The sequence below is a fragment of the Papio anubis genome, chromosome 3 (genome assembly GCF_008728515.1).
Source record: "Papio anubis isolate 15944 chromosome 3, Panubis1.0, whole genome shotgun sequence".
NCBI classification, from domain to species: Eukaryota; Metazoa; Chordata; class Mammalia; order Primates; family Cercopithecidae; genus Papio; species Papio anubis.
This window is the reverse complement of record NC_044978.1, coordinates 58,962,624-59,106,802: the sequence shown is the minus strand read 5'-3', so window position 1 is coordinate 59,106,802 and position 144,179 is coordinate 58,962,624.

The following is a 144,179-nucleotide window of genomic DNA, read 5'->3' as shown; positions in this document are numbered from 1 at the left end:
CCAATTTTCCGTAAGAAAGGAGCAGCCTGAAACCACGCAAATATGAGCCATTTCTTAAGAAACAGAATTACTGAGAGTTCAGCCAACACAGCGGGAAAATCCAAGACCCTCAAAGAATAACAGATTAAGGACCTACATCTATGGAATAGAATAGACCACTGCTTTATTTGGTTAAGAAAATGTAAAGATAAATGTACATCTTATATAAATTCTGTCAAGTAGAACAAATATAGGCGCATATAAGACCTGAGAGGGAATTCTATTAATGTCATCTCCCATAAGAAAAATCCACTTGCATTTAATTATTTTGCCAATTTATAAAATAGAACTAGAGTGTAAAAACAAAGAATATACTTTATAACTCTACACATGTCTGTTACTTGACTCCGAGGCCTAGTATCTCTGTTAGAAAATTGGCCAACTAGCAATTTATAGGAAATGCTTTGTGAGACAACTAAATTATTGTTCTCAAATTCCAGTTTTTACTAAAGTTCTTCAGAGAAAACAGATCCACAGAATAAGAAAGCAGGGAGGAAGTATGAGACTGTATTAAGAGTGGTTTCTTGATTTGTAAGGGCTGTTTTCTACAAGTAAGGATGGGCAAAACCAGCAAATAGTCTGGTGACCATTCATTTGTGAATAATAGTTCATAAATTTCCTAAATGCCTAATATTTGAGAATGGTCTACTGTGATATGTAGAATCATCCTGTTTCGTACATTTCAAATGACTGTCATAATGATATGACTGTCAAGAGAACAATTGGATTAAGCTTGAAGCTGAATTGAGCTTATCAATTTATACCTTCATTTGTGAAATTCTGACATATATACATATATGTACATATTTTACTTTCATGAGATTTACTTCATTTTGAAAAGTTTCTACAGATTATTATAACCATTAAAAAATTAATAAGGAATACTATGAACAATTTTATGCTCATTAGTTCAACAACCTAGAAGAATTGGATGAATTCCTTGGAAAACACAAATTGCCAAAATTCAGCTAAGATGAAACAGACAATCCAAATAGCTATATAAGCACTAGAGACACCAAATTTATAATTTAAAAACTCTCAAAAAAGTTATCTCCAGGGCAAAATAGCCTCACTGGAAAACTCCACCATACATTCAAAGAAGAACCAACACTGATTCTACATAATCTTCTTCAGAATACAGACAAAGAGGGAACAACCCCCATCTCATGCCAGGAGGCCAGCACTAACCTGACACCAAATGAGGCAAAGACTATACAAAAACAAAACAAAGTCCCAAAATAAAATCCCCCGTAAACTAGGACAAAAAAATTTGCCCAAATCACCAACAAAGATAGTTCAGAAATATCAAAAAAGAGCTATACACCATGACCAAGTGGTTTCCATTCTTATGGACATTTAAGCATTAGCTGTGCTCATTCAAAGGAGCCAAGAAGAATTAATACACTCTATTGATAATTGCCATGCCTAGCTAAATCTTCCTGATTTCAGGAATGGTTTTACAAAAGAAAGCTTGTTGTTATTTAAAGCCATTAAGTTTGGGGTAGTTTGTTATGAAGCCATAAATAAGTGAAACAGGCACTGATTACAGAAGTAGTTTCTGATATAAAAATATGAAATATTTGGCATTTGTTTTGAGGCCATCAACAGGTAAAGGCTGGAGAGAGAAATCATGGTTCACTCAGGCACTATTAGTAGAAGTGGGGGCAATGGGAGTCTGTGTCATATAATGACAGAAAAATTAGCAAATCTGTCACCTACAGTAAATGCCTCAGTGAACTATTGAATCTTGCTAATAAGATTTTCAGGCAGAATGTTTAAAGTACCAACTGGCTTATTTTAGATGTAAATGATCAGACATTGCAAAAGAGAGGTCAATTAAAGAAGGAAGTGTTCCGTTTCTTAGCAGAATTTAGAGAAAATAAAGTGAGTACAGGATAATTTCATCAGCCAGAAAAGCGTTCTAAAAGTAAGAAATGAACTCTGGGTCAAGATCAAATCAAGGGTATGTTACAGAGTAATTTAAGGCAGTGGATAAGAGAACCTTTAAGTTATACAAAAGGAGATTCTAAGCATTTTAAGGGAATTATTCTCCAGCTAGCTCCATGACATGGTAATCAAAGTGGAAAGGAGTTCACCTCAAAAAGAGTAGTATGTGAGGTACTTTTGTGATAGCATAGACTATAAACTGGAAAAGTTGCTAAAGGAATTATACCATCTTAGAATGAAAGAGATTGAGAGAGTTCCCAGGAATAAGAGGACCCTAGGCTCCCAATTTTCCGTAAGAAGCAACCTGAAACACACAAATATGAGCCATTTCTTAGGAAACAGGAAGGATTACTGGGAGTTCAGCCAGCCTAGAGGTAAAATTCAAGACCCCGAAAGAATAGTAGATTCAGGAACTACATCTATGGGATACAATCAGGCTCTAACTGAGGAACTGTTCCTGGTTCCAAGAGTCTGAGGATGGCAATGGATTTGTATCTATCCTGGGTAATCTTCCCCACTCCCTTGATTATTTTTGAAGAATAGTAGTATCTATTGAAGTTATGTCCTTATCTTGCCATTTTATTTTGTGTTGTGGGATCAGGTAATTTGTCTGTTCTGTTTACAGGTCATTGGATTAACAAGTATATTTGAGAGGCAACACCTGGAAAATACATTCAATGGGCCTCATCTGCATCTGGAACTGATTTAGAGAATGAGATCCAGAACTCTGAGACTAAAACAGTTGCTGTCTTTGGCTGAAACTTTACAGACCTGAAAAGAAGTTGAGTATATTTTGTATTGGGAGCTGAGTATTAACTTCAGTAGATAATTATAATTCTCCACAATGAATTATGCTTGTCCACACCCCTTTGCAATGTAATATTAAAACAGTCCACTCAACAAAACATGGTGTCATTTTTTTTTTTTTAGACGAGTCTCACTCTGTCACCCAGGTTGGAGTGCAGTGGCATGATCTTGGCTCACTGTAACCTCCGCCTCACGGGTTCAAATGATTGTTTTGCCTCAGTCTCCCGAGTAGCTGGGACTACAGGTGCACACCACCACGTCCAGCTAACTTTTGTATTTTTAGTGGAGACAGGGTTTCACCATTTTGGCCAGGCTGATCTTGAATCCTGACCTCGTGATTTGCCCGCCTCGGCCTCCCAAATTGCTGGGATTACAGGCATGAGCCAAGGTGCCCAGCCAGTGTCTATTTTTATCACCTTCTTTAATCTGAACTGGAATTGGGATTTTCTTTTTTCAGTAGAATGTGCTGGAAATGACATTAAGTGAGTTTCAGATCTCAATCTCTGAGAGCCTTGCTTCCTTTCTCTCTCTTTGGAAGTCTTGAGATAACCATAAAGCAAAGAAATTCTGCCAAGCCTACTGGCGGATGAGAAGTCACATGGAGGAAAACAGAGACACCCAAGCAGAGAGCAAACACCAAGGCTTCAGACACGAAAGTGGAGACATCTTGAAACTTCTACCACTGCCCACGTACCAGCTGAGTGAAACAAGCTGCATAAATGAGCCCCAGTGGGACAAGCAGAAGCAATGAGTAAATTGATAACATTTTGAGAACTAACATTGCTGTTTTAAACCAGTAAGTCTGGGATAGTTTTCCATGCAGTGATAGATAATTAGAATATATTTGAACTTCATAAATTGAGAATAAGTATTGTAATCTAAAGGCAGCCATTAAAGAATACTTAAGAATGTGTAACTACCAACCAGGGTAGACAATCTCAGTGCACGAAACAAACATGTAGCACACCCAAGATTTTTTTTAAATGAATATTTATGTAAATTTAATTTAAGGTTCCTTGTATTACTGGCTTGTTATAACAAAAGACTTTTTTAGCATATAATTGTGTTTCATTTACTATTGTGTGAACTAATTCCAAATTCTAAAGTAAGTTTGTCAGAAAATGCAGAAAAATTACAAAGTTTGTACAAGTATCCACTAACCTTAATTTTTCAGGGGACATATTTTATTTCATTAGCAGCAGGCCCTGGATTTGCGTTTTTTTTGTTTGTTTTTTTTTTTTTTTTTTTTTTTTTTTTTTGAGATAATAAAACTTGGAATCTCAGAAAATAGAAGGAAAATGTGAGAGTTGGCCATTCAAATTAATGTGTCATTCTTAAATGTTAGTGGATGATGAGGTAAAACAGAAAAGTTTAGAAACTATCAAACATAGTTATAGTAAAAGCAATGACAATCTCATTTAAACATATAATTGACTATTAGTCTGTTTTGTATTGATGTAACAGAATACCTGACTCTGGGTAATTTATTTACAAAAGAGGTTTATTTAGCTCATGGTTCTGCAGGCTGAGAAGATACATGATACCTACGTCTGCTCCACTTCTGTTGAGGGCCTCGTGGTAGGCTTGGCTTTGTAGAAACTCACTCTGACAGGAACAAATCAATTTCCTCTGAGAACTAATCCGGTCTTGACAGAGTGAGAACTCAGCATTATGAGAACAGGACCAAGCCATTTATAAGGAATATGGCCCCATAACACAAATTCCTCCCTCTAGGCCCCATCTTTCAACACTACCACACCAGGAATCACGTTTCAATGTGAGTTTTGTTGATGACAAATGAACCATAGCCAAACTATAGACACAATGAAGAAGGAAAACATTTTGTAAATGTAAGATTGATAACCACCTCCTCTACATCCAATTTTCATTGTATTGCCTGAAATTTCATCATATGTTGCTTAAAGCAAGGGTTGGAAATAAGCATGTTAGTAAGCCTTTTTCCACTAGTGCTTTCATGAGCATGGAATGTTGATATATTTTTTTCATGTTGGTTTTTGTTTTGCCTTTTGACAGACTTTGAGAGGCTCATAAGACTTTAGAATTCTTTGAATTTTATAATTCTAGGGAGATGAGAAAGAATCTTTGTTTAATTTTTGAAGAACGTAATTACAGAAGAATATTTAAATTTGACAGTTAAAGGCATGATATTAAAGAACTCCGACTTTAGTATAGACTTTTTTTTACATATAAATATGAACATATGCTATGTTTATGTAAACCCAATGCTCTCCATATTCCTCTTCTTTGATTTGTTTACAAAAAGGATCAAAAAAATGACTGAAAACTTTTGACAATTACTCGGAATTCTTTGTTATAAAAAATGTCTAAAAATAAAGATGAAATTACTGATTTCAAAATGTATACACAAGGTAAATTGAAAAATGCGTGCAACTACATTATAAGAAAATTATGCAACATCTTAATATAAGATTTAGAAAAATAATTATTTATCTTTGTGTGTTTAGATATAGTAAAAGATTGACACTATTAATACATTAAAAATTGGAGGCCAGGAGTGGTGGCTCATGCCTGTAATCCCAGCACTTCGGGAGGCTGAGGTGAGCAGATCACCCGAGGTCAGGAGTTCGAGACCAGCCTGACCAACATGGTGAACAATCATCTCTACTAAAAATACAAAATTAGCTGGGTGTGGTGGCGCATGCCTGTAACCCTTGCTACTTGGGAGGTTGAGACAGGACAATTGCTTGAACCCAAGAGGCGGAGGTTGCAGTGAGCTGAGATTGTTCCATTGTACTCCAGCCTGGGCAAAAAAAGTAAAATTCCATCTCAAAAAAAAAAAAAAAATTGGAAAAGATTTACATTAACAGATTTTCAAGCAGTTGAAATAACTACTATTGGTATTGATTCCTTCAAATTTCAGAAAATGATAGAATCTTGGATTTGGAAGTGTAGTTTAAATCAGAGGTCCACAAGTCCAGGGATCAGTACTGACCTGTGGCTTATTAGGACCAGGTGAGCAGCAGGTGAGCTAGTGAAGTTGCGTCTGTATCTACAGCTGCTCCCCATCACTCGCATTCCCACCTGAGCTCCACCTCCTGAGCCATGGCATTATGTTCTCATAGGAGCGTGAACTCTATTGTGAACTGTGCATGTGAGGGATCTAGGTTGTGCACTCCGTATGAGAATGTAATGCCTAATTATCTATCACTGTTTCCCATCACCCCGAGCTGGGACTGTCTAGTTGCAGGAAAATAAGCTCAGGGATCCCAGTGATTCTACATTATGGTGAGTTGTATAATTATTTCATTATATATTACAATGCAATAATAATAGAAATAAGGTGCACAATAAATGTAATAGGCTTGAATCATCTTGAAACCATCCTCTCAACCCTGGTCCATGGAAAAATAGTCCTCCATGAAACCAAGTCCCTGGTGCCAAAAGTTTGGGAATCCCTGGTTTAAATAATCTCTTCTAATCCATGTAATTGAAAAAGTATATAACATGTGTCCTATATGGGGAGATTATGTGACTCATCCTAAATCACAAAGTATTTCATTAGTACCCACCAATTATGTAGTTGCAAATACAGAAATGGCTAGAGGTAGAAGCAAGGTATTAGAAGCTCATCAAACAGCACATAGAACACGCTCTCATGTGACAGATTTCCTAACAGCTATGATATTTGTTAAGGAAACTCTTCTGGTAACTTCAAATAGTGAATTTGAAGTTAGTCAAACATCCCATTCAAAAAAACAATATAAATGTGAATAATTTCCCTGGAGAATAGGACACAGAAGAGAATTCACTTTTGCCTGAAATTCTTAATATTAGAGTGATGCATAGTCCATTCATAAGGAATATTTCATTTATTAACTTATGTCCCTTGATATTATGTCATTCTTTCAGCAGATAGGACTCATTGCCAAGATAATTCTAAAATAAAAATCATTATGAACTTATTAATTAATTACCGTTGGAATTAAAGAGCTTCATTATCCCTAATTTAGGTTCGTTTCACCTAAGTTTCTAATTGTTTTTACAGACACATTTAAAATTGAAACTTAGATAACTGGATTTCCAGTTTTTTATTACATTCAATTCAAAGAACACTCAGTTTGTGATATTTTGTTTAAATGGCAAATCTTGAATTGATTTCAATAAATAACTTCATTCATTATTAGAGCTTATTCTGTTCTCATCTCCTTTTTGTCAGTTTAATGTCATTCTTTTCCTTATCTATTTTGAGATTCTATAGGAGTTATTCAATTTAGCATCTAGTATTAATCAATATTTTCTCTATCAAACATCCCCATCCAAACTTGAATGTTTTACCTACCAGGTTTGTTTCTTATATTCTCTTTGAAGGGAACTCTTATTTTTACTTCTGCAATACCAGAGGAAAAAAAAATTATTCCTTTCTCTTATTTGCTATTATTTGAAATATATTTATTCATTTCATTAGCAAACATTTATTGAGCAACCAATATCTTGACACAGGTAGAAATATGAACCTATATTTTTATGTGCTTTATTTATTCAGGTTTGCAGGATTTCAGAGTTCAACTACAAATATGGAAGAATGAAATAAAAGGATACAGACATATGTCATAATACCTAGCAAGATCTGGCCTTTGGTGGGTGCTAAGGAATCATTTTTCACCACTCTTTCTTGCTTACTTCAGCCTTGTTTCTTGACACCTCCAAGGTTTAAATTTATCTGCACAGAGTCCTTCTCTGCAGATTCTGTAAGAGCATTCACCTCCATCATTCTCTCTCCCTTTTTCTGATTTGCTTTTTCTCAGAGTACAGATCACTGCTTGACATTATATTATATTATATATTCATTTCTTCTTCCTTTCTACAATGTTAGGCTTACAAAGTAGAAAATTTCCCTGCTGTGTTTATTTCTGTATCACCACTGACTGCTCTTACTCTGTCACCCAGGCTGGAGTGCAGTGGCACAATCATGGCTCACTACAGCTTCCACCTCCTGGGGCTCAAGTGATCCTCCCCTCTCTGCCTCCCAAGTAGCTGGCACACACCACCACAATTGGCTAATATTTTTGTATTTTTTTAGACACTGGTTTTTGCCATATTGTCCATGCTGATCTTAAACTCCTGGCTTAGGAAATCCACTCACTTTGGCCTCCCAAAATGCTGAGATGACAGGCGTGAGTCAACGTGCCTGGCCAAAACAATGATAAATTGTTGTTGATTAAATGAAAGAAAGGATACTGTTTTCTATTCCAGTCAATAGGTCAGGAAAAACCTTATATTTAAGATAAGGAAAATAAAGAGTTAGACAAATAATGAGGCAAACCAAGAAAAACAAGGATGTAGAGGGCATACACTTTTTTAAAAACTTCAGCATAAAAAAATCGTTCTAACTAAATATTTTCTGCATCATCAATCCTAAAATTGTAGAGTCATCAGTAACATGGGACTACGTTGAGAAAGGTACGACTTGGAAATTCACGAGTAATACAAGTTCATAACTGCTTTTCCACAACTGCAAAGTTCAAAAAGGCATGTAAACCTGGAGTGTGTGGTTATTTGTTTATGTGACACAAAAACTCATTTGGAAGGCCTAGCATGAACACTTTATACATTTTACTTCAGAAGTTAACGTGTTTAGTTATGTGATGCTGGGTGAAGGGAGATGTTTCATTATGTATGATTAAAAATTTTTTCCTAAATTTGGAGAAAATTCTGAATTCTGAAATTTGGTTTTTAAAATATCAAATAAAAGATTGTGTGCTCGTATAAGGTTAAAACACAAATTAAAATATTGATCTATTGTTTAATACACAATTATAAAGAAAACTAAAAATGTTGGAACTCTGACATATAGGTAAAATATATTAGGATCATTTAAAGTAAAGGATAAAATCATTATAGCACACAATAGAAATTGAAAGTTAATAGGGAAGGAATTTTAACATATAATATATGTAAATGGAAATTGTCTTGCAAATGTGTAAAAAAGATTCAACTTTACTAATAATTAAAATTAAAGTAAGATGACATATTTTACCTTTCAACTATCATGTTAATACACATTTTATATAAGGAAAAACTACTAAAAAATTGACAATTAGTTACCATTACGAATAGTTTCTAAGAGTTTTTAGTTAGTGTTTTACAGTCATATAATTTTGAACTTAAAGGGATCTTGGATATAATGTCGTTTGACAGCCTTAATTTATTATATGTAATTCATTATTTATACATAATGATTAATGTTTAATTATTAATAATAATTAATTGCATAATAATTTATCCTCCTCAAACATCTTTATCTAGAGCCTACTTAGTGTCAGGGGTTAGTTTAAATAGATTTGAAGATTCAAAGGCCAGACAGGTTCTTGAATTACTTGATCCGAAACACAGAGTTAGATAGAAACCATCTATAAGATAGAAGCCAATAATAAGATAATTATAAGTATACAACAAAGGTTACAAAGAAAATGAACAAGAAATTGAGGTAACCAATAATGGTGGTCAACAAAGTCCTTCTCTGAGGAGATGATATTTAAGATAATTAGTTTAAAATCCAAAATCAAGAAGCAGTTTTACAGTGTGACCTGCCACTTAGCAGTTAAATCAAGTTACAAACTCAGTTCCTTGATTCAAATTAATTTATATTTAAAGTAACTTTTATTTTCATTTTGTAGTTTAAAAAGTTCAGAGTGGATAATGTCAGGATACCCGATGTACTATAATGTTGCTACTAATTCAACTGAAATCAATATTAAAGTATAAAGATTCAGGGAAATAAACTCTCATCTAATTTTAATTCATTTCTTTTGTGAGTAAATAGAGATTTTTAGTAAGTCTGCATAGTGCTATAAGTAATGCAGCTTCTTAGGTGTTTCAGCGCCATGACTAAAAGAGTTTGATGACATATTTGACCAAATGAAAATCTCTTCGGCAATCTTAAAACGTTTAGTCCTTCCTTCAATTTAGGCTACCTTTTTTTTTTTTTTTTTCCTTTTTGGATTTCAAATAATACGTTACCAGAGTCCTTAATATTAGAAAATCTCTTGATATAAAGTTCAAAATGCTAAAATGTTTGGTGCCATTATCTTGAAACCAGAAATATATGTCTTTCATTTGGGTTTTCTATAGCCATTTTCTTTTTTAAAAAAAACAAAAAAGCTTCAAAGAAATTAAGAAGGAAAAGATTATGAAAAGAATATATCCATTGTCATGTATTTCTCTTTATTTCTCTTCGTGAATAATACTCTCTCTGTACTCCTTTTGCCTTCTCTTTCCTTGTACCAATTAGATCAGAGGCAATTCAACAGGATGTCTTTAAGCCAGGCAGGTTAGGTTAAAAAAAAAAAAAAATTCTCTTCTTATAGCAGCTCTGCATCCTGTACAGTTTGTATTCTCACCATAAATTCCCAAGGATGAGCTTCCATCATGCCCATCATGACCATTAACCCACTTGGTGTAGAGTAATTTAGAGAGAAATCAGAAAGCTTACAAAAGATTGGATGAAGTACAAAAGTTCCTTTCATCTTATCATGAAAATAGTGCCCTCAGGAAATTTGAAGCCATGCATTAAGCCAGCACTGTCTACATTTATAGCATACCTTCTTATTTTCTCAAAGGGCACATCAGTTATTTTAATTTTTTTTTTCAAAGGAGAAGAGAAACAAAGGCTGGAGAATAAGTTTTGGAATATGAATAACAATAATAAAATAAAATAATATGTATTTAAGATGACTTAGTGCTTGCTCATATAAATTTTATATAACACTAACGGATGACTGATTTTTTTCCTTATGAGTGCTACACTCTCAGAGTGGGATTATTGCTTCATTAAAATATTAGAAGTTTGTTAAATCCCATATAGAATGATAACATAACCAAAAGTATCTCAGTGCTGTAAAGAAGTGGAGGGTAACATTTCTATGATTTATTCTTAGAAATAGGTAATGCACTGAGATGCATCATGCATACATCTATTATAGAGATGGAATTACTCCACATAGAAGAATAAAGAACTTTTTGAAGAGGAGTGTAACTCTTACCAAACTTTATGGTTACATGGCTAGAGTTAAGATTTGGGTGAGGTTTCCATGATCAACTCTATTTTTTTTGGAGCTTCTATCTCAGCTCTACAAGAAACTTAGAAGAAAACATTATATCTAGAAAACTTCATGAAGGGTATTAATTAAATCTAAAGTGATTCCCAAGTAGAAATGAATCCATATTTCAATTCCATTTGTGTATGAAAAGGTAGGCCAGACCAAAAATTGTGACTCTGATTCCAAAACTAAACAGATTGATGATTCCTGCTCAGCTTATGGTTGCTTTCTAGTTAGTTTACTAGTAGACTGGGAAACAGAGTAAAGGATGTAGTCAGGAAAATAACTGTTGTGACTTGGCACAGCTTCTCAGAACTTCTTTACGGACCAATGCACTGAAGTTTGGAGATCAGTGCAATCCAAGCAGAGTGAAACAACTTCCAGGCCAGAAGAATTCAGAGTCAAATAGGTAGTGGGGTGGGATGGGACTGAAGCTTCCATCTTCTAACACTATACTCTCCAGTACAGTAGCTTCTAGCCACAAGCCACATGTGGCCAATTAATTTCAATTAGATTAAGATTAAATATAATTAAAGATTCAGTTCCTCAGTTTCACTAGCTGAATTTTAAATGCTCAATAACTATGAGAGGCTAGTAGCTACCACTTGGATAGCACAGATAGAACATTTCCGTCATTCCAGGAAGTTCTATTGGATAGCACTGATCTAACACATGAAGCAGTTATCGCTATGCGATGGCAACTTGTTCCTGTGTTCTTTTTCTTATTGAGTCATTACGTCTTCAGTAGGTCTGGCCATTTCCTATGGTGGAGTATTGTGAAACTATAATACCAAAGAATATATTTATGAATATTGTTTAGATTTTTTGTGGACAGCACATATGTTTCTGTTCCTCGTGAATTAGAAGGCAAAGTAATTCTTCTAATGATCCAGAATAATAAAAATTGTAAAGGACATGAGAGAGTGGCAAAGGTTACAAGGAGTCAGCAAGGAGAGTGAGAAGGGGACTACCCAAAAAAATTTAGAAAAAAATTCTGAGTACCACAGTGGTTCAAGCACACGGATATAAATCACTTATTTTATACAAATCGGCTCAATTTCTAATAGGAAATTCCCATGTTTTAAGGGATATTACACTCTGATTGATATAAGCCTTTCCACCATAGAGTTTCTTCAAAAATAAATTTTGCTTCCTTTACAGATTCATACATTTGAAGGGATATTTGAATTATGTTAACAAATGCATAGAGATAAGATTATAAAGGACATTAAATATGCAGATTGTGATAGAGTAAGTAATGGCTCCTCCAAAGATGCTCACACTCTAATTACTAGACCCTGTGAAAATGTTACAATATGTTACTAAAGGGATTTTTGCTGATGTAATCAATATTACAGACCTAAAATAAGGATTTATCATGGGTTATCTGGATGGTCCTACTCTAATCAAGTTCTTAAAAGCAGTGGCATTTCTCCAGTTGGAAAAAGGAGAGCTGCAACAGAAAAGATGAGAAGAAGAGATGAGGCAGAAGTGGTCAGAAAGATGAGAAGTGTCACAAGGACTTGATTCACCATTGTGGTTATGAAGAAGAAAGGGGACCACGAGCCAAAAATTGAGGTTGGCCTCGGTTATAGAAGCAGAGAACACCTGGCCAATATTCAGCAAGAAAACAAGCTGGGCCGTATAAGCAAATGGAGCTAGTCTCTGTCGACAACTTGAATAAGCCTGGAAGTGGATTCTTCCACAGAGCCTCCAGATAAGAGCTTAAATTGGCCAATATATTGATTTTAGCTTGCTGAGACCATGAGCAGTGTACCTAGACAAGCTTAATGGACTTCTCACCTTGAGAACTATGTGATAATTACTGGATACTGTTTTTTGTTTGTTTGTTTTGGAGATGGAGTCTCCCTCTGTCGCCAGGCTGGAGTGCAGTGATGCGATCTTGGCTCACTGCAACCTCCGCCTTCCAGATTCAGGCGATTCTCCTGCCTCAGCCTCCCGAGTAGCTGGGACTACAGGCAGCATGCCACCACACCCAGCTAGTTTTTTGTATTTTTGGTAGAGACAGGGTTTCACCATGTTGGCCAGGCTGGTCTCGAACTCCTGACCTCATTTGATCCACCTGCCTCGGCCTCCCAAAGTGCTGGGATTATAGGTGTGAACAGTTTAAGCTGCTAAGTTTGTAGTAATCTCTAATGGCAGCAACAAAAATCTAATAGAAGTTTACATATGAAAGCACACTTGTCCACTGAACTTATTTTCCATGAGTCCTCTCAAGTATGACAATCTTCCCAATTCATTAAAAGTACATCTGTAGAATCATCCTGTTTTTAGTTGTCCATCTTCTTATTTGGAAACCCCTCATCTTTCATAACTACTTTATGTTCTCATAACTTGAAGGACTTAATACTTCTATTTCATTTATTGTCCACACATAACTTTCCTCACAAACATTAGTGAACAAGTTGAGTTTTCCTAATATTTTACAGGAGAATGTGGCTTTCGCACAATCCCCGTAAGAGTATACCCTTAATCAATTCCCTCTCTTTATGTACCCACCCACCAGACTGTCTACAGCCACAGTGGCAACCTAAATTCTCCTTCTTTGACTTTCAACACCCCCCTCGCCCTTCCTGGTTCCAGGGCTCCCTGATTTTATATCTTTCCACAGTTCTCTCTGCCTCTCCTTCTTTCTAGCTTGGAGCTATTTATCTGCTTTTTATTTTTAGAATCACATATTGCAAGAGATACTAAAGAACAAGACACTGAAAAGCTGAGAATTTTCATTTGTGGCCCTCATATGTCCTTGTTTTCCATAGCTTTTTCTTCCCATCCCCACTTGTACATGACTTTAACCTCTAGCTGCTCCTCTCTTCCCCGCTTGATAAAACTCAAATTGGCAAAAAAAAATTGGCTGTACATACACAAGCACAATTCCTTGTTTCCTGAATCTTACTTAACCTCCTCTTGCTAAAGCCCCATAAAATAATTCTGTTTTACTTCACATTCCCTTTGGAATCTTCTCATACCTGAATTTAGTTTTCTTAGAGTACCAGGTTCTACATGTATGAGCCCCAAGAAGGTCCCACAAACCTCCCATGCCTTAACAACTTAGATTAGTCCTGAGAATGGAAGTAAAAGCTATGGGGAGCAGGTATAAGGTAAGGCATTGTTTAGTAGTGTCTGCATAACGTTCCTCAGAGCCCTTACAGATTGGTTTGCCTCTGTGCTGGTTGATGCAAAATACATTAATAGGAACCTTGAAAGCAGTAAGTCTAAAAGAAGCAGAAGTGATGTTTATGTCTGCTCTGGGTTTCTACTGAGAGAAATTTCTTATTAAATTTGGTGTCTGTGTGTGTTGCAGAGAGCGGCATTTCTACAGTATGGCTGCCTTTTTTTTTTTTTTTTTTATCTGCCCACATATATCTCTTATAATTCTGACTTTTTTCAATTCTGGAAAGACACCTGGGAAATAACACAGCTCTCTACTTGGCATAACAAATTGACTTAGAATAAGCCTTAGGTCAGATCTGTGTAACATTTTAGCACAGCCATCTGAGCAATTTTAATGATGTGGGATGCTTGTTGAATAATTGAATTAGCCATAGCAATTAATATTAAGAATCTTGGACCAAATTGAGAGGGTGTGTAACAGTCTTTTCTGATTTAGTGGCCAGATATAGATCTGACATTTATCATAATGATTTTCATGTAGTGTCCTCTACCTCTCAGCTCTGTCTTACTGCATTTGACTTGATAATGCCACTGCCTGTTCCAAGTTATCAGTGTGTGAATATATAACTTGTTATTCAAATTGGGATTCTTTTGCAAATAAAAGGAGGCACTATTCATAATTAGAGGCACTATTCATAATTAGGTTGAACAACAAGCATAAATCAGAGTGATACCAGCAACACCAGAATGTATGATGATCTGCCTGCCTACACAGTCATTCAAGAATCATGACCAAAACCCTCTATTTGACTAGTTTAATAGGCAGAAACTCCAAGACTGATTTTAACAATTGCAAATGTAATGTCATTAATATGAATTAAAAATAAACTCCTTGCTAGAATATGATAAGTAGGAGGGAGACAAATCCAAGTACAGACACAATATCAAAAGCTCATCTTGCTATAAGAATATGATTGAAGGATAAACCAATTGGTTGTTGGTGGTAGTTCAGATAAGAAATTTCTGTTGGGTAGGAGTCTCTGCCAGTCGATGATATTTATCTTAAGTGAATGAAACATAAAATGAATGAGGACTGTAGGTATAGTGGTATAGCAATAAACAATTTTGGAAGATTTTGTATATTTCTCAAAAGAAAAGAAATATATAGATAACATTTAAGCATGCAACATTTAAGTATGTCAGATGACCAGAAACCACTATAACATTTTAAACAATATGAAAAAAATAAAAAATAAATGTAGCCTTGGCACCAATAAAAGACTGAAGATAAAGGTAGGTGATGTCCACTCCATTTTTTTACTCATCAAAGCGTAGCTGGAACAACTGTTTCTATAAGAATACTAAAACAGACTTGACAGGTTCCTTAGTTTCCTCTTTTATTTCTATGTTTGCTTCTTTTAAAAAAAAAAAAAAAAAATACTATCTACCTCTCCAATCCCATAAACTTTGACTATCCAGAAAAATTGCAAGCATTGCAAAAATAGTTCTTAGAAAATACTGATCTGTTGGTTGTTGGGACCTCAAGCAAGGGGCATGATAACAGGAACAAATCTCAACTTTGAATTTCAGTTTAAATTAAAAATTGCTGCTTAAGCCAGACCTGCAAGGACACGTGCACATTTCTGATCCCTCAGAACCCTGACCCTGCTTCAGTTGGGGAGTCATCTGGTTTTTAGAAGTTCCCTAATGCACATTAGCTTAACAAGAACTTAACTTCTCTTAATGAATTGCTATAATCATTTCCTTCTGACAGTTCTATGTTTTAAAACAGAATGCTGACAAGGTAGTCTGTCTAGAGTTAAAAAGCTCAGATGGTATAACAACTACTTCGAGGAATGCTAGAAAAAACAAATGTCAATCTTTAGATGAGAAGATTTGTTAAAAAGGAGAGATGTGATTTGTTTATTACTGTAAGGATTGCAGACAATCAAGAGAAACACTATAGGATAAATACATGATAACTATAAAACTGATGGAATATAGAAACTTATTTGCAAAGTTGTGAATTTCCAATTTTTGTGAATGTTCAGAAAGATGTTGGCCAACTAGCTTTCAAATATGCTATTTAATTGTTATATTAGGTAAGAGATAATCTTTGAATAACCACCTATATTCAAATTTCTCCAGTTATGTTCTTCTCATGTGATGAATTCTGGACATTTTTTAAAAATAAGGGCTTACCACTTATTTTCTTTGAAAATTTTAACAGAATTTTTTGTTAAAGAGTATTTGTTTTTTAAAGTGTTTTTTAAACATTTGAATATATATAATTTTGGGGAAATTGATTCTATTCAGGAAATTTCTCTATTTACTACTAAGTACATTTCAAAATGAGATACATACTCACAACTATATTCATCCTCAGGAAATAATTTATGAATGAATATTACTTGAGGCACACAGGGAGTGGTGACTCTGCAAGACATTTTCCATAAAATATATGTATATTTTTCTTGTTTTATGAAAGATGACAAAAAAAATTTTAGAGCTCTATAATGTTAAAAATATATACAAACATTTTTTCTCAGGGGACACTGATGACAAAATTGGGTTAAAACCCACACTAATTCTCAATTCTGGAATAAATATTTTCTCTCCTTTCAAGCTAGGTGGTAGTCTTCTCTCCATGGACATTTTACTTAGTAAGAAATTATTATGGTGGATAAAACACATTTACCAAGAATATTTGTGTACAGTCATGCATCACTTAATGCCAGGGGATACATTCTTAGAAACGTGTTGTTTGGCGATTTCCTCATTGTGTTAACATTATACAGTGTACCTTCGCAAACCCACTACACAGCTCGGCTATATGGTATAGCTTCTTGATTTTAGGCTACAAACCTGTGCAGCATGTTACTGCATTGAATACTGGGGACAATTGTAACACAATGGTATTTGTGTAATTTTTCATATAAAAACATGGAAAAGATACAGTAAAAATGTGCTATACAAGATTTAAAAAAAGATATTTTTCTGGCAGGGCATGGCAGCTCATACCTGTAATCCCAGCAATTTGGGAGGCCGAGGTGAGAGGATGGCTTGAGCCCAGGAGTTAGAGGCCAGCCTGGGCAAAATAGGGGGACTTTGTGTCTACCAAAATTTTTTTAAATTAGCCAGATGCGGTGGTGCACACCTGTGGTCCCACCTACTCAGGAGGCGGAAGTGGGGGGATCGCTGTAGCCTGGGAGGTCAAGGCTGCAGTGAGACATGATCATGCCACTGCACTCCAGCTTGGGTGACAGAGCAAGATCCTGTCTGAAAAAAAAAGCTGATACACACACACACACACACACACTTTTTTTCTTTCTTCAATAATCAATTAACCTTAGGTTACTGTAATTTTTTTTTTACTGCATAAACTTTTGAATTTTCTAACTTTTTGACTCTTTTGTAATAAAAGCCTAAAACACAACACACAGGTTTCTATTGTACAATTGTACAAAATATTTTATTTCATTATACCCATATTGCATAAATGTTTTGTTTATATTTATTTATTTATAAACTTTATTGTTAAAACTAAGACACAAGCATTCCCATTAGCCTAGGCCTACACAGGGTCAGGATCATCAATATCACGGTCTTCCTACTTCCACATCTTGTCCCACTGAAAGGTTTTTAGGGCAATAACACACATGGAGCTGTCATCTCCTGTGATAACAATGCCTTCTTCTGAAATATCTTCTGAAGAACTTGCCTAAGACTTTTTAATGGTTAACAATTATTTCTAAGAAGTAGAAGGAGTACACTCTAAAATAACATAAGAAGTATAGCATAGTACTTACATAAATCAGTAATATAGCTGTTTATTATCATTTTCAAGTATTACAAACTACACATAATCATGTATATGTGGTATACTTTTATATGATTGGCAGTGCAGTAGGTTTGTTTACACGAGCATCACTATAAACACGTGAGTAATGGGTCGTGCTCCAACATTAGGATGTCTATGATGTCACTGGAATATAGGAATTTTTCAACTCCATTACGATTTTGTGGGTGTATCATTGTATATGTGGTCTGTCTTTGAATGAAACAAAATTATATAGCATGTAGCTGCATGCCATTTGAAATCCCATACACATGCCTTTAATTAGTCCTCATCTTAATAGAAAATACATTTGCATACATGTTTTCACTGCATCTACTGTTCTCATCATAATTAAATACGGGCTTAAAAGAATATGTGTTATTTTAAATCACAATTTGTTATCCAGCAAGTACGAATTTATTTTTGAATCTGACATGTCTGTCCCTTTGCTCACACTGTTTTCCTCACCCAGAATGTCCGTTGTTACCCTGTGTTTTTCCTTTTCTACTTCAATTCATTTTTTGACCCCTGGAACTTTTTAAAGTATGTCCATGAACTTTTAAATCTGTTTTGCCTGCTTAATGGCATTTCCAATGCTTGCAAGTTAACTTTAGGATTTAGTGTTCTTGTATTATACTTTTTATCTTTTTAACTGAATTCTATGTTTGCTTTTTAGTTGTGGTTTGTTTTTTTTGTTTTTTGTTTTTTTTTGCCAAATTGCTTTTCCTTTTAATTTATTGTCGCATAAGAATATATTGCCTTGTTCACAAAGATAATTAGTATTTGAGCATTGATTTTTGTCATTTACACTATTTATTAAACAAAAAAAGTAGGAATTTTATTGTGAGAAGCGTGTTAAGTTTTAAAAGTTTGCAGGAGAGATTGGTTGTCTGGAGAATTTACCGTAGACCAGGCTCAGGACTTCAGCCAGTCTGGGAAAAAAAACCAATCTTGCCTGGCTCCCAGATTTAACTAGAATTCAGTTAATAGATTCACTCTGAATTGAAGAAAAGCAGGAATGTATTAACCAGAATTGAAATAATTAACTGCTACTGAGAAATTACTATGTGAGAATTGGATATTTTATCTTCTTTTTTTGTGGTATCTTCTCCTCTGGAGTATATTCAGTTCACACAGCATAAGTGTCTTCTACATACGTTACAGTTGCTGAATGAACCTCTGTGTTACTGATACAGTCTATCTTTAGCTAAATCAATATTTTATCTCTTCAATTCTAAATTACTAGAATTGTTAGTAACCCCAAAGATTCAGCATTTTTTTGGTAAAATAAATTTAAAAAGAAAAAGACAAGTAAAAATACATAACACAAAAAATTTAAAACATATTCAGGTTATAATAAAAGAAAACTTTTGAAAAAATGTTTGTTTTAGTCTAAGGCAAACATTAATCATTAATCAGCTTTCTCTCAATTCTTGCTCCTGCTTTGATAGTAATGCTCTTTTTTTAAATAACAGAAACTGCACCTTGTCTTTTCCGATGTCCCATGGTTTAACTCGTATAGGACAGTCGTATTTCAAGCTTTTGGGGCCACTTGATTATTGAGCGCTGTTTGTCATCAAACTGTAGCTAATATCATCATAAATAAAATTGTACATAGTTTAAATGATTTATTTTCCCCAGTGGCCCTTTGCTAAAGTTTCTTAATTTTTCTGTGATGTAATTTTATTTTATTTATTTATTTATTTTTATTATTATTCTTTAAGTTCTAGGGTACATGTACACAACGTGCAGGTTTGTTACGTATGTATACATGTGCCATGTTGGTGTGCTGCACCCATTAACTCGTCATTTACATTAGGTGTATCTCCTAATGCTATCCCTCCCCCTTCTCCCCACCCCACAGCAGGCCCTGGTGTGTGATGTTCCCCTTCCTGCCTCCAAGTGTTCTCACTGTTCAATTCCCACTTACGAGTGAGAACATGCAGTGTTTGGTTTTCTGTCCTTGCGATAGTTTGCTGAGAATGATGGTTTCCAGCTGCATCCATGTTCCTATAAAGGACATGAACTCACCCTTTTTTAAGGCTGCATAGCATTCCATGGTATATATGTGCCACGTTTTCTTAATCCAGTCTATCATTGATGGGCATTTGGATTGTTTCCAAGTTTTTGCTATTGTGAATAGTGCCGCAATAAACATATGTGGGCATGTGTCTTTATAGCAGCATGATTTATAATCCTTTGGGTATATACCCAGTAATGGGATGCTGGGTCAAATGGTATTTCTAGTTCTAGATCCTTGAGGAATCGCCACACTGTCTTCCACAATGGTTGAACTAGTTTACAATCCCACCAACAGTGTAAAAGTGTTCCTATTTCTCTGCATCTTCTCCGGTACCTGTTGTTTCCTGATAAACTTTCTTAATTTTGACTAAAATCATCTGTACTTGCCAGATTTTCTTTTAAAAAAATATTCTGAAAATACGCAATGTTAAATCTACACAGCAGTCCTTTATGTCCAGCAACTATTTTGTTAAGGTTCCGTAATTCTCCATTCATTTAAAAAGAGAAGAGCATTGTTTTATGTCACTATTGTTACTTAATTGTGCCTTTTGAGTACTTCATTTGGATAATCTGGTTTATAATATTTAACTTAATAGATATTTTTAAATAATTCCTTATAGTTTAATAGATATCTTTGTTTGCAACTACTGTATACTGGGTTAAAGAGAGCGCTGGGTTCAGAATCAATTTATTTAAGTGTAAATACTCTGTCAACAATAATGGTACTCTTATATATAAAACCTAAGTAAACAGTCCTGGCCTTGATTGCTAAATACAATAAGAAAATCAATTCCAATATGCATCATGTTTTAATGAACTTATTATTAAACAACATTATCAATGTTCATTTTTCATGTTCTATGGAGTGGTACTAGAATATAAGATTCCTGTCTCCAAAATTTAAAGAACTGGATCATTTGAAAAGAGTTTGACTATATCACTTTATCTCCTCCTTTGACAATTTGTATTTGCCATTTGATATAGTTACTTTTCCATTTCCTTGCACTTTTAGCACTAATGCTTTTGCAGAGGAAAAAAAACAATTGCAGTTATTTTTAGTGGATGTCTTAGTCCATTTTGTCCTGCTATAACAGAATACCTAAGACTAGGGCATTTAAAAAAGAAAAATTATTTTCTATTACAGTTCTGGAGTCTGGGAAGTTGAAGATCAAGACCCTGCATTTTGTAAGGGCCTTCTTGCTGCATTCTCACATGACAGACAGTGGAAAGTTGAAAGGCAAAAATGGGACAAATGTTGTTGTTCTCACATGCAAAAGAATGAAAAATAGTGAAATGACTCCCGAAAGCTCTTTTTATAAAGAGATTAATTTATTCATGAAAGCAAAGCTCTCATGATCTGAACATTTTCCAAAAAACCTCAGCTCTTAGGACTATTGCACTGGGGGTTAAGTTTCCAACATATGAATTTTACAGAGGACACATTCAAACCATAGCAGTTGCGTTTCAAAATTACTTTTTAAAAATTTTGCTTTAAAGGGCAGGAGTGCACTGATCTAGTCTTTATCCAATCAGAGAGTTTCTAGTTTTTGTGTTCCAAATTACATTTTCTGGTTTTTATTCTTCATTTTGTAGTTAAAAAGTTTACACTTATTTAACATACTGCAAATGTTATAACCCATACATTCTGTACAACATTTTTCCTGTCTTGTAAACACCATATAATTGTGAAAATTGGAAATATTTTCAACTGTTACGTAATGAAACTCTATTATCCATCTATATTTCATATGAATTGAGTAAATAAACCATTTTTATATAAAAAGGAAAATTATCTGAATATACATGCTATTTATGTGACTTTTTATTATGTGCATGTAGTTAAATCATGCAACCGTGAGAATACATAAATTTGGAAAAAATAATTTATATTTATCTCAATGATAATTGTCGAAATATTTTACAAATTCTGGAGGTACATGTATTTTCAAAAAAAAATTCTGTTATATATTTCTCTTTTAATCCAGTTCATGCCATTTCTTATTCTTCTAGGAATTTTTTCAATCTGTATATTTATTTTGCATATGTAAGAATTTTGCAATGATATATTACTAAAGCATGTTTTCTGACAGTGCAAGGAAAGCGTGATGTTTGATCATTATCAACTGTGTTCTGAGGATCAATTTAGATTTAGGGTAGTGCTGTAGCAGATAAACAAATGTCGTTCTTATCACTGACTTTATTAACAGAACTATTCTACAGGTTTGTCTCTAACACATTTGGATCCTTCTTTAATCAGCAAAACAAAATATCGATACTCCAGTCATTTGTCAAATAATTCAATATTGGACTGACTTTGAATCATTACTTGCCAAAGGCTTAACTGAGTCACTTGATATTTAACTCTGTCACACAAGCTAACTACACATTTCATTACATTCTGTACTGTCTGAAAGAAGTGAGTAATGTAAAGGAAACACTTGGTTTCAGTTGCATGAGAAATGCTTTCATCATCACCACTCTCTAATACAAATACTAGTCAGATTAAGTCAAGGTCACTCCAGGGGAAAAGCAAAGTAGGAAGGAGAGGTATTCTGTGCTTTGCAATTATCTGATTTACTTTCAAAACATCTTTTTGAGTTAGGTATTAGTATTTTCATTTTACAAAAGAGGAAATTAAGACTCTTGAGATATTAAAAATAGTACACACATCACATGAGTTATAATAGAATGAGTGCCCCAAAATATGCATATACCACAATCCCCAGAGTCTTGCAGATATAATTTCGATTATATACCTCCAGAGATCAAGATTCTACTCAATTTGGCTGATGAAAACAATCTAATGTGGTGAACTCTGAAATGCAGAAACCATTCTCTCTGGCTGAAGTCAGGAGAGATGAAATATAGGACGAGTCAAATAGATTTGAAGCATGTATCACTATATCATGGCACTCGTATGTGCTTTATTGGCACTCAGCATATTCTCTAACATATTATAATTATTATGTTTCATAATTTTATCTTTCTCTCTGAAATTAAAATGATTTAGTGGAAAAGGGACTACCTTATTCAAAACTTTATGATCTGCAGTATTAAATAAATTTTCAGACAGAGTAGATACAAATTTTTTTAAGTTGCTCTTTTGCAAAGAATCCCCATAATATCTTTTAGAAGGTCCTAAGAAAGCTTTTGCAATAATTTTAAAATGTTATTATCAATTATGTAATAATAATTTCATATTTGTGTATATATACATATATACAATTACATACATGTAGTTTTATATATACACATACACACACAAATATATAAAAAGAGCAAGAGAGACAGAGAAAAACGGAGAGAAATGGAGGGAGACAGAGTGAGACCATGAAGCTTCCAGATCAGAGACACAGTTCATTACTCACAGAGTAGAATCTCATGTCAGGTCCCCATGCTATGAATCCCTACAGGGTGACATGAATGAGAATCACATTTTACCTCGCATGCAGTTAGTTTACACCATAGGAAAGCAAATACAAAATTATGAGACTAACAGCTTACACAAGTGCTTATAAGACATCTGCCCAACCTTCTGAAGAGAAACTTAACAGTGGAACATAAACAAAGTCTTCCAGGAGAGGAAGGAAGTATTTATCCTTATTTATTATTATCTTGGAATGGAAGCAAATATCTCTGGAAAGACAAATCTCTAAATCTCTGCCTTTGCAGACTTTGCTATTCAAACATTTTTTTAAATTATTTTTGAAAGGCTTAAACCATGCAGAATCATGATATTCATGAAATATTCATGTAAAGTTCTGTTTCAGTGCACAATCATCCTGAAAATTAGTAAACATGTCCAGTTAGTGCATGCTGAACTAACTAATCAGATCAACATATCTATTTTCTACTCCTGTTTTATTTTTTTTAAGTTCAAGGACTCTTGTCAAATCTCCATATCTAGCTTTAATGTTCAGTTTAGATTTCTTTAGCATACATGTTTTATAGACAGCAATCTCATTATCATGCAATAACTGATATAAAAATTAATTACACTAAATAAGAATTTGTATTACTGCTAGGCTTAAGAAAAAAGCTTCAGAACTACAATGTTGGGAGTTCTGCGGGACTTTCTGCCCTATTCAAGTCCACTTTTATCTCAGCTACAATTTGGTCCCTATCTGGAAGTGGTATATACTCCAAGTTAAATATTGGCATAAATAACTGTGGGGCAATGGCCAGTCAAGAATTCTAGAGAGTAATTTTAAGACTCTCCCAGGTGGTGGATACCTGTGTTATTATCATTGATTGTGCAGGGCTCAGGACAGGCAGTGTTAACGATAAACAGTCATCTTCAGAATTTCTGAAGTGGTATTTTTCCCTGCCCTTAAAAATCTCCCTTCTGCCTCCAGGATCCCCAAACCTAATATAAGTTAAGAAATGTAATTCACCCATATCAGTTAGAGCTACCAGAGAAACTGAAATTATATACATAATAAATACTGTATATATTATATATGTATTATAACAGAAATATGTGTGTGCACATGCATGTGTGCGTGTGTGTGTATACATATACTGTATAGGAGAGTTAAAAGAAAAACTTTAGCCAAATTTAATTTAAAAGAGTTTAATTGAGCAAAGAACAATTTGCAAATCAGGCAGCCTCCTGAGCCAGAATGGGCTCAGAGACTCCAGTGCAACCACATGGTGGAAATTTATGAACAGAAAAAGGAAAGTGACATACAGAAAACGGAAATGAGGTACAGAAAAACCTACTTTTTTTTACAGCCCAGCATTTGTCTTATTTGAACATGGTTTGAACAGTTGGCCACCTGTGATTGACCAAAACTCAATGATTGGCACAAGAGTAGACTACAGTCTGTTTACAACTCCTTTTAGATTATAGTTCATGATGTACAGAGAAACCTTTAGGCCGAACTTAAAATGGAGGCAGCTTAAGGTTAAGTTTAATTTAACGCAACTATATACATATTTATAAGTGTGTGCATTTATATTCTATATATGCCCAAATATACATACTGTATATGCATATATGTACTAGAGAAAGAGACATCTATTTCAAGGAATTGGATTGCATGATTGTGGGAGCTGGCAAGTCAGAAATTTGCAGGGAAGGCAGTCTTGGCCAGGAGCTGACACCATACTTAGTCTTGAGGCAGAATTATTTCTTCCTCATAGAAATCTGTTTTGTTCTTAAGGCTTGTCAACTGATTCGATGAGGCACACTCACATTATTAAGGATAATCTCCTTTACTTAAAGTCAACTGATTGTAGATCTTAAAACACCTAAACAGTAAGACCCAGGTTAGTGTGTGACTGAAAAACTGAATAGGATAGTCTAGCCAAGTTGACATCTAAAAGCAATCATACCACCCCAGTTTGTGAATGAAGTCTGGGTAGAAGACCTAATTCACAGTCAATTCATTTTATATTTAAATTCTCTATATTGTGATGTTATACTATTTTTGTTGTGATTATATAGTTTATGTTGTTCAAAACAGTGGGAGCAGCTGACCCTGTATGCCTCTTCTGTTTTCACATGCTTTTTTCTACACCTAGGTCTATGCATATCATCCAAAAAATTACACATCTGCCAAACAAGAAACATAACAGGAGGAGATTTAACTCCATAAAAAGTGAATGTTCTTTATTATTTATGAATCATATATCCATAAATGCAATTCAATGTACATGACAAAAGGTTACAAATGTATACATACCTAATATTCCTGGAGTATAGTCAAGACGAGTAATGATTAGAAGACTAATCCTTATAATAACTCTATGCTATTTATTTAGACAACATTTTACACTTTTTAGAAACATATTACTTTTCTTTCATTGACAAATAACATACTATTTAAAATGGAAAGTTTGGAATTTTTAGAGTCACTCAAAAGCTTTGAACATGCAAACCTCCTATCAGAAAGCACACAATATTTTTCTAGCATAAATTGTTTCATAGTAATTTCAGGATTTGTATATTTGAAATATAATAGTGAATAATTTTATTAGCATGTACTCTACTTTTACTTAAAATTGTGAATCATAGTATTTATTTCAGGGAAGAGTTGTTAAAACTCAAATTAATACTCCTTTTTGTATAACTCACAGCCTTCCCTTTTCTTTGTACTGCTAATATTAATAGTTCAAATATAATCTCCCCATTTATCACAGTCTCTTATTCCCTTAATATTATTAATTGTTAGAAGTAATCATCCCCAAAGATTTAGTTAATTTTTCATTTTATAATTTTATCTAAACCCTGACTGTTAACCACAAAATTAAGCATATATCATCTCTCAGAAATAGTCCACAGCATGGTAAGAATGTGCATATTTAAATTGTGATGCAATACTAATCTATGAAAGTTACAATTGGTAATAATCATACAAAAGCCAATGATATATAGAAACCAATTTTATTTTCCCATATTTTATCAAATAAACAATCAAACTTTATCAGAATTTGGAAAAATAATAAAGAATGTGTTTCTCGCTTTGGGGAAAAGCACACCAAGGACAATAGATATGAATGAAATTTTAAATATCAATCACCTTATATACAGTTTCATTGTAAAAAAAGCTTTGAAGCATTGTTCTTCTCACTCTCAAAACAAGATTATATTAAAAATGTTGATATAGTGTTTTTTCAAAAATATCGATGAACTCCTGTCATAACAAAAGAGATCTCCAGTGGCATTTAACTCAGTAAAATAACTAAAAACCTCCTAGAGACTGCAATGATAGCACCTCCTCAGTGGGTGCCTTTTCACCCCTTCTTGAGCTCTGAGAATTCTTCTGTCAAGAAACAAATGACAGACAAACATATACTTGGTTGTTGTAACTGACAACAAATATCTCATTGCCTGTTTTTTTTTTTTTTAATTGCTTTTCCTGTTGTAGAAAATAGCACTTGAGAATACAATAGAAAGATAATCTGTCCTGTCATTATAATGTGTTTTAAATTTCTAAAATTATTAATCTATTTGTAAATATCCAGGCAGAATCTAATCCCCTAATTTACATGCTATTCATAGATGAAGTTGGTAAAAAGAGGATAGGATGGGTACAGCCCACAGAATGGAAAGAAGAACGGAGGCTACAAAATCTACCTGATTCCCCTTATGCTTTTCTCTGAATGCCTTTCTTTTTCAAATTCAGAGTACCTGACACAAGTGCCCATTCTGTAATGTAAATTTATAAGTTTAACACTTATTTTCTCTTCTTAAAATCCAGAGAGTTAACAAATTTTTGTCGTGGGTCGTGTTCCCCAGAAGTAAACCTTGAGACAAAGATTCCTATGGAAATAATCTATACAGAATGTACTTTCAGGAGAAACCACAAAAGAGTGTAGGACACAGGACGAGCAAGTTGAAGCAATAGTAGCAAATCAGTAAACATTTGATACAAAAAAGCCACACCAAAATCTAATAATTTTAAATAGAGGTCATTTATTAGTCTATGATTTCGGGGGTTAGCAATTTGGACTGGGTTCAGCTGAGTGGTTGTTTTGCTGGGCTCCATCAGACTTTAGTTAGCTGCAGTGTGGTTAATCTAGGATGGGCTTACTCACATATCTGACCATTGGTCTTGGCTCCTGGTTTAGGTGCTGGGACCATTTGTCTCCAGCAGATTAGTTTAGCCTTAGTCATGAGGTAATGGTTGTAAGGTCTTCAAGAGGATTGAGAGAGGACAGGCCACAAAGTACAAGCACTGTTGAAGCTTCTGTCTGCATCATGTCTGCTAGTGTCTCCTAGTCAAAGAAAGTTTTGTAACTCCCCAGTTGGTTCACCTTGTCCGCTGGCTAGATAGAGTTGATTTATCAGGAAAGGGAATTATAGTGGAGAAAGAATAATTCACGCAGAGCCGGCTGTGCGGGAGAATTGAAGTTTTATTAGTCCTCAAATCAGTCTCCCCGAGCATTCAGGGATCAGAGTTTTTAATATAATTTGCCAAGCAGGGGCTTGGGAAGTGGGGAGGGCTGATTAGTCAGGTTGGAGATGGAATCATAGGGGGTCGAAGTGAGTTTTTCTTGACATTTTCTGTTCCTGGATGAGATGGCAGAACTGGCTGAGCCACATTACTGATCTGGGTGGTGTCAGCTGATCTATCGAGTTCAGGGTCTGCAAAATATCTCAAGCACTGAACTTAGGTTTTGCAATAGTGATGTTATCCCCAGGACCAATCTGGGGAGGTTCAAACTCTTGGAGCCAGGGGCTACATGACCCCTATACAGGAATTTCTAATCTTGTAGCTAATTTGTTAGTCCTGCAAAGGCAGACTGGTCCCTAGGCCAAGAGGGAGTGTTATCAATTTCATTTCAGAATTAAACCATGAACTAAATTCCTTCCCAAAGTTCATTCGGCCTATGCCCAGGAATGAACAAAGACAGCTTAAAGGTTGTCAGCAAGATGGAGTCAGTTAGGTCTGATTTCTTTCACTGTCATAAATTCCTCAGTTATAATTTTGCAAAGACAGTTTCACTTTCATAGTCAAACCATAGTCAGTGTATGTAGGGATTATCCAAGGGCATAAATAAGGGAGAAGCAAATCATTTTGGGTCATTATTTCAACAATCTACCACAAGCAAAGAGCTACAAAAGGTAGCATTGACCTGAGCCAAAGGGAAATCTTAAATTTAAGTAATATATCAGAGATGTACTGTCCTCATGCAAGTGAACTTGGCTTTCAAATTGATGTACTGGGTAAGCACTGGTCCAGGGTACTCTTGTTATAGTAGGTAGTTTGGCTGACATGAGCACGAATGGAGAGGTACCCACCCTTTACAGGAATGTTAGGCAACCGCTAGGTGATGGTCAGGCAGTTGTTAAACTGTCCCTTGAAAATAATAATTTGTTGCAGCCGGTGCTAGGGAAAAGCAGTTTCCCAATAGATAGAAAACATGTGATGAGCAGCTTCTAGATAAGATCTCAGGAGTTGGGCAAGTGGACACAAGCATGAGCAGTAAGAGGCAAAATGGCAGAGTTTAAATGGTATATAACCTTCCTCTAGGAACACTCGACTGGTAAGGGAAAAATGCCACAGATGAGCACGTGCACAACTTCAGTAAACATACTGTGCATGCAGCCCCTCCAAAGTCCTGGCAGGCCACTGGGTATGTGGCAGCCCATAGCAAGGAAAACTCAAGGGAGGAGTGATGCAAGATCCTGGAAGCATGCCAATGTGTAAAATCCCATGTCAAAGGTAAAACCAGGCACTTGCATCTCTCAAGTTGCCTACTTGACCCTCTTTCAAGTGTACTTTACTTCCTTTCATTCCTGCTCTAAAAGTTGCCTCGGTCTCTTCTTATTCTTTATGACCTTCAGATGAGTTCTTTCCTCTGAAGGGGCCAGAAATGAGTTGCTGCAGACTCATAATGATTCACTGCTGCTAACACTATCTCCAGGCACTTGCAGCTATCTTCTAGAATGGACAACATGGGTCCTCAGGTGCTGGCTTTTGTAAGTGAAGGCACACATATGCAGAGTGAGCTATTTGATGAAAGAGGGAGGGACTCAAAGAACAACAAGGTATCTGCAGGATCTGGACTGAGCACCAACATTGTCTGCTACAGTGTCCTCTTGCATTGCTCAGATTCAATGTTTTTGGTTTGAGGATTAGTTGATGTGGAATTTTCATGATGGTGATTTTCCAGGAGAAGTATAACAGTAGAAGAATTACTAGAATGAGTTTCACAAACGGTACTTAGCAAAACTTACGTTAAGCATCTCTTTCCTCTACAACCTAGTCTAGATCACTCTTTCCCACGGCTCTTCTTTCTGCAGGTCCACATGACTTACTTGGTGGTAATGATGGCCCAGGCCTTCATTTTTTAGGAATATGTGCTCTTTATTATCTTGCTTAGGTAGACTGTGGTAATTGCTCATACACAGTTAAAACTGGATATGCCAGTACTAAGAAATGTCCTTGAATTATAAACATTCTCCCTTCCCCCATTATGTAGCAGCGTACCTACCTTCTCATGAGATTTAGTGTCAATTCTCCCTGCCAGTGTGACAACTCTTTACTTTGCCTATTATTTTCCACAAAATTTAAGTACATACGATAAGGTAGTAGCTGTAGTCTTTGGCTTAGTGGGACCTTTATAGTGTCTCCTGATGAATGTATCTTCTATCTGGAAACTGAGATCTTTAGACAAAAAGAACTATAAGATTGGAAAGCAGACATCATCTATTTCCCCAGCAGGGTCACCGGGAGTGACAATAAGCAGGACCACTTATTACACTCCTTGCCTCCCAGATTTCTATCTGTCATCAATCATTGTCACAGGTCCTATGATGTTTGGTTCAAAGTATGCACCACATCTTGAAAGGCAGAACCTCATTCATACACATGATTGTTTCCAAGCTGATGCCTGTAGCTACACCTTTAAGAGTAAATTTCAATACTCTAAAAGGATGCAGCTTCTGGTGATACTATATGTGATAGTACTAATGCGAATCCATAGTAACGTGTCCTTGGTTGCTCTCTTCTGTCTTAAATTGAGCCCTTTTGTCTAAATGATGCTATGTAGAGTCTCTTGTTGGTAAATCAGGCAGCCTGTGAGCCCACAGACAATGATTTGACCAAGACTATGCGAGCAAAACTATTATTGAATTTCCTTAGGAAAACCCAGATCTGGCCGGGCGCGGTGGCTCAAGCCTGTAATCCCAGCACTTTGGGAGGCCGAGACAGGTGGATCACGAGGTCAGGAGATCGAGACCTTCCTGGCTAACACGGTGAAACCCCGTCTCTACTAAGAAATACAAAAAACTAGCCGGGCGAGGTGGCGGCGCCTGTAGTCCCAGCTACTCGGGAGGCTGAGGCAGGAGAATGGCGTAAACCCGGGAGGCGGAGCTTGCAGTGAGCTGAGATCGGGCCACTGCACTCCAGCCTGGGCTACAGAGCGAGACTCTGTCTCAAAAACAAACAAACAAACAAACAAACAAACAAACAAACAAAAAAAAAAAACCAAATCCATTAAGTGTTATCAAGAATCTTGTGGGACAGTTTCTCTAGCTGCCACTCTGAACTGGCTGCAAATTAGAGTAATTAAATCCGTCATTATTTTTGAGACTAGAGAGCCCAGTAGCACAACACTGTCTCCTACTGTCAGCACCAACTTAGAGAAAACAGCCACTTACTGGGCTGCTCTTTGATGCATTCCTTATCATCTTTGAAAATAAAATGTCCTCTGGCTCTCTTAAGGACCATGATCATCAGGGGAGAAGATTTTGGATTTTACGTAACAGAGTCACTCTATAAAGTCTATTTCTGTGAGCCTTAGGAATCCCTTCTCAACATTCTATCAAGGCAAATCTGACATCTCCATTTTATTTAATACATACCATCATTGTTTCCAAGAGTCACAGAGCCTAATATGCCCCCTCAGCATATTAGGATCTAATCCAGATGCCTATTCCAGTGTATTAAATCCTGAATCGTGTATTTACTCCCATATAAAATCTCTCCCTTTCTCCCTTACTCAGCTTCACAGTCTTCGTTTACTGAACCAGATCTTTCAAGATCTGTACTACATATGATTCACAGTTTCTATTGGTCATAAAAGCTTTGTTTTATAGCTTCTTTGGAGATTAATTCCTTTCAGATCTTTGTAGGAGCAACATTCAATTGGATCACGCTCAGACTTGATGGCAAGGACACTGTCATCTTCTAGCAAAGGCAAAATAGGCTAACCTTTATGTTTGGTTTCCAGAATGTTAAGAGGAAACTTGAGGTTCAACGTTCTGAAGAAAATACATGAAAATGTCCCTATCTCAAGATTCAGGAGACTTACACAGCGTGCAAATTTAGCCTTCCCTAAGGTTCTTCTATTTTTACATTAGTTCTGGGTTTGGTCTTCAAACAGCTTGCTCTCTGGCTCTGAGATAAAGGTGTTCTGACTTCTATATTGTGCCTTAAATTGCTGAGTGATTGCATTGAATTTGCCAGTTTTTTCCTTCAATAGAATCAACAAAAATCAATTTCTCACTTTTTTATAATTATTATTCCCCCCATGTATCTCAACTGCTAGAGATATCATGAATCAGCGCATCCTCTTCTACCTGTATTCCATTCTACTTCGCCACAGGTGAAAGTGTTACCAGCACTGTCAGCATGTCAGAGATTATCCATACTCCATTTATTACCACAATCAGTCCTTGCTACCATCTAGCCTGTGAGTGATTGCACTTCAGAATCCCATCTTTAGGACCTGCTTTTTAGGATCGCTACTGATTTAAGTCAAGTTTCTCAAGCTGACCTAAGACAAATATTCACGTGCAAATGATACATTAAGAAAGTGTTCCCAGGGGATGTTAATTAGTAAGATTGGGGAAGCAGAAGAGAAAGTGAGAGAATAACCAGCAAGGGTGCAATCTCAGGCAAAATTTAACAAGGATTAGCTTCATCTTGAACCCACAGCGGATCCTGAACTGTGAGTATGACTCAGAGTTCCCCACCCCAAGTCAAGGAGGTTGGACTTTTTCACTCCTAAATTAGCATTTCCTGCAAAGGGGGACATAAACTATGAACACTTCCAGCTCTTTCATGTGGAGAAAGTTACCAAGGTAACCCAAGGGCAGACCTCCAAAAAAGAGCTTGCAGTTGATAGCTGTTGAAAGCAAAAGTCAACCAAAGCCTAAGTAAGGAGGGTGATGTTGAGTTGCCTGGTGGGCGAGAAGTTCATAATGTGGTGAAAATGGATTATCATTCCCTAATAATGTCTTAAAGAATACAAGGTCATTTCCTGTATTCCAAGTGGGAATTTACAGTGCACTTGCTCATATAAATGATATTTTAACTATTTTAAATAAAAAGGGTCTAGTACTACAATTTCACATTTGCATAACATATTTGAAAAATTTGTAAACTCTTAGGAAGTACAAAATGTTATAATAATGCTCATTAATATTTCTTAATTCATTATGAATGTTTCTGACGGTTGGCACAGTTACACAGCCACATTTTAAAACATTGTTTCTAAGGGAAAATGTGTTGCAAATTCTCAACCAATAATTTAGAAAAGTGTATTAACTCAACCCATTCTATGATATTCTCTTGCTGTCAACAGATAATTCATTCTGCTATTAACCTTCGCTGGTTCCAGTCAACTAAATTAAAATTGTTGGTACAACAGATTCTGAAACACTAATACAAAATTATTTTCAATAATCCTTTAAAACATATCTCATATTCTTATATACAAATATCTTTACAAACATTTTAAGAAATTCATAATTTAATTTGAGCACCTTAAAAATACACTCATTTATTTCTCCCACATTCAATATTCATATTATCAAGAGGGACTACATCAAAATAGCATCACTTTTGCTTTTGTTTTCTATACAAGTTACTTGCTTACATTTTGAGAGACACAAAAACAGTACCATAACAAGACAGATCATGATAGAGAGTGTAGCATAGGAAAAGATCAGGCTTTAAAAATTAAACAGTAAATTGCACTCTTTGACCATAATTTCTCTTTTGCAAACTAAAATAATAATAGATATGCCATACCATTGTGTAGAAGAGTTATTGAGTGTATCCATATAAAAACATAGTATGATAATTGATGCATATGATATACTCAGCATATGAAAGCTCTTGTTATTGATTAAAGGCCTACACAAACTACTCATCACTCCAAGCTGTAGAAATCTGAGTCCATCGTCAACAAAAAAAAAGCTCTATTTTCCCAAGATAAATATTGAATGAAGTGCAGGGTCACATTGACAAAGCTTTTCATCTTAACTGTTGAGATGATGAGAAATACACCACCATTTTTTACCACATATCTAGGTGATCGTATATCTCAGCAGTATTTAGTTTGCAATAATAAGAAAGAGTTCCCTGTCGAACATTGCCTATGACATATAAAACACTTCCTATTATTCATTCCTCTCGTCCCCTTATCTCTTTCTCTTATCAAAATCTGTATTAGTTTTCTATTGCTGTGTAATAAATTACCACAAACTTAGTAGCTTAATTAGAAATGCCCATTTATTAGCTCACAGTTCTGTAGCACAGATATCTACACACAGTTCCCCTGGGTTTTCTAATCAGAGACTCATACTATGTTCTCATAATCAGTGTGTCCTTGGCCAGACTGCATTCTTGCTGGAAGCTCTAGAAAAGAATCAGCTTACAAGGTTATTGAGGGTGTTAATATTCCCAACATTTATTTTATTATTCATTTCCTTGTAGTTTTAAGGCTGAGTTTCTCATTTCCTTGAAGGTTGTCAGCCAGGGGCCACTTTTAGCAGATAGAAGCTGACTATATTCCTGACACATGACCCCCTCCATATTGAAAATCGGCAACCAAGAATCTCCCTTGTGTTGAATCCCTGCAAATGTTTCTAATAGCTCTGATTTTGGACCATCATTTATATAATGAGATAAGATTATGTGCTATGGGCTTGCTTTCAAGAGATTTGGGAATAGGGTAGATGTATATTATATCAGTTAAAAAATAAGTTTACAGTTATAGAGTCTTGAACTTGAAGCTGTCTATGTGAGAGTGATTAAGCCTCTGTGACTCCATTTCCTGGGTCTTAAAAATGTGAAAATACTGTTTCATCAAATCTAATAATTAAGTATATGTTTTTCCACTAAGAAAAATAATGATAAAACTATGACATTGCATAAATGTTAAGATACACCCCAAATTTTAAGATATTAAAATATCAAAAAAAAATCATTCCATGAATAAGTGAAATAAAGTAGTATCTATTCCATATGGCTAGCCTAAGGCATAATTTACATAATATCTGTAGACTGTTTAATTCTGTTTTGGGGGCATAGTATTAAATTTTGTGAAATGTAGCTATTAACTATTTTGTTATGAGCCTGGTTGCTATGTTCTTGGTCTACGACAGATCGTTTTCTCAAGAAGGGAAGGGGAAAACTTCATTTTATCCTCTTTCCCATTTGACAGATACGATTGTGGCTAAGATTTTGAAGTGCAGTAGAGCCATGCTCCTGCCATGATAGAGTAGTAACTAGCCGTGAGAGAAAAAGCATTGATCTGAATGTTGCATTGTAACATTTCCTTCGGCTCTCCAAACTTGCTGCCTCTTTTCTCCTCATCAGAAAGGCATGTGCTTTCTTAATACAGGCTAACAGATAGATGCACTTTCTACAGCTGTGCAGTTGCCTAGTCCTTCTGCCTTATACAGGGAGAGGGCTGTAGAGTCAGGGCAATTGCTTTAAATGATATATCACCTTAAAATGGTACAAATGGCCATGGGAGCTTTATTATCCAGTAACCACAGAGCAGGCTATGAATTCAAGCATAGGCATGTAATATTCAGTAATCTCTCAGATGACCTGAGATAAGTATGTGAAGCCTTGTTTTTAAAAAGCATGCTATAGAACTGGAGGTTTATGGTACTAAAATCATTTGATGCAGAATTATAATATTAGTTATATAGCTAGATCAATGCTTAATTCCTCATTGTGTGTGTGTATTAATGAGGAATTAAACATTGATCTAGCTATATATCTAATATTATAATTTCTTATCCGATAATTTTAGTGTATGTGTGTGCATGTATGTAACACACATGTTGAATGGCAGATTAAAATAAAAATAATTTAACCTATTTTGTTGCATCTGTGCCTTTACAATTAAAAAATTGAAACTTTTAAATTTATGTTCCACTTATGTGATTCTCATTACATCACACAGATGATATTAAGATAAAATGCAATATTATATTGCACAGAAAAAACAAATTTATTTTAGCTTTTCTTGTTATACTATAATTTCTACAGTATATAATTTTGCTTTCTACCTAAATACATAGCCATGAGTCTTAAAATAAATGTCCTATTGTGATTTTAGATGTGTCTTTCCCCCACTGTGGGGGTATTTAGGCAAGTTCTACTCTCATTTTTATCAAAATGACTTGAATTATTTCTTAAAAGTGGGTTCAGACTGATGGCAGGCAGATGGGAGTGCCCGCTTTTATCTATATCACATTTGGATATGGAGGATTTCAGGTACAAATCTGTGACTCATCTTATTCAAGAGAAAGATGATTAAACCAGAGTATTATGGTCTTTTCCATTTTACTGAGCACAATTACTGACTCCAGACCTCAGAAAAGAGAGAAAACCTAATTTCCTGGATTTGCACCTCTTTGTGCTGGGCCATTCTGACACTTCGCTGGCAGCATTTGCTTGAGCTCTTTGGATTTCTAAGGCAAACTTTGGTGATGCTTTCGTAAGTGCCACTTATCTTTTTCCCACTCCAGCTTTACTTCTTTTAAAATATTGCATTTTCTTATTTATAATCATAAAGTTTAGCACTGAATCAAATGTTAAAGTGTCCTTTAACATTTTTCACAGATACTGGTTATTATATCATTTTTTTCCTACTGGCTTTCAGTAAGACCCAGAACTACAAAGTAAATTTCACATAACTTTGCATTGAAGCAAAGACAGATTTCTTACTCTTGTTGTTTCTGCTTTGATAACTTTTCTACCAAGAAAGGCAGCCCACTAAATTCAGTTCTGGCAAACTTTGGAAACCATACCTACTCAACTTGTACTGAAACAAAGAAAGTATTCTGTGTACGATGAGCTCTTTTAAATGAAGTCGATCACAGAAAATAAACCTGACAGGAAAACTTGACAGCAATTACTTTCAGTAAATCAATTACTATTAGAGATCTTACCTGTAGAGCAAGAGCCCTCAACTCCATTAGAAGTGGCTGTTTACACATAGACTGTCATTGATAGGTTATTTCTGCTTTCGATTAGGACTTTTCGTCTTACTCTTAAAATCATATAAATGGTGAAAATACATCACCCCAAATATTAATATAATTTTAGGTAATTTTAAAATAACAGTGGGGATCACTGAATTGAAGTTTATTAAAAATATACCTCCTGCACATTTTACATTTTGAATACTATATATTTTTGACACACACAGAACTAAGAAAATGTACTTTATTTCTGGAGTGTCACAATATTTATCAGCCTACATTTAGGTGGTTTAAAACAAGTAACTCTTACTGAGAAATGATTTTATGCATTTAAATCAATTTGGGCTATCAACATGTAATTAACAATTTCAAAATATTCTACTGTTTCTATAAAATTGCTTTTAGATATGATGGACTTAGGAAAAATGTGTTATGTATCCAAAAGCTTCTGGTAAATGTTGGTAATTACATATATAGAGAGATTTTATACAGGATCCTGCTCCATCGCCCAGGCTGGAGTAAAGTGGCATGATCACAGCTCACTGCAGCCTTGACCCCCCAGGCTCAGCCTACCTCAACTTTCCAATTAGCTGAGACCGTAGATGTATGCCACCACACCTGGATAATTTTTAAATATTTTATAGAGACAGAGTCTCGTTATGTTGCCCAGACTGGTCTCCAGCTCCTTGGCTGAAGTGTTCCGTCTGCCTCCTCAGCCTCCCAAAGTACTGGGATTACAGATGTGAGCCATCATGCTCTGCCCTAGATATATAATTTTAATAACAATCTCTGTACTAAGTAAAAATACATCCCTATCAGACTTATTGAAATAATCACCTAAAGCTAATATAAATTTCCTATACTGTACCTAAATATATCTCTAGCTAGAAGAAAAAAAGCAGATTTACATTCTCTATTCATAAACTTTTAAATCATAAATCTTTGGAAGGGTTTACAAAGTACTTTAACGTACATTATCTCATTTGAAATATCTTGAGAATTGTGATTATGTATAAAATGTAACAATCCTGTCATTTGCCCTCATAAATGAGTGAGTGCCTACCGTGTCTCAGACTGTTATAAGCACTAGGGAAGAGCTATGAAAAAGACACTGTTCCTGTTCTAATGAGGCCAACCTTGTGATGACAGATATAAATAATAAACACATACAAACTACAAAGAAGCCCAAAAAACAAAATAATGTCAAGATACAGAATTACTTTGTGTCTGCTTTAGATTGAGTGTTCACCAAATGATGCTCTGGGGAGACATTCAATCATAAATCTTAAAATTTAAACAGAAATTTAGATCTTGAAGAACAAATTTTAACAGACAAAAAATAAAAATAAAATAAAAATAAAGATATTTTATAAATAAATTGTTAACATTAGGCCAAAAAATACTAAAATGTTAGAGCTTAAAAGGTCCTTAGAAATCATCCAGTCCATATTCTTTAAGGGGTAGTAACTGAGAAAAGGGAAAAGTGTGCCCAGATCCCAGCTTGGAGCTTGCTAAACCAACAGCCTTCAGAACATTTCTAGCCTGCACACAAATGCCCAGGTGATGTATATCTTCTTCAGGCTACCTAGGCTTTACTCTACTCCTATCTACCTTTTCAATAACATGTTAGAATATAAAGTTAAGAGAAGTGCCCTTTAATGGATATCCACACTTTTATATTAAACATATAAAAACACAAAAACCCATGCTAATAATAAAGCAGGTTTCTTAAATAATGATAACATTAATCATTTAGGAAACATGCTTTATCTAATATTAGAAATAAATTATTGGCAAATGTTATGGCATATCATATTTCAAGCATATCATATTAAAAGCAGAATTTTTTTTTTCTTTTTGCTATGTCTTGTTCACAGCTGTTTCTCCAGCACCTAGAACAGTGTCTGGCACTGAGTAATGGTCCATAAATATTTAGATGAAATTATACATGAAATATGGCATAGCATCACATTGCAACAAGGTTGAGGACCAACGCTCCAAACTAAGCCAGAAACTATGTTAGAGACATTTATTTTGTGAACATGTGAAGATTTCTTGGCAAAATAATTATAAAATACATTGATGATTGCCTCCTTGTTTGCCAAATTATTTTTGAAATGATTGAGGTGTTTTCCACGGGGACATTACTTTCAGGAAAAGAATTTTTTATGTTTCTGAATATTTAGCATTTTCTGAACAGTTTACTAGACAGAATCAAAGCATAAGCCTTGGAAGTTACTGAATAGGTAGCGAGAGACCGTCTGGAGAAATGTACATACCCAGAGGTATTTGTTTACATTTCAATCAGGAAAGAAACCCAGATCTACAGACATATTTCAGGGTTTATAAACTCTGAGAAGCTCCTCTTATATTCCCTCTGGAGACATTTACTTGTATTGCAAAGGATAATATGCCAGTATTTGTTTCCCTTCTCTTCCAAAGACGAATTTGTTTATATTAGGAAGCAAAGTTTTCTGTCCCTTTCTCAGGAGTGGAGGAGGAATGGGCAGCTCTATCCTCATAAACTCTCCACTTTAGAGTTTCAGGGCTCCTCTCCTATGGTGTGACCTGCACATATACAAGGCTGTCCATCTAGCTCTAATCACATCTCCCGAGAAGTTGAACATTTAGGGCAAGGAGAATGGATGTAGTTCTTGTCTAAGTAATCATCTTTTTCTGTCCCAGAAGTCTTGCATCTACTTTCAGGATGATATAAATAAATATAGATATTAAGAACTTATCAGCTACTGCATTAGCACCAACAATATAACTGTGTTTGACATACATAAGCAACAATATTTAAGACTCTTTTATAGCTATCTGTCAATGGAATTGAGTATGGGGAGCCTGATCCTCATGCTTTATGCTTCTCCACTTCTGTTTTCCTGCCTCCACACACATTTTAAAGGAGAAGGAGCAGAAACCAGACAAATAAGTGGAAGAGAACACTGACATCTCACACACTTGGTAAAAGCAAAATTACAGGTGATGCACAGTGGAAAGCAGCATGTTTTTTTCAGTCTGGATGCATTTTGAACATCAATAGAAAGACCCGGGGTTTCCAACTTGCACAGGAATTCCTCCAAACAGAGGTGTGGACTGGGTAGTAATGGTGGTTCCCATTGTAATTTATCCATACACTCAGCACAGAAATACCTCTGTGCTATAGCTATTATAACTGAGAGGTAGTCTCAGTTATAATATTCATGAAGTTAATATTTGGTATAAATCTAAACACTTTTTCTTCATTTCTACTTTCATCTAAAAATATACTATTCAAATTTTGCACAATGACTCACCATAATCTATACCAGAATCCAACTGAAAAATTACCTATGATCTATCATTTTTTTTAAAATGAGCAAACCTGAAAACTAAGAATTTTAAAAATTTAAACCATGGTCATAGATAATTTTAAAAATATGAATTATAAGTGAAGCTTCCTTTCCAAAAAGGTGTCTATTTTATAGACATATAATAGATATGTATTTTATATGTGTATAAATATATATACACAAATATATAAATATAAATAATTCTAAATAGAAATATAGGAACAGACTACTTCATCCAGGAGAACTTATTAAAGTGTTAATTACCTGGAAATGAATTTATACATTTAATGAATATCAATTACAATCCCAAAGGAGATTTTTTAATGAGATAAATTGTTTCCAAAGTTACTTTTTTTGTTTTGTTTTGTTTTGTTTTGAGACAGAGTCTTATTCTGTTGCCCAGGTTGGAGTGCAGTGCCATGATCTTGGGTCACTTCAACCTCTGCCTCCCAGATTCCAGCAATCCTCCTTCCTCAGCCTCCCAAGTATCTGGGAGTACAGGCATGCATCACCACACCTGGCTAATTTTTATATTTTTAGCAGAGTTGATGCTTTGCCATGTTGGCCATGCTGGCCTCGAACTCCTTACCTCAGGTGATCTGCCTGCTTCAGTCTCCCAAAGTGCTGGGATTACAGGTATGAGCCAATGTGCCCAACCCCAAGGTTACTTTTGGGACTATAAGTGAAAAATGCTCAAATGTAATTTTGTGCAGACTTTGTAGAACTGGTCAAATTAAACACAGATCAGTAAAAGTAGCAAGAACAATTATCTTTTTCTCTCATATGTTCCTTGTCTGTTTGTCAAACATTTGTTCATTTGAGACCTAGTCTCAGAGGGCACAATGATGTCGGGCCCTGGGGACATGCTGGAAAGCAGGACCATCAATGACCACTTCCCTCCTGGAGGTCTTATGATGTGGCAGAGACAGATGTTGACCACATAAATAAATAACAACACAAAAAATGAGAAATTACAAAAGGGATACTTAGTGCTTACAGTATGAAGGTTTCAACTATTTTTAAGAAGGTGGTGGTTGCTGAGGAAGTAGTGATTCTACTGAGTCCTGAAATGTTATCAATAACAAAAAAACAGCGTATACTTAGGTGTGAATTGCCTTCCTTATTTTGTTCCCAAATAACTGTAAAAGAAATAGGTTTCACTGTCCTCTTCTCTTCATAGAATTTCTCCAAAAAAATGGGAGCATAATAATAATAATAATAAATTTTTTTCCTATTAAGACTTAGCAGAAAGCAGTCGAAATGAGTTGTAAATGATTTGTTAGGCAATGCTCTAGAAATTAACATTTACTAAACATCAGTGTTTTTATTCTCTTTCAAATCTCTATTTTTTTGTTAGCACATAAAACCCATAATTCATTCATTTAGTCATTCTGTACATATTTATGGTATATGCATTATGATCATGACAGTGTTGATTATCGAACAAAAATGGCAATATTACACTAGTATTATGCACTTAATATGCTTTGTTTCAATTTACTAAATACCTAGGTGATCTATATAAAACATGAACCTTAAATTTAATTTCAATGAAAATAGATGTAATGAAGCATTGGTCTACTCTTAAAACCTTTTAAGCTTTTATAGATTTTCCTTAAACATGAAAGGTATGTTTCTTATTACTGTACAAAAACAGTTTAACTGCTTATGACCTTTTATAATTTTTTAAGTTAGATTTCTGGTCATCTCTAAGTATAACTAGGCAAAATAAATCATGAAAAACTATACAAGTTGAACCCATGTAGACTTATAGATGTGTTAGAATGGTGTCACGTATTAAGACATCAACCTGACTTCCAAATCAACATTTGTTTTCAATTTAACTTTTTAAATGATTTTTTAACTTTGAAAAAAAAAATTATACAAAAATATTTTGGAAAAACATCTGTAAAAGAGAAATCCATCAAAAATGTTTAACTGTTACAGGATCTTAGGTGTGTCACTTTTCCAACTGGAAACCTCTGTGGCTGGTGTTGCCTTTTCCTGAATTTTGGAGAACTGGGCTAGTTCTCCCACTTGGCTTGGCAGACTGCAGTCAGCTTGAGCTACCAGCCTGGATCCCATGTCTCCAATGACAACCCAAGTGCATTAGCAAGAGAGTGTGGGGTCTGGCCACTGCGCACAGCCAGACACGCTGGCTGTGGCAGGGTGGGTAGCTGCAGGCACCAACATGGTCACTAGGTCCCTGTAAGGCTACAGCTAGACTAGGTGTATCTCAAGCAGCTTCCACAGCTGGCACTGGGGAATGCAGCAACACCTGGAAGCTTGGAGATCCCAGGAACCAGAGAGCCCCAAAGAGGGTGTCACAGCACTGACTCAGGGAGCTCCTAGGTCTGGGCTCCTCAAAGGGTTGAAGCTCTTCTCTCCCTCTCTCGTCTCTCTTTTTCATAGCCCAGTAACCTGGTGAGCAAGGTGCATGGTCCAGCCTGTTTGTGTTATAGCTCTTTCAGCCCCACCATTCAGTGGGTCCTAAGGCCTTGTCCCATGTCCAGGAAGAATGAGGACAAGTGGAGGGTGAGCAATGCAAAGAGGTGCTTTATTGAGCCACAGTATGGTTCAGATAATACCCACAGTGGGTAGCTCCTTTCCTCAGACAAGGTGTCCTGACAAGTGTACAGCTGCCAGCAGAAAGGAGACCCACAGTAAGTAGTTCGTCTTTGCAGGCAGGGTGTCTCATCATCTCCCAGATTCTGGCTGAGTCCAGGGTTTTTATGGGCTTCAGATAGGAGGAAGTGTGAGCTGATTGGTCCATGGGTGGCCATGCGTGGGCTCAGAAAAAGCACCATAAATTCTTACTCCAATCCATGGCACTGGCAACCCAAGTCCCAGGCCATTTTTGGACTGAAGAGGGTGTTTCACTGGGAACCCAGCCCTTTCTGTCCAGCAGCCTGTCTGTCCCCTGCCATCTGCCACCTATGGTGCCCACAGCTCGCAGGCTGTTCATGCCGAGAGGCACCTGCAGGCTTGCACTGAGCTGCCCTTAGCCACTCCCTGACCTCCCTCCACTGCTCACTGGTGCCCAAAGTCCAGAAAAGGCCAAGGCATCATGGGACTGGTGTGTCACTGCTGTCCCAAGTGTGTGCACACCTGTCCAGTTTGCAACAGTGCCTAGGCTCGGCCTCAGCTTTGCTCAGAAATTGAGTGGGCACCAAGAGTGGGGAGAGGCCAGGCAGTGAGAGCAAGCACTTCTGAGCCTGTGCTTCTCTGGGGCAGATGGGCTTCTTGGCTTCCGAGAGTGTAGAGATCCCTGGGTCTACACAGGGATGTCCAGTTCCACAACCATGGCTGGGAGGCTGAGGCTGTGCCTGGGGAGCCTGAGGCTCCCACCCTATAAACTCAGAAGGGGTGGGACTCTGGCTGGCTCCATGGAGTGCAAAGCTCTGGCTGCATCTCCAGACTGCAGCTGGTGTCTTTGCAGTGGTCGGCAAGACTGGCCACCACTGCCATCTTAACTATACATTATATGACTCTCTCTCTCCCATCTGCAGTTTTGCTAATAAAGGACTTAGTTTGGGATATTTTCCCTCCCTCCTTCCCTCCCTCCCTCCCTCCCTCCTATTCCTTCCTTCCTTCCTTCCTTCCTTCCTTCCTTCCTTCCTTCCTTCCTTCCTTCTTACTTCCTTCCTTCTTTCATTCCTTCCCTCCCTTCCTCCCTCCCTCCCTCCTTCCTTTTACCTTCTTCTCTTGCTTTCCTCCCTCCTATCTTCCTTCTTTTTCTCTTTTCTTTCTTTTTGACACTGCCTTGAGTTTACCAGGCCATCTGAATCTAAACACCAGTGTCTTTCTTTATGAACATCCTCTGCCCTCTTTCCTCCCTTTTCTCCTTCTGACACTCAGAATAAATATATGCTAGACATTCTCTATTCTGTCATGTCTTTAAAGCTCTGTTTCATATTACACATTTTTTCCTTTTGTATGTTCATGTTAGCCAGGCCAGGTCTATCAAAGTCATTTTTAGAAAACATGAGCTCATCAAAGAGAAAAAAAAAAAAGAAAGAAAGAAAAAAAAGTGAGGTCATGGTGAAAACATCAGCATCAGTAATTATCTTCCCTGTTACTTTTCCTGTGAAAGAACGTGATTCTCTTGGCCACTGAATCTACTTATTACTAAATTTGAAACAAAAACATGTCAAGTTACGTCAAAATCCTGGCCAGTCTAGAGTTTGTTAATTAATTTGTTCCATCCAAAAATGGGGTCTTCAAAATGCCAGAAGAGAGTTTCCAGGGAAGTCACAGCATGTAGCAGATATTTGCATTCTGGATTTAAATTGTAGGGGCAGTTGGGTGAATGGCAGGACTCTAGTCCAACCCCTACTTTTCTTCATGAGAACCTGCTGGTTGGAGATAAGATGCAGGAGCTGGAAACACACTGTTATTTAATGTCTGACCTCTCAATTATTTCATATCCCCAGTGTGGTTCTTCTCTATGTTTCCTCTCTCATAGGAAAAGTAAGACAATGTAAGTGTGCGGTAAGCCTTTGCTGGGAACTCTGCTGCACTGTCTCAATTCAGGAATGTCTACTTCTTCAAAGTGCTCTTTGTAAACCCTCTTAGATTGTTACCTGGAAAAATTCTCTTCTAGATGGACTATTTTTTACAAATGGTTGTCAGGCTATTGTATGAACCCTCTATTAGTCAGAGTAACTAATACAAGTAGGCATAGTAAACAAGTCCTGAAATCTCTTCAACTTAAGGCATTTATACAGTCAAAAAATCAGATGTGGTCCTTCATCAGGTGCATCAGCTGGAATATCTGGCTTCTAAATTTCTGTGGAACTGTAAGAATGAGATGGAGTTTGCCTAGCAGTTCTTAATTTCTTTTGACCAGGAGTGAAATACATGACTTATGTTTTGGGCAGCCAGAATCCATCTCACGTGAGTCCTACCTAACTGCAAAGGAGGTTAGGAAAGTAAGGCATCACAGGCCAGGTTTGCTGAACTGTAAGTGTCCCTGCTCCAAATCTTATCATGCTACACTCTGACACATGCTTCTTGTTGTAGTTGTTATTTTGTACATCAATCAAGGTTTCTATAAAAACAACACCAGAAGATACTTCTTATACTTTGGGATCAATGGGTAATTCTCAGCGACAGATACTGTAGAGTCTCTTTTAAACAATCGCCTGTCTCAAACTCTGTGGACTTCCAACTTTATAACCTTTTTTCTTTTTTTTTTTTTGAGATGGTGTCTCACTCTGTCACTCAGGCTGGTGGAACAGTGGCACAATCTTGGCTCACTACAACCTCTACCCCCCAGGTTCCAGGAATTCTCCTGCCTCAGCCTCCCAAGTAGCTGGGATTACCAACTGTACCAACATACCCGGCAAATTGTTTTGTATATTTCATAGAGGCAGGGGTTCACCACGTTGGCCAGTCTGGTCTCGAACTCCTGATCTCAGGTGATCCGCCTGTCTCAGCCTCCCAAAGTGCTGGGATTAGAGGCATGAGCCACTGTGCCTGGCCCAACATTTTTATAGCTCAATTTTTCTGTGGTCTTCTCTATTTTCAGAAAAGAAATGTCTTCATAATTTCAAATATTTCTTCACAATGTATTGAATGACAGAAATACAGTATCTTAGAGATCTATTTAGAATTTTTGGATCAGGGAAAAATCTCAGAAATACAAACATATCCATCATCAAACTTCTTTAACTTCTAAACAAGACTATAGATTCATTGCAGAATATCATTTCCTGAAATTATGGTTTTCTAGAGTTCCTTAATTTAGTGAACTCACATAATTAAAAGCTTAAATTCTGGTATGACATCTACTTCTATACTATACTTTTCTTACCTGTTATAATTTTGATTTGAATGCCCCTTTAATTTTAATATGGTATTATTTGAACTCTGATGAATAATGCTTTGAAATTCGTGGTGCTTAGAAAAAATGTCTAGCAAGGTAACTTTGTCACAGTGTAGTTGGATATCTCGCTGGAATCACTGTCATGACCTGGTGTTTGCTTATCGCTGGAGAGGCCACTGTGCACATCCACAGTTCTACTAGTGGGGATAAAGAGAAAAGGGTTGCCCATTTTTCCTGTATGTAATATTGCTACATCGTAGTCATATGTCCCTGAGTGCTTTCTAAAGCTGGTGGCTCATCAGTTTCCTCATCTGTAAAATGAGGGGGACAGCAGTTTCTACATTAAGGGCTTTTAAAAGATTAAGTGAGTTAAAATATGTTGAGCTATTTAGTATTATCGAGTGGAGTTTGATGGAGAGACTCAGCTTGATCTTTTTGTTTTATCATTACTGTATATTGAAGAGTTTGGAGAGGATTGACTAAGGAAGCATTTTTACTCATTGATGAAAAAAAAAACAACAACAAAACTTGGTTATGCTCACTTACCCTGATAGAAGATTATGCAGTGTCTTAATAGCATTTGGTATCTTATGTAGTACTTAATTAATGAAATAAAAAGTAAAGCTTTTAAAAATCTAGATATTCATCACAAATGTTGAGAAAAATGTTTAAAACTAACATCTTTTTCATTTCAAATGCTCAGGAAATAAGACTTCCACATATCTGCTTAATGATTATTCATATTATTGATGATTAATACAAAGTGATATAAATTAGTAATTAAAAACAAACATTAAAAAAAAAAACATAAATAGGCCAGGTGTGGTGGCTCATGCTTATAATCTAGAGTTTTGTGAGGCCAAGGCAGGAGGATCACTTGAGGCCAGGAGTATGAGACCAGCCTGGGCAACATAGCAAGTCCCCATCTATACAAAAATTTAAAAAATCAGGTAAGCATATTGACACGCATCTGTGGTTCTAGTTATTTGGGAGACTGAGTTGGGAGGAGAGCAAGAACTTGGGTCTCTTTAAAAATAAAAACAACAAAAATCCCCACACAAAAAGGTTTCAATGCCATATTCTGCATTCAGAATGCCTGGGATGTTAACTATCTTTGAATAACAATGCATTATATACTTCAAAATAAATAGAAGAGAGAACTTGAAATGTTCCTAATACACAGCAATGATAAATACTTAAGATGACATGTACCTTAAATACTCTGAGTTAATCACTACACATTCTATTCATGTAAAAGAATATCACATGATTCTCATAAATATGTAAGAAAATTATGTATCAGTAAAAAAATTTTTTAGAAGAATACCTGGGATGTAAACTTTGGTGCTGCTACTTAATAGTCATATGTCTCTGAATAGCGCTTTTTTTAAGTTTTTTGCTCCTCAATTTCCTCCTCTGTAAAATGAGGGTGGTGATAATATCTACCTTATAGGGTTGTTTAAAAATTAATTAAGTTAGCATATGTTAAGATATTTAGTACTATGATTGGCATATTATAAGTAAAAGTATCTGCTTGTTATAATTCAGACAAAATATGAAGTGTCAATTTTTATTAAGCATTTATTTTTCCAATTAACAAAGTTTTTAAAAATTACTTTTAACATACATTAATTATTGTTAATACAACAACAGCCATAAAGCATCTGTAATTCCAATTTTTATCAAGTCGTTTCTATACTTAACAATGAGATTGTTTTTGATGGTACTGTTCTGTTAGCCAAACCAGATTACTGTGTTTCTGCATGTATTACTATGTAAAGATAACATTTTACTCCAAATTTCCTGTTTTTCACAAACAGATCCTGCTATATATTTGATTATTCAGTGATATCAATGAGTAAGATTCCTTACTAACCCAGGATACACACATTTCTTAATAAGAAAAAAAACAGTTTAGTTTATGAGAAAATCTTTCTTTGCATTCACAAAGTAAGGGGAAAGTGTATCTCCACAAATTAGATGAGTATAAACATTTTTACAAGAATAAGTTTATGTGTCTCTTCGGTTGATGCCTATAAATTATATTCTTAATCATCATTAGAAATAATAAATTTATTATTAGACACTGACCTCCAAACATGTGCTACTTTAAACATTAATGAGCATTGCATCTGAAATGAATTTTTTAATTTCAAAAAAATGAATGACTTCATACAACAAGGGTAGGCAAACTATCGCCTACTCACCTACAAACCTGGCCTGCAGCTTATTTTTGTAAATAGTTTTATTGCAACGAAGTAAGTTTCTTCATTTGCAACTTAGTTTTGCTACTTTTATGCTATAATATCAGAATTAAGTAATTGTAGCAGTGACTATGTGGCACATTCTGTGGAAAATACTTTTTCTCTTAGCTTTTACAGAAAACATTTGCTGTACTATATTAAGGAAAACATACACACTTTACAAGATGAGATTTAGGAGCAGAACTTTAGTAAGTTTTCAAATATTTAATGTAAATGCTCATTTGAAATAATAAATAATATATTTTTACTGCTAAAGTAATGTGGTATTTTGATAATTTTTCAAGAATAAGAGTTGTTGCTATAAGGCACTGACAGAAAAATTTGCTTTGTATGGATGTATGGGTGGTATGCTATGAAATTGTACAAAAATATATACATCAAAAGTTAAAAACAGTATTTTTGGACACCCTAATTAATATTAGTATAAGGCTCTTTATCTAAATATCAAAGTTTAAGATATGCATATATGCCTGAAATTATAGGCATATGTAGGTATATGGTACTCCAGGTTTCTTTGGTATGTATATGTGTATGTGTATGTGTATGTGTATGTGTGTGTGTGCATGTGTGTGTATTAGCACCACTTCCTTCCCTATGTGACATTACACTAATATGAATCAGGTTTCCTTGATTCTTCTTATGAACATTTTTTTATTTTAAAAAATTATGTAATATTAACAAAAGCTATGAGGAGACAAGCTATATTTTGGGTAGGTTGTTTGTGACAGTCTAGTTGTCTTCTTAACATCCCTTTCACCATATTCATCAGCAATATTTGTGGATTCTCACTTTAACTTCAGTGAGAGAAATGCCCCACCCCAACCCCCGCACCCTCTCCCTCTTGCCACAGTGATAAGCTCAGGTAACCTATGCCAACTGCAGCCAACACATGACATATTCCTGGAGAAAAAACACATTCAAAAATGGACATTTGAGTCTATTTGAATCAATAAAACATGATGACAGGTTTTCTGGAAAAGATGGGAAAGAAAATGTCTTCCCAAAATGTGGTATGCAGATGGAAGCCAGGAACTAATATTGTTACCAAGAGGAAAGCTTCAGGTGAAATAGAGTCTTTGCAAAAATAAGTAGATTCCTGCATCAAACAAAAATTGAACACTTTTCTGCCTCATCTTAAAGTTGTGAGCCAAAAATGATGTGCTTTTGACAGTTTGATTTGTTACTTCTATATCAAAACTCTTAAAATACATAAATAGATTATATTTCAATTCTCTAGAATAACTCAGGATTCATTAGCTCATTCATTAATTTCTTTAAAGAATTATTCACAAACTATATATCATAGACACAAGCAAATAGATTATTAAAGTTTCAAACATAATTTTTATAACTCTTGTTTTACATTCAGGTGTCACAAAATAGTGCCTGTTATGTGTACAAAGTGGCCATGTTATGATGAATAGGAAATATTTTCCAAAACTGTATCATCGTTTCAGTTTATGAATTCTCAAACTTTGATAATAAACTTAAAATAAATATAGTCCTCAAGAGGTACATAGACTGAAATGCAATTCTATGAAATGGAAACAAACTATAAATATATATAAAGAAGCATTTAGTATTTCTTAATCCTGTATTTTTAGTAAATCAATACATCATAGAATGATTTGTTTTTGAAAATGAAATAAGATTTTATTAATCTATGGACACTGCACCATAACAATTGGTCTGTAGCATGTTTGAGGAGGAGGCATGTCATTTCTGTCTCAGAGTGGCAGGGAGTTTAATCTGATTGGTTTGATTTTGCTCCTTCCTGAACTTTGTGGAAATGAGAGAAAAAATCCTCACCTCCATGTAATAAACAAAAGATAGACAAAAGATACATGATTAAATACATCAAATATGTAACGTATTTAAGCTGTAGAGAAGCAACACTGGAGATTACAGGTAGTTTGCCCTGGCCTTCTCCTATTTGTCTTCTCTTCTTCATCAACAGCCATCAGTGACTTCTAGTTAGAGGTCACCGCGCCCTCCTGCTTCTTAAAGTGTTAAATACTTTTGAGTAAAGGGCTTTCCAATCTTAGAGTATTTGCATTTTAATAAGAAACTATTGAAGATTGAAAAACCTTTAGGACTTAAAGGAAAACACTTCTAATATTGCAAGGCAAGTCACTTGCAAGTTAATTCACAGTAAAAACAAAACTCATGATGTGTTTGGATGCATAATTTAACCTTGTGCAATGCCATTCCTGTTTGACTAAAAGCAAAATGAGGGACTTGATAATACTTCAAAGTTGCTTTTATTTCAGTCTTCTTATAAATGGCTTAGATCAAGTATCAGAAAAATTTTTTTCCTCAAACCAGTTTATTAAAATTTTACTGCAGACAACTTTTCTGTAATAAATTATATATTTGTAAACACAGGAACTAACGATCATGTATCTACACAGAGCAAATAATGCTCTCATTTTCTCTCTGATGTCTGAGTGCATAGACTGTTTGTTGCCCTGTCAGTAATCTGTCCAAACATCACAATAAGTAAACTGGCAATATGCACCTTGGTGCAGACTTGTCTTTCAAATAGAGCTTACTAATTTTCTGGAAGAAGCAATACTTGCTATTTTCTTCCCTGAAAAATATTTCAAGCACTAAATGGTTCAAATATAAATGCCTCTGAGTATGCTTGGTCTAGTCTTCAAAAATGATATGCTTTTATAAATTCCACGAAGGTGCAGAGGGATGAAACAGATGACACATAAGAAGGAGGAACTAAAAACATCATAGGAGGAGAAAGATAATTTAAGTGAGTATTGTAAATTAGAGAAGTAGACTTTTAAAAGACTGAAGATGAATGGCAATAATAAAAAGGGATTTAAGCAGATAAAGCAAACTACATAATGTTTTATAAAGACTAAAAACATAAAAACTAAACAGGAAAATATTTAAGAATAGAATGGAACAATTGTATTTGTTTAAGATTAATTGAATCTCGTTCTTTAAACAATTAAAAATAACTCTGAATGTGCTTAAATTAGACAGATCCCACTATTTTTTTAGGCAGTGGATTTCATGAAGATAATATCCAGGTAAGATCCCAATCTGAGAGTAATTCCTTTGGAAAAACCACTTGATATTTACATGCTCTAAATCCAGGATTGTTTAATACTGTAAATAGTATAAGACTCTGCTTCTTAGAGATATTTAAATAAACTGTTTACATGTAAAGAAAGGCACAATTTTTCTTAGTAACTAACCAGGACTAACCAGAAAAATACAGTGGGGGAGCTCTCGTAAGAATGGCCTGATCCAAGGTACAAGGGTACAAGGTGGCTTCAGAAACTATTAGATACTTTACTTTCTATTACCTTCTAATGAACTAGGATGAGACATTTCTTATTTTTGTCGAAGCCTATACAAATTATTTTTGATTTGTCATTTTATTTTACTTAAGACAATAAATAAAACATCATACCATAACTGTATATGATTTTAAGAATTATTATGTAGAGCTGGAAGAGCATAAAACTAAGATCTCTGGTCATTTTCCATACTTAACCCATGTTACTACTGAACTTGCAGACACTTATTTTCTTCACTACATTGTTTAATTTTATATCCATCAGTTACATCTATGTTTTTAAATATAGTTTAGTATTTCTTAGCAATTTCAACAGTGAAAATAAGTTATTTCAAGTAACATTAGTATCAATTAATGTTCTATGAAAAGCTTTTTAACTTTGAATTATTTTCTTTTTTTTTTTTTTTTTTTTTTTTGTAGATGGAGTCTCACGAGTCTTGCTCTGTTGCCCAGGCTGGAGTGCAGTGGTGCAATCTCAACTCACTGTAACCTCCGCTTCCGGGTTCAAGTGATTCTCCTGCCTCAGCTGCCCGAGTAACTGGGACTACAGGCGCCCACCACCATGCCTGGCTAATTTTTGTATTTTTAGTACAGGTGGGGTTTCATCATATTAGCTAGGATTGTCTCGAACTCCTGACCTAGCAATTCACCCTCCTCGGCCTCCCAAAGTTCTGGGATTACAGGTGTGAGCCACCGCACCCAGTCTGAAAATATTTTTATTATGTAAAGGAGCTTACAGTATGATTTATTTTACTTTAAAATTCGAAGAAAAATTATGATAAACAATAACAAGCCACAATTTTTACTCTGGACATCTATATAAGAAAACTTCTTTTAATCTCCACCTTTAAAATTTGTCTTTTCTTGTTAAAGGAATCCGATACAATTTTTATCTATATTCATTCTAGGTTTTTTTTTTTTTTTAATGAATCTTATATCCAATAACATTTGCCAGCTCTACTAGGGGAATAGTATTGTGTTTTATATGAAATCTATTACTTAAGTGAAATGTGAAAAAAATTTCACAATGTATTTGAATTTAAAATCTTCAGTCAGTTCAATCATATTAGTGACTCAAGGACAGTGTCCTGAGCCAATCCATTATTTAATTAAGATTCTCTGCTTTCCAGAGCTTCTCTCAGTGTCTTCAGTACCTTCAGGTTCTTGAAAATCAACCAGATTTAGAAAGAAAACTTTTCATTAATTTTACTATGTTACTAATCCAACTACATTTTAATTGTTTGTTTGTTTTTTCCCCTAAAATTTTTAAAATAAAACTTCTGGTGGGCACTCAATGATTTCATCTTGTTCTCCATTAGATCCATTATATTTGGCATTATTGGACACATAGTGTTTTCCAATAAATGTTTGTTAAATAAATGTACTAATTTCCCCCTCCTCCCCCAACACAGTAAAAGATAAAGGAGAAAGGTAATCTTTCTATGACAACACAACAGGCATTTTCAAACACATACATGCTAGCTAGGGCAGGGGAAACAGGGAACTGAGGAAATACTAAAGCAACAAGTCACAAAACATGGCCTGAATGGTCACTCTAACGGTATCAGTAAAAATACAAACAAAAAAGCAACAAACCGAAAGTCTCCACATTTTCGGAGTTAGAACTTAAATTTATTCAGGATTGGGGAGGTGCATGTAGTCAGCTTCGACATTGTCGATACTGTTTAATTCTTAATTTGGATGATAGGTTCATGGTTAGTTTCATATATGCTGTTTTATTTTGTATGTGCCATATAGTGCAGACGATAAACTTTTTAAAGAAAGAAGCCAAAATACTCTAATCTTTTGTACTTTAAAGGCATATAAGTAATTAATATATACCCCAATTTAGGCCTGAAATTTTTCTCATTAAGGAGAAAGTCACTGTCAGAAGGTGGCAGTGTAGTACTTTCCTTCCCAAATGTACTAAAATAGTTTAAAAATTACCAAAATGTAGCCCTTTCCAGATGTAGGCCTCAGGGCCACACTCAGTTCTGCAACTCTCTCCTCATTGCTGGGGATGTCTCATTAGGAGATTAACTGTTTAAAATGCAATGCTAATGTGAAAGTTTTAATTGGGAAATTCTGTGCATGTTAAATTAATCTTAGGTACTTTTATCTAGAATTCGTTTATTTTCAACAATGTTTAGGCTTTCTGAATGCTGCACATTATTTCTCCGTGGAAAATAAATTGTATACAGAATAATAATGCCCTTTAATATTTTAGATATATATTAAAATGCTGTTTAAGTTTCTTCTGTAATCACTTAACGCATAGCTTTAGCATAAACAAAATCTACATCTTATCCACTTATAAACTAACAATTCTTGAAAAATGTAAAAAAAAAAAAGTTGATTATGGGACTATGGAAGAGAAAGAAGAAGTCAAATTTGGATCTCTGTTAGGTAGGGAATGAGAGATGCCTGGTTGTAACATTTATTAGAAAAAATATGATGTATGCCTTTATCTTAAGAATTAACATCATATTGATATTAACAGAAAATAATCAGAAAAAAACATAATTTTGAAATGAGTGATATTATGTCGTAATTATTTAAATGATTGGCTTTGTTGAAAATAAATAAGGGCACAAATACATGAATATGATTGTATTTTCTAACTTCTAGTTAAAACAATCTTCATACTGTATTTAATTGTCATATAAATATATATATATATATACACACACACACATGCACACGGATTTGAATAACTTATGATGACTCTTCAACCAACAGACAATTAAGTTTTAAAACTGTAAAAGCACATTTTGTTTTAAGATGACTTTAGCTACTCTGATCTCAAGAATATACAATTTATAATTATATAACTGTAATTTATTGGCATTAGGAATATAAAACATTGCAGGAGATTGAGACCATCCTGGCTAACACGTGAAACACTGTCTGTACTAAAAATACAAAAAATTAGCTGGGCGTGGTGGTGGGTGCCTGTAGTCCCAGCTACTCGGGAGGCTGAGGCAGGAGAATGACGTAAATCTGGGAGATGGAGCTTGCAGTCAGCCAAGATCATACCACTGCACTCCAACCAGGGCAACACAGTGAGACTCCATCTCAAAAAGAATAAATAAATAAAGAAAAGAAAAGAATATAAAACATTGCATGAAATAATAATCATTCATATTTGTGTTTGTTAAAAATTGCGGTCACAGGGATTTTTATTTAAATTTTTCTTAAGGTAAATAATAAACTTTTTATAAAATACAAATTTCACAGAGCCCAAAACTTAATCCGCAAATTATTCATACTCATCAGATACTGAAAATTCTTGTCTAATAGTTTTACAATAGATGGGAATAAATGAATACTATTTTTGTGTGTGTGTGCTATTTTATTTCTTATTATAAATCTACTAATGAACCATTTTTATGGATGTAGTCAAAGATAATATTGTTTATGCCTTTTGAGAGTGAAGTCATCAGCAAAGAGAATAAAACAAGTAATTATGCACTTGTCTTCATGCTTCCTATAGGACATATTAGGAGAAGTAGGAACAATAGAAAAATGAATCAGAAGCAGCATATATGTGAAGTACGAATCTTCAGTTTCAGCATTAGTAAGGTCCCTCTTACTAATGTAAAATAAATCTCTTATGTAGCTGCAAGTCTCCTTTATACCATTCTGCATTTGATTAGTTTCTTGAACATGCATTAATAGCTTGGTTTGTAGTTATTCCTCTGGAGTCTGAGACTCAAAAAAGTAAAGTTAATTCCTAGAGTTGATGATAGCACTTGAACTAAAGGAGATCAGCACCTTGGCTTTCAGCTCTACTCTGCCAATGTCTCTTGTCAATGTGGAGCTCTTCATTTTTTCTCGCCTAGCAGGACACACTGCATCAACCATGGCAACATTGATATGCAAGGCGTAGCCTAGCATCTAGTGATACATGCCATACAAGACAGCAAAGTTTATCTTTTAAGAGATTTTCTAAATTGGCCCATGAGAATTTCAAGTCTGAGATAGACTTGTCTACTCTAAACCAGAAAGCATGCAAAAAACTTCTAACTTCTCTGTTACACCACCTGCCACCTGCCAGTAATCATTCAAGGGTTTCAAAAGTTATTTTTTCCACTCATAGAGATTTGTAAAATCATTTTGCAGAAACACATGTAACTACATCACAGGATAATTGATAGTTTAAAGGGATATGCAATGCTCATTTTCAGTAGTGATGTGATGTTAGGTTTTTTTTTCCTTGAAATTTTGAATATTAGTCTAGAGAAAATGGAGGAGGGGATGTTCTTTTAGAAACATAAGCAATGTCAGATAAGTATTTTATTCTTTAGCAAAAAAAAAATACATTCATGACTAATGCCATCTGTTCACGGGCTTATTGACTCAGAACAATCCAAAGGCGATCATATATCTACAAAATACCCCTGAATGCTAGATTTGTCAACTGTTTCCATTGCCAGATTTGAGGAAGCACAGTGTACTACACTGCCTCTCTGGTAGCATAGCTGCAGCCACTGAGGAGCATGAATTAGTCTAGATAAGATCAATATTGCCTTATACTTATTTCAAGCCATAAGTATTATGTCCAAAATATAGTCTATAGCTATACCTTAAGAATTATATTTATAATAAATGTTATGGACTGAATATTTGTGTCCCACCCATTCCAGATTTGTATGTTGACATATTAACCTCCAATGTGATAATATTAAGAGGTGGAGCCTTTGGAAGCTAGTTAGGTCATGAGGATGGAGTGCTCGTGAATGGAATTAATGACCTGATGAAAGAGATCCCAAAGAGGCCTCTTATTTTCTTTCTGCCAAGTGTGGGTACAATGAGAAGTTGGCAGTCATCAACTAGAAGAGAGCCATCTCCAGAACCTGACTACGCTGGCATGCTGACCTTGAACTTCCAGCCTCAAGAATGGTGAGAAATATTTCTTTTGTTTAGAAGTCAGCCAGTCTCTGGTACTTTGTTATAGAATCCCATCCTAAAACAATAACGTTTCCTCAGATTTTGAGTTTTCCTTCTAATAGAATGCACAGATAGATTGCTGAAAAATCATAATAAATTTTTTAAGAGACAAGGTCTCTTTTTTTTTTAAGAGACATAGTGAACCATGTTACCCAGGCTGGAGTGCAGTGGTTTGATCATAGCTCTCTGCAACTTCAAACTCCTGAGCTCCAGTGATCCTCCCATATCAGCCCCATATCCCAAGAAGCTGGGACTGCAGGTGTGCATTACCACACTTAGCTAAGTTTTATTTTTCAATTTTTTTCTGGAGACGAGGTTTCACTATGTTGACCAGGCTAGTTTCCAAATCCTGGCCCCAAGCAACCTTCCCACTTCAGCCTTCTGAAGTGCTGGGATTATAGGCATGAGTTACTGTGCCTAGCCAGAAAACTTCCTAATAAAATGTTTGTGTTGTAATGTAGTTCATTCTTATGGGATCAGTTATACTTTTTTCTTTTCTCCAATGAATTTGAATTGTAAGTAGAGAATTAGGCCACAGTGAACTTTTCAGGGGCATTGTTATACTTTTATAATAGCTAGCATAATGATGCTTTTCACTAATTGTGTTGTTAAAATGGTTCATGTAAAAAAGCCACAATTTCAGGAGACGATCTATTAATAGTTGTTAAATAAACTCTTTGAAAAAAGCACAATTGACCCTTGACCAACATGGGTTTGAATTGCTTGGGTCCACTTATACGTGGATTTTTTTCAATAAATGTATTAGAATTTTTTTAAAATGTACAACAATTTGAAAACTCTTACAAATAAACCGTGTAGCCTACAAATATAAAAACATAAAGAAAACTGTTTGTCATTAATGCATAAAATTCATGTAGATGCTCATCTTTTTATGTGTTAATCAACTGTTAATGTTATCGGTAAGGTTTCCAGTCAGTAGTAGGCTATTAGTAGTTACATTTTGGGGGAGTAAAGATGTATACACTGATTTTTCACTGCCCAGGTCAGTGAAACTTTCAGTGTCCTAATCCCTGTATTGTTCATCGGTCAACTGTACATTTTCTTATTATTTATTTCACAGGCATCTGAAGATAAAATTAAATCTTATATAATAGGTAAACTAGTATTATGCATACATACATCTTTCCCTTTCTCAAATACTAAGTTTTTCTTTATGATTAAACATATTCTACCTTCTGGCTTTAAAAGATTAAAAAATGAGTGAGACCTATATCCTTTTCCACATATTTTAGATATGTAATGATGTTTGTTTAAATACTATTTAATTTTCATGATTAAAAAATTGATTTAATATTAGAAAATGATATCTTTGCACCATTTGGAAATACATTTAAATTTGCTGAGGATTTCCAAATGCCCAGTTTGATTAAATTATTGCTGAAATCATTTGTAATCACAAGGTATTTTAAATCAATTTTTAAATTTAGAGATGATTTTGGTTTTAGCTGTATTTGTCAGATTTCCATCTTTACAATCAGAATATCAAGGAAGAATTGAAATTTTTTCCTGAACTCCAAGCAGTCCTTGAGTCCAAACTAAGGCTTAATGATCCCTGTGGGAGGTTGAATAATGGCCTTGCAAAGATGTCCAAGTCCTAATTTTCAGAGTCTGTAATTATGTTGCTTGACATGGCAAAAGGGACTTTACCAATGTGATTAAATTAAAAACCATGAGAAAGGGAGACTATCTTGGACTATCCAGTTACCCTCAATTTAATTAGAGTTCCCTTGTAAGAAAATGTAAGAGAGTCAGAATCAGAAAAGGAGATGTGATGAGGGAAACAGTTTCACAGTGATGCTACTAGAAACCAAGGAATGGAGGTGGTCTCTAGAAATTGGAAATGAATTCTTTCCTAGAGCCTTCAGAGGGAACACAGACTTGCTGATACCTAGATTTTAGCCAATGAGACTCATCACAGAGTTTAGACCTCTGAAACCAAAGATAATACCTTTCTCTTGCTTTAAACCATTATCATTGTGGTTTGTTACAGCATCAATAGGAAACTAATACAATATCTTCAAATTCAACTTACAAGCAATTCATGGATAGTATCTATCCACATATTTCCCTTCCACTTTTGGACATATTTTATTCTAATATCAAGCCCTGAGAATAAATTGTTCTGCAATTGATATGACTGACAGAGTACTATATATGGAACCCTATTAGCAGGCTGCTTGTCCATCAGCAGCAAAGTGATCAGGAAATGAAAATGTCAATAGTCACTAATAGCCATGTGATTTTATCATTACATTTACCGATGAATTTCCCTTAGTTGCCCATGTCATATTAAAGATATTGCATATTAGCAGAGAAGGGAATGTGGCTAAATATGTTTTTAATCTGTGGAGTGGGCAGTCTTTAAGGTAATAAGGTATAGACAGCTCACCTAGTACTCTTATATTAGTTTTGTCTCTAAAAGGAGAGAAGAAGTTGAAAACTTCTTCAAACATATAAAGTCAAATATTAATCCTATCCAGGTACTATTTCTCCACCTTGACTTCTCCTTATCAACTGATTGTTTCTATTGTTTCCTCTCAACAGCAGGGTCCATTCCTCTTTCTACATGATTACAGCAGAGGTTCCAAGGAAATTTCCTTTCATAAAAACTGGCCACAATGCAAATAAAATTATATAAAATCATAAATATAATTATATAATTTAAATTGAAAGAACATATAATAACAGAAGATGTGCGAGTGAATCGGTAATGTTGAGAAGGAGAAATATCTTTGAATCACTTTCAAAGGGATTTCTTGCTGTTTTGTGGCTTATTTTATATGTTTTATTTTTGTTTTTCCCCCCATTTCTAATACAGACATAAACAATATTGTAGGGACATCACAAGGTAAGATTAATCTAGTTCAGATATTACCTGTTTTTGCCCTTTTGGCTATTCCCAGTCTGAACTTTCATACTTATAAATTAGAAACAATATTTTCAGGACTATAGCCTCAGTTATTTCAACAACTTATTCTGGAGCTCTGTCATCTCTGTGAAAATGCCCCCCAACCCCTAGAACAACAAAAGCAAAATAAACTAAAATATGTAAGTAAAAAGACAAATCTACTTTTCACCCTTTGTGGTATATTTAAGCTCCAGAATTTATGCCTGCTCTGTGGATGAATTCCAAATCTATATATATATGCCCATAATGTTCTACCTATAATATTCTATTCTTGGATGCCTTTGGGATGACAATCTTGTCTCTTGTTATTGTCATTAATTCTGAAAGTAAGTCTCAAAAAGCTTAAGGTAAATTCTATATCCTGGTGATACTTATAGTTTATGTCAAGACCTTACTGCTCTGATGAATTCATGAATTTAACTCCCTACTTGCCATCTCCATTTGGATTTTTAATAAATATCTCAAAGTAAATATGATAAAACAGAGCATTTGATTTTCCTCTCAGAACTGCAAGCCCCTCATCATCATGATCTCAGTAAATGTCACCACTATTCACCTGGTTACTGAGGCCCAAATCCTAAAGTTTGTTATTTATTCACCCTTTTGCTATAGTTTGCATCCTATACATCACCAAGTTTTCTTCACTGAACCTAGTAATGTGGTTACGTTTCACCATTACGTTTCACCAAACGCCATTATTCAACCTCCCACAGGGATCATTAAGCCTTAGTTTGGACTCATGACTCTGCTTGAGTTCAGAAAAATTTCACCTTTCCTTGATATTCTTGATATTGTAAAAGATGGAAATCTGACACAAATACAGCTAAAACCAAAATCATTCCAAAATTTAAAAATTGATTTAAAATACTCTGTGATTATAAATGATTTCAGCAATAATTTAATCAAACTAAGCATTTAGAAATCCTCAGCAAATTTAAATGTATTTCCAAATGGTGCAAAGATATCATTTTCTAATATTAAATCAATTTTTTAATCATGTAAATTAAATAGTATTTAAACAAACATCATTACATATCTAAAATATGTGGAAAAGGATATAGGTCTCACTCATTTTTTTTAATCTTTTAAAGCCAGAAGGTAGAATATGTCTAATCATAAAGAAAAACTTAGTATTTGAGTTTGGTGAAACGTAATGTCCCTCTGGTTAAAGCCACTTAGTATCTCCCCTAGACTATAATAATAACCTCCCCTCCTGTATTCCCCACTCTTTCACGTTGCTTTCTTACGATGATTAGTCAATACAGCAGTCAGTGCTATACAAAAAATTTCAATTATATCATACTACATCACGGTTTGCAACTCTTCAATACATTCCAGTAATTCAAAATCAAATTCAAAATGCCAAACATGTCCTAATGGGCCTATATGATCTTGTTTCCATGTACTTCTCTAACATCACTCTCTAGCTCACTCATTTTTACTTCCTTCACTTATCTCTGTCTCTTTCTATTCCTCATTTTCTCCTCTGATTCTGCTACTAGAAATCCTCTTCCTCATGATATTTACATGACATTCCCTCATACTTCTAGCTTGTTGAATAATGGACATCTCATCATTTATCTCAACAGAGAATTGTTTCTCTACAACCCAGTCCGTTTTATATGGACACACAGACACACGCATAAATATGAATATATAAAATGTGTCTATATATTAAATTAAATCATTAAATGATCAAATTTGTGTGATAATCCTAATATTGAACTATAGTTTAATTCTATTCTCAGTTTCTTTCTGACTCAGGAACGTGTTCTTTGAGTAGAATTATACAATAGAAGTGAGTGTCATGAACAAAACTACTCATTTATTATGCTGGAAATATGTCCCATTTTGAATAAATGCATGGATATATGAATTAGTATCTTGAAAACCTGATCATTCATAGGCTAACTGATAACATTGAGGGTCTAGAGTTTCTAAGTTGTTTATTAGACCTAAATTCTCTGTTAAAGGGCCAGTCTGAATAGTCCATTGTTTTTCCAACACTAGACATTTGAACTGAAAGAAAATAATGTAGTTGCAAAAATGGATGCTATGTATTTCACTTTTCAAAATCAGTAAATCTGTATGTCATCATAAGCTTAATGACTATCTTAAATAGCCACAACAAGATAGGAAGTCTGGTCATAGAAAAATACCCATTTTTAATCATCAATATAAAAAGATCTGACAGCTCTGTCTGTAATACAAAAATTAAAAATTATTTTAGAGAAAATAGTTGGCTTAGTCAGTTGCACTAAAGCTTGAATTTTTTGAATCTTTTTTTGGCTTAGTTCTAATTCAATTGAACTTCAAATTATCAACTATTATATTGATATTTTCAGTTACTTAATTAAAATAACAAGTGCAGAAAATTGCAATTAATGTTTCAAATCAATGAATGTTAAATGCCCCTAAAGTAAAAATATTCATAAATTCAAAACCAAGACTTATGAATAATAAATCAACTCTATACAAATAAGTTGGGCATTAAAGTTTTCATGATCTTTAAAAATACACTTGGCATATATACGTTGTGAATCTCTAAAATTAACTCTTATTTATTTCTTAGCCACAGTACTATGGCATGTTAGCAAGATTTAAGATTCAATCAGACAAACATGCTTTACCATAAATGATGTGTAGGTTATTAGGGCAATTTTCCATTTAGTTTATCCTTTTTGACAGGAATCAGCCTGAGTTCAGTCCAGAATAGATATCCATTTGATTGCCATGATTTTATTTCATACCACTCATTCTACTGTCTGTCATTCAGGCATATTTTCTTCCTGGAAAATATCCAGTTTCAGAGTCATTTAATGATTTAAAGCAGCTGACCCTCAATGTAATAAGATGCATTTTACTGGGCATCAGGGTAAAGCACTTGCGGAGTGATGAAGAGGCAAAACAAGATGCTCCATATAAAGAGAGAATGGGATCTGAGAATCTCCAAAATTTGTCACAAATAGATACAGAAACATAATTGATTCACAGCACTTGCTTTTAAATAAACCAACATCTTTACCTCTTGCTGCACTCTATGAAAGGCAGTATCTTATATCAACAAAAAGCCCGGGTTGTAAAGCCAGAACAACCAGAACTCAACAGAGTTCAAATCCTAACTCTACTAAATAATATTGTGGGTTAATGGATCCTTTGTGCTTCAGTTTTCTCATCAATAAAATGAAGAGGATAACCATACCTGTCTTACAAAATTATTATTTTAATTAAATAAGTTAGTACATACATTTGTTAGAAAAATGCCTGGTATGTAACATGTATGTGCTTTAAAGTCTTCTGCAAACTGTATATATTTCTTCCAGTATATTAGAAAAACATTTTATCTTAAAAAAATCATTGTAAAGTTTGATATTCCTATGTTTTTTTCTTGTCTGTATTTTCTCTTTTTGTATTCCCAATAATTTTCCTGAAACTAGAGCTGCAAAAAATAATAAGAAGAAGAAGAATAACTGATTGTTCTGAAATTGTATTGAAAGATCTTGATTGCTTTCACAAGGAAGGGAACCTAATAACACACATATTTACCACTTAGTGAATACTATAGTATTTACTTAGTAAATTTACTTACTGATTGAATATGTGACTGTGCATAAGGTTCTCTCCAAAGACATCCATTTCCCAAAACCTAAGTGTTTAAAATTCAAGAAATATATATGTAGGCCTGGATCAACATATAGGTTGAAGGGAAATCTAGAGAAAAAGATCTCAATTCTATATAGAATTATATACATACATTATATATGTATGCGTGTGTGTGTGTGTGTGTGTAATTTTTTTTTTCAGCAACATGAAGTAAAGTACAATATAGGACTTGGTTAAATTCAGTTAAGTGTAAAATATACAGTCAAAAGATTATAGTCAAAAATCAAGTATTATATGCTTTAACCTCCTTTGAATATTTTATATTCTAAGTACAAGTTAGCTTTCTTAACAGTTACTTCTCAAGTTTCAGATTAATTCTTTGTATTAGGTTTTGGATCATTCATTTTATTCCCATTATTTCTTGAATGCATATTTTCTGAAGCATGACTATGTGCTCTGCATTACGTCAGAGTCTGGCCTATATCTCAAGGTGGAAATTTCGATGTCCTTTTACATTTTCTCTTTATTTATGTTATCATATTAATGTATAAGCTCTTCTAGTAGTTTTAAATGACTCTGCATTGCGGCATTGTTATTTTATATTGAGTCAAATTAATCACACTTGAACAACTTTTAAAAACTTTGCCTCAAGAGGTATCAAACCATTAAATATTTTCTATTATAAGGACTGAGAATTGTTCACTGAAGAGAATAAAGTACCACTTTTGCATATATTACACAAACATTTTATGCTTCATGAAACCACAATAAATTTTCTTGCTGATTACTCGTGTAATCTAAGAATCTCCTGCTGTTTTATAGAGAGTCTTATTAATTTCATTCAAGTAGTAAAATTAGCACCTGTAGAGAACTCCTTATGATTTCTTAACTTTTATCATATTAGTAATAACCTACTTCGTTTATCATGGAACAGCTGCTTTTCTTTGTCTCATTATCTATTTAGCTTTGGTGTTCTTTGAATCTAAAATGTTTTTGAAAATAAAACAATATTGGATACAGAAAAATATAGCAAGAAGCCTTAGCTTTCAATTCAATCAGATTTAAGTAAATCGAGCCATGAAAGAAAGAATTTTACCTTCACTTTAATGGATAGAAGATTTGGATGCAACTTCATGAAATTATAGAATGATTTACTAAAGTGTATACTGTTGGCCTGAACAAATTAACAAAGGCTCTTTTAGCTACCACGTGAAAGAAACCAAGGCAATAAAACACATTATTTAGTGTCTGCTTTAGAAGCATTGCACTTTCAATAAATTTGTATTTGCTCAGCTGTGTACATTTTGAAATGAGTCAAAATATTCTTTGAGGCATCTTTGTTCCTCCTTATTTTGTGCTGCCTTCTAACTAAGGATCAGCAGCAGAGGCAGCAGAATAAATTCAACTTTGTAACCATGAGTCTATGGGGGGCATGGAAGGAAGGATCTGGCATCACTGGATTTGAGTAAAGATGGTTTCCAGGGTAGAGAAAAAAAATATACTCCTAGTAAATTTCTAATGCAAGACCTTATGCTGGGAAATTTCTGTAAAATTTTTCATTCATCTTTATGCTGAATATCATGGAGTTTAAGGAAACGTTCCTTAGTTTGTTTAGTGTGTCTTTTTCAAAGGCTGTATTTAAACCCAAGCTAGCCTGAGCCTAAGCTCATATTCTTTCTCATACAACAGCATATTGTGTCTAGAGGAGGAAACTGCCTCAGAGAAACCTAATAGGAAATTTCATTTTTTATAGTCCCCCAATTAAAAATGTGGCTTCTTTTCTTTCTTTCATCTTCGCTTCCACCCTTACATCCCTTATTTTTATTTTTAATTTTTATTTGATTTCAGTCAAACTGACTCATTTCTTTATCCTGGAATGGTAAGTGGTATGTAGACAGAATATGTCCAAAAGTTTTGCTAAAAAGAAAAAAAAAATTACTCTGACCCTTGTTAAAATGTTGAGAAAGACTTTATTCAAGACTATTGTGACAGATGTCAACTATACTATAATAGGGGAGAGAGATCGAGCAGAACGCCATATACAACAAGGACGAGTGGTGATTTACAGCCAAGGAGCAGTGTGTGTGTGTGTGTGTGTGTGTGTGTGAGAGAGATACAGAGAGAGAGAGAGAGAGACAGAGAGAGAGTGGTGGGGTTGGAGGGGTTGGTGGATAGAAAACTATTAAGAGAAGACTTTGGCCTGGCATGGTGGTTCGTGCCTGTGATCCAGCACTTTGGGAGGCTGAGGCGGGCAGACCACCTGAGGCCAGGAGTTCAAGACCAGCCTGACCAAAATGGTGAAACCCTGTCTTTACTAAAAATACAAAAATTAGCTGGGTATGATGGTGCATGCCTGTAATCCCAGCTACTCGGAGGCTGAGGAAGGAGAATTGCTTGAACTCAAGAGGTGGAGGGAGAGGTGGAAGTTGCAGTGAGCCGAGATGGCGCCACTGCACTCCAGCCTGGGCAACGGAGTGAGACACTGCTAACAAAAAACAAAACAAAACAAAACAAACAAACAAAAAAGGCCAGGCCCGGTGGCTCACGTCTGTAATCCCAGCACTTTGGGAGGCTGAGGAGGGCAGATCATGAGGTCAGGAGATCGAGACCTTCTTGGCTAACACAGTGAAACCTCATCTTTACTGAAAACACAAAAAATTAGCAGGGTGGGGTGGCTGGCGCCTGTAGTCCCAGCTGCTGAGGCTGAGGCAGGAGAACCGTGTGAACCCGGGAATCGGAGTTTGCAGTGAGCTGTGATCACACCACTGCACTCCAGCCTGGGCAACAGAGCAAGGCTCTGTCTCAAAAAAACAAACAAACAAAAAAAAAAACAAACAACAAACAAACAAAAATGAGGAGACTTCAAGGTTGAGAGGATTTTTGCTGAGCCTACTTAACAGGATTCTTGCTGAAGACAGGCCAGAGTGAACAGATATCAAAAGTGAAAAACAGGAAATTTAATCAGATATGAAGAGTTATCAGGTATCAAGCGTGAGGAACTCTGTCTAAACTGACTTAACAGGATTCTTGCTGCAATTTGCTATGCATGTATAGAAAGGGCAGGAGCCAAAGTCAAGACCTAGTTGAAAAGAGGGCTCAGAGGAGCCTGACTAAAGTTTGGTCAAGGAGATAGTCTTTGTCAGTTGCTCCTCTTGTTCAAGAAAAGAAGAGACATTCATTTGTTTATTTAATTGCCTTTTGTTCATTAAAGACCAGCTGAGCTATCCAGTGAGCCTAGGTAGAAGGGCAGCCGGTTGGGAAGAATTCTAGATGTTGGTTTTAAAGAATCCTGAGTCACCCACACAATAGTAGCTCCAGACAAAAGGTTGCCTATGACTCAGCTTCAACTTGCAGGGCCTCTTTGGATCCTGTGGGGAAAGTCAGCTATAGATAACTAGCATTCCAATAAGGATCTGGGCGTTCAGGTTTTAGTTCTTGGCCACACCAAAACAGGAAAGTAGGGGAAAATTGGAAATGTTAATTTGGAGAGTTTTAGTGAGATATTGGAGAACGTTAGAAAAGTTTCGAATTTTGTAAGAAATGGTAAAGCATTTAAGATATCAGGATCCTGTCCAATTTACCGGTAGATAACAAAACCTTGGAAACAGTAGATAGCACTGGAATCTAATAACCAAGGTTATGCTATAGTTTTCCACTGAAACATAAAATTTCTCCCTCCAGACACCCCCCCCCCCATTGATAATATATTTTAAAACGTAAGTATGATCTCATTAGAGTTGGCCTGATTATTTACATAAGTGATGCAAAAATGGTAATTGACCACATAAGCCATTGTTAAGTTTGCTTTGCTTGAATCTTTCATAACACATCTTAGCTTCGCTTGTAAAAGCCTCTTGAGACTAGAAAATCAAGCCAAGATCTTGCCATCAGACTTCACCTGTAATACTTACAGATTTGAGTGAATTCTTCTCTTCTTGAGTGCCTCAAAATAGCCAAGTTTCCCGGGCTTGATGGGAAGTAACCATTCTTATTCACATGTAAGGCTAGTAAGTTTGTATGCCAAGTAACAAGCCAGTTTTTCCAAGAGGGCTTTGTAAGCATTGTCTCCATGAAGTTCACCCTAGTTCCACAAAACAGTCTGATTATATCTGATTCTATGCACATCAGTCTCAAATATGACATTCCAATCTAAGCCTTGGTTATATAACTAATGTTTCCAAATATATACTGTTACTTGCTAGGAAGATTATTTCTAAATTTAGGCAAATAATTATGTTGCCATAAAATAGGAATACTTAATAAGAGTTTCTAAATTTTGGGAGGATCAAACAGGGAGAAAAGCTAAATGATTTATGTTCGCAAAAGTATAATAAATTTTTATAAATTATACATAACTTAAAAGTAGAAAGAAGTTCCTTAAACATAGAACACAGAACATTAAAAAACCAGCAATACTCCAAACAGAAGTCATAAAAAATAACAATTACTTTTCATAAGTTTATTCACTTCTACGTAATAAATTATTGCGCTGCTTTAGTTAGGGTTAGCAGCTTTATGAACCTGTCATCTTCTCCACTATAGTGGAGTATAGTTTCAAAGTTACTTAAGCAATTCCACCAAAATTCTGTGCCCCAGATACTTGTCATAGTACTTTCCATGAATCTCTGAGACAGTTCCTTAGACTGAAGATGAAGCACTCTGGCCTACGGTTAAGTGAAAGTGCTTTCACAGAAAAATCAGAGTAAACCAAAAATTACCTGTGAATGGCAAAAACTTAAACCGGCTGTGGTTAAAGATATGATGAAAGTCATTTGCCAAGAAAATGTAATTTATGTGCTACACAACATTTTATAACTAGAATTGTGACTAATAACATTAAACCAGGAGATGGTAACACTAAACCATGGACAGCAAGAGTATTGTCAAATTTCAAAGTAGTTTTTAAAAATTTACATAATACTTATATAAGCAATATTTAACCATATGTATATAAATTATGAAAGAGTAAAGCATCTCTTATTTGACACTTTCATGCAATTGAACATAACAAACAAACCTAATTATTTTTTAACATTTCTCTTTTAAAAAAAGTGAAAAACTAAATTCCTTGAAAATTCCCATGTGTGCTACAGAAAGTCTCAAGGTGAGTTCCATATCAAGATTTCATTTATCCTTTGATTTTAGGAAGACAAAATTGTCAAAATTGTCAAAAGATTTGAATATTTGACTAAAGAGGATCCTGAGTTACTGTGAAACAATACTTTGTAACTTTGTACCTGTTTAGCCAAAGTGGCAATAAAAAGATTCAAAAGTAGCTATATGAAGTATCATAAATATAAAAAAAAATAGCTCTTTCAAAAAATAAAAAGATTAATTTCACTTGAATAATTAAATTCATAAAGGTTAACATAAAACATAGGAAATTATTCTGATAAGACGTAATCTTTGTTTATTTTTAGGCAGGTTACTTAAAAGGTAAAGGAAGACTTTTACAAGCTCTTAAGAGCAAACCAATCATGCAAGAAAAATTTGTAATTGTAACCAAGAGAAAACCAAACTCTAGTTTTATATGTGTGTATTTTTATATTAAAGTTGATTTAAAAATATATATATATATTCATTCAATGCTGGCCATCTTTGGACACACAAGATAAGATACCTTTTCCAAGATACCTTTTTCACAAACCTTTAAAAACTTTTATTTATTTGATTTTCCTTTATTTTCCTCTTTCTCTTCTGGAGAAATCAGTCATTTTACCTTAGGACAAAAGTACTCACTTTCTCTTAACAAAACCAAATCCTTATACTTTACATGCAAAATGCTTTACCTTATATCCTTATTACTTTAGTATTTTCATTTACATATATTAATGACAATTTTTAATCATTAGTAAACTTTATTCTATAGAAAAAACTAAGAAGAAGACAATTGTGAATTGTCTGTTATATATTAGAATTCTACAGCAGGCTGGCTAGGAAATTTAATGAATATCACATCTAACAATTTTAATAGTTATATGTGTTTTCATAGTGCAACTTTTCACTATGGCAAAAAGAACCTATTAATTAACATACTCAAATATATTTAGCCTCTCCGTACTATTTAAAAATAAGAACTCAAAAGGATACAAAGTAAAACACATTCTTTGTAATCAGTAGTTCATCTTACTTAGAAATGATTTAAATATTTAATGAATATCTATTATTTAATTTAAGTTAGCATAACTCTGAAGTCATAAGTTACCAAAAATATTTTGGAGACTATTTTCTGACTGAAGCATTATAACATTTAACAAAACTAGCCATCATCCCAGGTTATTTCCTGTTAACTATTTTTACAGCACATTCATGTTAAGCATGTGTTACAAAAGCAAAACAAAGCTAAAAAAGGTGAATTCAGGAGTTTTCTGTCTTATCACTGCACTTAATTTGCATTAAGTAATTCATTTTTAATTTCATCTTAATTTGTACATTTGTTCTTAAGTTGAATTTGTAATTTTCACAATCTTAAACATCTCATATTTACCCAATTCCCATGAACTTAGAAAGCATTTGGGTTAGTTTCTATATTTCTGGAAATTTTTTCAATATCTAATTTATATAGACATACTTATCACTAAAGCAATTTGAATAGTGCTTCTGTGTAGGATTTTACAAGTTAATTTGGTAATACTATACCGAAATAGAAAAATTCACCTGTATATACATAAATATACAAATAGATGAAAACAAGGACCTTATAGCTTCCGTTCTAAAATCTTAGCCATGAGTCAGGTAAACAAAATAATACAAACTTACTGGTTTATATAAAACAGTTGTCTCTTATCTTTACTACATTTTATATTTTTGTATGAACAGTGTGTCTGACATGGAACAAGTTTATGTTATCTGTTTGATACAAGGACTAATGTATTTTGCCAAGATTTGTGGAGGATCCTTTTTAAGGTTTTCTTTTACCCTGATATGTAGTTGATTTTAGAGCCCCTGAGTCCTTTGAGAGTTCCCAGTGGGAGATTAGGGGTCCTAAACTTTCAGTAACTATGTGGAGTTGAAAGGAGGGAGTGAAAGGGAAAGTCTGACAGGGGTGAACAGAGGGATTGAAGACATAGGAGTTTGAAGATCAACTTATCAAAGGATTCAAGGAAACTGAAGGAAAAATTGAAGGTGGTAAATGAGGAAGTAGGAGTGAGAGCTATGAGAAGAGAGACGTTTTAGAAGAGACTGTTTTGCGGAGCCACTGAAGTTCAAAATTGCTATAGCCTGAAAGTATTTGTTCCACCCAAATTTGTATGCTGATATTCTGATCACCAAGGCTATGATATTAAGAGACAGACTGGGGGGGGAGGTCAATAGATCATGAGTGTGGTGCCCTCTTGAATGGGATAGGTGCTTATAAAAGAGGACTGAGGTAGCTTTTTTGCCACTTTTTTCATGTGAAAATACAGCTCAAAAGTACTATCTGTGAGGAAAGGTCCCTCACCAGACATTGAATCTTCCGGTAACTTGATTTTGGACTTTCCAATCTTCAGAACTGTGAGAAATACATTTCCTTTGTTTACAATATAATCAATGTGTGGTATTTTGTTAAAGGAGACTGAACAGGATAGGATACACTATCCTTAATGTAATCATTCCAACAAGAGAAGAAGCCAACAGAATTGGTAGAGCATATAGTCAGTGGGGGTTCAGCAACCATAAGAATCCAAGTATATCCTTACTGTACTTCAATGGATTATCATTTGGAGCATTGGCTCAGGAGTCAGATCACCAATAAATCCATTATCAATCAGTCAGGAGTGAAGGCAAAGATTTCAGAACTGAACATTTGGGATCCAGGCCAAAAGGTCCAGAGGTCCAATGATTAATCTGACCCTATTCAAATCATGACTTCATTAACTGTTAAAGGAAATTTATTTTGATACTTCTTAAAAGAGTAAGGAAGACTTCATTATCATTGTTTAACTTTAAAAATGTTCATCATTATATTTCATATTTTGAAAGTTAAATATGCTCACTGCAAAAAAATGTACAAATAAAACATATAAAAGTAGATATCACCCATTATTCAATTACCATTACATTGTCACCACTGACATTCTGATCTATTTATGTCCTTTTTAAAAGTAACATAATATCATAGACATTTTTCATATATTAAGAACTTAAAGATGCTTTATTATAGTCCATCTTGTGGATAATACATGATTCCCACCAACATATCTTTAATGTTAAACATTTATGTTCTCTCTGGTGAAACACAACAAAATTTGCCAACGTATATGAACTACTTCAAAGTTACCAGTACTTTCACCTATTTATTTCTTCTAAAAAATAAATTTAGCTTATATTTTAGATTCGGGGGTACATGTGCAAGTGTGTCAAATGGGAGCACTGCATGATGGTTAGGTTTTGTGTATGGATGATCCCATCATCCAGGCAATGAGCACAGCACCCAATAGGCAGTCTCTCACTCCTTTCCTCCCTCCCCCTTCCATCAGTCCCCAGTGTCTATTGCTCCAATGTTTATGTCTATGTGTACTCAGTGTTTAGCTTCCACTTATAAGTCAGAACATGCTGTATCTGCTTTTCTGTTCCTGTGTTAAGTCACTTAGGCTAACAGCCTCCAGGTGCATTCTTGTGACTGTAAAGGACATAATATCATTATTTACTATGGCTGCATAGTATTCCATGGTGTATATGTACAACATTTTCCGTATCCAGTTAGCCATTGATGAGCACCTAGGTTGACTCCATGTCTTTGCTATTGTGAATAGTACTGTGATTAATGTGTAAGTGCATATGTGTTTTTGGTAGAATGAGTGGTTTTCTTTTGGACATATAACCAGTAATGGGATTGCTTGATCAAATTGTAGTTCTGTGTTAAGTTATTTTAGAAATCTCCAAATTACTTTGCACAGTGACTGAACTAATTTACATTTCCACCAGCATTGTATAAGTATCCCCTTTCTCCACAGCTTTGCTGGCATATTATTTTTTGATCATTTATTAATATCCCTTCTGACTGGTAAGAGATGGTGTCTTGTTGTGGTTTTGATTTACATTTCTTTGATGACTGCTGAAGATGATGAGTACTTTTTTATATCTGGGTTGGCTACCTGTACATCTTCTTTTGAGAAGTGTCTGTTCATGTTTTTTGCCCATTTTTAAAATGGGGTTGTTTATTTTACACTTCTTGATTTCAGTTCCTTATAGATTCTGTATATGAGACCTTTGTCAGAGGCATAGTTTATGAATATATTCTCCCATTCTGTAGGTTGTTGATATACTCCATTGATAGTTTTTGTAGCTGTGCAAAAGCTTTTTAGTTCATTTAGGTCCCACTTGTCAATTTTTGTTTTTGTTGCAATTGCTTTTGAAGACTTAGCCATAAATTATTTTCCAAGGTTGATGACGAGATGGGTATTTCCTAGGTTTTCTTCTAGGATTTTTATACTTTGAAGTCTTACACTAAATATTTAATCCATCTTGAGTTACTTTTTGTTTATGGTGAAAGGCAGGTGTCTAGTTTCATTCTTCTGCATATGGCTAGCCATTTGTCCCAGCACCACTTATTGAACAGGAGTCATTTCCTCATTTCTTATTTGTGTTGACTTTGGAGATAGTTATAGGTGTGCAGTCTTATATATGGGGTTTCTATTTGGTTCCATTGGTCTATGTGCCCATTTTTGTACCAGTACCATGCTGTTTTGGTTACTGTAGCCTTATAGTATAGTTTGAAATAGAGGAATGTGATGTCTCTGGCTTGTTCTTTTTGCTTAAGACTGCTTTGGCTATTTGGGCTGTTTTTTGATTACATATGAATTTTAGAATACCCTTTTTTATATTTCTGTGATAAATGACATTAGTAGTTTCATAGGAACAACATTAAATCTCTACATTGCTTTGGAAGAAATGGTAATTTTAATTATCCACAAGCATGGAATGTTTTTCCATCTCTACAAATTCTTGTAGAGTTTTGACCTTCTTGGTTAGATATAGTTCTAGGTTTTTTTTTTTTTTTGTTTTTTTTTTTTGTAGCTATTGTAAATGTGACTGCATTCAAGGTTTGCCTGTCAGCTTGAAAGCTACTGGTGTATACAAATGCTACTGGTTTTTGTACCTTGATTTTGTATTCTGAAACTTTACTAAATAGTTTTAGTTGTAAAAGACTTCTGTCAGAGTCTCTAGAGTTTTCTAAGGTATAGAATCATATCCTTAGTGAAGTGAGATAATTTGACTTCCTCTTTTCCTATGTAATGCCTTTTATTTCTTTCTCTTGTCTGATTACTCTGGCTAAGACTTACAGTTTTATGTTGAATAGGAGTCTTGAGAGTTGGCATCCCCATCTTCTTCCAGTTCTTAAGGGAATTCCTTCCAACTTTTTTTCCATTTGGTATGATGTTTGCTGTGGGTTTGTCATAGATGGCTCTTATTATTTTGAGGTATGCTCCTTCGGGGCATAGTTTGTTGAGGAGGAATACTATTTAGCACTATTGTGATAGGCATAAAATCTACTGCAATTGGGTAGTGAAATAACTCTCAACTCTGAGTATAACAAAGACAGTGGAAATATACAGTCAACCAGCAGAATTAGAGGAATCAATAGAAAAATTACTCAGAGGAAACATCAGGGTGGGGGAATTCTGTCTAAGAATACTTAATAGAATTCTTGCTGAAGATAGGCTGGGGGATAAGCTATCAAAGTTAAGGGATGATGAATTTGCTTATATATAAAGAGTGATTAGATATCAAGGGTGGGAAATTTTTGTTAAACTGACTTAGCAGAATTTTTGCTACAACTAGGCCATGCATCCATAGCAAGGATGGGGGCTAAGGTTAAGGCCAAGTCAAGAGAAGGGCTCAGAGAAACCTGACTAAAGTTCGTTTAAAGAAATAGATTTTTCTTGTTTGTTTGGTTTGGTTTGCTTTGGTTTTTTTAGCTTTAAAACTGCGACAAATGCCGTAAAGTATGAACTCAAGTCAGTATAGCTGGGAGTATATCTTAGCTTTACTTCTTATTTATCTTCCTGAACTTGGGCAAGATATACAACTCTTCACACACCCTTCATCTGAAATATTGGGATAATAAGAATCTCTACTTAATAACAATTTTGCAGGGATATACTCAAAGTTTTCATTATAGAGTCCAGCACTTAATAAATGCTATACAATAAATAATATTGCATAAAACAATTTCTTATTACTTTTTCTACTCCCGAGTAAATAGGCCTCTATCATATCTCTTAGCCTTGTTCAGTTTTTAATAGTATTACAGATATCCTGGATCAACCTCCTTGCATAATAATCTCAGGAACTTGACCTCCATACTTATTTTCCACCATTTCAATTTGTTCCCTCACCGGAAATAATATGCATTGTACTTATTATATTAACATTATTGTTCTGACACTGCAGTTCATTCTCATTTGGGAGCCTTCTATGTCACATACCATGTATATTCTTTTAAATGCTCTTCCTTCTTTTTCTCTATTTTCTAATCCTGTTACTTCTGCTAAAATCTTCTCTTCTGCTTCCATTTGCCTATAAGACATTAAAATGTACATATTCAGGAGACAATTGATTATATATTTTTGAAATTTTGAAACCAGATCTTCAATGAAGATACAGTTTTGTGAGATGGAAGTATATAATTGGTAACTGAAGCTATGGGGATGCACAGAGTAAACATAGTGGAGAAATAAGAATGCTAGAGTGAATGAAACTAATCAAAAATATAAAGCCTAAGAAATTAGAGTGGTACGAGAAATTTATGGCAGCTTTTTTTTTTTTTCAAATATGTGCTTTCTTTTTTCATATGTGCCTTTGTTTTCCATTTTAAAAATATTTTTGCATACATTTTAGGTGTACAACTATTTGGTATACACACCTATATAGTGTGATGGTTAATATTGTCAACTTGATTGGATTGAAGGATGCAAAGTATTATTCCTAGGTGTGTCTGTGAGGGTGCTGGCAAAGGAAATTAACATTTGAATCAGTGGACTAGGAGCAACAGATCCACCCTCAATCAGGGTGGGGACCATCTGATAAGCTGCCAGCGTGGCTAGGATAAAAGCAAGCAGAGGAATGTGGAAGGACTAGATTGGCTAAGTCTTCTGGCCTAGATCTTTCTCCTATGTTGGATGCTTTCTGCCCTTGAACATCAGATTCTACGTTCTTCAGCTTTTGGACTCTTGGCCCTACACCAGTGGTTTTCCAGAAGCTCTCGGGCCATTGACCACAGACTGAAAACTGCACTGTTGGCTTCCCTACCTTTGAGGTTTGGGGACTCAGACTGGCTTCATCTTTTCTCTGCTTGCAGACCACCTGTTGTAGGACATCATCTTGTGATTGTGTGAGTCAATACTCTGTAGTAAACTCCCTTTTATGTATACATCTATCCTATCAGTTCTGTAACTCTAGCGAACACTGACTAACATAGATTTTGGTACCAGGAGTGGAGTGCTGCTGCAAAAATACCCTAAAATGTGGAAGTGACTTTGGAACTGGGTAACAGGCAGAGGTTGGAATAGTTTGGAGGGCCCAGAGGAAGACAGAAAAATGCAGGACAGTTTCAAACTTCCTAGAGATCTTGAGGGCTCAGAATACAGGAAGATGTGGGAAAGTCTGGAACTTCCTAGAGACTTGTCTAATGGCTTTGATCAAAATGCAGATAGTGATATGGACAATAAAGTCCAGGTTGAGGTAGTCTCCAATGGAGATGAGGAACTTGCTGGGAACTGGAGTAAAGGTCACTCTTGCTGTGCAAAGAGACTGACTACATTTTTCCCTTGCCCTAGAGATCTCTGGAACTTTGAACTTGACAGAGATGATTTAGCGTATTTGGGGGAAGAAATTTCTAGGCAGCAAAACATTCAAAAGGAAGCAGAGCTTGAAAGTTTGGAATATTTGCAGCCTGACAATACTATAGAAAAGAAAAATCCATTTTCTGGGGAGAAATTGAAGCCTGCTGCAGAAATTTGCATAAGTACCAAGGAGTCAGATGTTAATTACCAAGACAATGGGGAGAATGTTTCCAGAGATGTCAGAGACCTTCAGGGCAGCCCCTCCCATCACAGACCATGAGACCAAGGATGAAAAATTTGTTTTCTTGGCCAGGTCCAGGGCCCCCCTGCCTCATACTGCCTAGGGACTTGGTGTCCTGCATCTTAGCTGCTCCAGCCATGGCTAAAAGGGGCCAAGGTAAATTCAGGCTCATGGCTTCAGAGGGTGCAAGCACCAAGCCTTGACAGCTTTCATGTGTATTGAGCCTGCAGGTACACAGAAGTCAAGTAATGAGGTTTGAGAACCTCCACCTAGATTTCAAAGGATGTATGGAAATGCCTGGAAGTTTAGTCAGAAGTTAGCTGCAGGGGTGGGGCCCTCGTGGAGAACCTCTGCTAGGGCAGTGACAAAGGAAAATATGGAGTGGTACCCTCTACACAGAGTCCCACTGGTCACTGCCTAATGAAGCTGTGAGAAGAAGGTCACCATCCTCCAGACCCCAGAATGATAGATCCAATGACAGCTTGCACTGTGTACCTGGAAAAGTTGCAGACACTCCACACCAGCCCATGAAAACAGCCAGGAAGGGAGTTGTACCCTGCAAAGTCACAAAAGCATTAGCTGCCCAAGATCATGGGAACCCGCCTCTTACATCAGTATGACCTGGATGTGAGTCATGCAGTCAAAGGAGATCATTTTGGAGCTTTAAGATTTGAGTGCCTTGCTGGATTTCGCATTTGCATGGGACTTGTAGCCCCTTCATTTTGGCCAATGTCTCCCATTTAAAATGGGTGTATTTACCCAATACCTCCCATTGCTTTTGATTTACAAGCTCATAGCCAGAAGGACTTGCCTTGTTTCAGATGGGACTTTGCACTGTGGACTTTTAGGTTAACGCTGGACTCAGTTAAGATTTTGGGGGACTATTGGAAAGGCATGAAATGTGAGGACATAAGATTTGGGAAGGACAAAGGGTGGAATTATGTGGTTTAGCTCTGTGCCCCCACTCAAATCTCACCTTGAATTGTATAATCCCTACTTGTTGTGGGAGGGTAATTGTGGTAGGAGGTGACTGAATCATGGGGGCAGGTTTTTCCTGTGCTATTGTCATCAAATTGAATAAGTCTCTTGAGATCTGATGGTTTTATAAAAGGGAGTTCCCCTGCACACTCTCTTTGTTGCCTGCCACCATGTAAGATGTCCCTTTGCTCTTTCTTCATCTTCTGCCATGATTATGAGGCTTCCCCAGCCATATGGAACTGTAAGTCCATTAAACTTCGTTCCTTTATAAATTACCTAGTCTTGAGTACGTTTTTATTAGCAGCCCAGGGGGAGCTAATTGAATGATTAGGCAGGTGTTTCCCAGGCCATTCTGGTGATAGTGAATAAGTCTCAAAAGATACGATGGTTTTATAAAGGAGAGTTCCCCTGCACACATTCTCTTGCCTGCTGCCATGTAAGATGTCCCTATTCTCTTCCTTCATCTTTTCTGCCATGACTGTGAGGACTCCCAAGCTATGTGGAACTGTGTCCATTTAACCTCTTTCTCAGATAAATTACCCACTCTCAGGAATATCTTTATTATCAGCTTGAAAACAAACTAATATATATAGTGAAATGACAACTACAGTCAAGCAAATTATTCTATCCATCACCTTTTATAATTACCTTTTTCCCCAAAACAAAAATGCCTAAAAATCTACTCTCTTAGTGAATTTTCAGTATTCAATACAATATTGTTAACTATAACCCTCATAATCTACATTAGAGCTCTATACCTATTCATTCTACATGGCTGCAAGTTCATAACCTTTGACTCACTTCACTTCCTTCTATTTATTTCCCCTGATTTCCCCAGTAATCGCTGTTCTATTCTCTGTTTGCTAAGTATAAGTGAAATCATGCGATATTTTTCTTTCTGTGTCTGGCTTATTTCTCTTAGCCTAATGTCCTCTGGGTTACTAACATGAATGTTGTGGCAACATTTATGTTTTCAGAAATGGCAGTATCTCTTTCTATATATATATATATATATTTATTTATTTATTTATATATATATATAAAATCTCATTTATATTAATATGTCCTTTCTAATCAATTTATCTATCAATTGATACATAGGTTGTTTTCATATCTTGAACATTATGAGTAATGCTGCAATGAACATGGGAGTAAAGCTTGTTTTACTAGGTCCTATTTGTATTTCTTTTATATCTAGCAGAAGGATTGTTAAATCATACAGTGGTTCTATTTTTAATTGTTGGAGGAACCTCCACAATGTTTTCCAGAATTGCTGTACCAATTTATATTACCATCAAGAATGTACAAGGTTTCCTTTTACTCCACAACTTCACCAACAATGATTATCTTTTGTCTTTTTCATAATTGTCATCTTAACAGGTGTGAGGTGATATCACGCTTTGGTTTTTTGATTTGCATTCCACTGCTAATCAGTAATGTTGAGCACCGTCTTACATATCTGTTGGCCATTTGTATGTCTTCTTTGGAAAAATATCTATTCAAGTTCTTTCCTCATTTCTTAATTAGGTTATTTGTGTTCTTTTTTCTATGGAGTTGTGTGAATTCCTTATATAATTTGGATGCTAACACCTGATCAAATACATGGTTTGCAATTCTTCTTTCCCAATCCTTAGATTCTCTCCAGTCTTCACTCTGTTGAATTTGTTTTCTTTTTGTTGTGTGTGTGTGTGTATGTGTGTGCAGGAGCTTTTTAGTTTTATGTAGTCTCACTTGTTTATTTTTACTTTTGTTGCCTGAGCTTTGGGTTTGCAGATGTACATTCTCAAATGCTGCTGAGAAGTCAAGCAATATGAAAGTGAAAAAAATTGTTATATTTACGAACAAAATGTCTATGGAAATTTTGACATCTATTACTGCCTGCCTCTATGGTGAGGTTCCTACTGAGAATGTGGCAGGTGTTGAAATTTAAAGTGTAGTTGATGGAACCGGCATAAGACAGAAGGAGTGGTATCTCATTTACTAAAACAAACAAACAAAAGTAATAAAAATAGATGAGTCTACACTATAATTGGTTTCATGGCTTCTGTTTACACTGATGAGTGAAAGAGTGTTGAACAAAAAAACATATGAGGAGAGTAGAGAAGGTTTAAACTTCCAATTGACAAAGGAAGATTATGATTAAGGTAAAATAGAATTGATAGCAGTGATTAACACTTGAGGTTAATAGTAGTGACAAGGGATGAATGGTGAATCTAACCTTGATCATGAGCATTGTCTGACAGCAGTCATCAGTCCAATTGTTGGTTAAGAGAAGGTGAACGATTTCCTCCATTCCAGCACGAATTGTGCTAGGTTTCTGTGGCAAAGGTTAAAAAAATATATAATTGTGGTATATTTGAGAAAAGGATCAATTAAAATTCTTAATTTTCCCATTTTTTCTTCTAATTACTTGCATTAAAATAGTACTGTTCTCTCATATTTTTGGTTTATATACAATTTCAACTATATATTGCAGTGATTTTTTTTTTTTTTCAGGATAGATTGTGTTCTAACTACTATTTTTGCATAATAAAATAACCCTAAACTTAATGACAGAAAAACTTTTAAAATGCACATGAATTCTGTAGGTTAAAAGTTCAACCAGGAACTATAAAAGAAACAAAATGCTCTGGACACTTGTTAAAAATGGCAAGGAAACTGTAGTCCCAGCTACTCCAGAGGCTGAAGCAGGAGGATCACTTGAAGTCAGAGTTTGAAGCCAGCCTGGGCAACATAAGAAGACTCCATTTCTAGAAAAAGTAAAAAAGGTAAGGAAGACTTCACTCAAGACTTCTGCAATATAGATCAAGACTATTTCAATAAAGGAGAGCAATTGTATTCAACTTCACTGAAAGAAAAGGTGGGAGAATCTTTGAATGTTGGAGTAAGCTAATGGAAAAATATTAGCAAAGATATTAGCAGATGACATTAGCAAAGAGATTGGTCAAAGTGACTAGGTCATCTATCTTTGCTTGAAGTTAGACTCCTAACCTCCCACAGAGATTCAAAATTAGGGACAATATCTCCTTAAATGAATATACATTTCAAAGGGATGGTTCCTAAAACTTTGATGAAGACATTCCTTGTAAAACTGGTGAGAAGTGGGAAGAAACTTTATATCTCATAGAGGCAGAGAAAAAGTTTCTAATTGCAAGTTTTCTTAAGTAAATGCTCTATAAAAGAAAGGTCATGGATTTGCAGTCAGAAAGAAACCTGTCTGAGATTAGTCAAGTTGAGGGGAATTTTAAGGCCTTCTTGTTCAGTACAGGGATGAGCTTAGTTGTTTTCCACAGAGTATGGGTTTCAGCTGGAAAGACATGAAGGTTAGAGGTGATTCTATGGCTGGGGAAAGGGATGACTTTTCTCATATAAATAAGGGTTGATGCTAAATGTCAGCTGGAACCTCTGCTGGGATGTCAGCTGAAACATCCACTCTCCATGAGGGCTAATTTTAGTTTGCTTGCAACGTAGTGACTGTATTCCAAGTGGGAGCATCCTTAGAAACAAAACAGAGGTGTATGGCATTAATATAATTCAAGAAGAGTTGTGGAGTCACTTTCACCATGTTTCCAGGTTCAAGGAGATGATTACGTGAGTTGGAAGGCATCATTGTGGCTATCTATGGAAAGCACACTCTGCCATGGTCAGAAATACTATTGGCCAAGTATAATATTTATTAGGAAAAAATAGATTTATATCTCTAATAAGATGGGATCATTGTATACTTTGTTATCATTTATTTAGAATCATAACAGAGTGCCTATAGAATAAATTAGTGGAGAAAGTTATTTTGAATTTACATCATTTTCAATATGAATTTTGGAGTAGAATCCACTTATAATTTAGTTGAATTGAAAGAGGGAATAGCTTTACTCTTATTACTATCTTGTAATTGTCAGTTGTAATTGTAAATTATAATTACAGCCTGGACTGTACTGAAATTCTTAGAGAATATTTTCCTGAAAGAGCCATAAGACAAGGGTGTGTTCTGATTCTTTTTTTTTTTTTTTTTTTAACGTATCTGTCACCTCAAACATTTATTTTGTTGTTGTTGTAAGAACATTTGAAATTCTCTTAAATATTTTGAAATAATATTATATTGCATTATTATTAACTACAGTCTGATTCTTAATTGCAAGTAATTTAAAAGGCTCATAATCCTTGTTTAACCAAAATCATTATGAACTTTCCCCTAGGGAAAAGGTGGCATTATTTATTTATGCCTATACTATAATTCATATATATGCATTTATAATCTCCATACCAGACTGCAGAATCAGAATTAGTGTATAGGAAAACTAGTTACCATCCTGGAAACTAATAGCTGAAATTTACTTTTTTTCTTGGAATATTTATTGAGTCTCTACTTTGTCAGGCATTGGAATGGGCACTGTGGTAATAATTTGATGAGCAAGACGTGGTACCTACTTGGAAAGCCCATAGTATCCATAAGTAAGCATGAAATAATTTTCACATGTTAAAAATAAATATTTTACTCCGAGTTGTTATTGAATAATGCAGAAAAAATACAATGTATTTTTCAAATTAGTTTCAGATTTCTTTGGAGAAATAAAAATGTGAATAAGTAGAACTTAATTATTTGATTTGCAGAAATAATATGAATACAAATCTTCAGATATAAGTATTCATTGATACTTGCTTTGGGGAAAGCAGAAGACTAGATGCTATATACATGTGAGTAGCCCTTAGTAGGGAGAAACCCCACTTCTCTTAGATGGTGTGTATAATCCATTATTGTAAAAGAGATAATCTATTAAAATATATATTGTTTTATACTTTATTTCCTTTTCCATTGCATAGGTTTTATATATTATGCTGTTACACGGCAGGGAAATCTAAATTTCTGATCTGAGCAAACCCTAGTTTAGGAGAAGCCATAAACTTCTGATAAACTGGGGTTTGCTGCTTTGAAGGTTACACTGGTATACACCCAACAGATATAATAGTAATTCACATTTTGTATATTTTGATACCTCTTTAAAATATTCTAAATGTAAAAGTAATAACAATTTTTATTTATTTTCAGAAATGTTGGTTCACTTGTTCTTAGAAATTGGCGTATGAGTTTAAATTTATCCAATTTAATTTAATTTTTTATTTTTCAAAAATTATTTATTTTTATGGATTTAGGGGTACAAGTTCAGTTGCGATACATGAATATATTGCATAGCGGTGAAATTTGGGCTTTTAGTGTATCCGTCACCTGAATAGTGTGCATTGTACCCAATAGGTAGGATGTTATCCCTTGCCTCCCTCCCACCCTCCAGCATTTTGGAGTCTCCAATGTCTATTATTCCACTCTATATGTCTGTATGTATCCACTGTTTCGTTCTCACTTCTAGTTGGGAACACACATTTTTCAAACTCTTTCTTTCTCAGTCATTTCACTAAAGGTAATGGCTTCCTGTTCCATCCCTGTTGCTGTGAAAGACATAATTGTATTCTTTTTTATGACCGAGTAATAGTATATTGTATATAAAGTCAGTATTATGGTTAGCTTTTGCGTCAGGTTAGATTTAGTCACAAATAATCCAGTCTCCAGTGAAATTATAACGTAAAGTGTGAATCACTGCACAGCGTAAGTGACCTGAAAACTTTATTATCGTCTTCCCCAGATTTTGTAGTGTCATGGTGGAATGGATGTTTATAATTGCCTTTGATGAAAGCCATGGCTAACCAATGCACATGTCAGAAGTTGTAATAGGAAGAACAACTAATAGAAAATTAAAATGTTGGTAGATTATTATTTTTATTGTTCAATTTATTGCATTTGAAGTTTTACTTGGTCTAGATAACCTAACAAGCCACATGTTTTGTTACTTTTGGCAAAAAACAGAGTTCAAATATAGTGTCTTAAAAGCTCAAAATGAGAAAACAATAAAAGCTTTACCTATGATTCAAATATACTTGAGTAGGAGTTTTCTCCAGAAAAATCTCAAAGTTGTGGGAAGTCATGAAATAGTGACACAGTAGGGAAGAAAATGAATCTTGGTAATTTTTTAAGAACACAAATCATCTTCCATGTTATTTTGCAAAGTGTTCAGTTTTATTTCTGGATTGAGTATGCACATTAGGCAGTCTATCTTTATTATTCGGCAGGATAAAAACCTTCATAGGACTCACACAGTGTCTATAATGTAAAATAATCTCATTGACTTGTTATTTGAATTATTTTGACACTTATCACAAAAAAGTTGAAAAGTAAGAATGATCTCAATTTTGAATAAATAATAATACAAATGTTCATATATCAATGTAACTAAATATATGCATTTATATTTTTCTAAGTATGCACCACATATATTACTATAACATTTTATGTAGGTCCTGCAAAAATATTTATATCAAGTTCCCTCTCTAGTGATATAGATATAATATTACATTTGCTTACGACAAGTGAATTAGAGATGAAAACTCTGGAACATTTAAAAATAACATAGTCAAATTAAATTATGAAAATAGTTTGGAAATAAATTAGCTTAACAATTTACTAGTTTTTCGCTTCCATTGCATATACATGTGTAAACTGGATCGCTAAGACAGAACTTCTGTAGATAACCTAAACATTTGCTGAACTAAAAACAAATCATAGCTAAGTGAAATAAACCAGTCACAGAAAGACAAATACTGTTAATTCCACTTACATAAGATATTTAGAATAGTTGAAATCATACAGAAAGAAAGTGGAATGGTGGGTACCAGGGTCCAGGGGAGGAGAGAATGAGGAGTTATTGATTCAAGGGTACAGAGTTTCCACTTTACACGACGAAGAGTTATGGAGATATATGGTGGTGGTGGGTGCACAACATTATGAATGTATTTAATACCACCAAGCTGTATACTTAAAAATGGGTAAGATGGCAAATTTTTTATATGGATTTTTCCACAACAAAAAAACATGGAAAAATATTTTTAAAGCCCCACAAACTAGAAAATCTTAAGTATCAAAATAGCCATTTCAGGTGTCAATAGAGAACAACCCTCTATACATTAAAATTAACTTTCTAATCTTAATGTACAACTTACTTCCATATTGTATAGGCTTAGTATTAGTGATGAATTAATAGCTAATTTATGTATTTTAAACCGTAGCAATGCCTTCTTTCAGTTCTTTCTCCTCTTTCTGCTCCCTAGTAACCTCCTTTGTCTCTTCATCCTGCCTTTCTTGCTCATCCTTTCTCCTAATTTTTCTATTCATATTCCAAAAGTAAATATTAAAATTATGTCCATATGATAAGAAAAACTAATCATCTTGGCAGTGGTCAAATCAGATGCAATTAACATTTTCAATTTTGCTTAAACTTGCCTCAGAAATGGTGAATAAATACCACTTTACTTATCTCAGCATTGCATATTCAATATTAAGGGGCATTAAATAGTTTAAAATGAAATTCATTTTATTTCAAGGTAAAGTAAAGCATGCTTATTCTGATGATTTCTTATCATGAATGGTTTTAAATAAACTAATCAATGAGCATTCAATTAACACTTTTTTTCCCATCCAGGAATACTTCAAACTCTTTTCTATCCCCAAACAACAATATTGCATGATAAATTTTCAAATTTTAATCAAAAGTAAAAATATAAAAGTCCATATATCCCTACTATACAATGTTGGATTTTGTGTCATAGTGAGTCAGATAAGAGTTTGAGTGGTTGCCAACTTGTTAATTGGAAGATCAAGAGGAAAGAAAGCTCAGAGAGCTCAATTTACTACATTGCTTATTCAGTATATTGAGTAATAAATTAGTAGCTGGAAAGAATGAATACATTTCTCTGGTAGTTTATCATGCAGTAGTAATTTCAGCCTTACATGTAATATGCCTCTAGGTTCCATCCACATATATCACAGGTGGAATTAAAGTCTATCTAGTTTATGAAAGGGTTATCTTCAAAAATAAAAGCAAATCTGTATTCAGCTGAACTATTCAGAAAATGGATGCAAGACTTTCTGTTTTTGGATTATGTAGAATCTTGTGCCTTTTCCATATCAGAATATATTTGCAAACATGGCAGTGCTCTCTAATTTCCAGCTGTATTCAAGAATACAAAAACATATTTTCAGAAAACTAAATTAGAATTTAAAATATAATGTACATATATAGACAATAAATTAATTATATAAGAAATAATCATAATTTTATATTTAAATCTTTGAATTTGGTTTTCTTTAATTATTTCCACATTAATTATTTTGTGTTACACTTCGGGTTTCATGAGTTAGGTAATTTATTTTATTTTTTGGGAGAAAGTTTCTGGTTGTCTCTGCTTTTAATACAATTGACCATTTATGCCGCAACGAAAAAATGTAAACATTATTTAATATATTTATGGACCTGAATCTTTGGGTATGCAAATTTATTCTACAAAGTAAATTACCCCTGTACTTTATAGAATTATATGTGTAGACAGTAAAGTAAGACCTCCATAAAATGTCTTATTTGTGGTGCTGTTTTCTACTCTAAGAGCTTCCATTTTGTCAAAGGAGAGAATGAGGTCATCGTCCTTTGCACACTGGCTAACACCCTGGTAAAGAACAATCATTCAAGACATCATTTTAGAGGCTGATTTCAGTCTTCTATAAGGAAAATGGTAATCTGTTTGGATAATGCTATTATGACTGAATTAAAACAAGAAAACTGTACAGGTCTTTTTTTATGGTATATGTTTCTCAAGTTTTACTAATTAATCCTCCCCAGCAGGAAAAATGCTATTAACACAGAGTTGGGATGTTATGCTGAATGAATGTAAATGTTATAAATAATATTTGCTTGTTGAATTAAACACAAACCACAACATTAAAAAATGAATATATTAACATTTTCTTTTGTATTTCTGGATATTCATATAAATAAAATATTTAATTTCTTTGCAAACATTAAAGCAGAAGTCAGAATTAACATAGCCTTTAAGATATCACCCTCTCCGAATGAACTCATTAATGAATTTTTCTTAATATTCTTTTAAAATGGTGAAAAATGCATATTAGTCCATAAAACATAAATAATTCATCATAACACTATTTCATTCAAAGCAGTAATACATTGATATGTTGAAATAAATTTTCTTTATTTTTAAAATTAGTATTTAGTACATATGTAAGAATATTAATGGCATCACACTTTTGGAATCACTGAAAATATATAAATTTGGGTACATAAAATAATATCATAAAATTAGAAAACCTTCTGATATCTATCAATGCCCTAATTTAATATCCTGTTAACATTGATGTAAAACAGGGGTGTCCAATCTTTTGGACTCCCTGGTCACAGTTGAAGAAGAATTGCCCTGGGTCACACATAAAATACATTAACACTAACTATAGCTGATGAGCTAAAAAATAATAATAAAAATAAAATAAACTGCAAACAATTTCATAACGTTTTAAGAAATTTTACAAATTTGTGTTGGATGATATTCAAAGGCGTCCTGGGCCACATTGAGTCACAGGTTGTACAAGCTTGGTGTAAAAGAAAGATATTTCATTAATTTAAAATACTTGCCCTTTGGATCTGACCTCGTGCCTAGACTTCTCTGGCTGTATTTTCAGCCATATTGAGGAAGATTTCTTCACCCCGGAACTATTGTTCACATTCTCCCATATAATAGTGGTCGCCTATTTTATGTTTGACTAAAAAGTGTTGGTAGGCCAGCCCTTCCAAATGTGTCTCCAATTTACTTAGATGCTAATTTGGAAAGTTCTTTTTTTCTTTGGAAAAAAGGGAACAAAATAAATACATTATTTGTTGAGTTATTTGAGAACTAAAAAGTAACCTTGTAAATGCCCTAGATAAATTATAGAGTCTAGACAAGTGGGATTAGTATTTCAGCCAAAGTTAGAAATCAGAGTTGGGTTTTGATTTTTAACGGCATGTAGCACAGAAACACCCACAACTTCTCTGAAAAATACACATTCCGAACAGGACTCTTGAGGAAGATACAGGCAAGAAAGAAAAAACGAATGGGAAATAGGATACTGCTTTATTATCTTTGAGAAGCCATTATGTTTGTTGGAAGAATTGTGGGACTTTATAAAACTGAGTTTGGCATGAGCCTTAAGCCAAAAGCTTAAGTGGGGTCTTAACCACAAAAGCCACAGTCCACATTTAAAGTCAGCAGTAAAGATATCTCTTTAAATTTATTTATCCTGCCCAGCTTTACCTTCTCCCTTTCTTGGTGTTTCAGGTTAATTGTAACAAGGTTCCTAATTTTCCATTACTTCTATCTATGCCCTTTGCATTATAAGTTTGCAGTGCCTCCATTAAGAGGCAAAGTCTATTTCTTCATCCTTGAATCTGGGATGGCCTGGCCTGGTCAGTAGAATGTAGTAGATATGACAAGCAATTTCCGAACCTAGACCTTCTTTTTTTGCTTCTGTTTTTTGCCACTCTCTGCTTTGAAACCCTTTCTCCGCCGTGAGAACAAGTCTACATTCTTCTGTAGCAGAATGAGATAGAATTTGGAGCACAGCCGAGTCATAACAGCCAAGGTCATCTTATGTGATCCAGGTCCACTCAACCCACAACAGAAAATTGAAGACATAAGAACAAGCACAGTTAATATAGGTTGAATCCAACTATCAGTAGAATCACCCAGATGACTATAGACTTAACACAAATAATAAATGTTCATTGTTTTAAACTAACTAGTTTTAGAATATTTCATTATGCAGAAATAGCTAAATAATACTATTCAATGCTTGACTCCTCATTCCTTTGTACTTCTATCTCATGTGATATGCCTGTTTATCTACATGATCTTTAGTGAAATGGTGAAATAAAATATGGGCATGGTCAACTAGAATAGTCCAAACTCCAATCTGTTTCAGAAATTGACCAAAACTGGGTCAACATTTTACCAGAGACATGTTACCACGGTTTTCATTATTTTATTTTATTTTTTGAGACAGTCTCACTCTGTCGCTTAGGCTGGAGTGTGGTGGTGGGATCTCAGATCACTGCAACCTCCGCCTCCCGGGTTCAAACGATTCTTGTGCCTCAGCCTTCCAAGTACCACAGTTTTTAGAAAAGTATGTATCGCCTTGATGAGCTGATAAACCAAGCTGAGAATGACAATATAAGAACCCTCAGAACATCATTGGGAATTTAGTCTTTCTGAAACCAGCATTTTTGGTTATATGTCAATAAATTATTTAAAAAAATATGAACTGAAGCAAGTACGATTTGGGTTTCCATTAAAACCAAACATTTCTAAGTAATACAAGTAATACGGGGTTTTATAACTGTCTAATCACAAGGGAGAAAGAATTTCAAAATACTATGAGAGAGAGACTGTGGTCAGCAAGTTGCTCAATATCAAGTAACAGAGAACATTAAAGAGAGAACAAAGAACATAAACATGCGTCTTTTAATACACAGTACCGAATTTCCAAATAAACATGCCCCAAAGCATTGTTTTGAATATATATTATTATATGGTAAATCCATTTTCCTTTGAGCCGGAGGTGGGATTTTTAGTAGAATAAAAATACATTCTGTTATAACAAATTTAGGCCAGGCATGGTGGCTCAGGCCTGTAATACCAGCACTTTGGGAGGCTGAGGTAGTTGGATCACTTGAGGTCAGGAGTTTGAGACCAGCTTGGCCAACATGGTGAAATCCTGTCTCTACTAAAAAAAACATTAGCTGGGTGTGGTGACACATGCCTGTAATCCCAGCTATTCGAGAGGCTGAGGCACGAGAATCCCTTGAACCCCAAAGGCTGGGCTGCAGTGAGCCAAGATTTCGCCACAGCACTTCAGCCTGGGTGACAGAGTGAGGTAAGACTCTATCTCAAAAAAAAAGAAAAGAAAAAAAATTTAAAAAGACTACAGGTATTACTTCCTACTACCCGCCTTAACACCTCCCACACCCATTACTAGGCACTGAAGTTGAAATAATTAAATTATATAAATCTTTCACTGGCAAACACTGCAACTGCTAAAAATTGAGGAATTCTCTCTTCAAAGCTCAAAGTATATCTCAGAATTTCATTTCCAACTATGGTACATTCTGGAATGGAATGAGAAGAAACATCAGACTGATAACTTTCTCTATTGCTTACAATTATAAATATACTGCTCTGTTTTCCCATGTGCCTTTGTTTGAGTGTGTATGCATTCAGCAATAGCATCTTATATTCAAAACTGCTAGATGAATCAAGCAACCTTGTCAACTGTCCCGTAACAGACTCACAGTAAATACCTCAATTTAAATATTATTTGACAAAACTTGCGTATGTAAAGTAGCTTTAAAAATATGATGCTCAACTTATGAACTCACAAGTAGAATATACTGTGCTTTATTTGAATTTGTTGGCAAAAAGATTGCTGTAAAAGAAGTCAGGAAACAGGAAACACAGGGAAATGTTAATTTTCAAAGTGTTTTTGGTTATAATAGCTATTACAAACTCACAATTGTGACAGATGTGAAGTTTAGCATGAATAACGATATTAGAAAAACATGTTTTGGCCATGATATATCCGATATATTCAGAAAGGAAACACACAAACTATTAAACTTAGTCATGAAGAAATAGGACATAAAGTGGACTCACCACTAGCAGTGATTGCTTTAGTGTAAATCTGGAATCCCAGCAATTCAGTCAATATAAACAAATGCTAGAAAAGTAAGCTGTTTGTCCAGAAATATTTTTTATCAGCAAAGAACAAAATACCACATGCTCTGGAATTCATCCATGCTGAACATACTCTTTAAATAAATAAATCGTGTTGAGGATAGTTGGCCTCTAAACTTGTGTTGAAAATGTAGGAGGAGTCTGGATCTGTCATTATTTAGTACGCATTGCCTCTGAATGTCATGTACACACAAACAAGTAGAAACCTGGAGTAGGGTAGAATTAATCAATGACTGTCATGAAATATATTTGGTTTGGTCAATACTAACTGAAATGGTATTAATTAGGGGTTAATTTTGCCTTATCTACCTCCCTTTAATACTCACAATATTTAGCACCCATACATTCTTAGGAACAATTGCAAGGAATAAAACACATGAAAATAGGTTAAATGAAGATGTATTAATTTTATACTTGTTAGTTTTTCATTTGATCTTCCTCATTGTAAGTTTTTTCCCCTAATTTTTACTTTGATTTGTAACGCCTACTTAAACAATATCCTTAAGAAGATAAAGACTCTTGCCTTTCTTTTTTTTCAAGCAATGGCTGATAGATTTAATTTGATAATGTTTGATTTCTCTTTAATTTATATTTTGTGTTACCTCCTATTTCATAATGAATGAAAATGGCTGTCAATTTATATTAATGACATTAAAGTTTTCTTCTTTTTTAGCTTTTATTTTAAGTTCAGGGGTAGACATGTAGGTTTGTTGCACAGGTAAACTTGTGTCATGGGAGTTCGTTGCACAGATTATTTTATCACCCAATTATTAATCATAGTACCCATTAGTTATTTTCCCTGACCGTCTCCCTCCTCCCATCCTCCACCGTCTAATAGGCCCCATTGTCTGTCGTTTCCCTCTATGTGTCCGTGAGTTCTCATCATTTAGCTCCCACTTGTAAGTGAGAAGATGTGGTATTTGGTTTTCTGTTCCTTCCTTAGTCTGCTAAGGATAATGACCTTCATCTCCATCCATGTTTCTGCTAAGGACATATCTTGTTCTTTTTTATGACTACATAGTATTATTCCATGGTGTGTATATACCACATTTTCTTCATCCAGTCCACAATTGATGGGCATTTAGGTTGACTCCGTCTTCACTGTTGTGAATGGAGCTACAGTGAACATATACGTGTATGTGTCCTTATGATAGAACAATTTATATTTATATTTATGTTTCTTTGGGTATATTCCAGTAATGGGATTGCAGGTTCAAATGGTAGTTCTGTTTTTAAGTCTCTAAGGAATCACCACATTGTTTTCCAAAATAGTTGAACTAATTTACACTCCCATCAGCAGTGTGTAAGTGTTCACTTTTCTCCACAACCTCGTCAACACCTGTTATTTTTTGACTTTTTATTAACGGCCATTCTGACTGGTGTGAGATGGTATCTCATTGTGGCTTTGATTTGCATTTATCTAATGATCAGTGATCAGTGATGTTGAGCTTTTCTTCGAATGGTTGTTGGCTGCATGTACATTTTCTTTTGAAAAGTGTTCATGTGCTTTGCCTATTTTCTAATGTGGCTGTATGTTTTATTTTTCTTGTAAATCTGTTTAAGTTCCTAATACATGCTGGATATTAGAACTTCGTCAGATGCACAGTTTGCAAAAATTTTTTCTTCCATTCTCTAGGTTGTCTGTTGATCGTATCTTTTGCTGTGTGGAAGCTCTGTAGTTGAATTAGATCCCATTTGTCAATATTTTCTTTTGTAGCAATTGCTTTTGGCATCTTCATCATGAAACGTTTACCTATTTCTATGGTCCAGAATAGTATTGCCTAGGTTCTCTTCCACTGTTTTTACAATTTTGGGTTTTACATTTAAGTCTCTAATTCATCTTGAGTTGATTTTTATATATGGTATAAGAACAGTGTCAAGGTTTAATCTTCTGCATATGGCTAGCCAGTTACCCTAGCACCATTTATTGAACAGGGACCCTGTTCTCCATTGCTTGTTTGTGTTAGCTTTGTTAAATATCAGATAGTTGTAGGTGTAAAGCCTTATTTCTGGGCTCTCTATTTTGCTCCATATGTCTACATTTCTGTGTCTGTTTTTATACAAGTATCATGCTGTTTTGGTTACTATAGCCCTGTAGTTGGCTAGCATGGCACCTCCAGCTTTGTACTTTTTGGTTAGGGTTACCTTGATCATTTTGATTCCATATGAATTTTAAATATTTTTTTCTATTTCTGTGAAGAATCTCTTTGACAGTTTGATAGGAATAACATTGAATCCATAAATTGCTTTGGGCAGTTTTGCCATTTTAATGATATTGATTCTTCTCATCCATAAGCATATTTTTCCGTTTGTTTCTGTCACCTCTGATTTCTTTGAGCAGTGTTTTATAGGTCTCCTAGTAGAAATCTTTCACTTTCTTGGTTAATTGTATTATTTGGTATTTTATTCATTTATTTTTTGTGGCAATTGTGAATGGAATTGCATTTCTGATTTGGCTCTCTATCTGACTGTTGTTGGTGTATAGGGATGCTGGTAATTTTTGTACGTTGATTTTGTATCCGGAGACTTTGCTGAGTTGTCTATCAGCTTTAGGATCTTTTGAGATGAGACCGTGGGGTTTACTAAATATAGGATCATGTCGTCTGCAAACAGGGATAGTTTGACTTCCTCTGTTGCTATTTGGATGCCTTTTATTTATTTATGTTGCCAGGACTTTATTTATTTATGCCCTTTATTTATTAATGTTGCCAGGACTGCCAATACTATGTTGAATAGAAGTGGTGAGAGGGGGAATCCTGTCTTGTGCCAATTTTCAAGAGGAATGTTTGGAGATGTTGCCCATTCAGTATGTTGGCTATGGGTTTGTCACAGATGGCTCTTAATATTTAAGTTATGTTCCTTCAATACATAGTTACTTGAAAGTTTATAACATGAAGCAGTGTTGAATTTTATTGAAAACCTTTTCTGCACCTACTGAGATAATCATAATGTGGTTTTTGTCTTTAGTCCTGTTTGTATAATGAATCACATTTATGGATTTGCATGTAATCAACAAAACTTTCATTCCAGAGATAAAACATATTTGATAGTGGTGGGTAAACTTTTTGATGTGCTGCTGAATTTGGTTTGCCAGTATTTTGTTGTGGATTTTTGCATCAATGTTCACCAAAGATACTGGCCAGAAGTTTCCTTTTTTGTGTTGTGTCTCTGCCAGGTTTTGCTATCAATATGATAGTAGCCTCGTTGAACCATTTACTCCTGAATTGTTTCAGTAGAAATGATACCAGCTCTTCTTTGTGTATCCGATAGAATTTGGCTGTGTATCTCTCTGGTCCTGGGCTTTGTTGTTGTTGTTGTTGTTAGGCTATGTATTACTTTTAATAGGCTATTTTTATAGTTTTGGTGCTTATTACTGTCAGTTCAGGGATTCACTTTCTTCCTGGTTCAGTCTTGGAAAAGTGTATGTTTCTGCAAATTTATCCACTTTTTTTCCTAGATTTTCTAGTTTGTGTGCACAGAGGTGTTCATAATATTATCTGATGGTTATGCATATTTCTGCGGGATCAGTGGTAATATTCCCTTTGTTGTTTCTAATTGTGTTTATTTGAATCTTCTCTCTTTTCTTTCTTAGTAGTCTAGCTATCAGTCTATGTATTTTAGTGATTAAAAAAACAATTCCTGAATTTGTCAATCTTTTGAATGATCTTTTGTGTCTTAATTTCTTTCTGTTTAGCTCTGCTTTTGGCATTTCTTAGCTCCTGCCGGCTTTGGGGTTGGTTTCCACTTGGTTTTCTACATCTTTTAGTTGTGATGTTAGGTTGTTGATTTGAAATCTTTCTCACTTTCTGATGTGGGCCTTTAGTGCTATACATTTCTCTCTTAACAGTGTCTTCCTTGTGTCCCAGAGATTCTGTTATGTCGCATCTTTGTTCTCATTGTTTTAAAGAACTTACTGATTTCTGCTTTAATTTCATTATTTACCCAAAAGTCTCTCAGGCACAGGTTATTCAGTTTCTCTGTAATTGTATAGTTTTGAGTGATTTTTCTTAGTTTTTATCACTAATTTTATTGTGTTGTCGTCCAAGAAGGTGGTTGTTATGATTTCAGTTATTTTACATTTGCTGAGGAGGGTTTTGTGTCGGATTATGTAGTTCATTTCAGAATATGTGCCATGTAGTGATGAGAAGAACGTATATACTTTTGTTTATTGGTGGAGATTTCTGTAGATGTCTATCAGGCCTATTTGTTCCAATGCTGAGTTTAGAGTCCGCATATCCTTGTCAATCTTCCTCCTCAATGATCTGTCTAATACTGTCAGTGCAGAGTTGAAGTCTCCCAATATTATTGTTTGGGAGTCTAAGTCTCTTTGAAGGTCTCTAAAGAGTTTGCTTCATGAACCTGAGTGGTTCTGTGTTAGGTGCACATATATTTAGAATAATTAGGTCTTCTTGTTGAATTGAACCCTTTAACATGATGTAGTGTTGTCCTTTTTCTTTTTCAGTTTTTGTTGATTGGAAGTCTGTTTTGTCTGAAATTAGGATTGCAATCCCTGTTTTTTTTCTGTTTGCTGTTTGCTTGGTAGATTTTTTGCCATCCCTTTATTTTGAGCCCAGGGCTGTCATCACATGTGAGATGGGTCTCTTAGAGACAGCTTATCAGTGGGTCTTGGATCTTTATCCAGCCTGCCACTCTGTACCTTTTAACAGGGGACATTTAGCCCATTTACATTCAAGGTGAGTATTGGTATGAGTGGATTTGATCCTGTCATCATGCTGTGAACTGGTTATTATGCTGACTTGTTTTGTGTGGTTGCTTTATAGTATCACTGGTCTGTGTACTTAAGTGTGTTTTTTTGATGGCTGGTACTGGTCCTTCCTTTTCATTTAGTGCTTCCTTCAGGAGCTCTTGTAAGGCAGGTTTGGTGGTAATGGATTCCCTCAGATTTGCCTGTCTGAAAAACACCTTATTTCTCCTTCGCTTATGAATCTTAGTTTGGCTGGATATGAATTCTGTGTTAGAATTTCTTTTTCTTTAACCCTTTTTCATTTAGAAAAAGAAGGTACAGCTTGCTGCCAGCACTCATTTGCTCTCTGAGGCTGAAGCAAATTTGATTTTCAATTTGAAAATAAAATATAAAAAAATTAAATATAAAAACTTTTCTCAGAGCTATTTCTAAACATAATTAACATCAAAATTGTATGAATCATCACAATCATCTATTCTGGAAAAATCGGATTCATAAATGAATCTTTGACCAACAACTGTTCATAAACAATGTTAACATTGCGTGTAGGAATGCTATATTTTCTAGGTTTTAAAATTTTCAGCCATCAAGAATTATCATATTTTATCAATGAAAATACCACTATTAAAAACAGAATGATATAAATAGAATGATATCTTTTATTTCCAAAGTCAATGTACTAGACATAGATTTTGTCTCTTTACATAATCCCATATTTCTTGGACTTTTTGCTCATTTTTAATAGTTTTTTTCTATTCTTGTCTGTCTTATTACGGAAAACCAGTCTCCAAACTCTGAGATTATTTTCTCAGCTTTCTCTAGTCTGTTATTAATACTTGTGATTCCATCAATAAATTATTGTAGTGTGTTTTTCAACTCTATCAGGTCAGTTACATTTTTTTCTATACTGGCTATCTTATCTGTCAGCCTCTGTATTGTTTTATTGTGATTTTTAGTTTCTTTGGATTGGATTTCAATGTACTTCTGAGTTTCAATGATCTCCATTCCTATCCATGTTCTGAATTCTATTTCAGTCTTTTGAGCCATCTCAGCCCAGTTCAGAACCCTTTCAGGAGGGGTACTGTTGTTGTTTGGAAGAAAGAAGGAACTCTGGCTTTTGGAGTTGCCAGAGTTTTTGCACTGATTCTTTCTCATTTGTGTGGGCTAATGTTTCTTCAATTTTTGTAGTTGCTGACCTTTGGATGGGATTTTTTTCTTTTTTCCTGTTTGCTGACCTTGGGGGTTTGATTTTGGTATAAGGTGGTCATCAGTCAACTGTCTTCACTTCTGGAAGATTTCAGGGAGCCAATATTCAACTCCCAACTCCTGGACTGCATGCTCTAGCTCTGTGGGACTTGAATTGGGCCCCAACTTTGTTCTCTCACTCTTCACGGTTAGGAATCCACTGCTTTAAGAGAGCCAAGGTGTTCCCAGACCACTGGTCACTGCACTGTGATGGGTGGGGTCAGCCAGAGCCTTTCATAGTGTGGTAGTAGAGGAATCCAAACTCGTTTGCACATGCCAGCTGAAGTGGCAGTCATAATGCTGCATGATAGTGGGTGCTGGGGTGCCTGACTCCATGCAGGTGTTCACAACAGTGGCAGATGCAGCGCAGCTCAGGGAGTCAGGAGGCCCCAGTGCACAATTGCATTGGTGCTGGTGGTAGCATGGGGGCAAGGCATGGGTGGATGCCAGTCTGTGTGTGCTCTCTGTGTACCACAGGCAGGGGTGGTTGTTCAGAGCAGAGGATGACCTGCTGTTCTCTGGGCCTAGTTTCACTCCCACTGACAGGTTGGGGTTGTCTGGCTCTATGTTAGTGCCTTATCACACAGCTATAAATGACTGCCTGAGACTTGGTGATTCATAAAGAAAGGAGGCTTAATTGACTCACTGTTCCACATGTCTGGGGAGGCCTCAAGAAACTTACAATAATGGAGAAAGGTGAAGGGGAAGCAAGGGACATCTCATATGGCGGCAGGAGAGAGAGAGTGCAAGGGAAACTGCCACTTCTTTTTTTTTTTTTTTTTTGACAATTTAAGCATGAAAACATTTTAATTTTTTAATTTTTTTTTTTGGTTTTCTTTTTTTATTATACTTCATGTTCTAGGGTACATGTGCCACTTCTAAACTAGCAGATCTCCTGAGAACTCCCTCACTATCAGGAGAACAGCATGGGGGAAACCATCCCCATGATCCAGTCACCTTCCACCAGATCCTACCTCCACACATGGATATTACAATTCAAGATAATATTTGGATGAGAACACAGAGCCAAACAATATCAGGCTCTGTGCCTGCCAAGGCTCTGACTGCTATATTGGTACAGCAGGAAGTGGGGTGCATTCATTCTACAGTAGTGACATGGCAGGATGAACACACAAATGCATATTGATGGAAAAGGGAAGGCAAAACTCACCCATGTGCACACACACCAGCAAAGCAATGATGGTGGAGGGGAGAAGTTGTGGGCCCAGGAAAAACTGCAGTGTTGGAAGGTAGCAGGCACACTGGTGCTTGGCTAGTGGGGTTGTCTTGTTAGTGTTCTCCGCCTGCCAGTCGGGCAAGGTCCACCAGCACAGGAGCTATGATGCAGGACCTGAGTGCATCCTAGGCTGCCCTGCAAGCAGGCACAGCCAGGCTGGAGTCCTGTGAGAGGCCAGCAAACTAAGGGGAGCTCAGGTCAGACTAGCCCCATCTGTTGGCAAGACAGCCCTGCAAAGTTCAGATTCAATAGCTCCCATAGGACTTAAGTCTCCTATGGGAGCATGTTAACCAAGAGGGATGGGCATCTCTGGTCAGCCTCCAATAGAAACGCTCCTGCACTAACCCCTCTGGGCTCTACATCAGCTGACGTTGTGTTCCTACCACTTCTCTAAGCAGCTCTTCTTGCCAACTCAGTGTTTGAATGTCCATAGTGGGCAAAGGATCTCCTCTTGCTGGGATTCCAGAGGGCTGTGGTGAGAGTATGTTACTTCTTGCCAGTTCAACTCACCTGTTTTCCCAGAGTCACTGGGGGCCAGGAATGAGTCCTGGTGTGTGGTAACCATATGCAGGGATCCCAGCATTCTGCTTTTTCAGCCCAGGTCCCATATCTTCCCTCTATACACTCTGAGACCTTCAGTCTGAATATTTGTTAGGAGTGCACCATTAGTCCCAGCCCCTTAGTGGCAGCTTTTCACCTGGATGCACCTAGTCAGGCCATCTTCCCAACACCTCTCAGAAACTTGGCTTTCTTAAAGTCAAACGGGGAAGGATTATTTTAAAATGAAATTAAACTGATGTTTAGCGTATTGCCACTTCCATTTTAGCGTTAATTATTGATACATATACTTGTCAGAGGTCAAAAGTGAACAATAGGGTACAATATAGTATTGAAATTAAAACTGACAGAAAAAAATGGAATGAAAATACCACATCAACAGAAAGAAAAAAAGGAAAGAAAGAGAAACAGAGGGAGGGAAGAAAGATGTGGTGGTAATCCAGACAGATACTCTTCTTTGGTTATGTGAGTATTTGTTTTCTGAAAATAAGTAATGGAGCAGATTATTTTCTGGATTAAATTATGCTGCAGTGAATTTAGGTTTTTCTTCAATATGTATTTTTTTCCATTGTTTTGATCTGATGTGTCTCATGGTATGTTAAATGTGGAAATGTTTGATTATAATAGGATAACATTGCTTAACTTTTAAAAGTACTTTAATATTTCCAAAATATCTATTTTTAGTTTATTTTGTTTGTTTTACTATACCATAATAACAATTTTCTGTAATATGAATTTTCAATAGGCTTTACAAAAGCCAAATGATGGTTTTGAGAAATCTAATGATAGAAGTAGAAAACTTTCTTTTTCCTTCATTAGTGCAGAATTTATTGTATCTCATGATCTTCCTAGCAGTTGTCCAGCTTATATTCTCACAGAGCTTTGTAGAATTTTTAAAAAATTGGACCAATGAAAGTTCAAAGCAAGATATTCAAATCATTAAAATATTAGTTTAAAGGTTTGGAGTCAAAAGCAATTGACTGTAATCTTTGCTAGTTTATGAATTCTATCCAAAATTATCAGATAATTTTGGGTAAAAAGTACACAGAATAGTGTTGGGTTACAATCACCTCAGTCTTGATAAAACTTGTGTAAACTTAGTGATAAGTAATAGAATCCATATATGGACAGTGGTTTCCATGTGTTGTATAAAATACAGCCTGTGCATGTGCTTGCACTGATGTGTGCAAGTTTGGAGACATGTAGTAAATCACAATTATTCCTGTCAATGAATTAAACTGTACCTAAACATGTATTTGTTTCATACATTGTTACCATATTAAGATATTAATTATTGATTATACATAAAAATTAAACACCTATAAGAATCAAACCAAGATACAAAAAAGTTAAACTAGAAAAATATTCTTTTTAATAATGATTTAAATATCATTTATTAAAAGTTAAAATTATTAGCACAACGTAATAATAATTACAATAATTGTAATTAATGTTTGATATAAATCATTTTATAAAATTAATATATTGATTACAACCGTTAAGCATAATTATTCTATCTGTTCAAGATTTTTTATTACTACTTTTTAACATCAATGTAAACTCAATGGAGGATAATCATCATAACAATAACTCAGCATACATTTTCCAGTCTGTTTGGTAATACAGTATGTTCGCCCCAGAGTCCCCACTTGCACATTAATCATGAACCTACCTCCCTGTCCAGTGAGCCCTTCTAGAAGTAATTTAAAGAACATATACATATATATAATACATATTTTATATATATTTCAAAAGGAATTGGCAGAGGAGAGGTCCTCGTGCTGATTTCTCTTTGGGTTTTAATAAAGACATTACATAAATTAAGAAAAAAATAAAGAAGCAAGATAAAAAGTTTAACATATAATCCTGGATATCAAACATTTACACACAAAATAAAAATCAAACATTTATATTAGAAAAGACTCAGAAATCACATACCTTCCTGAGTAGTAAGCCTCAAGGCAAAGCTAGATACCTTTATTACACACCTTTTCCCCCAAACATCAATGCACCACTAAGACCATCACATCCAATTAACACTGCACTGAGCACCCTGTTATCACATTCAGTGATCCATTAAATGAGAAATAGAAAAGCACATTATGTTGACCTTTTTGCTACAGGCGATATCTACTCAAAGTTACATCGGAGCTTGTAGACAGTCTAGCACATTCAAAATCACTCTTCTATGTCTTATACTTCTGTCCCAATTGTATATCTTTTCTTTTTCTTTCTTTTTTTTTTTTAAGGCAGAGTCTTGCTCTGTCGCCAGGCTGGAGTGCAGTGGTGCGACTCAGCTCACTGCAACCTCCACCTGCCAGGTTCAAACAATTCTCCTGCCTCAGCCTCCCGAGTAACTGGGACTACAGGTGCGTGCCACCACACCCAGCTAATCTTTGTATTTTTAGTAGAGGCGGGGTTTCACCATGTTGCCCAGGATGGTCTCAATCTCTTGACCTCATTATCTGCCCACCTCAGCTTCCCCAGGTGCTGGGATTGCAGGCGTGAGCCACTGCTCCCAGCCTCAATTGCATTTTTGATAAGGAAAATCAAATTGTACCAGCTTTGTTTTAGAGGCAGTGTAAGTTAATATGTACTCATATTAAACAAATATAATTCTAGATAGGATTGATTTTTACCTTAGGAGGCTATAACTATCCCAAAATTTGGTGAATAAAATGAGTATCAGTCCCATGAAAATGTTAGTGTTTAAAACAAACAAAATTAACAAGTCATAATTGTATGCTTTCATAGGGTACAATGTAACGGTAGGTTATTTGTATACAATATGGCATGATTAAATCAAGCTAATTAACATATCCATTAGCTTACTTACCTATGATTTTTTATGATGAGACATTTGAAATCTTTTCCTATAGTTATTTTAAAATATACAATACATTATTATTGACTATGTCCACCATGATGTGCACTAAATCTGAAAACTTATTTCTCCAATCTATGGGAAACCTCATACCTTCTGATCAACAATGCTCCATTCATTTCCTCCCTATATCCCCAGCCTCTGGTAACAATCATTCTACTCTCTACTTCTATCAGTTCAACTTTACTAGATACCACTTACTAGTGAGAATTTGTGATATTTGTCTTTCTGTGCCTGGTTTATTTCATTTAGCATAATGTCCTGAAGATTTTATTCATGCTGTCACAAATGACGGGATTTTCCTCTTTTTTAAAGGCTGAATAGTATTCCATTGTGTGCGTATACCATATCTCCTTTATCCATTCTCCTTTACCCATCTCTTGACAGACTTTTAGGTTGTTTCCATCTCTTGACTACCGTGAGTAGTGCAGCAATAAACAAAGGAATGCAGATAAGCTTTCCATATATTGATTGCAGTTTCTTTGGAAACATACACAGGAGTGGGATTACTAAATGGTATGGTAGTTCTATTTTTAGTTTTTGAGGAATTGCCATATTATTTTTCCTAATGGCTGTACTAAGTTACATGGCTACCAACAATATATTAAAGAGTTTCCTTTTCTCCTCATCCTCTCCAACACATGTTATTTTTGATCTTTTAGATAAAAACCATTCTTATAGGTGTGAGGTGATATCCCTTTGTGGTTTTAACTTTATTTTCCTGTTGATTACTGATGCTAAGCATTTTTCATGTATCTTTTGGGTATATGTATGTCTCCTTTTGAGAAATATCTGTTCAAGTCCCTGGCTGATTTCAAAATCAAGTTATTTTTGTATTTTTTTGCTATTGAATTAAGTTTTTTGTATATTTTGGATAATAACTTATTTTCAAATGAATGGTTTGCAAATTTTTTCTCTCTTCATTTTGTTAATTGTTTTCTCTTCACTTTGTTAATTGTTTTCTTTGTGTGCCAAAGCATTTTAGCTTAATGTGATCCTATTTGTTTTTGCTCTTGTTGCTGTGCTTTTGGGGTCATATCCAAAATATCATTATTCAAACCAATGTTGTAGAGCATTTCTCCTATATTTTCTTCTAGTATTTTACAGCATCAGGTCTTCAATTTAAGTATTTAATCTTTTTTAAGTTGATTTTTGTATATGTGTAAGATAAAGTTCCATTTTCATTCTTCTTTATGTGGATACCTGGTTTTCTCAGCACTGTTTATTGAAAACACTATCCTTTTCCCAGCGTGTGCTCTCAGCATCTTTGTCAAAAATCAATTGACTACAAATTTGTGGGCTTATTTCTGCCTTTTCTATCTTGTTCCATTCCTCAGTCTGTCTTTTTTTTTTTTTTTTTTTTTTTAATACCAGTATCATGCTGTTTGGAATACAATTGCTTTGGAATAAATTGTGAAATCAGGGAGGTGAATCCAGTTATGTTCTTTTTGCTCAACTTTGTCCATTCAGGGTCTTTTGTGATCCTATAAGAATGCAAAGATTTTTTTTTTTAATTTCTGTGATAAATGAATTTGAAATTTTGGTAGAGATTATATTGAAGCTATAGATTGCTTTGGGTAGTATGGGCATTTTAACAATATTAACTCTTTCAATCCATTAACATAGGATATCTTTCCATTTATTTTTACTTTCTCCAATTACTTTAATCAGTATTTCATAGTTTTTAATATACATGTATTTTATATCCTTGGTTAAATTTACAGCTAAGTTTTAACTTTTTTGATGCCGTTGTAAATTAGATTGTTTTCTTAATTTTCTTTTTAGGTAGTTAACTATTGTCACATAGAAATTTTTGTATGCTGTTTTTGTATACAATAACTTTACTGAATTTGTTGATCAGCTCTGTTTTTATTCATGGAGACTTTTGGGTTTTTATGTATAAGATCATGTTTTCTACATATAGGAACTATTTTATTTCATATTTTCTCATTGAGATGCATTTTGTTTTCTTCTCTTGCCTAACTGCTCTGGCTAGGACTTTCAGGACCACGTTGAAAAGAAGCAGTGAGACTGGGTATTCTTACCTTGTCCCTGATCTTAGAGGAAAAGCTTTCTTTTATAACATAGGAGTTTATTGCTATAAATTTCCTTCTTAGGGTTGCTTTTGCTGCATCCTATATGTTTTTGTATGTTGTGTTTCCATTTACATTTGTTTCAAGGTTTTTTTTTTTTTTTTATTTTATTTTTTTCTCTGTGATTCTCTCAAATGATGGCAAATACTTCTTACTTTCATCATAATAGAAATAATAACTCTAACTATTTTGTGTTTATTTGTTACTCAATTTATTTGTGATTTATTAAGTTTTGTTCCTCTTTATCTTGATCTCAAAATTCAGTTCACGTATTTTGCACTTTTTATATTACTACAATTTTTGAAACGTGATTTTTTTTCTGAACTTGAGTCACAACTGAACATTTACATATTATTTTTATTAGGCTTGCTTGTTATTCTTTAAAACATCAGAAATGGAAAATACTGACAACTAGAAGAGCTACCTAGGAATCAGGGAGCTATATGTTGAAAAATACAGCTTCTCTGCTTTCTTTTATTGCTTATTTCTAGAATGTTACATAAGAGACAAATAGATATCTTTGGTTTAAGCTTCTGTACTTAGAGGTCCCTTTGTTACCCAAGCTCATGCAAGTCTTGCTATATTAGTTTATCTATTCAAATACCTGTCTCTACTCTCAGTACATCGAAGCACTGAGGACATAAAGTTGATTTAATATTCGTTTTTCCTATATCTTTTAACATAACATATTATATAAAAAGTTATCATAGATAATTTATTTTGGCTGAACATATATTCATATTATTTTGTAGAGATGAAATAAATCTATCTGTGTGTGTGTAATTATTAGTCTTTAGTTATGGAAGTAGATACTGATATATACAGAGGTATAGAAATATAGATTTCATATTAGAAGACAAAGTAGATATTTTGAGGGCTGGTTGAATTAGTTTTGAAAATAGAAAAGCAAACTATTATCAGTAGTAATATTAAAACGGTTATTTCTGTAAACTATGTTTAGTATTATAACATTAAAACAAATGCAGTTTAACAAATATAATTGAAAGCCGATACACTCAACACAATGAATAAATGTACAATTAAAGTTAAATAGAAATTTACATTGTAAGGATAATTAAATTACTATACCACATAGAAATAAGAGATATTTTTGTAAATCATGAATTAGTAATTCTAGTAACAATTGAGATGATTTGAAAAATTAGAATACATGGCTGAGCGTGGTGGCTCACGCCTATAATACCAGAACTTTGGGAGGCCAGGGGATGGGGGTGGATACTTGAAGTCAGGATTTCAAGACCTGGCCAACATGGTGAAACCCTGTCTCTACTAAAAATACAAAAATTAGCTGGGCATGGTGGCATCTGCCTATAATCACAGCTACTTGGGAGTCTGAAACGTAAGAATCTCTTGAACCCAGGAGGCAGAGGCTGCAGTGAGCTGAGTAACACTCCAGCCAGTGAGATTCCATTCTCTCTCTCTCTCTCTCTCTCTCTCTCTATATATATATATATATATATATATATATACACATATATACCTTTGTCAAAATTTTTGAGTGACTCTGTGTATTTGGTGGCTACATTGTCCTCTGTGTCACCATAGTAAGACATCTCTGCAATTTGTTTAGTAAAATATACAAAAATAGGATTAAATTATAGTAGTTTACATTCTGAAGGTGTGCACTAACTCTGTTTTCCTGATAGTCAACAGAAGTATATGCTAATCATAATGCACTAATCATTTTACGCCCAAAAAGTGAAGCTGTGAAAATATTTGAAATTACATCAAAAAAAGTTTCATTTGCACTGGATTTTTACCCAAGAAATGTGATAGTATTATGTCTTCTAGGCAATCAATCATGGTTGTCTACAATGGTATTAATCACTTCATGGGCCAGGTTGTTTGTCTCCTCATCATCTTTGAGGCTTAGATATTTTTAAATGATCTGCCAAAATTCTCTTCATGTAAATGAGCCATATGTTAGATGTTTACAATGTTGCCAAGGTGTTGTTAAGACTTGCTCAAATAGAAAGTTTTGCTCATTATGCTTATATTTACTACTGAGGAAAAATTCAGTGTAAATAAGTTCTTTACAGGACAATCCAAATGCTAAAAGTTTGAAAAGTGAAAATGCCATTAATATTTTGTCACTGCAGCTTATTTCTTATATTTGGTTTGTCAGAGCAGAGATTTACCAAAAAATAATTTTATAGGGATTTATTTTCCAATTCTCAGAGGTCATAGTTATACCTAATGCATACTGTCTTAATTGAATTTTATTTCTGGGCAAATCTAATGCCTACTCAGTATTTGTCATTAGTCAACTTATTATTTTTATTATTAACAAGTGATTGTTTTCATTCACAACCTGTTTTTAAATGTTTTATTATTCATTTTTAATTTAAATACTATTATTTTCTTAGAAAATGATTTGTTATCATTATTCAGCTTTGGTGATATTAAACAATATGGATATTAACATATCTCAGAAAGCAAACTGACTGAAAATCAACAGTTACTCATGCATTCATCATATTTAGAATTGCAGGAATATAAATGCAAGACTGATAACATAAAGAGTCTGGTTCAGTTCACGGTAAATGAAATTAGTACAATTTAGACCTGAATTATAAATAATTGTGAAACAAAATGAACTCATTAAATATGACTTCTGAAAAAATATTACATGGGAGGATATTTTCAGTATTTTTAAGGACAATAAATTCTTACGAAGAATTTTATACCTGGCCAAACTAAGTTCCATAAGTGAAGGAGAAATAAAATAATTTCCAGGTAAGCAATCATTAAAGGAATTGTTAACAATTATACAGCATCATACAGCATGTTTACAAAAATATACTTAAATGAGTTCCAAATATAGAAACAAAAAACAATACCTGTTACTACCAAGACAGTCTTAAGTATATAGTCCATGGACCCTATAAAGCAACCACACAATAGATACTACAAAGCAACCAGGTAACAACTTGATAACAGGAACAAAAGACCATGTATCAATATTAATCTGAAATGTCAATGGTCAAAATGTTTCACTTAAAAGGCACTGATGGGCAAGTTGGATTTAAAAAAAAAAAAGACCATTTTTTCCCTGTTACCAAAAGATCTATCTGACGTGTAATGACACCAATAGGCTTAAAGGGTTGTAGAAAGATCTATCACACACAAAGGAAACAAAACAAAGACAAAAAACAAGGAAACTATTCTTACAATAGATAAAATAGACTTTAAACCAAAACAGTAAAAAAGGACAAAGAAGAGCACCACATAAACTGTTTAAATCAACAAGGAGATTTAACTATCCTAAATAAATATGCACCCAACATTAGAGTATCTAGATTAACAACACAAGTACTTCTGGACCCACAAAATGACTTAGACAGCCACACAATAATAGTGAGAAACTTCAATACTCCACTGACAGAGTTAGATACATAAATGAAGAAGAAAATTAACACAGAAATAATGAACTTAAATTTGACACGTGACCAATTGGACCTAAAAAACATATACAGAGTACTCCACCCATCACTATAGATTATATACTCTTCTCATCTACCCATGGAATATACTCTAAGGTCAACCACATGCTTAGCCATAAAGCAACTCTTGATAAAATAAAATAAAAAATTGAAATCATACCAACCATACTCTCAGACCACAATGGAATAAAAAGAAATCAACACCAAGAAGATTTCTCATATTCACACAATTACATGGAAATTAAACAACTTGCTCTTGAATGGCTTTTGAGTAAGCAACAAAATTAGAAGATAAATTAAAAAAAATATTTTAAATAAAGGAAAATAAGCACAACATATAAAAATCTCTGAGATAAAACAAAAGCAGCATTAAGAGGAAACATTATAGTTCTAAACATCTACATCAAGAAGTTAAAAAGATTCTCAAATTAATGATTTAACAGTATACCAAGAGGAATTAGAAAAATAGGAACAAAATAACTCCAAAGGAGATGAAGAAAATAAATAAATTAGATCAGAACAGAACTGAATAAATTTGAAACCCAAAACTCCATGCAAAGGATCAACAAAACCAACAGTCATTTCTATGAAATAATAAATAAGATCAGTAGACCACTAACTAAATTAAGCAAGAAAAAAAGAGAGAAGATCCAAATAAGCACAATCATAAATGTCAAAGGTGGCATTCCAACCAATCCCACAGAAATACAAAAGATTTTCAGAGACTATTATGTGTTCCTTTCCATATACAAACTAGAAAATCTAGAGGACATGGATAAATTCCTGGAAACATTGAACCTTCCAAGATTGAATGAGGAAGAAATTAAAACCCTGAACAGAACAATGTCAAATTATGAAATCCAATCATTAATTAAAAAAAAAAAAAACATACAAAATAATAAAAGTTTGGGACCAGATGAATACACAGCCAAATTCTACCATATGGACAAAGAAGAGATGGTACCAATTCAACTGGAACTATTCCAAAATTCGAGGAGTGGAGACTTGTTCCTAACTCATTCTATGAAGCCAACATCAACTTGATACCAAAATCTGGCAAAGACATGACAAAAAAAAAAAAAAAAAAAGAAAAGAAAACTACAGAGTAATCTCCTTGATGAATATAGGCACAAAAATCCTCAACAAAATACTAGTAAATCAAATCTAACATCATATCAAGATGTTAATTCATAACAATGAAGCAGGCTTTATTCCTGGGATTTGAAGTTGGTTTAACGTACACAAAACAGCAAATATTGAACTGACACTAATTATCATAGGAAAAAAGAACCAATAAATATGATTTACTACATAAACAGAAGTAAAAATAGAAACAATATGATTACCTTAATAGATACAGGAAAAACTGTTGATAAAATCCAACATCACTTCATGATAAAAACTCTCAACAAACTATGCATCAAAGGAACATTCTTCAAAATAAATTTCATTTATGCCCAAACCACAACCAGTAACACATTAAACAGGTAAAAGCTACAAGCTTCCCCTTAAGAACAAGAACAGACAAGGATGCTCACTCCCACCACTGCTATTCAACATTATACTAGAAGTCCTAGCCAGATGAATCAGGCAAGAGAAAAAAATAAAAGGTATCCACATAGAAAAAGAGGAAGTCAAATTATCTTTCTTCACCAAGGATATGATTCTATACCTAGAAATCCCTAGAGAATGCCAAAAGTCTTTTTACAACTAATAAACAATTTAGCAAAGTTTCAGGATAAAAAAAAAGTATAAAAATTGTAGCATTTCTATACACTAGAAGTATTCAGTCTGAGAGCCAAATCAAGAATGCAATCCCATTTACAATAGCCACAAAGAAATAAAATGCCTAGGAATACATCTAACCAAGGTGGTGAAAGATCTCTACAAGGAGAACTACAAAATACTGCAGAAAGAAATCATAGATGACATAAAAAAATGAAAAATTTTCTTGCTCATGGATCAGAAGAATCACTATCATTAAAATGGCCATACAGCCCAAAGTCATCTACAGATCCAATACTATTCCTATTAAGCTACCAATGTCATTTTTCACCCAATTAGAAAGAACTATTCTAAAGTTCATATGGAACCAAAATAGAGCCCAAATTGCCAAGGCAATCCTAAGCAAAAATAACGAAGCCAGAAGTGTCACACTACCCTACTCCAAACCAAGCTATAAGGCTCCAGTAATCAAAACAGCATGGTACCGGTACAAATACAAAAACATAGACCAATGGCACAGAATAGAGAGTTCAGAAACAAAGCTACACACCTACAATCATAGGATCTTAGACAAAGTTGACAAAAATAAACAATGGGGAAAGAACTCCCTATTCAATAAATGTTGCTGGTCATATTCAATATGGCTAGTTATATTCAGAGGAATGAAACTGGACCCCTTCTTTACACCATACAAAAATTAACTCAAGATGGATTAAATATTTAAATCTAACAATTTTTAAACTATAACAATTCTAAAAGAAAATCTACAAAATACTATTCTAGACATTGGCCTTGGCAAATAATTTGACTAAGTCCTCAAAAGCATGATAACGAAAATAAAAATTGGCAAGTGAGACTGAATTAAACTAAAGAGTTCCTGTATACCAAAAGTAACAGTCAACACGGTGAACAGACAACCTACAGAATGGGAGAAAATATTTACAAACTAAGAGGCCTAATACCCAGAACCTATAAGAAACTTAAGCAATTAAACAACCAAAAGACAAAGGACCCTATTAAAACGTAGGCAAAGGATATTAATGGGCACTTCTCAAAAGAGGACATACAAGCAGCCACCAAACATACATTTAAAAAAAGTTAGCATCACTTATCATCAGAGGAATTCAAATCAAAACCGTTTCACACCAGTGAGAATGGCTACTACTAAAAAGTTAAAAAATAATACATGCTGGTGTGGCTGTGGAGCAAAGGGCATGTTTGTACACTGTTGGGAATATAAATTAATTCAGTCACTGTGAAAAGCAGTTTGGAGATTTCTCAAAGAACTGAATACAGAACTATAATTTGACTCACCAATCCCATTACTAGATATATACCCAAAGCAAAATAAATAGTTCTATAATGAAGACTCATGCTCTTGTATGTTCATTCCAGCACTATTCCCAGTAGCAAAGTTATGGAATCAACCTAGGTGCCCATCAGTGGTGAATTGGATAAAGCAAATGTGGTAAATATACACCATGGAATGCTATGTAGCCATAAAAAAGAACAAAATCGTGATCTTTGCAGCAGCATGGATGTAGTTAGTGATCATTATACTAAGTAAATTAATACAGGAATAGAAAACCACTTTTTTCCCACTTATAATTGGGATCTACACATTGGGTACACATAGACATAAAGATGGGAACAATAGACACTGGAGACTACTAGAGTGGGAAGAGACAAAGAGGGTAAGGACTGAAAAACCTCCTATTGGTTAATATGCTCACTACCTGGGTGATGGCGATCACTGATACCCCAAACCTCAGCATCATGAAATTTGCTCATGTAACTAACTGCACATGCACCCTTTGAATCTAAAATAAAAATTGAAATTATGTTTTTAAAAATCACAAAGTGAAAATCTTTTTAATGCAATAACACATTTTATATAAAAGCACAGGTTTATTTCAAATTTTAAAATTATGATCTTTTAACAGAGAATAAAGAGACAGGTAAGTAGATGATAGATAGATAGATAGATAGATAGATAGATAGATAGATAGATAGATACATACATACATACATACATAGATGATAGATACATAGACAAATCTATCTATAGATATGTGAAAATTATATTATTCTATTTGTCTGTGCTCATGAAGTATATTGTTCTATAAGTGTTTTCCCTTGTAATGTCCTTGTATGGTTTCAGAATCAAGGTAATGATGATTTTACAGAATAAGTTGAGAAATATCTGACTCCATTCTTAGTTCTGAAAGAGTATATTTTATGTAGGATTGAAATAATTTTCAATCTTGAATTTTTTTATGAAACTAATCAATAAGCACACGTGAATTTCTTTTCTTTTGAAATTTAATAATTACAAATATTATTTTTCTAATAAATATGATGAAATTCAATTTCTATTCATTCTTTTGTAACTTTAAAAATTTATTTATTTATTCTTATTATTATTACACTTTAAGTTCTAGGGTACATGTGCATAACGTGCAGATTTGTTACATATGTATACTTGTGCCTTGTTGGTGTGCTGCACCCATCAACTCATCAGCACCATCAACTCGTCATTTACACCAGGTATAACTCCCAATGCAATCCCTCCCCCCTCCCCCCCTCCATGATAGGCCCTGGTGTGTGATGTTCCTCTTCCCGAGTCCAAGTGATCTCATTGTTCAGTTCCCACCTATGAGTGAGAACATGCGGTGTTTGGTTTTCTGTTCTTGAGATAGTTTGCTGAGAATGATGGTTTCCAGCTGCATCCATGTCCCTACAAAGGACACAAACATCCTTTTTTATGGCTGCATAGTATTCCATGGTGTATATGTGCCACATTTTCTTAATCCAGTCTGTCACTGATGGACATTTGGGTTGATTCCAAGTCTTTGATATTGTGAATAGCCGCAATAAACATACATGTGCATGTGTCTTTATAGCAGCATGATTTATAATCCTTTGGGTATATACCCAGTAATGGGATGGCTGGGTCATATGGTACTTCTAGTTATAGATCCTTGAGGAATCGCCATACTGTTTTCCATAATGGTTGAACTAGCTTACAATCCCACCAACAGTGTAAAAGTGTTCCTATTTCTCCACAGCCTCTCCAGCACCTGTTGTTTCCTGACTTTTTAATGATTGCCATTCTAACTGGTGTGAGATGGTATCTCATTGTGGTTTTGATTTGCATTTCTCTGATGATGAGCATTTTTTCATGTGTCTGTTGGCTGTATGAATGTCCTCTTTTGAGAAATGTCTGTTCATATCTTTTGCCGACTTTTTGATGCGGTTGTTTGTTTTTTTCTTGTAAATTTGTTTGAGTTCTTTGTAGATTCTGGATATTAGCCCTTTGTCAGATGAGTAGATTGCAAACATTTTCTCCCATTCTGTAGGTTGCCTGTTCACTCTGATGGTAGTTTCTTTTGCTGTGCAGAAGCTCTTTAGTTTAATTAGATCCCATTTGTCAATTTTGGCTTTTGTTGCTGTTGCTTTTGGTGTTTTAGACATGAAGTCCTTGCCCATGCCTGTGTCCTGAATGGTATTACCTAGGTTTTCTTCTAGGGTTTTTATGATATTAGGTCTAACATTTAAGTCTCTAATCCATCTTGAATTAATTTTCGTATAAGGAGTAAGGAAAGGATCCAGTTTCAGCTTTCTACTTATGGCTAGCCAATTTTCCCAGCACCATTTATTAAATAGGGAATCCTTTCCCCATTTCTTGTTTTTCTCAAGTTTGTCAAAGATGTAGATGTGTGGTATTATTTCTGAGGGCTCTGTTCTCTTCCGTTGGTCTAGATCTCTATTTTGGTACCAGTACCATGCTGTTTTGGTTACTGTAGCCTTGTAGTATAGTTTGAAGTCAGGTAGCATGATGCCTCCAGCTTTGTTCTTTTGACTTAGGATTGTCTTGGCAATGCGGCCTCTTTTTTGGTTCCATATGAACGTTTAAGCAGTTTTTTCCAATTCTGTGAAGAAACTCATTGGTAGCTTGATGGGGATGGCATTGAATCTATAAATTACCTTGGACAGTATGGCCATTTTCACGATATTGATTCTTCCTATCCATGAACATGGTATGTTCTTCCATTTGTGTCCTCTTTTATTTCACTGAGCAGTGGTTCTTTTGTAATTTTTTATAATTTTTGTCTATTAAGCAATTTAAATTTTTCATATGTATTTATGGGCATAGCATTGTTCAACATATCTCCATATTAACTTTTTAACATCTGGGGAATCAGCAGTTATAGCTCATTTTTCATTTCTAATTTTAGTAATTGCTGATTTTTCTCTTTTATCTTTATTATTATATCCAGATGTTTATTAATTTTAGATCTTATTTTAAAACTTTATTTTACTGATCTTCTCTAACATTAATCTGTTTTCTCTGGAAAAAAAATATTTTTTATTATTTCCATTGTCTTACCTGGGAGATGAAATCATATCAAATTTGGTAAGTTTTGACTGTGATTTATCCAAATATTTTATGCTTCTCTCTCTTGGACTTGCTGTAAGACTTGCTGTTTGAAGAATGGATTAGCAGATTTTTTTAAAAGCTAATAGTTTTCTATCACTCATAATATACATAGAATGAGTTGGGCTGCTCTAACAGTAATTTCAAAGGTGAATAAATAGTTCCTAATAATAAAGGAATGTTAGTGGAATTAGAGCATTGTGGTGAGTTATAGAATATGATAATGGCAATGACTTTTTGCTTATGCAATTGTGTAGCTTTTGGTGTTATTGTGTGATTTATATTATTTTTGAAGAGAAACTGTGAGTTTTATAAGTGTATTTTCTTAGTAAACTGCTTAGGAAGTAAAAAGTGTATATTTTAGAACCTAAGAAGTATGTAAAGATGGTGGTGAAATGGAACAAAGGATTCCTGAACAGTCTGGGTCAGGTAGGTTGATGAACTTTCATCAAAATTTTTATCTTGGCCGGGCGCGGTGGCTCACACCTGCAATCCCAGCACATTGGAAGGCTGAGATGGGCGGATCACGAGGTAAGGAGATCCAGACTATACTGGCTAACACTGTGAAACCCCCTCTCTACTAAAAATACAAAAAACTAGCCGGGCGTGGTGGCGGGTGCTTGTAGTCCCACCACTCGGGAGGCTGAGGCAGGAGAATGGCGTGAACCTGGGAGGTGGAGCTTGCAGTGAGCCGAGATGGCGCCACTGCACTCCAGCCTGGGCGACAGAGCGAGACTCCGTCTAAAAAAAAAAAAAAAATTGTCTTATTTTCCATTTCACTTACATTAATTTATCTTAAAGTTTGCTATTTTCTAAGAATAAATAATATTTTGAGCATATGATCTTTGCATTGCCAATCTATAAAACATAATTTATGGAGATATGAGTATAAAATATATTTTATTACATACATACAGTGAAGAAGAAACAGGTAATTCTAACCTAAAAAAAATACACATAAAAATTATCTACTCTGCTTGTCTTGTTGGTTTTATTCTGGGTCTTTATCATATTCTCTTTTATCTCCACCTCTTTCTGTTTCCCTTATATGCTCAAATATACTTTTTAGTTGAATAGATTTGTCAAGAATTTGTTTGTTTCCGTTGCGTTTATTGCTTGGAAAAAAAACTGAGATTTCGGAAATAAATAAATAAATAAATAAATACACTTTTTCAACCTAGTTTAACAGGTCTATTGCATTTTACATTTAGAAGAAATGATTCATAAGGTTTCTCTCATTCTCAGAACTAGAATACCTGTTTATCAGAAACAGCTAAACAGCTTCAGGGCATCAATTTGGTACTTGAATTTTTATCTGTACAAATAACAGAATTTTTGTATAGTAAAATTTTAAGTTATCAAAATAATAGGTACAACCTGCTACTATTTCTACTGCTATTGCCACATAATAATAAAATCAATTAACATGCATTGAGAGCTTATTACATACTAAGCAAGGTTGTAACTATTTTTCATGTATTAACTGTAGTAATTATCACATAAACAATATGAATAACATAACATACACATTCTATTTTATAAATGATGAAAGTCAGGTGCCTCAGATGCATCTTGACAAAGGTTATACAGTAAGTGGCAGTGTTCAGGTTTCAACTCAATTGCTTGAGCTCTAAAGTTCACTCTGTACAGAAATATTTTGGTCAGTTTTATTCTTCAATGAATAAGTACCATCATTAAAGGCTTAGTGACTGCCTGAATTAATTATGGCAGTGTTTCTATGGATAGCATTTGCTCTTTCAAATTACCTCTATATATCATGTATAAATTTTCAAGCCTATAAAGTAGAAATATTAATTAATATCAGTGATAGTACTCAAAATTTCAATCCATATTTCTGATTAATCTAAATGAAGTGAATTATTAACATTCACAACGATTGTTTGAACCAGCGAAGTCTGATTTCTGATCTAGCTTCAACTGACTTCATGTGTAATGTTTTATATAACTTTGTGCATGACTTCTTACATAACTTCTTTTACAATTTGTGTAAATTGTGTAACTGACTTGTATAACTGCAAATTAATCAGTTTATTTGTGGTTTAGTTTGTGGAGGATATAGATTTTCTGAGGAAGCATTTTCTCATGTTTTGAGGTTACAAAACTGATACCTTATAGTTTATTAGTAAATACTTAACATTAAATTGCTTTATCCGTTAAGTGGTTGCAATAAGCGAGACATTACTTTTATATCACATCATTGTATCAAACTTTGATATCTAGGATAAAGAGCTGTAACTCATTTGTCTTATATCGAGAGGGGCATAAAATAAAGTACTCACCTTGCTTAAAAAAGTTATTTTAGCACACTTTTACATATATTTAGGAGAAAAATATTTTTGAGAAGTGCAATATTTTATACTAAAACATTAATTGTTTCCAACACGAATATTGTTAAATTCTGTTTTATTCTAGGAAACCATGAAAAGGTGTTAACAAAATAATTTTAAAAATTGTATCCTGCAAGCTTAATTTTTAGTGAGGTTAAGAGAGAGGTATTATTTACAAACACAAAAATAAATGTGTCTTTTATGTCCCTGCTCACAGGCAACACCATTTCTGAATTTTCTATGCTTTCTTTGTATCACAGAGGTTGGAAGTCTGTAAGCTATGTTTCTTAGAATACCCTATTATTTTTGTTTCAGTGGAAACTCTTCTAGTGAGAGGCCTTCATGTGAGATATGGAAGGCAGAGCAGAGTTGTTCCAGACAGAAAAAGGAAGATATGAATGCCGATCTCAGCATGGGATTTTTTCATCTCTTCTGCAAACCCCCCTGGAAATTTCTTAAGTCACTCCTAAATGCAGCTGTGACCATTGGCCAAAATTTTCCTGCAATACTGAAACTAATGGCAAAAACTAAAAAAAAGTTTCAATATTCTCTGACCATCTCTCTTTTAACACTTTGAGTGTTGTATAAACCTCTAATTTCCTGTGTTTAATATTTTCTAGATTGAAATGTAGAGTGGTTTCTTAATACTAGATATAATCCTGGCTAATGCTGTTATTTTAGAAATGGTTCCAAGAAAAACATCTGCACAAGCATAAAGCTAGTATTTGCTATCAACTTAGTTAATTTTGAAGACAATGATGATTACATTATCAGACAAAAATTGGTTATAAGTTTCTATCATTTAGTTAAAATCGGGTATGTGAATTATAATGTCTATTTCACTGGAATAAAGTGTCCATATAAAGCGAGTATATGAGTGATCAAGTGGCTGCTGAAATGGAGTATTACAATAGGAGTCATGATTCTTAGAGTTAGGGAGGACCGTCTGTTTTGTATTACACACAAAAGTCTTACATAGAAAATGGAAAGTTCAGGGCTTTACATCTGGAGCTCAAAGCAAGCCTGGAAAAACAAAGATTTGTTGTCTGCTATAATTTTTTATAAAATCATTTCTAGCCCAGGGATTGAAATATCTTACTATGACACAAATTAGATTTTTCAGATTGCAGAATGACAACTCAATTTAGATTTATAGTCTTGCCACATCTTCTATATGGATGTTATTGCACCAATAGGGAAAGAATGCCACCTGGAAAATTTTTTAAAAGGTGCACTTTAATGGAATCAGAAAAAAATCAAGGTTCTTAAATTGCCAAGTTCTACAAAGTGTATCTTCTCAGCATGAATAACAATTTTCCTCTATACAAGGAAGCTAGAATCCCTTTTTTTAAAAGCCTCTTTAAGAACCTTAATTTGGACATTAACCTTTTTTATATGCTGATTCTAAGCAAGATATAACCATACCACCATTTTTGTATCTAGACTAAGGAAGGCTAGAGTAGATCTTGTCATATTCCAGGGTAATGAGTCCCACATATGAATAAGCAGGAGATGATTTATATACACAGAAACCTGAAGGAAATGAATGAAAATGGCTTCAAGATTAGATAGGGAAAAAATGGTAAGCCAAATGTACTTACCAAACATGCTAGGTCTAATACTTCAGTTCACAAATCTGAGATTAACTCTAACAGTTTGCATAGCTGGTAACTTATTCTTGACTCAACAGTGGCCTACATTAAATAAAGCCTGAATGCCAGAACTTTCTTGGTAAAATATAGAAATAGAAATTTGAAAAGTTAGAAAGATAGAAATTTTGGAACAGATTTTTCTCTATTTAAGTTCTGTATTAATATGTAATATTTGTACATATTTATGGTATGCACACATAAAATGTGTAATGATCAAATCAGGCTATTTAGGATATTCATCACCTGGTAACAGTTGTCATTTCTTTGTATTGGGAACATTTCAAACCTTCTCTTCAGCTATTCTGAAATATACAATAACATTGTTGTTAACTATATTCACCTAGCTGTGAGATTGAACCATAGCAGTTATTTTTTTCTATTTCATTGGATGTTTGTAGCCATTAACCAGCTGCTTTTCTCATCCATCTGCCAACACACCACACCTTTCCCAATGTCTGATAACCATATATCTACCCTCTACCTCTATGAGATCAATTCTTTTATGTCCCACCTATGAGTGAGAATATGCAGTATTTATCTTTCTGTACCTCTCTTATTTTGCTTAACCTAATGTCCTCCAGTTTCATCTATGTTGTTGCAAATAACATAATTTTAAGCCTCTATATGGCTGAACAGTATTTCATTGTGTATTTTACTACATTTTCTTTATCTTTCATTCCATATTTGACACTCAGTTTGATTTCATATCTTGGTTATTGTGAATTCTTGTCTGACTCTCTTGCTCTCCTCCCTATTATAAATCTTTGTCTCTAAGAAGTCGATGGGTGATACCATCTTCATCAAGAAATGAAAAAGTCCATTGGTAAGACTGATGCTAATTGGCCGGGCGTGGTGGCTCAAGCCTGTAATCCCAGCACTTTGGGAGGCCGAGACGGGCAGTTCACAAGGTTAGGAGATCGAGACCATCCTGGCTAACACGGTGAAACCCCGTCTCTACTAAAAAAATACAAAAAAACCAGCCGGGCGAGGTGGCGGGCGCCTGTAGTCCCAGCTACTCGGGAGGCTGAGGCAGGAGAATGGCGTGAACCCAGGAGGCGGAGCTTGCAGTGAGCTGAGATCCGGCCACTGCACTGCACTCCAGCCTGGGCGACAGAGCAAGACTCCGTCTAAAAAAAAAAAAAAAAGACTGATGCTAACATGCTTAGAGAACTCTACAGCTGAAATCTTTTATAGCCTGGAAGAAGCCATCATTAAAATGAGTCTCTCTAATTTCATGAGGATGATAAGATCTCAGAGTAGTCAAATGACTCTCCCTAAACACCTGGGACATAGTTAATGTGGCAATCAAAAGGTCAACAGAGCCTAAATAATAATAAGAATACCTAACCAGTAGAGAACATGATGTTCCAAGGACCAAAATATATTATCGATTTGCTAAGATCTTAATGGATAGTTATAATTTAAAAGAAACAAAACAGATTAAAAACAGGCCAAGCACTTCAGGTCTGTTGTATTGTCTACTTTCCCTGCCATAGAAGATCACCATTTCCCAGTGATGTCCCAAACCTAATTCACAGCCTTAGAGTCCCTTGAACTCTGAAACTCAAATAAAAATATGTACTGTCATTTTTTCCTACTCTTCTTTTCAAAAGGGACTTTCAGTTTGTGATCATTGTGAATAAATACTATGAAAAGGGAAATACCTTGTTTTAAGGAATTACTGGATACTATCTCTTAGATGACATTAATTTTGGGGCTCCAATTACCACTAAGTTTTGCAAACAGAAATTCTCAGATCAATAAATGCAAGCTTGAAGACCTGTTAGTTCCCTCACCTCAGATTGTGACCTTTATTGGAAAGCCAATTCACATCAAGATCCACCTACACATCCTTCATACTGTAAAGGGTTGTTTGGGTAAATATTTTGGGGGAAGAAAAGACATATTAGTTTATCCAATCAGATTTTTTAAAAAACTTACATTCAGATAAAATATGAAAAGATAGGAGGAGAAAAGAAGGAGAGAAGACTAAAAATTGGAATAGTAAAATAAATCAGTCAAAATAAATGGATCTGAAAACAGAAAAACTGAAAAATTTTCTGGAAAAAAAGTAATTTAACAAAATAGATCACAGAAGAAATGACCTTTTGAGAATTATTTTCAAAAATGAAGAAATAAAGTTGGAAAGAGTCTCCCAAAATAATAAATAAAACAGATCAAGCATAAACCATTTTCTAGAATTCTCCTATAAAAGAAGAGCTCATTTAAATGCTATTTGAACTGTTCTAAGAAGAGAAAGTAAAATAACCCACTTTTTAAAGTGAGTTCTGTTCTAAGAAGAGAAAGTACCTGTTCTAAGAAGAGGAAGTAAAATAACTCACTTTTTAAAGGCAAGTATATTTTCAAAATCAAAACCTGACAAACATTACCCAAACAAACGGAATTACAGACAAGCTTGATTATGAATACTATAGTGACCTCCCAAAAAATATTTGTACCAGAAAATGTGAGTGTGACCTTATTTGAACAAAGAGCCTTTGCAGATGTAATGTAAGTCAAGGATTTTGAGATGAGATTCCTTGGATTAACCAGGTGGCCTTTAAATTCTTATAAGAATGAGAAGGCGAGAAAGAAAAAAAGACATTTGAGACAGAGGAGAAGACTCCATGAAGAGAGAGGCAGAGATAAGAGTTAAGCAGCTATCCGCCAGGGAACATCTGGGACCAACAGAACCTGGAAGAGGCAACTAACAGAATCTCTCCTAGATTCATTCTCTGGATGGAGTGTGACCAAGCCAACAACTTGATTTCAGATTTCTTGCCTCCAAAACTGTAAAAAACATATTTCTGTTGCTGTAAGTCACCCACTTTGTGGCAGTTTAGTATGGCCAACTTAGGCAAGTAATAAAAATATTGATGAACATATTTTAAGTAAAATATTAACAGCAGAATTCATCAGTGATTTAAAGGATAATTCATCATAACTAAGCAGTGATTGTTATATTAATACTGGGGATTTTTTTGTCTTTAAGGAAAAGATATAAAAAGAGTAATAACGAAACATGTATGTAGTATTTTCTGTGTACCTCTCTCTGTTCAAAGCAGTTTACAGCTAATCATCATAATGACCTTATGAAATAGGTTGATACCATTTTAATTTTACAAAAGAAGACTAGAAGAACCTAAAGTAAAGCAAAGTTAAGTTGTTTTTTAAAGATAGTGTAGCATAGTGAAATTGGATTGTGAATACAAGTGTCTAGCTCCAAATTTCATGTATTTTAACACTATGATATGATCATCTCCATGGATGCTAAAATGGGTACTGATAGAAGGCAATAATCAGTCTTGCTTAAAACTCTTAATTTATTAATATTAGATATATAGTTATTTATCATTAGAAAATGTACAAATGTTAAACTCTAAATCAGAATAGTGCTTAAAATAGAAATATCAGATTCATTTCCATTACAGTCAGAAGTAAACAAGGACAGCCACTATTCCTAATATGAACATATTATCATTATACTGCATGTGCTAAAAAAAAAAATGAGGTAGGATAAAGGTTAAAAATGTGAACTATAAAACTGTTAATATATATGTAATTTTTTCATGTATTTAAAATATGAATATTTTACAACAGGAGATGTTTCTGTCTAATACTTGTTTTTATCCTCACCCTTACCAGATAATGTTGCAAGAATATAACACATTGCAGAGTGCTTGCATTATTTTCATTGCAAGAGTGAGATGAGACATGAACACAGTTTTACAGCTTAAGTATGACTAAATAGCTCATATAATGTAAAGAAGATTATGCTTTTCAGGCCCTTTGCCTTGTTGCCAAGGAAATGGAACCCCCTCATCATGTCAGTAAAATTGTAGCTAAAATAGCCACATGATAATGAGTAAAGAACAATCAGGGTTAGAAACAATAGATGGTTTAATTCCAACTTAGGGAACAAGAACTGGGGAAGCATGAGGTATTCATGTAGCAGAATAAAAGATTAAATTAAAAGAAAATGATACATTTTGGACAAATGAATTAAATAAAAGAAGAAAAGGAAGTCATTAATTTCTATGTTAAATAAAAGGGACTTTATTGAGCCAGAATGCTCTGGCATTTTGTGGGTTTTATAAACCTATCATAGAACCCTATCTACTTTTATTGTGTTAAGTAGACAAAAGCAAGTGCACGTGGTGCATGTTGCCTCACTTACCCTGAGTGGTAACAGTACTGTATGAATAAAATCTCTAAAGCAAACAAAGGGGATGAGAAGAATGTGTTACCAGCTCACAACTTGACTGAGTCCTCCACATACATGCAGACCTCTTCTCATTAGTTGCTTACCTACTGATCATTAGGAAGTAAAACAGCACATGTCACCGTCACCAATTCTCAGCCGGAAAGTTAGTTCAGACCTTAGTTTAGACCATACTTATAAGATGTGATCCCTTGTAGTAGTTTACTCCAGACAGGTAATTTTGCGAGGTTGCTAGATTGTGTTTTTTGTTTCCAGTTTCTCATAATTTAGTGCAGATAATCATCACTAGATTTGTTCTTTCCAAGATAAGGACTTAATATTTTTATAATAGCCCAGATTATTTTATTTCTTCATAGCTAAAATGCAAAGGTTTAAAAAATCATTTTATCTGTCATCTGTCTATCTATCATAAATATATGAGTTCATGGTTAATATTTATGAATTGACAAGCATAAGTGCTATAGTCTGAATATTTGGGTCCCACTGAAATTCATATGTTAAAATATTTGTGATGATATTTAGAGATGGAGCCTTTAGGAGGTGATTAGTTTATGAAAGTGGAGCTTCCATGAATGCCATTAGTATTCCTTATAAAAGATGTCTCAGAGACGGCCTTGCTCCTTCCACTATGTGAAGAACAGCTAAAAGGTACTATCTATAAATGAGAAAGTGGACCCTCATGAGACATTGAATGTGCCATTCCTCAGTCTTGGACTTCTCAGCTTACAAAACTAAGAGAAATAAGTTTCTATCATTTCTAAGCTACTCATACTGTGATATTTTGTTATAGCAGCTTGCTAGGACTTAGACAATGAGATATATTAAAGTTTATTTTTATTATCTGTTATATCCCAAGTTAAAAATGTTTAAAATTTGGTTGATTCATTTATCTTCAGAATAATCATAGCAGCTTGGTTGGCAACACTGGTGCTTGCTCTACATAGACTTCGTAACCATCTAGTCTTTTCCATGGCCTAACACTGAAACTGTTTAAATTGATCAATCTCATTATAATAATTATGCCTTTTATTATGACAAACTTTTTAGCCTCTGCTCTCATGAACTGTCTATCTTATATTCTCTTTTTGAATTGAAATTGATCATTACTTCTTTGATAAAATGTTTACCATCTTTGAACATGATTTAGATTTCTCTGCAGCTAAGCTCTCTGAACTACTCCTGCTTGGGTCAGGCCAGGCTACTAGGTATTCAATTTGGAGTATTCTCCATGAGCTAGAATTTTGAGTTCCACTGTGGAGCAGGGCCTAAAGACTATATGCCAATCTGGAGATGATAAATGGATAGGTAGGTAGTTGATAAATATAACTCAATATGCATATATGTATATATATTCACACACCCTACGATATACAGACGTATGTACTATCTGAAACTTCATTTTTCACAGAGAAGCTTTCTGTTACCAATGTACTGACCTGTTAGTTCCCTTGTCAGGTGCATCTGTTTCTCCATATTGAGCTATAATCACCTGTTTTTGTTTGCACACATGATATGAAAAATACAAGTTAATCTATTACATGAAAAGTGGCATTGCAAAATTTAACTTATTCATATATTTCAGACAAGTAATGATAATTTATCTATGATCCTTATATTTATTTCTGATGGTAGGATATAAAAAGTTAATACTTTAACAATAATAGTAAAACTTTTGTTAGTTATCTAGAGTACATAAAGAGTATGTTCTATACTATATTGCAGTAGAGAATAGGGTTTTATCATACAGCAAGGTGCAGTACAATATGGTATGGTTTAGCTTAGCATAGTAGAGTGCTATAAAGTGAGTTTCCATTAGTTAACTTATTGATGACCTTATCTTCAAGGTCATAAATATGATTGTGCAAGTATACTGCTCAGCCAACAAGGTGAGTAGAAGGTAAATTTTAAGCCATGGCTTTTTTTTTGGCATAGCTTTATATTCTGGTTTAATGATGTTTCTGCTTTATCCAAAGACATTTATATTTGTTAGAAAAAGTCTTACAGAGTACTGCTATATGTTTTGACCAGCCACGGTGGTTCACTCCTGTAATCCTGGCACTTTTGGAGGCCAAGGCTGGCAGATCACGAGGTCAGGAGATCGAGACCATCCTGGCTAACACGGTGAAACCCCGTGTCTATTAAAGTACAAAAAATTAGCCTGGCGTGGTGGCAGGCGCCTGTAGTCCCAGCTACTCGGGAGGCTGAGGCAAGAGAATGGCGTGAACCGGAGAGGCGGAGCCGAGATTGCGCCACTCCACTCCAGCCTGGGTGACAGAGTGAGACTCCGTCTCAAAACAAAACAAGAAAAAAAACTCAAACACACACAATATATGTTTTATGCTGACAAGTTTTGCTGATCACCCGTCAAAATGAAAGGCAGCACAGGGTGGTGTTAGAATAATGATGAATATAAATTTTTTATTTATACTTTCGTAGTTTTTGTTATTTGGTTGATCGATTATTTCTTTTCTTTCTTTCTTTCTTTCTTTCTTTCTTTCTTTCTTTCTTTCTTTCTTTCTTTCTTTCTTCTTTTTTTTTTTTTTTTTTTTCCTGAGACGGAGTCTCATTCTGTCACCCAGGCTGGAGTGAAGTGGTGCAATATCTGCTCACTGAAACCTTCTGGGTTCAAGATATTCTCCTGCCTCAGCCTCCCAAGTAGCTGGGACTACAGGCATATGCCACCACACCTGGTTAATTTTTGTATTTTTAGTAGAGACAGGGTTTCACCATGTTGGTCAGACTAGTCTCAAACTCCTGACCTCAAGTGATCCACCACCTTGGCCTCCCAAAGTGCTGGGATTACAGATGTGAACCACCGCACCCGGCCAAGTTTGATTGGTTTAAGTTTGGAGTATATATGATGTGTGTGTGTGTGTGTGTGTATATATACTATCTGTACTATACTATGTGCACTGTATATATACCATATATACACCATATATACCATATACACCATATATACCATACATACTATATACTATATATATCATATACACTATATATACTATATATGCACTATATGTACTGTATATACTATATATACTATATATGTACTATATGTATATATATGTTCTATATATAGTATATATAGTATATACATAGAACATATATATACATATAGTACATATATAGTATATATAGTATATACATATTTCAGTTAATCTTAAACTAATTCATTGGAATCATATGAGAGGCTTCTTTGAAATGCATATTCACTTGTCTTTTTCCCCCTAAATTTCTGATTTAGTTGATTTGGATGTGAGATCTAAGATTCCAAATTTTTTATCAGAACTCCAAGTTAAATTTGATGTAATGTTGTCATGTACATTTTAAGAAACACTGCAACTGATTTTTTCAGTGAATGTTTGGTTCACTATTCTTGAGGTTATATTCATTAATTTAATCACTTCAAGCAGCACTAACAATAAACCACTTCTGGAAGATTATATCATCAATACTTTGATGAAGTTTTTCAACATACAATCATAAGTGCTATTTTAAAACAAAGATTCCCTAGTGACTATGCGATTTTCATGAAAGTTAGGCTCATGTTTTTATTTATATAGTACATAAATTCTTAGTGTTCTCTCTTTATATATTTACCAGTGATTACTAGGGAGAAATCATTAGGAGTAAAGCTTGGAACCTAATTTAAATTAGAGGAGCAAGGCAACACTGTTACTGAACTATAACATGTATTCGATTGGCTTTAAGGTAGGCATAGAAATACAACCTAGTGAAACCCTATAAAACCAAATTAAAACAAATATATATCTTGTGAGAGATTTTCTCTGTTTATTCCAGAAATGTACATATAAATCACCACCTTCATTTTCTTTCCAATACTTTAGAAACATAAAATTGGAAAAGTGACTAACGTGGAGATATGAAAAATTACTTTCAAGTAGTATGCAAAATATTTGTGTATTTTATTGTTTGCTAGAAAGTTATTTCCACAGACTTCTGTCTATATGCCATGAATATTCTCTTAAGTAAAGAATTGTTTTCTCTGTAAAGAAGAGTTTTTTTGTTTTGTTTTGTTTTGTTTTTTTACTAAGAAGACAAGAATAGTTGACACAACATCAGCACTCCAAAAAGTTTTTCTTTGAGGCAAAAAGTTTCAATTGAATTTTTTAATGGTGTATTTCCAGGTAACCCAGTGATATTCTGTAAGCATCCAATTTAATAGGGAGAAAATGTTGACTGAATGTGTACAATATTTTTTGCATTGTAAGTTAATGATAGCAAACACTGTTTCTCATTTACTCTTCAAATATGTTATGATAGTAAAATCAAATGTGTTATGATAGCCTATCATATTATAAGGGGATTCTCAATTATAAAACTTCAGTATGTAACCTTATGATCATAATATGTTGCATATCTCTTACTGTATATGCATGTGGTAGTTTCTTATAAACTTCAATTAGGCAGAGAATGAAGTATATAATTGAAGATCTGAATTATGTGAGCAACGTGTAATTATATTAAATAATATGCAATGTGTAATGTAGAATTCTCTAAATAATGCATAATTATCAGAAGATATTTTCTGCATTTTTCATAGTACATGTTAAAAGATTAGCTCTTTTATTGCCTTATTTATTAATTCATGAAGTGTTTGTAATCTGGGAATTTTAGATACAATATTAGGTTAGTTGTTTAGTTAGTCATTTAATTAAAATAAGTCACATTTTCATAATGTAGTAAAACAAACTTATTAATACATTTAAACCAAAGTGGCTATAAAATACCCACTTCCATATTTTTGCCATATACATTAAAGTACTTTGTAGTATGTTTATAACTTATCATTATAATACAACAATATAAATATTTTTGTTATTACGATATAAGAGATGAAAGTATTTTAGATTTTTTTAATGATGAGTTGATTAATAGAAGCTGCTATTTATCTTTTAGGGAAGAAAGTTTAGATAAATGCAGTAACAAGTGGATGATTGTCATTGGCGCAATATTACTTTAAAAAATAAAACCTAATTTATATACCATTATATATAATAAATAAATGATAGGACAAATGCATTTTACCTTGAAAATTGAAATGCTGTTTTATGAAAGGTGTTACAAGTAAAACCTTAGACAAGTTAAATTTAAAAGAGCTTAGTTAAGCAAAGAACGATTTGTGAATTGGGAGGACTCTCAATTCCCGGAGGGACTCTGAGCAGCCAGGTGGTGGAAGATTCATGGACAGAAAAAGGAAAGTGACATAGAGAAAAGAGAAGTCAGGTACATAAACAGTTGGATTGGTTACAGCCTGGCATTTGCCTTATTTTAACACGATTTGAATAGTTGGCACTATTATGATTGGCCTTGATTGGCCAAAACTTGGTGATTGGCACAAGAGCAGGTTAGAGTCTGTTTACATCTCCATTTAGTTATAGGTCACTATATACAGAGAAACTTTTAGACTGGACCTTAAATATGTAAGGAGGCAGCTTTAGGCTAAACTTGACTTAAGAAGGCAATACAATAGAATTACTGGATTGTGTTATTAATTCATTCCACAAATATATACTGTCTTCCTTATGCACAGGCTGAGGTAGAAATTGTGGATACAATGACATGAAAATATATGTGTTTTTAGAGGTTGTAATCGAATAGATAAAATGCAAAACTAAAACTAACTGAAAAAGAACAGTGATCGGATACATTTAAGTGCTACAGGAGGGCACATAACATTAGAGGAGGATTCTCTCCAATGAATACGAAGGGAGAAGTTGAAGCATAATGGTAAAGCATGATTATTAAAACTATGGAAAATAGGCTGAAGCTTCTCATAGCAGTGTGAAATCTTGAAAAAAATTTCAATAGGCGTCTAATAGAAATATATTTTTATTCACAAAGATTGTTGTGTATGAAGTGTTTACAATGGATCAGACTAGTGGCAGATAAACCATTTAGGCTACTCTGCCATAATTCATTCAACGTATATATAACATGATCTTCTCTATGTTTGATAGTGTGTTACATTTGAGGATACTGTGGAAAACAGAATAGGTATGGTACTTTCCATCACCGAGCTTACATTATATCAGTGCAACAAACTTGAAGCAAAATTGAAAACATGAATATATATGCCTAGGTTATATTACTAAATATTAACAAAATACTGTGTTTGTTTTTCCCCTTCTTATACTTATAACACAATGGCATTTTTTCTCTGTCCACAGTGGAAGTGGAAAACATGGTCAGAACTAACTGTAAAGTTTCGGAACAAGAAACTGTCTTATTTGTTTTTGCCTTAGGAAACCTAGATAACACAAGACCTAGAGAAAATAGAAACAAATTAAAAAAAAAAAAAGGAAAAGGAAGAACAGTCTATTTAAGTAAATAATGTGTTTGTGTATTTTACTGTGTATTTAAGTACATATTTTAAAATAGTGGAAAACACTGTAGAGAAGAATAAACTACATGGAAAGATGTCTGGAGACAGATCATTCATGAATATTGGAGCATCATGAAATGGGAGTTGAGTAAAACAAGATGAATATTGAAGGCACATCATGAGAAATTCTCTGATATTGGAAAACATTCAGCATATTTAAGAAACTAATATAAAGTTGATGGGGCTAGTAAGTAGTGAGCCAACAGAACAGACAAATGAAAACTTGAGAATTACATATGGGTTAAATTCAAACATTAGAATTTTGCTGTAAGTGCAGTGATCAAGAATTGTGAAGGGTTTGAGATTTTACCCTTCTTTTCAGCTAACAAGTGAGGCTGCTTCAGTTTCATGGATACTTCCAGAAGATAAAAATCTCCTTGATCTGAGAAAAAAGACTATTACTTACAACACACAGCAGGCAGCAGTTGTTTTATGTTTACATATATTTTTGTGTCTCCCAAGACCCATGAGAGCAATGCAGAAGCAGGCACAAGTGGATGCTGCCCATACAATGCATTTGTGTTACAGCTGAGGGATTCCAAATCTAGGAAACCCATATTTTGTAAAGGAGGCTGCCAACCTTGCTTACCTTAGCCATAGCTGTTTTTTGTTGTTGTTGTTGTTGTTGTTTTGTAAATTCTGGATAGACCATAAATCTGCTCTGTTTCCCAGAGAAAGGCACCATTTCATCTTTCATGGCTGTTTGTAATATATATATACACATCATTGAAAAGACAATCAGGAAAAAAAAGTTAATAGAAGACTTATGGAAATATCATAGAGAATTGTCCCTTGATACATTTGTAAACAAAAAATAAATTTTGAAACCCCCGTTACAGTAGTTAGCTACTCAGGCTTGAGCAGGGCAGGAAAGGGCTCCCTCAACCCTACCAGGAAGGTCAGGCAACAATCAGATGATGGTCAGGCAGTTATCATACTGTTTCTCTAAAATAATTGGTTGCAACTGGCATCAGGGAAAATCAGTCTCCCAGTAGATAAAAATACCTGAAACTGGTGATCAGCAGCTGCCCAATAGGATTTCAGGAGTTTGGCGAGTGGGCTCAAGCATGTGCACTAAGAGGCAAAATGGTGGAATTTAATAGGTATATGACCTCCTAGGGACAAATGACTGCTATGAACCCCCAAAATTTGAGACAGGTCTTAGTTAGAAAGTTTCTTTTGCCAAGGTTGAGAATGTGTGGCTGTGACACAGCCTCAGGAGGTCCTGACAACATGCGCCCAAGGTGGTCAGAGGACTGTTTGGTTTTACACACTTTAAAGAGACATGAGACATCAATCCACATATGTAAGACAAATGTTGCTTCGGTCTGGAAAGACAGGACAACTCTAAGCAGGGAGGGGCTTCAAGGTCATAGGCAGATAAGAGACAAATTGTTGCATTATTTTGAGTTTCTGCTTAGCCTCTCCAAAGGTGGCAATCAGATATACATTCATCTCAGTGAGCAAAGGGGTGACTTTGAATAGAATGGGAGGCAGGTTTGTTCTAAGCAGTTCCTAGTTTGACTTTCTCTTTTAGCTTAGTGATTTTGGGGGCCCAAGATATTTTCCTTTCACAAATAAGGGAAGAACACCTCAAATGAATATGCATACAACTCCAATAACTGACTACTTTTGCTCCCCTCCCAAGTGCTAGCAGCCCACGCCAAAGGAAGAATCAGGGCAGAAGCAATGCAAGACCCCAGAAGTATGCCAATGTATAAAACCTCAAGTCAAGAAGTTAAACTGCAGATGTGATCTCTAAAGTCATCTGCTTGGCCCTCTTCCAAGTGTACTTTCTTTCATTCCTGCTCCAAAGCTTTCAAATAAACTTTCACTCCTGCTCTAAAACTTTCCCTAGTCTTTCCTTCTGCCTTATGCCCCTCAGTCCAATTCTTTCCTCTGAGGAAGCAAGAATTGAGCTTGCTGCAGACTTGTACAGACTCACCATGGCTAACACACTTTAGTGCCAGGTAACTCGGATACATTTCACTGGTAACATCCCCAAATGATTGAATGGACATCCCTCTTGGCCACAGGCATTCCAAAGTACACCTGAAAAACTAGTTCAGGCCATGATGGGTAGGAGCAGTCGAACATGTGTCATTGTACCTTCCTCAGTTTGGAATTCAGGCAAAGCTGACCGACTTTAACATTAAAAGAGAGATCTTAAGACTGACTTAAACCGAGTCATTGTAGTAGTGACATCAAGTGAGAGACAGCAAGCCTTGAAAGAAATCAAAGTATTCTATGCCCAAATATATTTCTTTGATGTACTTTAAAATGGCTCTAGAAAGCTGTCTCTTGTGGGGAAATCTGCATTCTGTGTAGAATACCTTTCCTTTTCAGGTCCTTCCCTGATTCAGGAGAGATTATCTAAGAGTCTGGCACCTTTTTAAGTTTGATAGGAAACATTTACCATTTATTCTCTCTGAAGCCTGCTACCTGGAGGCTTCATCTGCACAGTAAAAAGTTGGTTTCCACAACATCTTCTCTCTTTCTCTGGGGATGGAGTTTTGCTCTTGCTGCCCAGGCTGGAGTACAATGGTGTGATCTCAGCTCACCGCAACCTCTGCCTCCCCAAGTGATTCTCCTGCCTCAGCCCCCCGAGTAGCTGGGGTTGCAGGCATGCACCACCATGCCCAGCTAATTTTGTATTTGTTAGTAGAGATGGGGTTTCTCCATGTTGGTGAGGCTGGTCTTGAACTCCTGACCTCAGGTTTTCTACCCACCTCGACCTCACAAAGTGCTGGGATTACAGGCATGAACCACCATGCCCGGCCCACAACATCTTCTCTTAATCCAGAAATTCTTTTCTGTTGATTCCAGCTCTTTAGATAATAACTGAACTTATTCAACTAATTCCCAATCAGAAAATATTTGATCTGGAAGCCCCCACTTTGAATTGTCCTGCCTTTCCAGAGAAAAACAATGAATACCTTTTATGTATTGATTAATGTATGCCTGTAACTTCTGTCTCCCTAATGTATAAAATCAATCTGTAAAATAACAACCTTGGGAACATGTTCTCAGAAACTACTGAGGCTGTACCATAGGCATGTCCTTAACCTTGCCGAAATAAACTTCTAAACTGATTGAGACTCTCGCAGATACTTTTTGGTTTATATATCATCCGCTATTTTAATTAATATAGTTGTGAGACAAAATATATTTCTCTAGCATTCTGTGTTCTGTGTCAAAGGATTATATTGGTGGGGTCAAAATTGTGAAGGAGATATCAGTTTGAAGGCTATATGGTTTTCTATGCATAGTGATTATAACTACTACAATGTAACCTAGAGAAAGGATGATAGCAGTTTACCAAAGAAAGTGACAGTGAGGATTTTGCATTAGTAAGACACCCACAGGTTTCTGATCTGAAGAAACTGGAGAAGGTAGTAAAACTGACTAAGAAAAAGATCAAGGAACAAAGGCAGATTTGAAAGTGTGGGGAGTGAGGAGTGAAGAATCATGAATTCAACTTTAAAAATAAAATAATGAAAGTTTTATATGATAGACTTTTTAAAATGTCACTGAGCTTATGAAAAAAATAGACATAGTCATTCTGTTTTCAACTAGACCAATTTGCACTTAAAAATTATCCTATTTGAGAATTATAATCTGATTAAAGCTCCCAAATATTCAAATGCTCTTTTCAAACTTTCTTTTTAATGTCTATGACACTTATACTAGGGAATTAAAAAAACTGTATAGCTGATTTGAAATTAAAAATAGGGATATGTAACTATGTAAAACTAACTCAAATGAATGGTAATTATTATTTGCTGAAGAATGTTTGTAGAGATAACATGGGTTATAATTTTCAAAAATCTGGGTTCTTATCCTATTAAGATAGTGTATTAGTAAAACTTAAGGTAGATATGAATTTTTAAAAAATTTTTACTTGAAGATAATCCATTAGATTTTCCTCAATGTTTACCTAGATAAGGACAATTTTAGCCATAATTCTAGTTACCCAATTAAATATTTAAGACCAAGTAAAGTCCCAATATCCCTAAAAGTGTAGAATTAAACTATGTCAAAAGCTTTGATATAATTTTTAGCATAGACTAGTGAGCTTGTCACGTTCTATTCATAATGTAGCAAGATTAAATTGCATATTATCATCTAATGGGAAAAAAGGATGAATAAAGAAAAAGTTTAAAATAGAATAGTCTCTCATTTTTCATGTGTTTCCTTGACTCTTGTTCCTCTAGGACATCTGAAGATATTTAGTTTCATTGTTCTCTGAGTAGCTCATGAATATTTCAGCTCCAAATGGTTGAATGTTCTTCTTACTAGTCCATTTAAATTGCAGTACAAATATGTTTTTTTATGTGTGTTGCTGGAAAACTTGGTGATTTAGGGAATCTTAGGCTTTTTTTTTTTTAAACAATGAAACAACTGCATAGGGACTATAATAGTTATCATTTTATTTAAGATTGTAAAAGAGTGGGTAAATCACATGTTTTCTTTAATAGTGAAATTGGTATTTTATTTTAATAATCATATGGAATAATAGTTCTCAAACACTGAAAGCATTAGTGCACATAAAAAGAAGTTTGAATGAAACCATTCTTCCTTCAATGAGAGATTTCTTTTGTCTCTTCACACAAGTCTTTTGAAAAGGTTGAAAGACTATATGAATTGATCCCTCATAATTGCACTCACTTAAACTTTTATGTGTAATACCTCACACATACAGATGGCCTCAAAGCCCTGGCTCTATGAACATAATAAAATTTGAACTGATAGAAAATAATACTATGTGTATACATTATATGTGTGTGTGTATATATATATATTTATATATATAAAACACATTTTATACACAGAAACCCTGATTTTTATATCTATATATTTAATTAAGATAATTCTGTATGAATAAGAGGAAGGAGATGTTATGATCTCATGTTAATATTTCCAGAACATTGTGAAATTAAAGTAAATTTTGTAAGAATTCCTAAAAATGCATTATCTGGATATACATTTCAAGCCCAGGTACAAAGACATAGCCAAATGCATCTTATTTTGAAACATGACTTATTTTTAAATATGAGTAAGGGAAAACTAAACAGAAAAATTACATCCAAATTTGAGTTATTAAATAAATGAAATAAGTAAACATTACAAAATTTGAAATGAATTGAAGTATGTGGAAATGAGAAAAAAATATATTATTGTACTGCTATAAGGGTCTCCCCTGAACACAATATTTTCCTATAAGTCATGTACATTATTGTTCACATTTTCACATTACATGTCTACCATTACTTAGAGATCAGAGAGATGATATTATCTTTTTCTTTTTCTTTTTTTAATTATTATACTTTAAGTTCTAAGATACATCATGTGCACAGATATACATGTGCCATGGTGGTTTGCTGCACCCATCAACTCACCATTTACATTAGGTAATTCTCCTAATGCTACCGTTCCCCCAGCCCTCCTCCCCACTCCGCCAGACCCCGGTGTGTGATGTTCCCTGTCCTGTGGCCATGTGTTCTCATTGTTCAACTCCCACCTATGAGTAAGAACATGCCGTGTTTGGTTTTCTGTGATTGTGATAGTTTGCTGAAAATGATGGTTTCCAGCTTCATCCATGTCCCTGCAAAGGGCATGAACTCATCCTTTTTTGTGGCTGCATGGTGTTCCATGGTGTATATGTGCCATATTTGCTTAATCCAGTCTATCACTGATGGACATTTGAGTTGGTTCCAAGTCTTTCCTACTGTGAATAGTGTCCCAATAATAGTGTTGAACACATACATATGTATGTGTCTTTACAGCAGCATGATTTATAATCCTTTGGTTGTATACCCAGTAATGGGACTGCTGGGTTAAATGGTATTTCCAGTTCTAGATCCTTGAGGAATCACCACACTGTCTTCCACAATGGTTGAAATAATTTACACTCCCACCAACAGCGTAAAAATGTTTCTATTTCTTCACATTCTCTCCAGCACCTGTTGTTTCCTGACTTTTTAATGATTGCCATTCTAACTGGCATGAGATGGTATCTCATTGTGGTTTTGATTTGTATTTTTCTGAGGACCAGTGATGAGGAGCATTTTTTTTCATATGTCTGTTGGCTTCATAAATGTCTTCTTTTGAGAAGTATCTGTTTATATTCTTTGACTACTTTTTGATGGGGTTGTTTATTTCTTGTAAATTTATTTAAGTTCTTTGTAGATTCTAGATATTAGCCCTTTGTCAGATGGGTAGATTGCAAAAATTTTCTCCCATTCTGTAGGTTGCATGTTCACTCTGATGGTAGTTTCTTTTGCTATGCAGAAGCTCTTTAATTTAATTAGATCTCATTTCTCTGTTTTGGTTTTTGTTGCCATTGCTTTTGGTGTTTTGGTCGTGAAGTCTTTGCCCACTCCTATGTCCTGAATTGTATTGCCTAGGTTTTCTGCTAGGGTTTTTATGGTGTTAGGTCTTGAATTTAAGTCTTTAATCCATCTCGAGTTAATTTTTTTATAAGGTGTAAGGAAGGGATCCAGTTTCAGCTTTGTACATATGGCTAGCCAGTTTTCCCAGCACCATTTATTAAATAGGGAATCCTTTCCCCATTTCTTGTTTTTGTCAGGTTTGTCAAAGATCAGATGGTTGTAGATGTGTGGTGCTATTTCTGAGGACTCTGTTCTGTTCCATTGGTCTATATATCTCTTTTGGTACCAGTACCATGCTGTTTTGGTTACTGTAGCCTTGTAGTATAGTTTGAAGTCAGGTAGCGTGATGCCTCCAGCTTTGTTCTTTTTGCTTAGGGTTGTCATGGCTATGCAGGCTCTTTTTTGGTTCCATATGAACTTTAAAGTAGTTTTTTGTTTTGTTTTGTTTTGTTTTCCAATTCTGTGAAGAAAGTCAGTGGTAGCTAGATAGGGATAGCATTGATTTATAAATTACCTTGGGCAGTATGGCCATTTTTATGACATTGATTCTTCCTATCCATGAGCATGGATTTATCTTCCATTTGTTTGTGTCCTCTTTTATTTTGTTGAGCAGTGGTTTGTAGTTCTCCTTGTAGAGGTCCTTCACATCCCTTGTTTGTTGGATTCCTAGGTATTTTATTCCCTTTGTAGTAATTGTGAATGGAAGTTCACTCATGATTTGGCTCTCTGTTTGTCTATTATTAATGTATAGGAATGCTTGTGATTTTTGCACATTGATTTTGTATCCTGAGACTTTGCCGAAGTTGCTTATCAGCTTAAGGTGATCTTGGGCTGAGTCGATGGGGTTTTCTAAGTATACAATCATGTCATCTGCAAACAGAGACAATTTGACTTCCTCTTTTCCTAATTGAATACCCTTGATTTCTTTCTCTTGCCTGATTGCCCTGGCCAGAACTTCCAACACTATGTTGAAGAGAAGTGGTGAGAGAGGGCATCCTTGTCTCGTGCTGTTTTTCAAAGGGAATGCTTCCAGTTTTTCTCCATTCAGTATGATATTGGCTGTGGGTTTGTCATAAATAGCTCTTATTATTTTGAAATACAGTCCATAAATACCGAGTTTATTGAGAGTTTTTAGCATGAAGCGTTGTTGAATTGTATCGAAGGCCTTTTCTGCATCTATTGAGATAATCATGTGGTTTGTTTGTTGGTTCTGTTTATGTTATGGATTATGTTTATTGATTTGCATATGGTGAACTAGCCTTGCATCCTAGGGATGGAGCCGACGTGTTCATGGTGGATAAGCTTTTTGATGTGCTGCTGGATTTGGTTGGCCAGTAATTTATTGAGGATTTTGAATCAATGTTTATCAGGGATATTGGCCTAAAATTCTCTCTCTCTCTTTTTTTGTCGTGTCTCTACCAGGCTTTGATAACAGGATGATGCTAGCCTCATAAAATGAGTTAGGGAGGATACCCTCTTTTTCTATTGATTGAAATACATTGAGAAGAAATGTTACAAGCTCCTCTTTGTACCTCTGATAGAATTCGGCTCTGAATTTGTCTGGTCCTGGACTTTCTTTGGTCGGTAGGCCATTAATTATTGCCTCAATTTCATAACCTGTTATAGGTCTATTCAGAGATTCAACTTCTTCCTGGTTTAGTCTTGGGAGGGTGTGTGTGTCCAGGAGTTTATCCACTTCTTCTAGATTTTCTAGTTTATTTGCATGGAGGCGTTTATAGAATTCTCTGATGGTAGTTTGTATTTCTGTGGGATTGTTGGTGATATGCCCTTTATCATTTTTCATTGCATCTAATTGATTCTTCTCTCTTTCCTTCCTTATTCATTTTGCTAGAGGTCTATCTATTTTGTTGATCTTTTCAAAAAAAAAAAAAAAAAAAAACCACAAACCAAAAAAACAGCTCCTGGATTCATTGACTTTTTGAAAGATTTTTTGTGTCTCTATCTCCTTCAGTTCTGCTCTGATCTTAGTTATTTCTTGCCTTCTGCTAGCTTTTAAATTTGTTTGCCCTTACTTCTCTAGTTCTTTTAATTGTGATGTTAGGGTGTCGATTTTAGATCTTTCCTGCTTTCTCCTCTGGGCATTTAGTGCTACAAATTTCCTCTTCACACTGCTTTAAATATGTCCCATAGATTCTGGTATGCTGTGTCTTTGTTCTTGTTTGTTTCAAAGAACATCTTTATTTCTGCCTTAATATTGGTATTTTCTCAGTAGTCTCTCAGAAGCAGGTTGTTCAATTTCCATGTAGTTGTGCAGTTTTGAGTTAGTTTCTTAATCCTGAGTTCTAATTTGATTACACTGTGGTTTGAGAGACAGTTTGTTGTGATTTCTGTTCTTTTACATTTGCTGAGGAGTGTTTTACTACCAATTATGTGGTCAATTTTAGAATAAGTGTGATGTGGTGCTGAGAAGATTGTATATTCTGTTGATTTGGGGTGGAGAGTTCTGTAGATGTCTATTATGTCTGCTTGGTCCAGAGCTGAGTTTAAGTCCTGGATATCCTTACTAAACTTGTCTTGTTGATTTGTCTGACTTTGACAGTGGAGTGTTAAATCTCCCATTGTTATTGTGTGGGAGTCTAAGTCTCTATGTAGGTCTCTAAGGACTTGCTTTATGAATCTGGGTGCTCCTGTATTGGGTGCATATATATTTAGGGAAGTTAGCTCTTCTTGGTGATTTGATCTGTTTACCATTGTGTATTGGCCTTCTTTGTCTCTTTTGATCTTTGTTGGTTTAAAGTCTGTTTTATCAGAGACTAGGATTGCAACCTCTGCTTTTTTTATCTTTTCCATTTGCTTGGTAGATCTTCCTCAATCCCTTTATTTTGATCCTATGTGCACCTTTGCACGTGAGATGGGTCTCCTGAATACAGCACACTGATGGGTCTTGACTGCTTATCCAATTTGCCAGTCTGTGTCTTTTAATTGGGGCAGTTAGCCCATTTGCATTTAAGGTTAATATTGTTATGTGTGAATTTGATCCTGTCGTTATGGTGGTACCTGGTTATTTTACCCGTTAGTTGATGCAGTTTCTTCATAGTGTCGATGGTCTTTACAATTTGGTATGTTTTTGCAGTGGCTGGTACTGGTTTTTCCTTTTCATATTTAGTGATTCCTTCAGGAGCTCTTGTAAGGCAGGCCTGGTGGTGACAAACTCTCTCAGCATTTGCTTGTCTGTAAAGGATTTTATTTGTTCTTCACTTATGAAGCTTAGTTTGGCTGGATATGAGATTCTGGGTTGAAAATTCTTTTCTTTAAGAATGTTGGATATTGGCCCCCACTCTCTTCTGGCTTGTAGTGTTTCTTCCAAGAAATCCTCTGTTATTCTGATGGACTTCCCTTTGTGGGTAACCCAACCTTTCTATCTGGCTGCCCTTAACATTTTTCCTTCATTTCAACCTTGGTGACTCTGACAACTATGTGTCTTTGGGTTGCTCTTCTCGAGGAGTATCTTTGTGGTGTTCTTTGTATTTCCTGAATTTGAATGTTGGCCTGCCTTGTTAGGTTGAGGAAGTTCTCCTGGATAATATCCTGAAGAGTATTATCTAACTTTTTCTTCCATTCTCCCCATCACTTTCATGTGCACCAATCAGACATAAATTTGGTCTTTCCACATAGTCCCATATATCTTGGAGGCTTTGTTCATTTCTTTTATTATTATTATTATACTTTAAATTCTAGGGTATGTGTGCACAATGCACAAGTTTGTTACATATGTATACATGTACCATGTTGGTGTGCTGCACCCATTAACTCATCATTTACATTAAGTATAACTCCTAATACTATCCCACCCTGCATCCTCACCCCACGACAGGCTCTGGTGTGTGATGCTCCCCTTCCTTTGTTCAAGTGTTCTCACTGTTCAACTCCCATCTATGAGTGAGAACTTGTGGTGTTGGTTTTCCATCCTTGCAATAGTTTGCTGAGAATGATGGTTTCCAGCTTCATCCATGTCCTTACAAAGGGCATGAACTCATCTTTTTTTATGGCTGCATAGTATTCCATAGTTTTTTCCTACAATCTTGTATTTTTGCTTTATTTCATTAATTTGATCTTCAATCACTGGTATCCTTTCTTCCACTTGATCAAATTGGCTATTGGAGCTTGTGCATGTGTCATGAAGTTCTTGTGCCATGGTTTTCAGCTTCATCAGCTCATTTAAGGTCTTCTCTACAATGTTAGCCATTCATCTAACCTTTTTTCAAAGTTTTTAGCTTCCTTGCAATGGGTTAGAACATGCTCCTTTAGCTCAGAGAAGTTTGTTATTACCAACCTTCTGAAGCCTGCTTCCGTCAACTCATCAAACTCATTATCCATCCAGTTTTGTTCCTTTGCTGGTAAGGAGCTGCGATCCTTTGGAGGAGAAGAGGTGCTCTGTTTTTTTGGAATTTTCAGCTTTTCTGCTCTAGGTTCTCTCCATCTTTGTGGTTTTAACTACCTTTGGTCTTTGATGTTGGTGACCTGTATATGGGGTTTTGGTATGGATGTCCTTTTTGTTGATGTTGTTTGTTAGTTTTCCTTCTAATTGTCAGACCCCTCAGCTGCAGATCTGTTGGAGTTTGCTGGAGGTCCACTCCAGACCCTGTTTGCCTGTGTATCACCAGCAGGGGCTGCAGATCAGCAAATATTGCTGCCTGATCCTTCCTCTGGAAGCTTCATCCCACAGGGGCACCTGCCTGTTTGAGATGTGTGTTAGCCACTATGGGTAGTGTTTCCCAGTCAGGCTACACGGTGGTCAGGGAGCTGCTTGAAGAGGCAGTCTGTCCATTCTCAGAGCTTGAACATCGTGCTGAAAGAACCACTATTCTCTTTAGTATTGTCATACAGTGATGTTTAAGACTACAGAAACTCTCTGCTGCCTTTTGTTCTACTATGCCCTGCCCCCAGAGGTGGAATCTATAGAGGCAGTAGGCTTTGCTGAGCTGTGGTGGGCTCCACCCAGTTCATGCTTCCTGGCCTCTTTGTTTACTCTCTGTACTACTGAAGCCTCAGCAATGGCGGACACACCTCCCCCTGCCAGGCTGCAACTTCGCAGTTCGATCTCAGACTGCTGCGCTAGCAGTGAACAAGGCTCCATGGGTGTCGGACCTGCTGAGCCAGGCACAGGAGGGTACCTCCTGGTCTGCCGGCTGCTAAGACTGTGGGAAAAGTGCAGTATTTGATCTGGAGTGTACTGTTTCTCCAGGTATAGTCTGTCATGCCTTCTTTTAGCTAGGAAAGAAAAATCTCCTGATGCCTTGCGCTTCCCAGGTGAGGCGATGCCCCATCCTGCTTCAGCTCAACCTCTGTGGGCTGTACCCACTGTCCAACCAGTCCCAATGAGAAGAACCAGGTACCTCAGTTGGAAATGCAGAAATCACCTGTCTTGTGTGTTGATCTCGCTGGGAGCTGCAGACTGGAGCTGTTCCTGTTCAGCCATCTTGGAAGTGACCCTTATCAATATTATCTTTTTCTATTTAAAGAAAACCATGTGGCTGGGGCGATGGCTCACACCTGTAATCCCAATGCTTTGGGAGGCCAAAGAGGGTGAATCATTTTAGGTCAGGAGCTCGAGATCAACCTGGCCAACATGGCAAAAACCCGTATCTATTACAAATACAAAAATTAGCCAGGTGTGGAGGCAAGTGCCTGTAATCCCAGCTACTCTGGAGGCTGAGGCAGGAGAATTGCTTGAACCCAGGAGGGAGATGTTTCAGTGAGCTGTGATTGTGCCACTGCACTCCAGGCTAGGTGACAGAGCAAGATTCTGTCTCCAAAAAGGAAGAAAACCATGTGATAATTTTAGCTTAGGCTACATGATTAAAATGAAATAAATTTATAGGAGATAAAAAAGTACTTTAGGGTTTTAAAATATTATTTCCTTTAAGAATTCAAAGAATATAAATTAATGATATAGTTTTGTAATACTGCTTAATGGACAGATAAAATTTTATGAATTTGGTTTATAAAGCATAATGTTTTGAAGCATATATGCATTATGGAAGGACTAAATTCAGCTAACTAATATGTGTATTGTCTGATATATTAATATATTTTTGTGGTAAGAGACTTTACATCTCCTGTCTCAGCATTTTTAAAGAATACAACATATTATTAACTATGGTCCCATATTGTTATACAATAGATGTCTTTCATTTATTCCTCATAAGTGAAATTTTATATAATTTGATAAGGATCATATATGGCTTTTATTGTGTTGTAGTACATTCATTCTATCCCAAATTGTTGATTTTTTTTATTGTGAAAAAATGTTGACTTTTTTCATTTTTTTGCATCTACTAAGAATATTGTATTATTTTTATTCTTCATTTGGTTAATGTGGTATTTCACATTTATTGATTTGTGTCTGCTGTACCATCATTGCCTCCAGGGATACATTCTACTTGATTATGGTGAGTGATCTTTTTAATGTGCTAGTAAGTTTGCTTGTTTTTTTTGAGACAGAGTCTCACTCTGTAACTCAGGTTGGAGTGCAGTGGCATGATCTCAGCTCACTGAAGGCTCCGCCTCCCAGGTTCATGCTATTTTCCTGCCTCAGCCTCCCAAGTAGCTGGGACTACAGGTGCCCGTCACCATGCCTGGTTAATTTTTTTTTTTGTATTTTTAGTAGAGACGGGGTTTCACCGTGTTAGCCAGGATGGTCTTGATTTCCTGACCTCATGATTCGCCCGCCTCAGCCTCCCAAAGTGCTGGGATTACAGACACAAGCCACCGTGCCAAGCCACAAATTTGGTTTTGTTGAAGATTTTTGAATCTATATTCATTAGCAATACTAGCCTTTAGTATTTTGTTGTTGTTGTTGTTGTTTTTTGTGATCTCTGTCTGTCTTTGGTATAAGAGTAGTGCTGGTCTTGTAAAATGAGTCTGAAAGTATTTTCTCTTCGTCAATGTTTTGAATGATTTTGAGAAGAATCATTAATAATTCTTTAAATGATAGGATTCAGCACTGAATTCATTAGGTCTAGACTTTATCTTAATGGGAGACTTTTTATTACTGATTGAATCTCCTTTTTTATTTTTGGTCTGTTCAGATTTTTTATTCTTCATAATTTAATCTTAGCAGGTTATATTTGCCAAGGGATTTATTCTTTTCTTCTAGATTATCCAATTTGGGGGCCTATTATTATTTATAATCTTTCATGATCCTTTGTATTTCTGTGGTATCAGTTATAATGGCTCATTTTTCATCTTATTTATTGGGTCTTCTCTCATTTCTTACATAAGTAAAGGTTGGTTGATTTTGTTATTTTTTTTTTTTAAAACAAATCAGTTGTATTATTTTTTTCTTTTTTTTTTTTGTAGTTTTAATTTTGTTAATTTCTGCACTGATATTTGCTATTTCCTTTCTCCTCCTAACTTTGGGCTCATTTTGTCCTTATTCTTCCAGTTCCTTGAGGTGCAGCATTAAATTGTTTATTTGAGACCTTTCTTTGTAATTTGATGTGTTTATTGATATTCACTTCCCTCTTAGAACTGCTTTTGCTTTATGCCATAGGTTTTGTTATATTGTATTTTCATTTTATTTGTTTGAATAAATTTTTACATTATTGCTTCAATTTCTTAACTGACTTATCGGGTATTCAGAGCATGTTGTTTTATTTTCATATATTTGTACATCTTTTAACATTTCTGCTGGTAAGGTGGTGATTAACTCCTTAAAAGCCTTTGTCTTTCATTTCTAAAGGATAATTTTGTTGTGTGTAGTATTCTCAGTTGGCAGCTTTTTCTTTTTTCTCCGTTAGCACTTTGAATATATTACCTCAATCTTTCCTGGCCTGTTAGGCTTCTGCTGAGAAGTCTGCTGCTAGCCTTTTTTCAAAACTCTTTATATGTTATTTGTTTCTTTTCTCTTGCTGCTTTCAGGATCTTCTCTTTTTCTTTGGTTTTTGACAGTTTGTAATGTGTCTCAGTGTAGTCTTGTTTTTATTGAATCTGATGGGAGACATTTCCTTTTCTATATCAGGGTATTTACATTTTTTCTAAGGTCAGACAGTATTCTGCTACTATTTTTTAAATAATATTTCTACTCGTTTATGTTTTTTTCTTATTTTTAAATTTCCATGACTTCAAAATTTGCTCTTTTGATACCACCTCATGAATATCATATGCTTTCATTACTCATTTTCATTATTTTTTTTCTACCCTGACTTTATGTTTTAAAATAATTTATCTTTGAGTTTACAAATTATTTCTTCCTCTTTAATTCTGCTATTGATGCTCTCCATGACAATTTTGGTTTTGCACTTTTATTTACTTCACTGTATATTTAAGCTCCAGTGTTTATGCTTAATTTTTAAAAATTATTATTTCACACTAGTTGTGGTGGCTCAAACCTGTAATCCCAGCACTTTTGGAGGCCGAGATGGGCGGATCAGAAGATCAGGAGTTAGAGACCAGTCTGGCCAATATGGTGAAATCTCATCTCTACCAAAAAAAATACAAAAAAAATTAGCTGGGTGTGGTGGTGGGTGCCTGTAATCCCAACTACTTGGGTGGCTGAGGCAGGAGAATTGCTTGAACCCAGGAGGCAGAGGTTGCAGTGAGCCGAGATCGCACCACTGCACTCTAGCCTGGGCAACAGAGTGAGACTCAGTCTCTCTCTCATTCTCTCTCTCCCTCTCTCTGTCTCTCTCTATATATATGTGTGTGTGTGTGTGTGTATGTGTGTGTGTATGTGTGTGTGTGTATATGTGTGTGTGTGTATATATATATAATTTCAATTTACTAAATTTTAATTCTGCTTACATTGTTTTTTCTTTTTTTTTGGGAATTTTTTTCTGTATTTTCTTAAAGTTTGCTGAGCTCCCTTAAAACTTTTATTTTAGATACTTTGTCACACAATTCATACATCTCCATTTATTAGGGTAATTCACTGGCACTTTATTTTGTCCATTTAGTGATACTATTTTTCCCAGATTGTCCTTAATCCTTGTGAATATGCATCAATGTCTGTATATTTGAAGACAAAGGTGCTTTTTTCAGTCCTCACACACTGACTTAGCCTGGGCAAATCCCTTGGCAGTCAGCTTGCCGAAAGAATCTGAGCAGGCTCTTCGGCATAGTTCTTAGCTTGGGGCCCATTGTGGCTGGTGTGGCACTACATGTCCTTGATGCTCAGGGTTGCTATGGCCTGCTTGACACCGAGGACTGTCTGGAACTTGGGGCCTCTGATATTGGCTCAGTGGTGGTGTGGATGAGAGATCAAATCTGCCATGCAAGCCAGAAGCTTGGGGTTGTGTGGTCCTACCTGGCACTGCAGCAGATCTAGAAGCTCTATGTATAGGTACTGGCTCGAAATCTGAGGCCATGACGTTTTTCCAGTTCTGGATTTTATTGTGTCAGGTCTGGTGTTGGGGGTCTAACACAGTCCTATGGTTATTTCCTGCTCTTGACCTCAAGCAAACAATAACTCTCTGCACTGTGCAGCCTTGGTGTCAGGGACATAAGTAATGTAATAAAGTTCTTTCTACTGTCTTCAATGCATCTTTTCATATTACCATGCTATCAGGTATCCTGATCTGAAATCTGTACTTTTTATAGTTCTTGTGAAGGTATTTTTGTTCGTGGATAGTTGTTCAAATGGATATTACTTTAGGGGCATGATTACTAGAGTGAATTATTTCATCATTTTGTTCTGCCCCTTCCTACTTTTATATAATTTATTATATTAGTCATTTTGCAAGAGAAAAGCTGATCTAAAAATATTCTGGAAAAAAAAAAAAAAACTAACTTGATGGCTATGTGAGATGCCTCTTGGTTAATGTTCTTAATGTGGTCTAAATTCTTAACCTTTGGTCAAGGGACATTGATCTTCTGTTGGCACAAATTAACTTCTTGCAATATATGCATCAGATTCATTATTGTAAAATGTGCCTATAATATAAACACCAGTTTCTCCTCTCTCATGGCCTGAGGGATATGTGTCTCAAATAAATCACTTTGTTCTAGTAACAGTGCTTAAGAGATATTAGAGAGAGAAGCATCTTGCAAAACTTTATAGATTCAGTAATTCATCCTTCTGTGACTTTTCAGGTATAAATTTTAAATCTTCAAAATGCTAGAGAAAATGCAATATTCTTAATTTTAATTCCTAATCAATGTTGGCTACCATTTCATCCACTCCAACAAAGCATTAAAAATGTCAAGAAAAAAAAGAATATAAGGTCAACTGAAAAAATATAAAGAGCAACAACATACCCTGTGAAATAAGGAGAATACACAAGTGTATCCTCAACAATAGTCACAAAATCAAAATTTTTTGGAAGAGCGCAGATATAGATTAACGTGAAAAAATGTTAAAATCAATGATTGCATTGAAAATTGTAATAAAAATAGCTAATTGAAAAATGTAGAGTTATTTTAGAATCTTTTTTTTTTTCTTTGAGATGGAGTTTCACTCCGTAGCCCAAGTTGTAGTACAGGGGTATAATCTTGGCTCTCTGCAACCTCTGCCTCTGGGGCTCAAGTGATTCTCATGACTCAGCCTCCTGAGTAGCTGGGATTGCAGGTGTGCACCATCATGTCCAGCTAACTTTTTGTATTTTAGTAGAGACGAGGTTTTATCATGTTGCCCAAGATGGTCTCAATCTCCTGAGCTCACGTGATCCTCCTACCTTGCCCTCCCAAAGTTCTGGGTTTATAGGCATGAGCTACCACACCTGGCCAAGAATCTTTTATGAGAAGTCTAAAGTTAGGGTGATCCGACTGCATAAGAGAAATATGAGGGTCCACCTAAAATCTGCATATTGTAATAGAGTGAGACATTAGTGCTCCATAACACATACTTACTATATGAGTGTCTTTTATAATTCTTGATTGAAAATACAATCTTTTATTCCCCAACTTGGTAACACTTTAGTGAGAAAAATAGATTACCTGGTAGAATTCAAGCAACTCTTATCTTACTGGAGCAGTTCTAGAAGACATGATTTCTTTGGTGATGATTTTCTAAGTTTCAGTAATGAAAAGTCCATCTTGATCTTGAAAAGAATGCATAATTTCTAACTTATCAGTTACATTTTTTTAAAACAGATACACATAGATGCCCGCTTAATTAAAGAGTGATATTATCTTACTCCACCTAAAACAGTTGGCCTAAAAATTATGAAATAATTTGCATTATCAATGTTGAACAGAATAAAGGATCATGCAGTTTTAATATGTGCATGAATAAGCTGATTCTTTCAGAAAAGATTTTTAAAAATGTAAACCTTAAGCCGTGGACATGTAAAAGAGCATCAGTATAAGATTATTACAGGCAATTACATCAGATGTCTCTGAAGAGTGTTCAGGCACATGCATAGAAATGAATATTATTCTGTCTTTAATTCCTTTGCTAGCATCAACAGCAGGTTGCTTAT